This window comes from Capricornis sumatraensis, chromosome 3 (assembly GCF_032405125.1).
Source record: "Capricornis sumatraensis isolate serow.1 chromosome 3, serow.2, whole genome shotgun sequence".
In the NCBI taxonomy this organism is placed as follows: Eukaryota; Metazoa; Chordata; class Mammalia; order Artiodactyla; family Bovidae; genus Capricornis; species Capricornis sumatraensis.
This window is the reverse complement of record NC_091071.1, coordinates 133,553,310-133,697,488: the sequence shown is the minus strand read 5'-3', so window position 1 is coordinate 133,697,488 and position 144,179 is coordinate 133,553,310. Positions and strand designations below refer to the sequence as shown.

The window sequence follows — 144,179 nt, the reverse complement described above, 5'->3', positions numbered from 1 at the left end:
TGGCAGGTGAATTCTTTACCACTAGCGCCACCTGGGAAGCCCTAAGTGTTAATATTGTTTTCTTCTAGGTCAAGGGAGAAACATTCGGTTTCCTGTTTTGATTACAAAGAGTCATTTTAATTTGATGAAGTTCTCACAGGCAGCTATTATTATACATGTGACAATTGAGCAATTATGTGCAGTTGAAAAAACTCCCACACATTTGGCTCCATTTACCTACCTGGTTTCACTGGTGTGTTCTCAAGAACTATAAACTGATTATTATTGAATTATTATTGACTTGAGCAAAAGTCAGTCATTAGAGAAGAATAATTCTCACCTAAGAGTGAATTCTCACCTAATAATAATAATAATTCTCACCTAAGCATGAATCTACTTCTATAATGAAACTGCCAGGGAGACAGGCGTGGCTTTCCCCAGCCCATAAAAACTTGCACTTCAGCAGTCACACCTACCAGTTGTTCATCTTCCATCTATTTACTAGAAAGATTAAACCCACCCCAAACCACAACCAGCTCCCATTGAAAAAGGCCTTTTAGGTGTGGAGAAATGGGAACGCTCCTGCACTGTTGGTGGGAGTGTGAGCTGATACAGCCACTGTGGAAAATAGATGGAGGTTCCTTAGAAAACTAAAACTAGAATTACCACATGATCCAGCAGCTCTACCCCTGGGCTTGTATCCCAGACAGAACTATAATTCAAAAAGATACGTGCGACCCTGTGTTCATAGCGACTCTATTCACAATAGCCGAGATATGGAAGCAACCTGAATGCCCACTGACAGCTGAGTGGATGAAGAAGATGTGGTGCAGATACACAGTGGAACACTACTCAGCTTTAGAAAATAATGAAGTAATATCACGTGCAACAACGTAGATGGACCTAGAGATGATCATACTGAGTGAAGTCAGAGAAAGACAAACACCATATGGCATCACTTATATGCGGAATCTAAAACACGGCACAGATGGACCCCTCTATGAAACAAATAGAAGCAGGGGCATAGAAAATAGACGAGTGGTTGCTAAGGGCGGCTAGTGGGAAAGGGTTAGATTAGGAGCTTGGTGTTAGCAGACACAAACTGGTACACACAGAATGGAGAAACAACAAGGTCCTGCTTTATACCACAGGGAATTATATTCAATACCCTGTGATAAACCATAGTGGAAAGAACGTGAAAAAGAATGTATATGTATACCTGAGTCACGTAATTAATACAACATTATAATTCAACTATACTTCAATGAAAAGTAAAAAGAAAATAAAGAAAAACTATTTTAAAATAAGAAAGAGGCGTCTTTAAAATCCACAGGGGCCTCAGCTGTGGGAATAGATGTGGTATGGGAAGGGAGGGGAGAGGGAAGGAGTGGAGGATAAAATCGTTTTTTTCTAAATTTCACTGAAGTGGAAAGTGAAAACTTCAGGAATCTATAATTAATCACAGGTATTAGAAATTTAAAAATTTTTTGCCTTCAAGAAGGTGGAGATGGTGCAGAAAAGTATCAGGGCAATCAGAGAAACATTTAGTGATCAATCCATCAACATAAACTTTAAAGTGACCTGGTATCAGAAATGTTTATAAACGGGCTTTTGAATTCATACCCCAGAATGTCTAGGATGGGTATCCTGGAATTATCATTATCGTTGTTTTAGTCTTTCAGTCGTGTCCAACTCTTCTGTGATCCTATGGACTGTAGCCCACCAGGCTCTTCTGTCCATGGGATTTCCCAGGTAAGAATACTGGAGTAAGGCGCCATTTCCTTCTCCAGGGGATCTTCCAGACCCAGGACTGAATTTGTATCTCCTGCATTGAGAGGCAGATTCTTTACCACTGATCCACCAGGGAAGCCCTAAAATTATTAGGTTCTCCAATTTTAGTTCTTTCTGTGATAGAAGACTGTGACTTTAACAGTAACTCCAATGAAAAGTGGTGCCAAAGAATCTGTCTTCAGGCCTCTCATTCTGCCTCTCTGTCTCCATCTTGTCTCCATGAGTTTGATGGCTATAATTTTCATTAATCATCACAGGACCAATTCCCTTTCTCTCCACACCTTTACTTCAGATTCTGGTCTTAAAGTATTTGTCTTTTTACTTGAAAGTTTCTGAGGGAGGTGAGATATATGTTTTAAAAATTGGTTTTCACATATTAGTCTCTCCTTTGGTGACATCATTCACTCACGTGGCTTCTCCCAAAACCACATCTCCACCCTGAGCATTTCTCAGAGTGAAACAGAGCAGGACGCTATGGTCCTGCCCCCACTCCCCCCATGTCCTTTGCCTGCTTTTTGTTTGTGGAAAACTTTAGTTGAAAAATAAGGTTAATCAGAGAAATGAGAAATGCATAAAAAAAGGAAAATAGTCCAAATAAAGGAGACCAAATAATATCAACGCACTCATTAAGCATAGTCAAGGACCTTTATTTCTCAAGGGCTATAGATAATATTCTGAGCCATATCCTGTGAACTCTCTTACAGATCCTAAAACACCAGGTGGAGAAGTTAACTACGTGATGACCAGACTGTATCCATGACGTAAGCTGCTGCAATTCCAAGAACTGGCTTCAAAGAAATGGAAACAAACGGGTCCTGGAACTGAAGATTAACTGCACCTAAAACAACCAAGATGACGCTGGCAGACCACTGATGACCACTTTGAAGATGACTTTCAGAGATGACTGTGCTGTTTCTGCATATAGTCTCCACCCCACCAGTTGCCAACATCTGAAATAAAGCAAAATTTCCTCTCCATGAACTTGGCGTATTTATTGGCTTTTGAGCGTGGAGCACCAAGACCCCACACCTTTCGGTAACAAAAGCACCAGAAGTTCCTTCTAACTGACTTCTAATTTGGGGGGACAGTACCCCAAATACCTTACTGGCCCCTTGAACCCTCATGTCTTGCCAACCTCTAATATCAAGGTTTTCTTTGATTCTTGTTTTCTCTTCGTCAGTGACTTGTACCTGTATTCTCCTCTCTACTCCAAGGTACCAGCCACCATCTCTCACTTGGCATATTGTAAGGACCTTTGACCTTGTTTCTAGTAGACACTTAATCCAGACTGCACTGCCCAGTTCACTAAAGGGAAATTTTGATCCTATCACCTTCCTATTCAGACTCTCAAATGTCTACCATGGTCTATGGAACCATAGTATTTTTGACCAAGGACTCAAGGTCCTTCATAAAACCTCACACTCTTTCTCTGAGTCTGATGTTCTGGGTGGTCCATCTCTTTACTAACTTCCATGAGAAGAATTAAGATGTTGATTGTACCCAAGCTCTATAGAAGTGGCATCATCAATTAAAATAGCATCAGTATCTTCAAAACTTTCATGATGAGGAGGGACTTAAGAATTGATCTTCAATGACTTGATCAGTGACTGAAGTGCCTCCTCCATGCTTCCTTGTTCTCTTGTTTGTTTTTTTTTTTTTTTTTAGGCCTGATGAATGACCTGTGTTGTATTATATCCTGTGGGAGGTAACAAGGTTTTATATATATATATATATATATATATATCCCCAATTTGGTAAGGGGTGATGAAATAAATGTAATCATACTCAGTTGCTGAAAGTGTAAGTGGAAATAATCTTTCTAAAGACAATAAGGACCTAAAAAGTGGACAGAAACTTCACTTCTAGGAACTAATTGGAATTGGACATAACTGGGAATGAATGCAAGGATTTGTGTACTAGAATATTCATTAAAATACTACTTCTTCTCAACAGTAAGGGATTGGTTATATAAATTGCAGCATATCTGAATAAAAAAACATAGCCATTAAAATTGTTTCTGAAAAATATTTAGTGACATGGAAAAATGTTCATGACGCACTGTAAAGTGAGAATAAGAAACAGGTATGATTATATACACAACATCATTGCTTGGAAAAAATATGTTTTATTTATTCACATATTTATATACACTCTAAAAACTCTTAAAACTAGAGGAAATCTATTAAAATCATAATGATGTATTAAGAAAAACTATGCAAAACTTGGAAAAAAGTAGGACTGTATGTCCTTTCCATGTCCATCTCATTTGCAAGAATGTTCAGCCCTGGTCGAGAGTCTTGTTTGCAAGCACTTCCCAACCTTCCTTTTGTTCCCTACAGACTTGCCCAATGATTATCTGATTCTCTAGGGAAACATTCCCTTGTTTAAGTTAATGTAGTCATTCTCTCTCATCTGAAGGGAATATGTTCCAAGATACCCCAGCGGTTGCCTGAAACTGTAGATAGTACTGAATAATAGCATATTGCTTTCTTCCAATACTTACGATAAAGCTAGTAAGTAACTAACAGGAAGGAAATGCTGAGCTGAGGGATCATTCCTGTCCTTGCCAGAATGGAGTGGGACTCCAAGATATTTCATCATGCTCCTCAAATTGGTGCATTTTAAAACTTACAAACTGCTTATTTCTGGAAACTTCCATGTAATATTTTCCTAGTGCGGTTGAGCAGGGGTAACTGGAAAAGTGAAACTGCATATAAGCAGGACAACTGTATTTACTACTGATTAGAGCCTGAACTCTGTGAAGTTACATGACAACATGTGGATTTTTTCCCCAGTGGCTAATCGAGTTATATCTGTTCTTAAAGATTACGATTTTATTCTCTGCAAGATATGAACCATCTTTGTATCTAGCAGTCTTCCTTCCTTGTTATCTCAGTGCCTGTATACATGGTCTCTCAAATTCACTTTCATTCAGTTTTATCATTTTGCTGGTTCCCTCAGTAATGGGTTAAATACATTTTTTCTGTGTGCTTAGCTTAGATTTGTAAGAGAATTAAGTTTTTAATATTTTCAAAATACTTTGATCGTGGCTGTATATAGGTGGTAGGTTTACAGGAGCTTTCAGTATTCTTCCTTATGTCCTTTCATATTTGTCAAATGTGAAAGGGCACGTCTTACTTTTATAAAAAGAAAGCACAAAATGTATGTGCATATGCAGACACATACATTCTAAGTTGATTTTTCAGTTCATAGTTTTCCTGGTCCTATACCCAGGGAAGGGCCTACCTCCCTGAGGATTTTTAAAGTGGTTTTGCATCTGAAAGTGAAACTGTTAGTTGCTCAATTGTGTCCGACTCTTTGCAACCCCATGGACTGTAGCCCACCAGGCTTCTCTGTCCATGGAATTCTCCAGGCAAGAATACTGGAGGGGGTTGCCATTCCCTTCTCCAGGGGATCTTCCTGACCCAGGGATCGAACCTGGGTCGCCTGCACTGCAGGCAGGTTCTTTACAGTCTTAGCCACTGACACAGCAGCTTCTGACTCCAGGAGATGGATAAGAAAAGGTATTATTATGCCCCTAAAGGGGCTTTCTGGGTGGCTGAGTGGTGAAAGAATCCGTCTGCAATGCAGGAGAGGTGGGTTTGATCCCTGGGTCAGGAAGATCCCCTGGAGAAGGAAATGGCAACCCACTCCAGTATTCTTGCCATGGGAAATTCCATGGACAGAGGAGCCTGGTGGGCTACAGTTCATGGGGTCTCAAAAGAGTTGAATGTGACTTGAAGTGCCATGTGTACAGGCACTGAGATAAACAAAAATGCTCCCAGAAAACTGATCTGTGTTACTGAGTAAGCACAGGTACGTTAATAAAATCTGTCTCCACTGTCAGCTGAGTTGGTTGTAGGACTAACTTCTTTAGTGGGAGCTGAGGACAAGTGTCTGAATAGGCACATGTACAGTCCCCCACCTTCCAGTCCCCTCACCCACCTACTTCACTGATGGAAGCTGGAATCTGAGTCCTGAGTGAGGGACTGGGAAGCACATGAAGGTCTGAAATGTGAGACCCAAGGGAGGGCAGAGAGGACACGAGGAGGAAAGGCAGCCAGCATAGGAAAGAACTGGAGGCAGCTGACTGGAGGAGGAGCTGGTGGAGACCCTGGAAGCTGGGAAGGGAGCTGATTCAGCCTAGTCCTTTACATCTACCCTCTGAAATTATCTTTTATCTTCCCCTCCCATTCTCACCCAACCCCCAAAATCATGCAGCTGATAAAGCTCTAGTTGCTGGTATTTGCTTGAAAGCGTTAGTCTCTCGGTGGTATCTGACTCTTTGTGGCCCCATGGACTATAGCCCACCAGGCTCCTCTGTCCACCGAATTCTCCAGGCAAGAATAGTGGAATGGGTTGCCATTTCCTACTCTAGGGGATCTTCCTGACCAAGGGATTGAACCCAGGTCTCCTGCATTGCAGGCAGATTCTTTACTGTGAGAACCACCAGGGAAGCCCCGGTATTTGCTTAGAAAATGCAAATAAGAATTTTGGGCAGTTTCTTAGTTTCATTGCTCTCCTTTGCTCTAATTTATTGGCTATTGAAAAAAATTCTTAGTGAAAAACTCCAGATTCAAGCACCAGGGTTTTAAATGCTGTCTTCCTGCTTAGATAGCTACCCCCCTCAACAACAACCTAGGAACTGAGGTGCTGTCATCCACTGGGCTCTGATGGGTGGAACGCATTCTGACTGGGAGACAGCATCTGGCCAGCCACCACCTGATTCCTCATTGTCACTAAGGCAGGCCCTGACAACATATCTGCTACTTTGGTTCTGTCACCACAGAAATCACATTGGAGAAAAAGCCACTTTTCTCAAACTGCTGCTGCTGCTGCTGCTAAGTCACTTCAGACGTGTCCGACTCTGTGCGACCCCATAGACGGCAGCCCACCAGGCTCCCCCGTCCCTGGGATTCTCCAGGCAAGAACGCTGGAGTGGGTTGCGATTTCCTTCTCCACCAGAACATGAAATACACAGAGGTGGGAGAGAGGGTCTCTGCTGCCCTCTGTTGGTGGGCTTCTGCTAACCCCAAACATTGTATTTCAAACATTTAAGAATATGCTACTCGGTTTCAGTAGTTTTATTATTTGAGAGTTTTAGTCTTGGCTTTGCCACCCATTCACTATGAGAACTTGTTGAAATTATTACATTTCTTTGGACCTTAACTCTCTTCACCTATATCATAGGTTTATTAGTCTCTTTCAATAACGTGATTTGTGATGCTAAGACTCCCACATTTTTGGAACTTTGAAAGAAGACATATAAGAAAATAGTGCAATGATCCGGAACTCTCGAATGATGTAGATCTAATCTGTTATTGTTTGCACCTAAATATGTATAAAGTATCTACTGCAAACACTACTTTTATTATGTTGAATCCTATTCAAGATAAAGCAACCAAGACAGATGAAAATGGATATCATAAACTTAATAATCTCGCACCTTGTAAAAGACAGGAAGGAAAACAGAACTAGATTCGACCTGGCTTAAGGCTTGCATGTATTGCTCCAGCAAGAAAATGATCATTTAAGGGAATTTGCTGTGTTCCTTCCATGGTGGAGTTGAGGGAGAAGCATTCATTTAAAGGCACTGTAAACTATTGAAAGGCCTTCCCTGGTGGCTCAGACGGTAAAGAATCTGCCTGCAATTCAAGAGACCCAGGTTCCATCCCTGGGTTGGGAAGATCCCCTGGAGAAGGAAATGGCAACCCACTTCAGTATTTTTGCCTGGAGAATCCCATGGACAGAGGAGTCTACTACTGAAACAGCTTTACACCTTATTACTCAGTAGTAATCTTAGGATAAAAAGGCATTCTAAAGTGAAAATGGAATTGAAAATGACCACACATAGCATGCTGGCTCTCCATTGATGCAGTTGCCACCAGAGGTATCTTGGGACCCTGCCTTGGAGAAGCAGCCTTCCACCTGGGCTAACAGGGCAGGACTCAGCCAGTTTCTGGGAAGCACTCTGCTGAGGCACAGGAGCTGAGTTAGCAGGCAGAACAGTCTGAGTCACTGAGGCAATGCGACCCTGGCAGACAGATGGTACTTTGAGGGCGAGAGCATGTGGGTGAGCTGGGAGAGTTGAAATATCTCAAGAGGGTCAGTGGTAAACACAGGTGTGTTACTTATGAGAGCAGTGATGAGAACAAAGGAAATACAAATAATGATGATAAACAGCATCAATCAGAGAAAGACAGTTATAAAGGCAAGTGAGTATTTTCAGCCCAAATCCTGAACCACAGAAGGGCTACTAAATGTTATGCCCCCTGAAGTCGTCTCCATGCAGAGACCACACATTTATCTCAACAGTGCTGTCCTTCTCAAGACATTTGGGGAGACTTTGGCAGGGGATGTTCTTTCAAAACCTGTGGCTTTTGTGGCAATAAATTTTTATCCTTCAAAGGGGGTTTGATCTATGTTAAGAGGTTAAAGACATTCAAAAGCCAGCTTGATGGATAAGATTGGCTAAAACATGTTTTGGTTAAAAGTCAAGTGAAAAGAGACCAATTTTTCTTGTGTAGTTTATAACAATATGTGCTATGCTTTGCCTTCAGTTTCATCACAGGCTGGTTCTGTGGGAACTTTCTTTTCCAATTAATTTACCTGACAAAGTTGGTATAAAACTAGGTATTTTATATCCAGTAGGCATCTGGAAAACTCAGCAGTGGCCACAGGACTGGAAGAGGTCATTTTTCATTCCAATCTTAAGGAAGGGCAATGCCAAAGAATGTTCAGACTACTACACAATAGTGCTCATTTCACAGCTAGCAAAGTAATGCTCAAAATCCTTTAAGCTAGACTTCAGCAGTAAGTGACCCAAGAAATTCCAGATGTACAAGCTGGGTTTCAAAGAGGCAGAGGAACCAGAGATCAAATTGCCAACATCCACTGGATCATCGAGAAAGCAGGGGGGTTTCAGAAAAACATCTGCTTTGATGACTACACTAAAGCCTTTGACTGTGTGGATCACAACAAAATGTGGAAAATTCTTCAAGAGACAGGAGTACCAGACCACCTAACCTGTCTCCTGAGAAACCTGATGTGGGCCAAGAAGCAACAGTTAGAACTGGACATGGAACAACTGACTGGTTCAAGATTGGGAAAGGAGTATGTCAAGCCTATATATTGTCACCCTGCTTACTTAACTAACATGCAGAGTACCTCATGTGAAATGCCAGGCTGGATGAATCTCAAGGTGGAATAAAGATTGCCAGGAGAAGTATTAACAACCTCAGATAGGCAGATGATATCATTTTAATGGCAGAAAGTGAAGAGGAATGAAAGAGCCTCTTGATGAGGGTGAAAGAGGAGAGTGACAAAGCTGGCTTGAAATTAACATTACACAAACTAAATTCATGGCATCTAGTGCATCACTTCATGGCAAACAGATGGGGAAAAAGTGAAAGCAGTGACAGATTTTATTTTCTTGGGCTCCAAAATAACTGCAGTTACTGCAGTCATGAAATTAAAAGATAGATGCTCCTTGTAAGGAAAGCTATGACAAACCTAGACAGTGTATTAAAAAGCAGAGACATCACTTTGTTGACAAAGGTCCATATTGTCAAAGCTATGGTTTTCCGGTAGTCAAGTACAGATGTGAAAGTTGGACTGTAAAGAAGGCTGAGCACTGAAGAATGTGCAGGGGTCCAGCCCTGGTGGATCCAGGGAATTCGAAGGGTGGACGGAGTCGGCGAGGAAAACTTATTTATTAATAATATAAGATTGGATTAGGAAGAAATAGTGTAGTAGGCAGATTAAGTGGAGAGAAGAGGCTGATTAACTTGGGTTACGTGGAAAGCCAATAAAGTTCCAGACAAGGATCTTGCACCATCTACGTTAGGCCGCCGGCGCCCGTTTGAGTGCCCCACCTTGGGCTCTCTCTCACGGATCTTAAAGGCCGGGATAAATAAGTAGACACAATGAGCCTCCACGCCCCAGATGGGAATTCAGCCTGAAATTAGAGTAAAGAGGAGACACGGGGGAAACCAGCCCAGCGACTGGCTCTCCTATTGTCCTTCAAGGCCTTATATACTTTTGATTATACATAGAGATCAATGGGTAATACAAAATTATGTAGCGTTAGCAGCCCAGACTCTTTCTGTATATCTTTTTGTATACAAAAGGTCTCAGGTGATTTACATTATCTTCTGGCCAAAAGGCTTGTTAGCACTTTTTGGCTCTCTTCCTTAATGAATGTTAATTTCGTTTCCCCTGAAGTGTTTTTCTTTAATCTGCATCTCCTTAAAGCGCTAAAGTTACATCTCTATAGAACGGAGGCGCAGTGGGTTATAACAAAGAAGGTACTTAACTCAAAGATCTAATGTTGCTAATACCAGGTCTACTACTTGTTTTTCTATATACCAACTATATCTAAAAATAAAGGATATGAAAATTTGGCAGCAAGTATTGGCTCAACAAATGAAACCTTTAATCAGTCCTATTCTAATGATTTTGACTCCTTGGAAGCCCCTACATTCCTAGGATGTTTTAAGCTTCCTGTGCCTCCAGCGGTCAGGAGGCCTCAAACAATCACATGCACAGCTGTACGAGTCCTGCAGGCAGGCTAGAAAGCCATCAGAGGGGATTTTGGATTGAAACACTCTTTCAAATGCAGAAGACTAAAGCCCTGAATTGACTTTTTTCCAGAGAATATCAGAAGAGTGGAAAAGCAGGCAGATTCTTATTTTTTGGAGGGTGGATGCTCAGGAAATTCCAGGGGGAAAACCTGAGGTCTGATTAGCCTTGCCATCAGAGCTCTTGCCACATGACCTTGTCACGGGTGGAATTCCTCACGTTGGCTCCTGGCAAGAATGCTTTCTAATTGCGGTGCTGGAGAAGACTCTTGAGAATCCCTTGGACTACAAGATCAAAATGGCTCATCCTAATAAATAAATAAATAAAAACCCTGAATATTCACTGGAAGGACTGATGCTGAACCTGAAGCTCCTAATACTTTGGCCACCTGTTGTGAAGAGATGACTCATTGGAAAGGACCCTGGTGATGAGAAAGAGTAAAGACAAAAGGAGAAAGAAGGCAGAGAATGAGATGGCTAGAGAGCATCGCTGACTCAATGGACATAGATCTGAGCACACTGAGGGAGACAGTGGAGGACAGAGGAGCCTGGCATGCTGCAGTCCATGTCTTTGCAAAGAGTCAGATGCAACTTAGCGACTGAACAACAACAAGGCTCTTGACACCAGGTAAGATGTCTTGTGATCCTCATGAATCCTTTTCTGGGGATTCCACTATAGTAAAACTTTTCCCAGCAAGGCACTATGAACCCTCCCTGCGGCTGCAGTGCAGATCCAGGCAGCACAGATCCAGGCAGCACAGAGCTGATAACGACCAAGGGTGTCAGATATGAACGGGGGTGGAAAAACATGGCCTGTGAGCAACACACAGTCACAACTTTCCTTCTGGGGGAGCTGCCCCCCAAGGAAGGCCAGGGGTGAGGATTCCATCTTTGAGGAATTCACTTTAAACAGTGGATTGCAGATAGACTGAGATTACCATCACAGACAGACAGTCTAACTCAGGCAGGTAGAATGTGAACAGAACAGGCTCCAGGGGGAGCCTACAGGAATGCAAAGCCCCAGCATTCAAAGACGAAGGTTTCGAGTGGGCTGCAGACACAACCCAACAATTCTTTCATACAGAGGCATGGAGGGGTAACAAGGGTAATTCTGCAGTAGGTTATTCACATGTAGATTATATTTCATAGTTAATATTTTATAGCTATATATGATATGCTGTAGTTGCTATAGTATAGAATTACCCTAAGAAGTTGAATGAATTATGTCATTCTCATTGATATTTATTACCAGATCTCAATAATCCCACTAGTTGTCCTTTCAAGGCAGCAAGTGAGAGACCCTCTCTGTGTGCTTAGTCACTCACTAGTGTCTGACTCTTTGCTACCCCATGGACTGCAGCCCACCAGGCTCCTCTGTCCCTGGGGATTCTCCAGGCAAGAGTACTGGAGTGGGGTGCCATGCCCTCCTCCAGGGGATCTTCCCAATCCCCGTTGGGGGCTGTTGATATTGACTTTCAGAACAGGATAGACGTTCCCCCCCTGAGACAATGGCAGATGAAGATGTGGGGCCTGCATGGGGGGACCATGAAGATCGTGCCCCCCTCCCCCTTTAAAACCTGGTCATTTAAGTGACTTATGCCACAAAGATCAGAAATTAAGAAGCCTGGCCACGTGGAAAGCGCAGATGGATGTAGCGGGAAACAACAGCAATACTGAATGAAACAACCTTTCCTCACTAAGGTACCCATATTCGAAAGGGAGGCCAAGAGAGCACAGAGCCATTATCTCCTGTGCAGTCCAGGTTCTCAAGTGGATCGCGCCTGCATCTCAACCCCCTGCCCCCGACCTCCCACGCCGGGAACTGTGTGGTGGCCCCTGCCAGGCTCTCTTGCCTGACAGCGAGATCTCTTCATCAGCTGCTGTAGGCCTGGAGAGGAAGAAGGCAAGTTGCAAAAGAAGGCTCCAGTGGGCATATGGTGACATTTTCTCTTTCATAAATGTACCCTTTTTTAAAAAAAAATTAAAGTAACACATACTTGTGATGTGTGTGTGTGCTCAGTTGTGTCCAATTCTTTGCAACTCCACGGACTGTAACCCGCCAGACTCCTCTATCCGTGGGATTTTCCAGGCAAGAACACAGGAGTAGGTTGCCATTTCTTCCAACAGGGGATCTTCCAGACCCAGGGATGGAACCCGCATCTCTTCTGTCTCCCGCATTGGCATCGGATTCTTTACCACTGAGCCACCTGGGAAGCCCACTTGTTTTGGACCCTCTTGTAAACAAAATAAGAAAAAGAAAGTCAAAATAGCTTAGAATCCTTGAAAAACTATGGAAGCCATTAGAGCCCTTCCTTCTCTCTGGACAAAGAGGGCCCTTCCTCCTCGGTGCTGTGTCCATCTCTAGCTTCTTCCCTCGTGGTCCTGCAGTGGCACTGTTTTCCATCTCCACCCCCTGAAATATGTGGCACTAGGTGGTACCAGTGGTAAGGAATCGCCTGCCAGTGCAGAAGATGCACGTTAGATCCCTGAATCAGAAAGATCCTCTGGAGAAGGAAATGACAACCCACTCCAGTATTCTTGCCTGGAGAATCCCATGGAGAAAATAGCCTGGTGGGCTACCGTCCATGCGGTCGCAAAGAGTAGGACATGACTGAAGCAACTTAGCAAACACAGCACATCTTCATTACCTGATTATCCCCACTTAGCCTTTTATTGGGCTTCCCAGGTGGTGCTAGTGGTAAAGAACCCATCTGCCAATATAGGAGAGAAGCAGGTTTGATCCCTGGGTTGGAAAGATCCCCTGGAGGAGGGCATGGCAACCCACGTGTTCTTGCTTGGAGACTCCCATGGACAGAAGATCCTGGTAGGCTACAGTCCATGGGGTCACAGAGTTGGATACGGCTGAAGCAACTTGGCATGCATGCACACAGCCTTCGATTCAGCTAGGAAAAGCCTTCCCTAACTCCCCTGTAAAACTGACCATCCTGCTGTCTGCTCCTCTAGCATTGTGCACCTCTGCTTTGGAGCACTTGTTCAGCTGAAATTTTAGTTTGTGTGATTTTTGTTTTACATCTGTCTTCACTCTTAGACTGTAGACTTCCTTAGGGTGGGGCCTATGCGTTTTTGTAAAGACTATTGCTTCCCAGTGCTTAGCACAGTGCTTGTTTCCTTGTCTAACTTAACCAAACCCGCCCCATCTTTAAGGTTGAGCTTGAAATCTACCCCACTTCTCTATGCCTTCAGTGATTTTCTCTTTCTCTCATTTCCTACTAATTTGTGTCCAGTCCTGCATGACTGGCACTGAATTGTCCTCTAATGGGATCATATTCCTAGGGGACACTTTCAGCAAATGCTGACCTGACTCCCTGCCTCCCTTACTTCATCCACCCAGTAAACAAATATTCCTACTGTGTGCCTGGCACTGTTCTAGGGGCTGAGTGCAGACAAGGTCTTCTCTAATAGGAAGCCAACATTTTAGCAGGGACAGACAGGCATCACCAGATCAATGAATAAATAAGTACAATAAAATCAGATATGATCAGTGCTATGAAGGATCAAAGCCAGGTAATAGGGTAGGTGTATATACACTTCCTGGTGCCCCCATCAATGGTGGTTACAAAGTGTCATGCAGAAGTCAGGCATAGGGGGAAAATCTCAACTAATGAATCTGTATCTTGTAAATGACTCTCCTCTACCTTTCCATTCTACCCCGTATTATAGTCATGGATTTTAAAAAGTTAAATATTTTTTATGCTTCATAATTGCTTATGTTTCTAAGAAGTTACTGGCATCACAGGCATGGCACAAGTTTTAGATTCAGTCTCATATATTCATTCACTCAGCAGAGGGAGCTCATGCTTTAATTTTGGGAAATTGGACAGAAAGCAAGTTTCTTTAAAAAGCAGTAAACGCTGCAACTCTCATTTTAAATAACGTTTTCTTTGAGTACTTCTTGGAGCTAAGACCATCTGATTACATATGTAAATAGATGTGACTGATGAATTTATTTCGGGGTAGACTTTTCTTTAATAAGGTTCTATCTTACAGGTCAAATAGGTTAACTTGGAACAGGTCTCCCAGGTCAGCAGACCAAAGATTCATCTAGAAAGAAGACACTGGTCCACTAGTCCACCTTTGTGCTAAACTGCACTCTGAAGAGCACGGACTTATTTGACTTACTATAACATGACTGTGGGGTAGCTCCTCTTGGCTGCTGCCCCTGACCTCAGACGTGGGATAGCTCCTCTTGGCCGCTCCTACGTCATCCCAACCTGGCGCTCTCGGTGGGCGTAAGAAAGCATCACTATGAACAAAGCTAGTGGAGGTGATGGAATTCCAGTTGAGCTATTTCAAATCCTGAAAGATGATGCTGTGAAAGTGCTGCACTCAATATGCCAGCAAATTTGGAAAACTCAGCAGTGGCCACAGGACTGGAAAAGGTCAGTTTTCATTCCAACCTCAAAGAAAGGCAATGCCAAAGAATGCTCAAACTACTGCACAATTGCACTCATCTCACACGCTAGTAAAGTAATGCTCAAAATTCTCCAAGCCAGGCTTCAGCAATACATGAACCGTGAACTTCCAGATGTTCAAGCTGGTTTTAGAAAAGGCAGAGGAACCAGAGATCAAATTGCCAACATATGCTGGATCATCAAAAAAGCAAGAGAGTTCCAGAAAAAACATCTATTTCTGCTTTATTGACTATGCCAAAGCCTTTGACTCTGTGGATCACAAGAAACTGTAAAATTCTGGAAGAGATGGGAATACCAGACCACCTGACCTGCCTCTTGAGAAACCTGTATGCACGTCAGGAAGCAAGAGTTAGAACTGGACATGGAAAAACAGACTGGTTCCAAATAGGAAAAGGAGTACATCAAGGCTGTATATTGTCACCCTGCTTAATTAACTTCTATGCAGAGTACATCCTGAGAAACGCTGGGCTGGAAGAAACACAAGCTGGAATCAAGATTGGTGGGAGAAATATCAATAACCTCAGATATGCAGAGATACCACCCTTATGGCTGAAAGTGAAGAGGAACTAAAGAGCCTCTTGATGAACATGAAAGAGGAGAGTGGAAAAGTTGGCTTAAAGCTCAGCATTCATAAAACTAAGATCACAGGATCTGGTCCTATCCCTTCATGGGAAATAGATGGGGAAATAGTAGAAACAGTATCAAACTTCATTTTGGGGGACTCCAAAATCGCGGCAGATGGTGATTGCAGCTATGAAATCAAAAGATGCTTACTTCTTGGAAGGAAAGTTATGACCAACCTAGATAGCATATTGAAAAGCAGAGACTTTACTTTGCCAACAAAGGTCCATCTAGTCAAGGCTATGGTTTTTCCAGTGGTCATGTATGGATGTGAGAGTTGGACTGTGAAGAAAGCTGAGCGCCAAAGAAGTGATGCTTTTGAACTGTGGTGTTGGAGAAGACTCTTGAGAGTCCCTTGGACTGCAAGGAGATCCAACCAGTCCATCCTAAAGGAGACCAGTCCTGGGTATTCATTGGAAGGACTGATGCTGAATACTTTGGCCACCTCATGAGAAGAGCTGACTCATTGGAAAAGACTCTGATGCTGGGAGGGATTGGGGGCAGGAGGAGAAGGGGACAACAGAGGATGAGATGGCTGGATGGCATCACCGACTTAATGGACATGGGTTTGGATAGACTCTGGGAGTTGGTGATGGACAGGGAGGCCTGGCGTGCTGCGATTCATGGGGTCGCAAAGAGTCAGACATGACTGAGCGACTGAACTGAGCTGAACTGAACTGAACATGACTGTGATTTGACACTGAATGCCTGCTTGCTGAGGTCTATGCCCTTTGAAATTATGAAACAGATATTTATTTAGACTTCAAAGAATGTTTACTACCACATGAGCCAAGGTCAAAGGCAGAATAAATAAAGATTGAAAGAATGAACTAATCTCCTAGATGAAGAACCATAACCATGAAGGTGACTCAGCAGTTCTGAAGCCATAGGTGAAGCCAGCAACACTAACAGATGGGTTTTGTGCATGTGATCTACAATTTTCTGTTTTCCAGAAGACTATAATAATGACAGAAAAGGCATTCTGTCTGAGGCAGAATTTTCCTTATCATACATATCTGATTAGTAATTCTGCATTCTAATCTCATTTCTACAAGATTGAAAACAACATTTAAAAACATTCTATTTTTTCATTAGCAAAGTCAAACAGATTTGTTAATAGGAAATTGAGAGAAAAATGTTGAGAACATAAAAAACACAGGCTGTTTATTTTAAACTAGTGCTTGCAACTCTGTATCTAGCTTTAAAATTAATGTATATGATTTTTTTTGTTTTTTTTTTTAAATTGACATGTTGTAAAAATGTTGAGAACATAAAAAACACAGGCTATTTATTTTAAACTAGTGCTTGGAAGTCTGTGTCTAGCTTTAAAATTAATGCATATGATTTTTTTTTCTGTTTTTTTAAAATTGACATGTAGTTGATTTACAGTGTTGTGTTATTTCTTCTGTACGGCAATGATTGATTCAGTTATACATATACATGGGCTTCCCTGGTGGTTCTGATGGTTAAGAATCTGCCTGCAATGTGGGAGACCCAGGTTCCATCCCTGGGGAGGGAAGATCCCCTGGAGAAGGGAATGGCAAGCAACTCCGGTATTCTTGCTTGGAGAATTCCAGGGACAGAGGAGCCTGGTGGGCTATAGCCCATGGGGTCACAAAGAGTCAGACACAACTGAGCAACTTCACTCATACATACACGTACAATGAATATTTATATATTCTTTTCCATTATGGTTTATCACAGGATACTGAATGTAGCTCTCTGTGCTGTACAGTAGGACCTTGTTGTTTATCCATTCCATACGTAATAGCTTCCATTTGCTAACCCTGACTTCCCACTCCACCCCATCTCCACCCGACTCCCCCTTGGCAACTACAGTCTGTTCTCTATGTCCTTGGGTCTGTTTCTGTTTCATATGCCTGCCGTGTTTAAAATGATATTTATTCTTCTCTTTTCCTTACTTAAAAATCCCAAAATTCTCTTTGACTAAAATTTAAAAATCATCATAACTGGGGTAATCCAGAAACATAACAATTTTCAAAGCACTTCTTAGATTGCAGAGGAAGATTCCACTGATGAAAAAGAAAACATGGGGAATTCCCTGGTAGTTCAGTGATTAGGATTCTGCACTTTCACTGCCTAGAGCTCAGGTTCAATCCCTGGTTGAGGATCTAAGATCCCACAGGTTATGTGGTGCAGTCAAAGGGTATCATACTTACTACATCGCGGTGTAATTACTTTTTTCTCCATCTATCTTTCCCACCATATGATGAATCCTAGAGAAGAAATCGTGTCTTTTCAGTAGACTTGATTTACCAGCTATAGCCCAATGCCTGACAGACAGTAAGTGCTTAATAACTATAAAATTGATAGACTAGTGAATGTTTTAAATGATTCTATTTACTTGTACTTTTCACAGAGTAATATCAGTCTAAAGAATTGAGTCCTAAAAAAAAAAAAAGAATTGAGTTCTGTTTTGTGCTCAGTCGTGTCCAACTCTTTGCGACCCCATGGACTGTAGCCCGCCAGGCTCCTCTGTCCATGGCATTCTCCAGGCAAGAATACTGGAGTGGGTTGCCATTTCCTTCTCCAGGGATCTTCCTGACCTAAGGATCGAACCTGCATCTCTTGTGTCTCCTGCAATGGCTGGCAGATTCTTTTTTTTTTTTTAAACTTATTTTTTAATTGAAGGATACTTGCTTTACAGAATTGTGTTAGTTTCTGCCACACATCATGGCTAGGAGATTCTTTATTGCTCTGTCACTTAAAAAAAGAATTGAGTTCTAAATAGTAATAACAATAATAATAATAATAAAATGCCTCTCCTTGTTGGATACCTTTGGGACAGGCTGCTTGGAGAAAGGAAAATTGAGGATGTGCCTGGTGACGACTGTGCTCTGTGAAAATGCCATGGGCTGTTTAGCAGAGAATGTAGTGGCTGCTCTCATCTGCTGCTGGAGGGAAGAAACCACTGACAAAACACTCCTTGAATAATGAAAGTAGTTAGGACGGCTGGATGAATTTCTGAGTGAATCAACAGACATCAGTTGAGCCATGGCTCTGTGCAGAAAGTTGAGTCTCTAGAGATGATGTACAGTCTTTAGCAGGATTTTCTGAATTTTTGAAAGATCAGATGTGGTTGAGCATTACACTACAAAATATAATTTCTTCCGTCTTCATGATCCTGTGATTTGGTTAGTGGCAAATAGCCTCAGCTTTCTTCAGCAGAACCATCTGTAACATAAGAACCTTGTTATAATAAAAAGAGAGCACATCTTTTGTGTTAGTCTCTATAAATAATTCCAAAATCCTTTCAAGAGACATAATAATTGGGTGGAAAACTTCTTTAAGCTTTGTATCAGGCCCTAACAGGTAGAATTATCATTAGTGGGAAAGAAGCCAGCTAGATGTCGTGTCACAAATAACACCGTGACCTAGAAGCAATTATTATAGGCCTAACAAGTGAAATGAAATAACACTGAAAAATGAGACTTGCTTTCAACCACATTCTAGAGGCGAAATTGCACTTTTTAGAGATTCTAATTATGTAACAAGCTGTCTATCAGTTGGGCAAAAGAGTGAGTTTGAATCACCAAATATTTTGATTTGTGGATAGATGCCAGGACACATCTTTTTTTACTGGAATGGAAGATGAAGTTGCTCAGTTGTGTCCAACTCTTTGCAACCCCATAAACTGTAGCCTGCCAGGTTCCTCCATCCATGGGATTTTCAAGGCAAGAATAGTAGAGTGGGTTGCTGTTTCCTTCTCTGGGGGATCTTCCCAGCCCAGGTATGGAACCCAGGTCTCCCACGCTGCAGGCAGACTCTTTACCATCTGAGCCACCAGGGAAGCCCTCTTCCCACCAGGGAAACATCTCCTTTCATTAATTGGTATTTATTTATTTTGGGGAATCCCCTGGTGATCCAGTGGCTAGGACTCTGTGCTTTCCACTCTTGAGGGTGCAGGTTTGACCCCTGGTCAGGGAACTAAGATCCCACGAACTGATAATTATGTGACAACCTGGCTATTAGTTGAACAAAAGAGTGAATTTGAATCACCAGGTGTGTATTTTGGTTTGTGAGTAGATGCCATGACAGATCTTCTTTCATTAATTTCAATTTATTTTTAAATTTCCGGCTGCACTGCATCCTCGCTGCTCTGCACGCGCTTTCTCTAGTTGAGGAGAGCGGGGGGCCCCTCTCTGGTTGCTCTGCACTGGCTTCTCACTTTGGCGGCTTTCTTGTTGCAGGGCACCGGCCCTAGGTGTGTGGGCTTCAGTAGTTGGGCACACAGGCTCAGTAGTTGCGGCTTGCAGGCTCCAGAGCTTGAGGGCTTTAGAAGTGGTGCACGGGCTTAGTTGCTCGGTGGCATGTGGGATCTTCCCAGACCAGGGATTGAACCCGTGTCCCCTGCATTGACAGGCAGATTCCTGTCCACTCTGCCACCAGAAAAGTCCCTAATTTTGCTTTTTAATCAAAGTGGTAACTATGGCATCATTGCTGTCACCATTACAAGTGTTCCCCATCACAAGGAGACCTTTGGGGTCCTTTATTTTCAGTCCCAGAAGGTCATTTACGGTTCTTTGAGTGATCCAGGGAAAGCCAGACATTTCCTTCTGGGCTGTTTCACCATTCTCCGCAACAGCCTAATTCAGACTTTAATGCTGGTGTCAGCAACAAACCCACGGACTTCATTAGAGCTTACAAACTGAGCAAGATTGAATGGAACTCATCATGGATAACGAAACAAAGACAGATACAAAACAGTGGCCTCATCAATTCACAATCAAATTCACTGCTTTGCATATTTATTTTTCCACTTCTTCTGGTTTATAAAAAAACTAAGTGGATTTTAATTAAATCTTAACTTATAAACAAGCAAGAATCTTATGTGCCAGGGATGTGTTCTCTAACGTCAAGTTCTCAACTGAAGAAATAATTGTTGGCTAAGTTATATGTGATGATGGAACATCAACAGAGGATTAACTATATGTGTGCTGGGAGTATGTGTGCTATTTATTATCAGGCAAGCTTGCAAAGTGCAAAAACACTGAGTCCCCCAGGAAACAGGAGACCCAGGTTCTAAGCCCTGGCCACTAGCAAGCCAGGTGAATTTAGGAAAACCTCATGAGCTGAAGCTCCAATACTTTGGGCACCTGATGTGAAGAACTGACTCATTGGAAAGGCCCCTGATGCTGGGAAAGATTGTAGGCAAGAGGAGAAGGGGTGACAGAGGACAAGATGGCTAGATGGCATCACTGACTCAATGGACATTAGTTTGTGCAAACTCCAGGAGGTGGCAAAGGACTGGGAAGCCTACTGTGCTGCAGGTCATGGGGCTCACAGAGTCAGACACAACGACAACAACAACAACAGCACCTCTCTGGGCCTAACTTTATCTGCAAGTTAGGGATTTGACTAAAAGCTATTTTGGGTTTCATAGGCCATACCTCTGTGAGGTAAGGCTGGCTGTTGGTTGAAATATGATAAAAAGCATAGAATATTAGGCTTTTTAAAGCCAATGGGAACCTTCCTTTCACTGACCATCATTGTTTCCCAAGCAAGATTGGGGGTAGTTTATAGCTACAGTTGAAAGTTGAACTTTTCTCAATTAGCAGAATTTTGTTTAAGTTTTCCTCCCATTTTGTTCTCAAAAACCTACAGCTCTGCACGTAATAGGTGACAATAAGATAGAATGAACAAGTGAATATTTATGAGGGTGATTTGCAAATAGTAGACTATGCTCAATTGGGTGACATTTTCTTTTTTTTCTCTTCTTTTTAATGGACTTCTGTGCTCCCCATTTTGTCTTGATGCAGGGACCACCAGGGCTTTCCTGGTGGTTCAGCTGGTAAAGACTCTGCCTGCAGTGTGAGAGACCTGGGTTCAATCCCTGGGTTGGGAAGATCCCCTGGAGAAGGGAATGGCTGCCCACTTCAGTATTATGGCCTGGAGAATTCCATGGATTGTAGTCCTTGGGGTTCCAAAGAGTTGGACACGACTGAGTGACTTTCCCTTTCAGGGACCATAAGATACAGTCATATTTTCTAAGTCTAAAATTGTTCCTGTTCTACTCAGCCTAACTAAATTTGCCACTATTTTATGATGTTCAGTAAATAATATGATATTCAAGGAAAAGCCCTTGACTTCTGATTGCTCCTTCACCAAAGTAAATCTGAGAACCACTGGTCTAGATTTATAGAAGGAAATAACAATGAGGCTGAAAGAGGGGACGTGACTTGGTCAAGGTGACACAGATGGTTAATGTGAACTGGACCATGAACCCATGGGTGGGAACCAGGCTCCCTGCCCAGAGTCCTCTAAGCTGAAATGGTTCCACACATCTGGAAAAATATGGTTTAAACAACTTCCTCTAGTTAAAAAAATAAGGAAACCATTTCTCCAGGGAATTGAGTTAATTTGTTTGAAATTAAATTTGATGATAACCTTATTAAAAATATTTTATGAAAACTTATTTTGCTCTTTGTGGGAGCCACCAAAGGGCAGATCTTCGGGTGGAGTTTCTGTGTTTCCATAAATCATTTCACACTGAATAATTTCAATGCAGAACAAAATTATGGTGCAAGTTGCTTACTTGATTAAAGAGAGGGATTGAACAAGAAAGGCAGATTGGCTAAATGAGAATTTCTTTTTCAGAAGAGTTCTGTAAATCTTGCCTTAAGTTATGTGTTTTGTTGGAAAGAATGACAGAGAGTTGGAAGTTCTGGGGAACTGATCGAAAGTTCCAGTTAATGAAACAATCTGAATGTTTGTCTCATCAGTTTGGCTAGCGATTCTTAAGGCATAGTCCATGGATTCCTTTCAGGGTTCTGAGGTCAAAACTGTCTTATTTACCCTGTTTCTTCTCATTCTCTCACAAGTTGCACTGGAGCTTTCCAAAGGTTGCATCATGTCTGGTACCATGACAGGCTGAATATGCAAATCTAGCTGTTTTTTCAAGCCAGTATTAAAGAGGTTTGCAAAAATGGTAAAACAGCACCACTCTTCTCATTGATTTTCTCTTTGTAAAAATAGAGTTATTCTTCACCAACCACATGTTATTCATGTTCATGTGTAATGAGTTCACCCATGGTATTTTCAAATAAATAGGTAAATATGTAAAATATTTCCCAGTTTTAATTTCAAATACTATGAAGGTTAATAGCTCTATCTCACATGAGCTAATTCCCTCGTAGCTAAAGGTAAAGAATCGTAGCTAAAGCCCAAGTGCGCTAGAGCCTGTCCTCTGCAGGTAAAGAATCTGCCTGCAATGCAGAAGACCAGGGTTCAATTCCTGGGTTGGGGAGATCCCCTGGAGAAGAAAATGGCAACCCACTCCAGTATTCTTGCCTGGAGAATCCCATGGACAGAGGAGCCTGGAGGACTATAGTCCATGGGGTCGCAAGAGTCGGACACGACTTAGGGACTAAACCAACCACCACCACATGAATTAAAGCTTTTTAGGGTCCTTAATCATTTTTTTAAGGGCATAATCAGTCTGGAGACCAAACAATTGAGACTTATCCTGCAGGGCGATGGTGACACAGGGGTGAACACCACAGGGGTGAACACTATGGAAGTGGACACCACACTCCTCTTACAGATGGCTGGTGCTCACAACCTAGCGAGTATGTAGGGGATCTCAGCCCCACAGAAAACACTCTGGAGGAGAAGGCAGAGCTCCAGGAAGTGCAGGGGGAGTTCCTCCTCAGACTTGAGAAGAGTGTTTTGGCGAAAGATTTCTGAAAGAAATAGAGAAGGTGTCCCTCAGTCGGTGCTTTAGAGCTACCCCTTCCGTCTGTGAAGTTTCAACTTCTCCCTTTCACTTGTATTCTTCCCATCAACCTTCAAGCTTCTTCCACTAATAAAGAAAACAGGGCTTCCCTGGTGGCTCAGTGGTAAAGAATCTGCCTCCCAACAAGGAGACACAGGTTCGATCCCTGGTCTAGGAGGATCCCACATGTCCGGGAGCACCTAAGCCTGTGCGTCACAACTACTGAGCCAGTGCTCTAGAGCCCAGGAGCCACAGCTTCTAAGCCCAAGTGCGCTAGAGCCCGTCCTCTGCAGCGAGAGGCCACTGCAAGAAGAAGCCCGGGCACTGCAACTAGAGTAGCCCCTACTCTCTGCAACTAGAGAGAAAGACCACACAGCAATGCAGACCCAGCACAGCCAAAAATACATAAATAAAAAGAAGACAAAAATCAAACGCTTCAATCCCCGTCCTCCACCACATCCTATTGATTTTGCCTCTTAAGCATCTCTCCCATCTGCCCTCTTGCTCTGTCTCCACCACCAGCACCCTAATCCTCAATCCCATTGTCCCTTTCCTGGCTTGTGTGATACACACCTGTCACCCTGCATTCACCTGTGACCCCTTCCAATCTCTACTTTGTACACAAGGCGTGGTAATGTTTTGAAATGGTAAATATTCTTATCAGAATACTTTCATAACATTCCATTACCTGTGCAAGCAATTTATATTCTTTAGATATGCACTGAAGTCCTGTCAGGACCTGCCCTCCTCTGCCCTTTCCAGTCCCACACTTTGGGGAGGGGCAGGGGTTATGGTGAACCCTCCAACATGCCATGCCCTCATCATTTAAAATTGCTTTTTCTGAAAATTCTTCATTCTGCAAGGCCACAAGCCAATGCATGTGATTTTACTTAATCTAGAATTCCCTCGCCTTGTTCCATTCATTTCTCCTGCCTACTTCTTGATAACTTCTGTTTATATTTCATGTTTTAGTTCAATCTTGGCTCTTTGGCAAAGTCTCTCTGGATGTCTACCCTCTCCACCTCTTGCTCTCTGCCCCACTCCCAGACACCGGCTCCCAGGTTTCCTGTACAACCCTCACCTTCTTTTGTTAATTGTGATGGGCCCATCTATCCCACCCCTCCATCTGACTGTGAGATTCTGAGATAGCTCCTGGATCATTTCTGTATCCAAGGGCCTTGCTCTGCTCCAGCATTTGGAGTCTTCCCACAGAAGTTTGTGCAACAATTCTAAATGAGTCCAGCAGACACTTGAGGAGACAGGTTTTTAAAAAGAAAAGGAAAGGAGGCAGTTAAATGCTTTAAACCTATGCCAAGCTGTCAGGTAAGTGATATAGGGAGCTCACCTGCTTATAATTTGTACCCTTGGTTTTCTCTGGATTTTAATAAAGATCCTACATGCCAAAACAGACTCTGACAGTCCTGCTTTGGACACAAGGAAATGAGTTGTACTAGATAAAAGGTCATGGACAAGGTATGTTCACCCAAGGGTAGGGCAGGAGGGCGGGAGCTTTGCACAGGTTCCTGCAAAGGTATCCATGGGGCAAATGGATATTAAGTCAATATTTTGAATAAGTAAAATTTGCCATGATACTATATTCTTTTCCACTCTGGCTCTATTTTTAGTGAGAGGAAAACTGAAGAATGAATTATAAGGAAGAGAGTGCTTTGCTATGAAGATGTTTTATTCCCTTTTGACATTCAGGTTAAGACATCAAGTTAAAGATACTAGAAAGTATCACCTGAGGATGAGCTGATGGACTGTTTATTCCCTTACAGTTGACATAAAAAGAGAAAGAAATCAGGAAAAAAGAACATAGCATTAGTTTAGGTGAAAATATAGGTTCCTGGGTTGGGTCCATGGTCTGCAATTCTTCTGAATATAATTTGTGCAAACTTTAAGAAAAAAAAAATGTGTTTTAGTCTTTTGGTTAAAAAAAAAAATGTTGAAGTTTGATAAGCACCATGGTCATTAACAGGCTTCCCAGTGGCTTAGTGGTAAAAATTCATCTGCAGTGCAGGAGCTGCAGGAGATGTATGTTCCATCCCTGGGTCAGAAAGATCCCCTGGAGAAGGAAATGGCAACCCACTCCAGTATTCTTGCCTGGGAAATCTCGTCCATGGGGTCACAAAGAGTCAGCCGTGACTGAAGCGACAGCATGTGGCCATTAACAGCCCAGGACTGAGTGTCTCATATTTGAAAGGCCCTGGGCTGGGCTCTGGGGACACACCAAGGGGGTGAGGACAGACCAGCCCCTCAGTTTTCCTCTGGCGGGAAGGCAGCGGGAACAGCTGTCAAGTAGTTGTTCTGTGCCACACATGGGGCCCCGGCTGGAGCAAGATGAACTGCAATTAGGGCCAGCAGAAGCCATGATTCAGAAGTGGGGTCCAGATGGCAAGGCTTCCCAGGAGGTCAGGGAGCAAGTGGTTGCAAAGGCTTCCTGGAAGAGGAGGCGATAGAGTCAACGCAGATTCAGATAGGAAGCTGTCCACGACATCCACGGAAAAAACCAAGTGGATGGCCTTGACCACAGAGGAGCGATTAGAAGGAGGTGGTGTTAAGAGTCAGCTCAGAGGGACTTCCCTGGCAGTCCAGTGGTTAAGAATATGCACTTTCACTGTAGGGGTTGTGGGTTCAGTACCTGGTTGGGGAATTAGAATCCCAAATGCCATGCTGTGTGGCCAAAAAAATAAGTAAACAAATAAATAAAAGATTTTTTTAAAAAATAAGCATGCATCTTAAAAAAAAGAGAGAGAGAGTCAGGTCAGAGCAGGCAAACTGCAGAGAGTCTTCAGAGTCAGGCTTCAGTTTCAAGATGGCATCAGGGGCCACTGAGAGCCATTTGGCATCTCTGAGCAGGTATTTCTGGAAGACTTCTTTGTCTTACAGTTTGCAGTGTTTCCTGATTCCAGACCTGCAGATGGGTTGCATTTGTCCCCTGGTGAGTTTTGTAAAAAATTCAGAGCTATTCCTAGGCCCCACAGCCTGAGGTGCCAGTCTAGTAAAACCAAGGGAAATAGCCCATCACGTTTTTAAAAAGCTTCCTAAGGAATTCTGGAAAATGTGGGGACCCTGCCATGAGTAGGGTCATACTGGGGAGATGTTGGAAGGAAGGCGACCAGATGCAGAACTTGTAATGATCTTGATGTAAATGAAGAAGGGCTAGATCAGGGTAGGATGAGTGCAAAGGAAAAGCAGTAGGTGAGCTTAAAGGCTAATGTGTGTTAAAATCATCAGGCCTTGGTTCTGGGTGAGAAAAAGCAAAAAATTGTGGTACCATTTCCCATAAGTATGGAAGGCAGGAGAAAGACTAGTTTAGCAGAAGAAGAGTGCTGGTCACAAAGAACTCAGGGCTAGGTATGCGAGGGAGCAGAAGTAGGAAGGGATTCAGGAATCATTTATGGTGATGTTACCTGGAATCCTGGAATGAATGAGACATTAAGTGAAGAAATGCAAGAAAATAACTCAGCTAGAAAGGAGATGAGGAGGTAACAGGGGATGGAGCAAAAAAGAAGAGAAAAAAAAAGAACGGGGGCAAGGAGGGTGAGTGCAAAAGGAGAGTGAAGATGAGAGCTGTCTGCGCCTATGGGAGAGGCTATCTCGTAAATGAGGCACAGACTTGCCCGCATGGTCCCATGTGTGAGCACTGTAGGAAATCGGGTCTCAGATGAAATTGGAAATGGCTGTCTAAGTCAGAGCTGGCCTAGGGAACCGCTGAATCCAGTTCCATCTGTTGGCTATTATAGTTCCAGGGATGTTTACAACAGAGAAGTTTACCAGTTCTAACAGGGATTAAACATGGTGTCGTTCAGTTCGTTCAGTTCATTTCAGTGGCTCAGTCGTGTCTGACTCTTTGCGATCCTATGAATCACAGCACGCCAGGCCTCCCTGTCCATCACCAACTCCTGGAGTTCACCCAAACTCACAGTGCATCAAGTCGGTAATGCCATCCAGCCATCTCATCCTCTGTCGTCCCCTTCTCCTCCTGCCCCCAATCCCTCCCAGCATCAGGGTCTTTTCCAATAAGTCAACTCTTCACATGAGTCAACTCTTCAAAGTGTCAAAGTTAGTTGACACTTTGCAGGGAGGTGATGTAAGGAAAATTATAGCTGAGGAAAGAAAGGGGGTTAGATTCAGTACTGTTTTAGATTTTTCTGTAACATTATTTTTAATGAATATGAATTACCATCCCCAAGCCCATTCTTCTTTATATTTCTGTTAAGGCTAGAAGCATCAAATGTGGCTTAAGGAGTCCATTCCCAACCTCATCCTTAGGCTCAGATTGCTGGGACTCCATTCTGGGTTTCAATTCTGGCCCCTGTTTGCCACACCCCTCCCCAAGGGGCAGGCATCCTTGGGATCAAAGGGACATTCCACTCCTAGCCAGTACCCTGCCTTCTAGCTGCAAGCTGTGGGCACGCACAACCTCAGAATTCCCTGTCAGAAAGCCCCAAACCTACTTCTAGGGCCCATGTGGGTCCCTGCTCTAGTCCCTCCTTTCACAGACTGCCAGGGTACAGCCAGGAGCTCACCCCTCTGCTGGGGGCCAGCGTGAGGAATCCCACCCACGACAAGGTCATGTGGAAGGAAGCCTGACAAAATGCAAGGACGTGATCAGACTTCAGGGGTTCCCCCTGGAATTTTCTGAGCATCTACCCCCTAAGGCCAGAGTCTGCCTGCTTTACTGTGTTATGCTTTCCACCTACTCTTCTGTCATTAACAGGGGGCTGTCCCCCCACCACCTTTTTCTGGAAAAAATTAGAGCTTTTAGATAATAAATCTCCCGGGCATAATATGAGTGTTTCAATCCAAAAACCCCTCTGATAGCTCTCTAGCTTGCCTATCAGGTTCCCCTGGACCTCTTACAGCTTGTGAATTGCTTACAGCCCCCCAACCGCGAGAAGCACAAAGCTTAAGAACATCTTAAAGATACAGAGCCTTTTCTAAAGAGCTAAAAATCATATTAGTGATGGATTTTCACTGTTGACTCAGTGATTGCTGCCAGGCCTCCATATTGTTTATCTTTTAGGCACCTGGGAGGATGTTAATCAATGTAAATGGGATATGGAAAAAGATATATAGTAGTTTTGATGTTAGCAACACTAGACTTTTGAGTTAATTACTTTTCTTTTGTTATAAATCACTGTGCTCCTTTTATTTGTTATAAATTGCTGTATCTTTGCTATGTAAAAATGTAACTTTATTTAGTGCTTTCTGAGAGTGGCACCAGACTTTGAGAAGATCAACACAAATAAGTCTTCTAGTTAACAAACCCTTATCAGAAAAAAGGCTGTAAAATGTTAATTGGCCCTTTTGGCTGGAAGATGATGTAAATCACCTAAGACTTGTGTATACAACTAGGTATGCAGAGAGAAAAGCCTGGTTTTGATAAGAGTCTGGGCTGCTAACACTGCATAATTTTGTATTACCCATTGATCTCTATGTACAATCAAAAAGGTATAAAAGGCCTTCTTAGACAATAGGGGCCAGGGCCAGTCGCTGGACTGATTTCCCCCATGTCTCCTCTTTACTCTAATTTCAGGCTGAATTCCCATCTGGAGCGGGGCAGCTCACCAAGTCTACTTACTTGTCCTGGCTTTTAAGACCCGCGCAAAAGGGAGCCTAAGGCGGGGCACCCTTCGATATTCAAGTGGGCGCCGGTGGCCCAACGTAGATGGTGCAAGCTCCTTGTCTGGAACTTTATTGGCCTTCCCCGTAAGCCAAGTTATTCAGCCTTCTTTCTCCACTCAATTTTCCTACTACACTATTTCTTCCTAATCTAATCTTATATTCTTATATTAATAAACAAATAAGTTTTCCTCGCCTATGCCGTCCCCACTTTGAATCACCCTGGTTCCACCGGGGCTGGACCCCGGCACCCCTCAGCCTGGGCGGTGGCTAAGAGCTGCTCTTTGGGGGTTGGGAGGAGCTTGGACACCTGAGGTCCCAGTCTATGATGACATCAGTGAAGGACTTGAATCCACTCTTTAATCTTCCCTTTAGATGTATTTCCTCACAGGCCCCCCTTTTTTGGCATCATCGTAACTCTTGCACTTTTCCACATTCCTCTGGAAATCCAAACATCCCCGAATATATAAACTTCTGAAGTTTATATCTTTGTAGGAAAAAGATTATGTTTTAAAAATTAATAATGCTATATAGTCTTTCTTAGTTACTTATCACAGGTTTTTCAGGGGAAGGGATGTGGAAGAAGTGGGCAGAGGAGGGTCTGAAATGGAAGCTCTATGGATGTTACATATACTTAGTGGCTATTGATTCCCTGCAGCATGAAAAATGGAAATAGCTTTTCTTCTCTTCCCCATAAACCATTAGTACTCATCAGAGATGGAATCACATTCAGAGAGAACAAAGGCATTTATTTCAGAAAGATGTTTCACTATGGCTATGACTCCACAAAATGTGCTGCTGAAATGACAGTGTGAGGAAGAGATTCTTCTCTATGTCTCCCTTTCACAGACCTGGATGTGTGGAAGACAGCCTGATCTGCTTTCACTTAGAATATGCTATTTTATAACCTCCACCTTCAAAAAAGCTACTATGGTGCTACCTGTCTGTATTTCTGAGAAAAATATCCAGCTACCTTCACTGAGCAGGGCCAAATGGTGAACCTCTGAGTCTCTAATGTGCAATATTGTACTTTCCTTGAAAAGCAGTTCCACATGATGGGTGTAATGCTTTGCCATTTAATCTAAAAATGTTGGCTCTGCAGCACTCGGTGGTTTCATACTCACCGGACTGAAACTTTTCTGACTCTCCATGATGGGTCTGTAGCCAGTAGAATGGCATAAATTACCTGGCTTGGAGGAAATGCACAAAGTTTCTACCCAAATGTTACTCTTCTGCCCTTGGCATGTCTCCCTCATTCATTACTAGGACTCTTCTCTCCTCCAAAAGGATCATATACACAATCCCAATAGTTTTTCTAAATTGAACTAGTGTCATCAGAAGACATTTAGGACACACTTCTGGACTGCACCCTGTGGAAGAGAGCAGAGCAAGGAATCCATGAAAAGAAAGGGCAAAAAGACTGAGCAAACCTCAAGCATACAAGTCATATGCCAGAGATGTGCCCATCTCGTGAGCGGTGCTTTTGTTCCAGTCTCGCTTTCTTTGTTATTGTTCTTTTTTCTTTTGCTCTTATTTTTTTAATGATGATATTTAGTTTTTATTTATATACAGTAAAATTCACTCTTTTTTGTGTCCAGTTCTGCAAGTTTTGACAAACTCATACAACTGTGTATCCACTACTACAAACAAGTGATGAGCTGGTTCCATCTCCCCTACAAATTCCCCATTCCTTTTTTGTAATCAACATGCCAGCAACTCACTATCCCTAGAGACCACTGATCTGTTTTCTGGTTTCAGAGCTTCTTTTCAAGGATGGTCGTAGAATGGACAGTATTGGAAGATAAAGACAGTGTCTCCCCGTGGAGGAATTACCAGAAATGCTCCCTGTCCAGGGTGATAAATATGTCACCTTCTGGGAGGTTTACCACCTATTATAAAAGATTGGAGTTTCCTAATGTCAGAGTTCCTCTTGTGTAATGCATTCCTTGCACACCCACATGTCAACTGGCCCTCCTCACATTGCCTTAGGAGTTGGGGGTAGGATGTGGGCAGAAATTCTAATAATCTAGCTCTGCTATTTTTGTGAAGAATAAAGTCCCTTGTCTCTGATCCAGGGGTCTTGTGTCTTCTGCTAACATCTATCAAACTCTGTCAGGCTAACTTATTAGTTTGTGTTCAATAAGTAGGGTAAAATCTCAGACCCTTTACAGTTCTTTGATGTCACTAGGTGGTATAAAAACATCTCTTAATGTTGGAAGGACTGTCCCAGACAAAGGAAGAGCATTTCTTGCAAAGTTTGGAAAAGCATGTTTGGGGGGATGACTCTTAGATCTGATCAAGATGTGTCTGTATTATAATTATTTCTGTGTCTCTCTAGACCAGTGAAAAGGGGTCATAGACTTTTTGAGAATCTGATGCTAGTTCTGAGAATATATTTGCAAAATCATGTGTGAATACACAAACATTTTGCATATTCATGGACCCCCTAAAGGCATTAACTGGCCCCAAATCAGAACCTCTGATCTGTCTGGACTGATTCTACATACAGCTCAGAACAGTACATGCTGAATCTTGGAGAAAGGAGCTTGGATAAATGTGAGAAAGAATTAAGTAAATTATAAGACTAAAAATCTTATATAGATGATACCTAAAAATATGAAACCAAAGAGGATACTAGATATAGTAGGAGGAAAAAGTAATAATAATAAAGGAGATCCTGGTAATTCTTCAGAAAAAATAATGGTCTCAGGAAAAATAACGGATTTAGATGAGATGGTTAAGAAGATGGATTCTACAACAAATTACCTGGGTTCCGACCCTGACTCTTCCACTTGCTAGTGAAGTGACCTCAGGTAGTGACTTAAGCACTCTATATCTCACTTTCATCATCTACACAGTTGGTATATAGTACCTACCTTAGAGGGCTTCCCATTACAACTTGGCACTAGTGGTAAAGAACCGCCTGCCACTGAAGGAGACATAGGAGATGCAGGTTTGATCCCTGGTTTGGGAAGATCCTCTGGAGGAGGGCATGGCAACCCACTCCAGTATTCTTGCTTGGAGAATCCCATGGCCAGAGGAGCCTGGTGGGCTGCAGGCTAGGGGTTCACAAAGAGTCAGACATGACTGAAGAGACAGCACGCTCCTAACTAAGTCTCTTAAGTCTCCTAAGGTAGGAGCTCTTAGACGCTCCTACCTTTGAATAGTGCCCAGTACATAGAAAGTTCTCAGTAAAGGTTAGCTGTTATGGCAGTGTTTAAATATTAAAGCAAAGACTATGGGTGATGAAGAAAGACGACTTGCAGTCTTGGTGCAGTGATGCTGCTATTGTCTAAATCAGTTCAGTTCAGTTCAGTCGCTCACTCGTGTTCAACTCTTTGCAACCCCATGAATCACAGCACACCAGGCCTCCCTGTCCATCACCAACTCCCAGAGTTCACTCAGACTCATGTCCATCGAGTCGGTGATGCCATCCAGCCATCTCATCCTCTGTCATCCCCTTCTCCTCCTGCCCCCAATCCCTCCCAGCATCAGAGTCTTTTCCAATGAGTCAACTCTTCACATGAGGTGGCCAAAGTACTGGAGTTTCAGCTTTAGCATCATTCCTTCCAAAGAAATGCCAGGGCTGATCTCCTTTAGAATGGACTGGTTGGATCTCCTTGCAGTCCAAGGGACTCTCAAGAGTCTTCTCCAACACCACAGTTCAAAAGCATCAATTCTTCAGCGCTCAGCTTTCTTCACAGTCCAACTCTCACATCCATGCATGACCACAGGAAAAACCATAGCCTTGACTAGACGGACCTTTTTTGGCAAAGTAATGTCTCTGCTTTTGAATATGCTATCTAGGTTGGTCATAACTTTTCTTCCAAGGAGTAAGCATCTTTTAATTTCATGGCTGCAGTCACCATCTGCAGTGATTTTGGAGCCCCCCAAAATAAAGTCTGACACTGGTTGCAGGCATAGATGTGTTCTTTTGGTTTCCAAATCTGCTCCAGTCTACAGGGGGCACCTGTCTGTATGTTGTGATTGAAGTTTAGGAATCAGAACCTCCAGGAGGCTGACTGTCAGCCACAATTTGGGGCTCCACTTTGGTGAATTGAAGCTATCTCTGGCTCTCCATAGCTCCCATCGGTCAACTCTCAGTTTCAAAGAGGGCCTGTGTAGGCAGTGATCACATACTCACAGTTGGCCAGGAGGCTGGCCCTGGAGACCAAGGTATGACCCTCAGCTACATGTGATACTGATCAAGAGGCTGAAGGTCCCTATAAACATAAGTTTCTCAAAGTGAATCAGGTGTCTGGGAGTGGAGTTCAAAAATTCCATGTTTTAAACAGTATCTCCAGGTCATCATCCTTGCTCAAATTTAGGAACCATTGTCTTATACCATTCCATTTGTTAGACAAGCCACTTACCTTAATACTATCTATGATGTAAATGTTTTGCAATGAGGCATGATAGGAAGAAACATAAATGTTCATGAAAGTTCATGCATCCAACACAGTGACGTCAAACTGAACCATCAGAATCTGCCTGAAATGCTGGAGACTGCCTGTAAGGCAGGAGACCCGGGTTTGATCCCTGGAATAGGAAAATCCCCTGGACAAGGAAATGGCCACCCACTTCAGACAGAGGGTGAGATGGTTGGATGGCACCACTGACTCAACCGACATGAGTTTGAGCAAGCTCCAGGAGATGGTGAAGGACAGGGAAACCTGGCGTGCTGCAGTCCATGGGGTCACAAAGAGTCAGACATGACTGAGCAACTAAACCACCATCATCATGTAAGGAGATGCCCTGAAAAGACTTGAGCTCCTCAAAGGGCTTCAGCAAAGCATTTTTGAGGGCAGGTGAGGGGCCAGTCACAGGGTCTGTGACCCATGTGGGCACAGTTCTCTGATTGGCTGACAGTGGGGCAGCAGGGTGGTGTCACAAGGGTTAACATTATCAGTCTTTAGGTGCCAGGAGGCCTGGGGCTATGAGCTCATGGTTATCAGGTAGTTCTTCCATTTGTTGATTGGGGTGGGGGGCCGGCGGGGGTGGGGGGGTGGTTTTCACATCTGCAAAGTAACTCAGAAAATTTGCATCAAATACTATTAGCTCTCTTCAGAAAAGATGGAAGAGGAGCTAAAGCAGAGACTATGGGGAAGGCCTGTCCCGGAAAGGCCCCATAGGATCCTGTTCAGTTACAGAAATGCAAGAGAGACTGCAGAGTTTTCACTTTCTTATTTGCTTTGATTTCTCAAACAAAATGATTTGCTTTTTTCCCCCCACCCCTCAAGTAGAATAATATATTTACTTCAGGGTCGGAAGTACTTTCAGTGACCATGGCAAAGGAAATGATTCTAAAGATTGAGGCAGTTTCCCTGTAGCTCACTGTTTCTGAATAATAAGAATATGTTTGTGGATCTTGTTTGCCTGAGTTGATCAAACATCACTGTTGGCAATTATGAAATTATATAACACTGTATTGCATTTGGCTTTATTTTGGCAGGACACACATTTGCGTTTGTTTCAGAGGCTAACCAAGAAGGATTTGCTTTTGAAAACAACACTGGTTTCAGGAAAATAATAAAAGATTATGAAATATGGAATATACACTTTTAAAATTCTTGAGTTCACAGAGTTGAATAAAAGGGTTTTAACTCCCAACACTACCTACAAATCATATTTTTTCTTTGTTCTTCACTCATATTTGAAAAGTTCAAGAAAATAAGGCCTTGGCAGCAGGGGACATATAGGATTATTTCAGCACCCACAGGAAAACATTTGCACAACTCCTACCACTTCCCGTTGGTCAAGAGATTCTAGAAGGCTTGCCACCACCTTAGGAGAAGGAACATGGCTGTAGATGTAAAAAATATTCACAGCCTAAAAGTTAAGTTATTGTTGTGTAGTTGCTAAGTTGTGTCTGATCGTTTTGCAATACAGTGGACTATAGTCCTCTGAGAGTTATGTTTTATTTGGAGCAAATTTTTAGGACTTCAAGCCTGGGAGAGAGCATCTCAAATAACCTGAGGGAACTACTCCAAAGAGGTGAGGGGAGGAGCCAGGTTATATAGAAGTTTTGCAACAGAGGACAGGTAGTCTGAATATCAAGAGATTATTGTTAATGAAAGAAAACCAGATATTCCAGAGGCCACTGGTGGCTCAGCATAAGGAACAGATATCCCAAGATAAGGGGATATTGCCAACATCTGTTATCATCGAAAAGGCAAGAGAGTTCCAGAAAAACATCTATTTCTGCTTTATTGACTACACCAAAGCCTTTGACTGTGTGGATCACAACAAACTGTGGAAAATTCTTAAAGAGATGGGAATATCAGACCACCTGACCTGCCTCCTGAGAAATCTGTATGCAGGTCAAGAAGCAACAGTTAAAACCGGACATGGAACAACAGATCTTACCAGACCTACTCCCATAATATACATGTTAAGATAAAAGGATTAGTCAGAAGGTTCTCAAGAAGGAGAAACACTGTCCTCAAGCAGGACACATTGTTATTATATAATCCTTAGTACAGAGTTTAAGCTGAGTTGTTCTGTTGGGCTTCCCTGGTGGCTCAGAGGTTAAAGCATCTGCCTGCAATGCAGGAGACCTGGGTTTGATCCCTGGGTTGGGAAGATCCCCTGGAAAAGGAAATGGCAACCCACTCCAGTATTCTTGCCTGGTGGGCTACAGTCCACAGGGTCGCAACGAGTCGGACATGACTGAGTGACTTCACTTGTTCTGTTGAGTAATAGTCAGCCCTGGGCTTAAAGAGAAACAAAAATGTTTTATGTGACTAAGACTAAGGACATCTTTTTTGGGTATTAGTTCTAGGTCTTGTAGGCCTTCATAGAACCATTTCCATTTCAGCTTCTTCAGCGTTACTGGTTGGGGCATAGACTTGGATTACTGTGATAGTGAATGGTTTGCCTTGGAAATTAATAGAGATTATTCTGTCATTTTTGAGATTGCACCCGAGTACTGCATTTTGGACTCTTTTGTCAGCTATGATGGCCTCTCCATTTCTCTAAGGGATTCCTGCCCACAGTAGCAGCTATAATGGCCATCTGAGTTAAATTCACCCATTTCAGTCCAGTCCATTTAGTTCACTGATTCCTAGAATGTCGATGTTCACTGTTGCCATCTCCTGTTTGACCACTTCTAATTTACCTTAATTCATGGACCTAACATTCCAGGTTCCTATGCATTATTGCTCTTTACACAATCGGACTTTACTTCCATTACCAGTCACATCCACAAATGGGCATTGTTTTTGTTTTGGCTTCATCTCTTCATTCTTCTGGAGTTATTTCTCCCCTGATCTCCAGTAGCATATTGGGCACCTACTGACCTGGATATGATCTTTCAGTGTCCTATCTTTTTGCTTTTTCATACTGTTCATGGGGTTCTCAAGGCAGGAATACAGAAGTGGTTTGCTATTCCTTCTCCAGTGGATGACGTTTTGTCAGAACTCCCCACTATGACCCGTCTATCTTGGGTGGCCCTATATAGCATGGTTCATAGTTTCATTGAGTTAAACAAGGCCATGATCAGTGTAATCAGTTTGATTAGTTTTCTGTGATTGTGGTTTTCATTCTGTCTGCCCTTTGATGGATACGGATAAGAGGCTTATGGAAGCTCCTGACAGGAGAGACTGACTGTGGGGGAAAGTGAAAGTGAAAGTGAAGTCATGTCCGACTCTTCGGGACCCCATGGACTATAGCCTATCAGGCTCCTCTGTCCATGGGATTTTCCAGGCAAGAGTGCTGGAGTGGATTGCCATTTCCTTCTCCAGAGGATCTTCCCAACCCAGGAATCGAACCTGGGTCTCCCGCATTGCAGGCAGACGCTTTACCATCTGAGCCACCAGGGAAGCCTTAAGAGGCTTATGGAAGCTCCTGTTGGAGAGTGACTGTGGGGGAAACTGGGTCTTGTTCTGAAGGGCAGGGCCATGCTCAGTAAATCTTTAATCCAATTTTCTGTTGATGGGCGGGGCTGTGTTCCCTCCCTGTTGTTTGACCTGAGACCAAACTATGGTGGAGGTAATGAAGATAATGGAGACCTCCTTCAGAAGAAGGTCACATGCACACAAGGGCTGAATGAAGCACAAGCTGGAATCAAGATTGCCAGGAGAAATATCAATAACCTCAGATATTCAGATGACACCACCCTTATGGCAGAAAGCAAAGAAGAACTAAAGAGCCTCTTGATGAAAGTGAGAGTGAAAAATCTGGCTTAAAATTCAACATTCACAAAACTAAGATCATGGCATCCAGTCCCATCACTTCATGGTAAATAGATGGGGAAACAATGTAAACAGTGACAGACTTAATTTTGGGGGCTCCAAAATCACTGCAGATGGTGACTGCAGCCATGAAATTAAAAAACGCTTGCTCCTTGGAAGAAAAGCTATGACCAACCTAGATAGCATATCAAAAAGGACAGACATTACTTTGCCAACAAAGGTCCATCTAGTCAAAGCTAGTCACATATGGATGTTGAGAGCTGGACCATAAAGAAAGCTGAGGGCTGAAGAATTGATGCTTTTGAACTGTGGTGTTGGAGAAGACTCTTAAGAGTCCCTTGGACTGCAACATCCAGCCAGTCCATCCTAAAGATCAGTCCTGAATATTCATTGAAAGGACTGATGTTGAAGCTGAAACTCCAATACTTTGGCCACCTGATGCAAAGAACCGACTCACTGGAAGAGACCCTGATGCTGGGAGAGATTGGAGTCAGGAGGAGAAGGGGAAGACAGAGAATGAGAAGGTTGGATGGCATCACCGACTCGATGGACATGAGTTTGAGCAAACTCTGGGAGTTGGTGATGGGCAGGGAACCCTGGCGTGCTGCAGTCCATCGGGTCTCAAAGAGTCGGATGCAACTAAGCAACTGAACTGTAGACAAGGAATGCAGGAAAAAAATGTTTGTCCTTTTCTCCTCCTTGACAACTCCAGACCCCTATCTCCTCCTTGAGAGCCCCAGACCCCTCTCTCCTCCTCAGAGACCCCAGACTAGTTATCAACCTACCTAGGAATTGACTCTTTCATAAGGGTGACCTACAGGAAGAAAAATGTCTTCTTACAGCCAGCAACAGGAACCTTCTTTACTCAGTGAAATGCAACTAAATCGTGTAGATATAATGTCTTAAGGTGTGTCTTAAGTGTTAATGTGTGTGTGTGTGTGTGTGCGCACGTGAGCAAGCCCAGTTGTGTCTGATTCTGCGATGCCACGAACTGTGGTCTGCCAGGCTCCTCTGTCCATGGGATTTTCCAGGCAAGAATAATGGAATGGGTTGCCATTTCCTACTCCAGAGATGTTAATGTACTTGTTTTAAAATTATAAATCTAGTGCTTTTTTTGTTTAAATCAAGCCCACAAGATTGTATAAAGTAAGTGTGAAAATTCTCCTTTCAATTTTCACTTTTCAGAGTTGACTATTACCAGATTTCTCTGTATTCACACAGAATTTTCAAATGCATATATGAAATATATGTACATACATGAATCTAGAAAGTGAAATAAAATTATTCATATTATTTCAACATTTGCTTTTTTTCAAGATATGTAGGTGTTCTATGCTCAGTTGCCTCACCTATAAAATGGACAAAATAGTAGCAGTATCTACTATCTCTCTGGGGATTTCTACAAGGATTTGGGCAGCTAATACATGTAAAGTACTTAGAACAGCACCTGGCACCTAGTAAGTTCTAATCAATTTAACTTGTAAAGCTTTTTGCCATGATTTATTAAAATGTCCTATTAGTTTGCATTATTTTCCACTTTTGACTGTTGCAAATAATGCTGCAATAAATAGCCTTGGGCTTTGTCTTTGCACATTTGAGCAAGTATTTTTGTTGCATAAAGTCTAAGAACTGGAAATCCTGAGTTAAAGGAAATGCATGCTTCTAGGTCCAACTTACTTGGCTTCCAAAAAGTGCACTAATAAAATGAATCATGCATGAGAGGGTGTCAGTTTCCCCATATGCTTCCTCAGCAGTGAGTATTATACACACTCACCATTTTTCAAATATCTGGGGGAGATTTCAGTCCATAAGAGGCATTTCTGCTGTTATGAGATTTTTCCGTCTTGCTATACATTTAGTATTTGTATTTATTCTTCTGTCCTTTGACTATTTTCTCCTATTAGGTTTTTGACTCTATCAATTTGAAGAGTATTATTATATTTGATGGCTTCCCACGTGGCTCTAGAGGTAAAGAACCCATCTGCCAATGCAGGAAATGCTGGAGATGAGGGTTCGATCCCTAGGTTGGGAAGATCCCTTGGAGGAGGAAATGGCTACCCACTCCAGTATTCTCGCCTGGAAAATTCCATGGACAGAGAAGCCTGGCAGGCTACAGTCCATGGGGTCACAAAAAGTTGGACGTGACTGTGCATGATGCATGCAAGATTATAAACGATGGGTACATAATATGCTATAAATATCCAGATATTTTATGTCAGTTTGTTAATTGTTCACTGGGGACATCATCTATAGCCCTTTAATTTCGAGCATGCTGCATCCACGAGGACGCAGCTCTAACCTCACAAGCCTCCCAGTTGGCGTTTCACTTGGACCTTCTCTAGGCAGTTCTGTTGTCCTATTAGACCAGCTGCTCCCGAGTGGTTCGGATGCGATACGAACAGTGGATCCCATGTCACATGCTTTGATGAGAGGAACACACTCAGAGAGCAGACTAGAATCACCCCTCAGGGTTGCCCTCTGTCTGCTGGTCATCCTCCATGGGATCAGTTTGGCCGCTCTTTCACGCAGACACAGTAAAGATATGCTTTGTGTACAACTCCACAACATTCGGCCAGTTATTCCTGGTGTAACCTCTCATCCTAAGGAATCAGATGAATTTGTCTTGTTTGTGAATGGAAGGAAGAAAGGTTACATTCTCTACACTGTTATTTTTAGATTTCTTTAGAAGACCATGTTTTGAACATGAGATATGAAAATCTCCACATGCTGCACCCATTCCCTTCTACCCCTTCATAAGCCTCTCATCCCTAGTCCTCTAATCTTTCCCCTTCCATGTTCCACCCAGCTGGCCAAACAACTCCCTACTACCCACGAGTCTGCGTAGCCACTCTGCTCTCCCCGTCAAGTGGATGCTCAAGTGCACCACCGAGCTCTGCCCCTACCATGTCTGATGCAGGCTGTGGTGAAGACAGCACCCTATCTACCTCGGAGGCACAGCCCGAGCCCACCCACTCATGAACCAAGCTCAGACTCTTCCTTTTCCATCAGTTTGTCATAAAGGGTCTCTCAGTTCACCACGGAGCCACAGGGATTTCTGGGAGACATGCTGATGCAACAGTAGTGGGTTAGGTGGTCTGGGTTCCCCGCAGCTGGCTTGTTCCTGCCACTCCTGCTTGTGCTTGATTCTGGATGTACTACTCTCAGCTTACCTGCAGAGAAGGCGATGGCACCCCACTCTAGTACTCTTGCCTGGAAAATCCCATGGATGGAGGAGCCTGGTAGGCTGCAGTCCATGGGGTCGCGAAGAGTCGGACACGACTGAGCGACTTCACTTTCACTTTTCATTTTCATGCATTGGAGAAGGAAATGGCAACCCACTCCAATGTTCTTGCCTGGAGAATCCCAGGGACGGGGGAGCCTGGTGGGCTGCCATCTATGGGGTCACACAGGGTCAGACACGACTGAAGTGACTTAGCAGCAGCTTACCTGATTGCTTCTGGGCTTGCTGGATTACATTTGAACAAGATCCTTAAGTTACTGGTGTGCGTTTTACAATTAGAGAAGCACTACTTAGTAGCAGACAGACAAAAGGACAGGTGATAGCATCTTCCAGGCAGAGGTCACGGACAGTCTCCCCAGTGTGAAAGAGAACAGGCAGTGCTCGTAGTAAAAGGGAGGAGTCATGAGATACTGCTGGAGAGAGAGGCAGGGAACAACAGGTCACCAAGGGCAGGCTTGCCACCCTAGGGATCTGGAGCAGTGCTGGGATCTGGTGGGATGAAAAGCAGCCATGGCAGAGTTTCCGGCAAGGATCATATTGCGTGTGTGTGTCTGTGTGTCCAAACTCTCACATATAACTTTCGACTTTGGCGTTAATCTGCAGAATGGTTTGGAAGGGAAGCAAAATAAATGCAGGGCAAAGCTGAGCAGACTACTGCAATAGTCAGCTTGAAAATAACAGTGATTTGGAACAACATAGTTGCCATGGGAATAAATAGAGTGAGGGGAAGATGTAAGTTATTTCTCCCAGGTGGGCTTGACGGGACTCTTGCATGGAGGGAACAGAGCGTCTTGCATCATCCCCACCCCCTACCCTGCCCCCATCCCTGCCTCTGGCTTAGCATCTTGTGGATGGCTGCGATGAAGAGATATGTTTGGGAACCATTAAGTTGGAGGTGATTGTGTACTTGCAAATGGCAGGGACAGGCAAGTTGGGTTTTCAGAGCTGGACCCTGAGTGAGAGAAACCACAGGAGTGAAGGCGCCAGCAAGGGAGAGGGTGTGAGAGATGAGGCTCCCTGGGGAATCCCAGTGTCTACAGATGGGCTGGAGGAGGGGTTGCTGAAGGTGCAACAGGAGAAGAGGAGAAAGCAGAAAAATGAAAACTCGGGAAAGACTGGGAAGCTGTGAGTCATAAGAATGCGCCCTCATACGATCTGCATCATGATATTATCCAGGATGAGCCTTTAAATGTGTCAGTTTAGGTTACTTCTCTTCATTCAGATGAAAAGCCCACGTCTTCACAATGGTCTCAAGGCTCTGCATGTCTGCCCCTCCCCAGGCCTGTTCCAGGCTTGCAGGCACCATGGAGGTCCACAGGTAGGCAGGCACCCTCCCCCTGTCACTCCCCATGTGGGTGGCACTTTGCCTACAAATGCTGACAATGTTCCTCCAGGTACCTGCTTGGCTCAGCCCCTCACCATCCTCACCTCCGGATGCACCCACCTCAGCCTGCTCCAGGCCACCCTCACCATCCATCAGCCTTAACCTGCTCTACTTTCAATATGCCCTCCCCACTTGTCTCCATCGCTCACATTGTAATTTAATTATGTGCAGTTTTCTGTTTCTCTCCCTTGACTAGATTATAATCTTCACAAGGGCAAGAATCTTTGTTGATTACATTTACTGCTATGTTCGAAGTGACTAGAACAGTGCCTGGCATATAGTTGGTGCTCCATAATCACTTGTGGTACAATGAGAAAATCTGCTCTTTAAAGGGATGTAATGTAACTAAGTGTCACCATAGCGAGAATGACCTTAGTCTTTAGTCTGAGGCCACTGAAGAAGCTTTGCCATCTTACGTGGCCCCGGGACAAGAGTCAAGAGTTGAGAGTGTGACGGGGAGAAGGTATTACACTCCAGTCTCTAGTCCATATGTCACTGCAGATGCTTCTGTCAGCCATTAATGGAAATGGGGTTTTTCAATGATAATGTCTTGCTGCTGCTCAACCCCCTTTGAGGTTTCCTGTCACTAAAGGCCATTGGGATAAATTTCTTGTGATTCTCACAACTTCTCCATCCTTTCCACATTTTTCTCTTTCTCTTTATATGTGCTTTTTGAGATGTAATTCACATACCGTAAAATTCACTCTTCACTGCCCCATCCCCCTTAGGGCCTGGCAACTATTTCTTGTCTCTATGAATCTGCCTATTCTGGACATTTCATATTGGTGGAATCATACAATATGTGGCCTTTAGTGTCTGGCTACTTATGCTTAGATAATGTTTTCAAGGTTCATCCATGTGGTAGCATGTATCAGAATTTCATTCTTTTGTATGGCTCAGTATTATTCCCTTGTGTGGCTATTCTGTTTATCACATTTCGTTATCAGTTAACAGAGTTAGATTGTTTCCACTTTGATTATTATGAATAATGTTATGAACATTTGTGCACAAGTTTTTTGTGAACACATGTTTTCAATTCTCCTGGGTATATATGTAAGAATGGTCATATGACGACTACATGTTTAACTTTTTGAGGAAATGCCAAACTATTTTCCAGAGGACCTGTACCATTTTCTTTCTTCCTGGCAATGGATAAGAGTTCCAGTTGCTCCACATCCTTGCCAACACGCACTATTATCCATCATGTCGCTTATAGCCATCCTAGTGGGTGTGAAATGATACCTCATTGTGATTTTGACTTCCTTTTTCTTTGTGACTGATGAGTTTGAGCCTCTTTTCATGTGCTTATTGGCCATTTAGATATCTTTAGAGAAATGTCTATTTAATTCCTTTGCTCATTTAAAATTTGAGTTATCTTTTTATTGTTGTGTTGCAAGCGTTTTAAAATATATTCTGATATTCTGCACACTAGATCTTCATCTGAAGAAGGCAATGGCACCCCACTCCAGTACTCTTGCCTGGAAAATCCCATGGATGGAGGAGCCTGGTAGGCTGCAGTCCATGGGGTCGCTGAAGAGTCGGACACGACTGAGCGACTTCACTTTCCCTTTTCACTTTCGTGCATTGGAGAAGGAAATGGCAACCCACTCCAGGGTTCTTGCCTGGAGAATCCCAGGGACGGGGGAGCCTGGTGGGCTGCCATCTATGGGGTGACACAGAGTTGGACATGACTGAAGTGATTTATCAGTAGCAGCTGCAGACCTTTATCAGACATATTATTTGCAAATATTTCCCCATATTCTGTGGTTCGTCTTTTCAGTTTCTCAAAGTGTCTTCTGAAGCACCAAAGCTTTTAGTTTTGATGAAGTTCAATTTATCTGTTTTTATTTTTGGTTCCATATAGTACCTGCTATCCATTCTGACAGCAGATGGGGAAAAGCAAATGGGGACAAGAAAATGACAACTTTACATTTCACACTAATAAAATTATTTAGAAAATTGCCTTTTACTAAACAGTATAATTTCTGTTGGTGGATGCAAGACAACTATGAATCACATACAAATCATCATCTTCCATTCTATTCAGCTGGATGGGTCCAAGTAAAGGACAGAATAATAAAGAATATCATTGTAGAGGAAATCTACAACCATTTAAAATATGGTTTCTAAATTGCTTAAGCATATCTATCAGACTCTAACTAGAACATTTAAAATAAGCATCCTATAAAAGCAATACTCTGTGAAATGATTTCTGAACTGTGAAAATTTGTCTTTCAGACCTATCACACTAGAGCACTGAGACTGGATAGATTGCTTTGCTGGAAGAATCACCCCCTCTTCAGAGGTTTGTATTTGATTCATATGGGTATACTCCAAGGAACATAGGATCCAGGTTCATCTCTTGGAATCTGGAATAAAAAGACAAATTTGCATGTTTGCAACTTGGAAGATGTTTACGTCATGTGAAAAAGAGCAGATTATAAAACAGGATAAAAACCACCCAGAGGGTGACCAGGACAATGAGAGAGCCTTCCATGGCAGCAGGAGAAACATGGGGAGTCCAGGAGAAGACCAAGGGCGGGGCTGGTAGGGCAGCTGGGAGAGTCATTTCAGGCTTGAAGAGGGAAAGGGGTCAGGTGGAGTCAGCGTCTGCTTCTCCAGACTGAAGAGGTGATTCCCGGGGCTCTGGAAGAGCTTTAAGGGGTACCGTGAAGAGCCGTCACGAGAGGTTGTATAGAACAGGGCTCTCCCCTCAATTTAAGGAATAACGTGTTTATAGTTAAAGGGGTCACTCTGAATGGCATGACCTTCTCCCACAGTTAAAAATCCCATCACTGAAAATGCCCATGGAGAGTGGAGATGTTTGCTTGACCAGGGTGTTGCAGGAGGAATTCTTGCTACTGGGGGGAGGGAAAGGATCCCTCCCTCTCTGGGGTTCTGATCAGGAACTGCACAAACTCCCATGGCTTGGGTAGAGGAAGTTAAGAATGTTGGGGTGGCCCATATTCTTGGCCTGGGTTTCTTGGGCTCAGAGCATAGTTTCTGAACTTCTGACTAATGTGTCCTGGGAAGGGAACAAAACCAAGGAGGAGCATACAACTGCCGAATGAAGACTGAACTTTTCTTTTTAAATGGTGTAGAAATGACCCCACTGCAGGCAGGCTGCTGTCTCTCTCAACTGTCTTCAGATTCCTGTCAACCTTTCTTCCATGGAAAACCACCATGGTGGGCTAATGAAACTTAGCTACAAGCACAGGGGAAAAAATTCAGACTCGTTGGAGCAGAACGTACCATTTTTGTGAACTTGTCTTCACAGGCCATTCTAATCTTCTCTGGAGTCAGTGGGCTGTTGAGCCTCAGTGGGCCAGGCAGGCCTCTCTCCTGTCGTGCTGCACTTATTGCATCGTGGATGGCAAAAAACACTGAGCACCCCAGGAATATCCCAGACTCTCCCAGACCCTGGTAGGGAAACAAGTCAACTAGATTATGACTCTCTTTCTCTGTATGTGTGTGTGTGTGTATATATATGAATGTATGTATCTCATGTACATGCACATCTATGAATACATATATGCATGTATGCATACATTAAATATTACATATATAACTTTTTCCTTTACAAAACTAATCCATTCTTTTAGCTCAGTATTTCTATTCTGAGGATTCCAGTGGAAGGAAATGACCCCAAAGGGAGAGAGTAGATAGAGGCATGAGGCTGATTCCTGGCATGAAGATGAAAAATCAGATGCAACCTGATGATAATAGTAGTTTGTGTCCACAATTTGAAGAATTTTTAAAGAAATTTATAGTGTTTAATTACTTTAAAGTTAAAATGTTTAATCGGGCTTTTCCCCCTGCACTCCCAGAAAAAAAAAAGAAGAAACCAACTAAGAGATTAATGTAGCCCCTACATCCCAGCACAGATATCACATAAACACTCATTTATTCATGGAGCACAACTTACCTTAGATGAATACAGGGTATTCGAGTTTTCAGAGGGAGGCAACAAAGAAATGTGCAGCTCCATGGGGATGTCACAGATGGCAGGGATTTTATACTGGTTCGGGCCCCGGGTGTACAGGACACCCTGAGGAGAATAATTCAGTTCCTCTATTGTATAAAGTCCCATGCCTTGAATAAATGCACCTTCAATCTGAGGCAAAAAATAAAAATTCCATATATGAGAAAATACAGCCAATAGCAGCATTTCAACTTCATGCTGTTTGCCTGAATTTAAAAAATGTAGTTTAAGAGGGTTCTCTGCATATTTTGGAGCCTGTCTCTGAAAGTTTACTTACAAGTTCACTTTAGAGCATGTCTGAACATCTCCCTTGAGTGCTAAATCCAGTCAAAGAATGTGAGCTTGAATCTCAGCCTGGCATTAAAGCTGCAGCTCCAGAAGAGCCCTCAGAGAACCTGTAGCCAAACATCTTGATTTTTTTCTGCCTACGAGGCAGGTGAAACCCTCTCTGATAGTTTGCCCATAGACTTCAGCATCCCAGGAGAGACTCTCAAGGCTCTGGAACCCTGGCAGCTCACCCCCAACCCCTCGCTCATCAGCTGGCTGGCCTCACATCTCTGGACTGTCTCCTCGATCGTAACATGAAGGGTTTGAACTGTGTGCTCCCTGAGCTTCCTTTACAGCTTTAAAAGGCTCCAGTTCTTAGACATCAGCACATGGATGAAATTACCATTCCATGCAGGCTTCTGATTTCTGGGTCTTCTCTTCCCTTCCTTCCTTCCTGCAGCCACATTTTCTCCAACCTGACTTCTATCTACTAGCAGAGATGTTCTTCTCCACCACAATGTTAGAACAGTCTTTCTAACACTCTAGACCGCTCCCCGGGCCAAGTCCCTCCCAGCTGTTAAGTCCCTTCCCGGGCCAAGTCCCTTCCAGCTGTCTCAGGAGGTTTCTACTAACATGACCCTCTTTCACTCCCTACCTCCAGCCTCACATCCCGCCCCTGTCACACAGGTGACTGCTGCCATCAGCTTATCCTCACTGCCAGCCCTGAACACAAGGTGTGCAGAATCTCAGCTCTTTCTTTAGGTTGATTCCCTCCATTTTCCTCCTACCCAGAATACCTCTTCCTGCTCATTCTTTGCCTGCTTTGACTCCTCCAATCCATAAGTTCTTCCCACTCTCCTGTCAAGGTCCTAATCAGAGGGTCCCTCAGACTACGTCCTCCATTGGAAATAGGAAGCTGAATGGCCCACTGGTGCCAAGGCAGATAGAGAAAGTGAGGGAAGCTTCCAGAGAGCATGTGACTCTCTAAAGATGCAGCCAATAGACTTTTCCTTGGGGAAAGGTAGCTCCAGTGTTGGCAAATTTTCTGTGTATCCAAGAGATGCTAGACACGTGAAAATTCATGTAAAACAGCTTGTGATTTTTCAATCTTGTTAATTATTTCAAATTTAAATTATAAAATATCTGTGGGCAAAATAGGCTACCCATCAGCAGCTGTGCTGTAACTATCTGATGTTTGTTAGCTCAACCTTGAAGCCAGAGGCCATCACCTTCCCTGGACTCAGCACTAAGTCCTGGATCCTACTTCCAGCCCATAGGTGGGGGGTTCATGCTGCTACCTCTAGGCTCAGTGCTGCTCTTTCAAGCTCACCAGTCACAGACTGTGCATTTCTTCAAAAACTGCCTACAACACCTTTGTTCCCTTCCCTTTTTTAGACAATAAGAGGTTTGAGTTCTACGGCTGTCCTGAACAGAAAGATTTTGACTAAAGGGAGAGAATGAGAAAATGATGGGTGGGCTTCCCTAGTGGCTCAGTTGGTAAAGAATCCACCTGCAATGCAGGAGACCACCTGCAGTCCAAAAGACCCGGGTTTGATCCCTGGGTCAGGAAGATCCCCTGGAGAAGGAAATGCAACCCACTCCAGTATTCTTGCCTGGGAAATCCCATGGACAGAGGAGCCTGGCGGGCTACAGGAGTTGCAAAGAGTCAGACATTACTGAGTGATTAACACACACACACAAACACAAGAAGGTGATGAATTGGGGACTTTTATGTTGGTCCAGTAGCTGAGACTCCACCCTCCCAATGCAGGGGACCCAGGTTTGTTCCCTGGTCAGGGAACAAGACCCTGCATGCTGCAACTAAAGATCCTACATGCTACAACTAAGACCTGGAACAGCTAAATAATAAATATTAAAAAATAAACACAAAAAAATTGAAAACAAACAAATAAATATATATTTTTTAAAAAGAAGATGAATAAGTTAATGGAATGTTTTCCTGACAGACCCCCCAGCAGTGTTGACTTTTACAAACAAGGAGAGAGGCACATTAGTTCCACATACCTGGCCTATGTCAAGGGCTGGATTTATACTGTAGCCAACATCCATGACAATGTCTGTTCTGATGTTCTAGTAATTAAAAACAAGTAAAAATGTTTAGTTTGATGAATACAATTTGGGAAGACAAAGTTGAGACACATTATATTTCAGGAAAAAGAAGCAACAAAGTTCATTGTGTATAACTTCAAAGTTATGTAAAGACTCATGCAGCTTAAGTAGTCTTTTTTTTTTTCCTTGCAAACAACAGGAGAGAAAAATATTTACTTGGCTTTGATTCCAGCTGAGGGATGTACTGTATTCAGTTAAATCCACTACAACAAATAGAACACATGCCGCAGAAAACAGGAAATGTTTATGGCCCTCCTGATCCTTGTTGCAAAACTTCCTGGTCACCACCACACTCTGCCCTCAGAGTCCAGCTGGCTGGGTGATAGCTTCTGAATCAAGAACTCAGCGTTCATCAGCAAAAAACTGCCATTTTAGATTATGAATTTTTAGAGCAGAGGAGAGACTAAAGCTAACATTACAGCTTGGTCACCAAAAGTTCTCTGATGACCTACAGAGGAGGAAGAGGATAGCAGGCCCAGCCAGGTGGCAGGGACATCTTTGCCCATTTAAGAGGGCAAGGACATAAAGAAGAGAGGCTGCCAGTTGCTTTCTAACCATTGCACCAAGGTGATTGCTGAGCTCCCATTTCCTTTGGTAATACAGAGAAACTATCCTTAGCCAATTACGTGGTGCTTTTCTAGTGCTCAGACAGACGAAGACCTTCCCAAATTGGTACTGACCTTATGAGCACCTGTCAGGCAGTCTATCTCAACCTCGGAACAGGCTGCTCCATAAACAAAGTATTCGAAAGGGTGGCCTTCGCCCGTCTCCCAGTTTATGTTTGACTCATAACCCCTGGAGGAAACGGAATTTTTGAGAAGTATTGTTAAACGATCAAGTCCCTTCATTGCAGACCACAATAATTAAACAGACCCATGAGGAGCTGTGCCCAGTTTGCACACCCAGCAAAAACGAGAGGAGTACACTTGTGATTCAGAGATGTGCAGCACATAATATAAGGAGTAAAGCTGTGGGATGAATAGATATCTACTTCTTTCTTATTAAACCTGCTTTGTCTGATAAAAACAGGAAACCAGTCCCTACCACTAACTCCCTAGGCTTGGAAGTTAACTGGTGATCGTTTGGATATTTATCCTATTGTTTCTGGTTAATATGGGGTCATGTAATTTTGTTGTAATCAGGCTTGGGGAGTTCCAACTGGATTTTATACCAAATACTACATCAAAGGTGCACCCTTGTCGGTTTCTCTTTCTGGCCCCAGGGTTCAGCCTTCTGTAGGTGGGGCCAGGCACCCTGGCTCCCATTCGTTGCCAGCACTCTGGTCTCTCCATCAGGCGCCAAGGACTGCTCTGTTCCCAACTCTTCTTTAAGGACACCAAATGAATGTCATGGTAGAAGAGAAGCATAGGCCAGCAGCTGGCCAGGACTTTCTACCCTTCTCTCCTCCTCTCCTCCTAGCCTGGAGGGGCTTATCCCTGCCAGTGCCCTCAGATTCCCACAAGAATTGGCAAAGAGAGACAATCAGGTGCGACTCTCTATATCTCTCCGCCCCCTGATGTCTTTCACTCTCCATTAAAATAATTTGATAGATTGCTTTCCAAAGTTTCTGAGTTCTAATTGTTCCACATCTTGACAACAAACACATAGATACTGTTAAATTTCTTATTTTTTTGCCAATCTAGACAATGGTATTTATCTTACTATAGATTGAATTTGCATCCCTTTTCCTTCATTTCTTAAGTTAAGGGACACAGTGAGTTTTCAACACGTCAACCACTCCTTCCTTGGCAACTCCCAGGGAACCCTTCATACTTCCCACTATGAAGAAAAAGAAATGCAAAAAAGCAAAATGGCTGTCTGAGGTGGCGTAAGGCCTATTTGTAAGAGATAGCTGTGAAAAGAAGAGAGGCGAAAGGCAAAGGAGAAAAGGAAAGATATACCCATTTGAATGCAGAGTTCCAAAGAATAGCAAGGAGAGATAAGAAAGTCTTCCTCAGCGTTCAATGCAAAGAATTAGAGGAAAATAATAAAATGGGAAAGACTAGAGATCTCTTCAAGAAAATTAGAGATACCAAGGGAACATTTCATGCAAAGATGGGCTCAATAAAGGACAGAAGTGGTACGGACCTAACAGAAGCAGAAGATATTAAGAAGAGGGGGCAAGAATACACAGAAGAACTGTACAAGAAAGATCTTCATGACCCAGATAATCACAATGGTGTGATCACTCACCTAGAGCTGGACATCCTGGAATGTGAAGTCAAGTGGGCCTTAGGAAGCATCACTACGAACAAAGCTAGTGGAGGTGATGGAATTCCAGTTGAGCTATTTCAAATCCTAAAAGATGATGCTGTGAAAGTGCTGCACTCAATATGCCAGCAAATTTGGAAAACTCAGCAGTGGTCACAGGACTGGAAAAGGTCAGTTTTCATTCCAATCCCAAAGAAAGGCAATGCCAAAGAATGCTCAAACTACCATACAATTGCACTCATCTCACATGCCAGTAAAATAATGCAAAAATTCTCCAAGCCAGGCTTCAGCAAAACATGAACCATGAACTTCCAGATGTTCAAGCTGGTTTTAGAAAAGGCAGAGGAACCAGAGATCAAATTGCCAACATCCGCTGGATCATCAAAAAAGCAAGAGAGTTCCAAAAAAATAGCTATTTCTGCTTTATTGACTATGCCAAAGCCTTTGACTGTGTGGATCACAATAAACTGTGGAAAATTCTGGAAGAGATGGGAATACCAGACCACCTGACCTGCCTCTTGAGAAATCTGTATGCAGGTCAGAAAGCAACAGTAAGAACTGGACATGGAACAACAGACTGGTTCCAAATAGGAAAAGGAGTACATCAAGGCTGTATATTGTCACCCTGCTTATTTAACTGATATGCAAAGTACATCATGAGAAATGCTGGGCTGGAAGAAGCACAAGCTGGAATCAAGATTGCTGGGAGAAATATCAATAACTTCAGATATGCAGATGACACCACCCTTATGACAGAAAGTGAAGAGGAACTAAAGAGCCTCTTGATGAAAGTGAAAGAGGAGAGTGAAAAAGTTGGCTTTCCCAACATTCAGAAAACTAAGATCATGGCATCTGGTCCCATCACTTCATGGGAAATAGATGGGGAAACCTTGGAAGGAAAGTTATGACCAACCTAGACAGCATATTAAAAAGCAGAGACATCACTTTGCCAACAAAGGTCCGTCTAGTCAAGGCTATGGTTTTTCCAGTAGTCATGTATGGATGTGAGAGTTGGACTATAAAGAAAGCTGAGCGCCAAAGAATTGATGCTTCTGAACTGTGGTGTTGGAGAAGACTCTTGAGAGTCCCTTGGACTGCAAGGAGATCCAACCAGTCCATCCTAAAGGAGATCAGTCCTGGGTGTTCATTGGAAGGACTGATGTTGAAGCTGAAACTCCAAAACTTTGGTCACCTGATGAGGAGAGCTGACTCATTTGAAAAGACCCTGATGTGGGGACGACAGAGGATGAGATGGTTGGATGACATCACCGACACAGTGGACATGGGTTTGGGTGGACTCCGGGAGTTGGTGATGGACAGGGAGGCCTGGAATGCTGCGGTTCATAGGGTCGTAAAGAGTCAGACACGACTGAGCGACTGAACTGAACTGAATGATTTGAATCATCGATTCAACTGTATTTTATTTGTATGTCTATTTTTCCCCAGGCTTTCTAACATCTGGTTTAGGTAGCAGCTAAAAGTTCTTTATGACAGTGGGTTAACAGAAGGTACAAAATCATTTTTTGCCAAAAGTACAAACAGAAATGAAACTCTCCTTTCAAATACCACTGCTGTTTTCCATAGCATATGATCAAAAGGACTATTTACCTGAAGTATCCAGTAGCGGAGAGACTAATGCTTTCATTAAAGGCAGCCTGTGCCTGGGAGAAAAAAAAAGAGTACAATGTGATGCAATAAAGATGTTTAAAGTAATAGTCACTCAAGACTCACATTTTAAATTTACTTTGTGTTAAATAAAGCGATCAGGAGTGAAAACACGGAAGGACCAACATTAATGTATTCCTTTCAGCCTTTTCCACCTTCTATAGGTAATTTGTGGTTCAGTGCTTATAGGAACGGCATTTATTCAGTGCATATCACCATAATAAATGACTCTCACAGTAATTTACACTTATAGACTGGACTACTGTTGGCAACACATGTTCTGTTTGTGAAGAATTTCATCCAGTCACCTGGAAAGACTTAGCCTATTAACATGGAACCTTTCAGGAAACCAAAGGTGGTCAGATGTTTAATTTTATTATCAAGTACCCATTTGGGCTTCTCTGGTGGCTCAGCTGGTAAAGAACCTGCCTGCAATGCAGGAGACCTGGGTTCAATCCCTGGGCTGGGAAGGTCCCCTGGAGAAGGAACAGTCACCCACTCCAGTATTCTGGCCTGCAGAATTCCATGGATGGTATGGTCCATGGGGTCTCAAAGAGTCAGAAACAACTGAGCGACTCTCACTTTCACTGTCCATAGTAGACTGAGAGATGGGTACAATCTTGCTGAGTCATACCATTTACAGTAAAAGTTCTCCTGACTCTGCAGCGTACACAGCCGACTAAGATACAAAAGGATGCAATTTAGGTCTGAGAAAGAAAAAGGTGAGAAGTGCAACCATCACAGAAGAAAATGGGATGGAGGGCAGCATTCCATTATGGTGGAAGATCAACTTGCTTGCACTCCATCTTTCTCCAGTCAGACTCTCTCAGGCAGCACTGGGCAGAGGGCAGAAATAAAGATGCCCAGAAAGGATTGAGAGCGTTCATAAATATGAATTACAGAATGAGTCCTAACTCTATGGAATAGCAGGACTATTTCTAAGTAAGATTTCCCAATGTTGTTTCCTCCAGACCAGTGCTTTAATGTGACTTAACATCCTAGAACTGTCGGTATGACAGATACACCCAGTCTTTGGTGGGTATCCATTCCACACCATCTGGTACTTTAAAACCCATTATTCTGAATGGTTTCCTAGTTGATTTTAGAATGTGTCTTCCCGTCCAACTAGATTGTAAGTAGATCAAAGGGAGCAGGTGAATGTATACCCAAATGGCTTGGCTTTCTATTTCTAAATGAGTGCTTGTATGACTTCTACTTTTACAGAGTGACTCTGGTATTATCTTCCAATTTTAGGAACAATAGAACCCCCCAAAAAGCGAACAGATTGACAGCTAGTATCAAGAAAATACCTAGATTCCTTAGGAAGAAATATTAATTCTCGCTTAAAACAAGAGGAACCTTCTGTTCTCTAACAGAGAACTGTCCCAGATGCAGGAGTTCTGCCATTATCCTATGATAAGATTTCCACATGCTGAGAACCAAAAGCCAAAGGCCTCGATCATAATGTAAGTGTAATACCTTTTAATGTGCCCTTTCCGCTGATATCTGACTCACAGATTCCTCTCTCACTCTCCTCTCTACTTTTTTTTCTAACATTACACATAGCAACAGTAATTCTTACCCAATCCTTCCAAGTGCCTCTGGGATTCTTGCTGATGATGGGTTCAAGGCGTTTTAGAAGAGTCTGACAAGCATCCTAGGGAAATTTTTCAGTTAAAATTATGATCATAAACACCGACTTCAAAACCACATGATAAGTGACCTTACATAGGCTTATTTAAGAGGCCCATGGAACATGGAGAAGGAAGAGACCAACCCTGTAAGAGGTGATGAGAAAAGTCTCATGGGGGTAGGGGTGAAGCACGAGCTAGTCTTAAAGACAGACCACCTAGGATGGGGGCCTTGTACAGCCCTGTTGAGACCTCAGAACTTAATAGAAAAACTGTTGGCAAACTACTGGCCACCATTTGTAAGCACAATGTGGTCAGATTTATTTTGTGGGGAAGCTTTCTCTGGCTGCGGGAAGTGAGAGTGAAAGGCAGGGAAACTGGGATGGACAGACAGAGCCTTACAATGGCCCTGGCAAGAGGCATGAGCTTGAACCAAAGCAGCCATGATACTGCTACCTGGAACCAGAAAGAGAGATTTCTAGGCAGAATGGATTAGGATGTGGGGATCAGTGAGCTTTCAGGAGTGAGGGAGAAAGGGGGTGGCATTTTCCACTTGGGAGCGTGGCCAGTGCTGAACACTGATTGAGCCCCCAACCTGGGGGAAGGCTCAGTTTTCCCCCAAAAAGGGTGGGAAGGAGACAAAAACTGGATGGATTCTCAACATCTCCTGAGCTCCAGCATTGATGGAGTTCATGATCTAGGCTCCATTGCAATGATTTTTACCTTTACTGCCAACCCGTTGAGATCAGCCACTACAGAACCTCCAGAGGGATTTGTATTAGGGATGGTTTCTGTGCTTGTTCCCCGGAGGTGGATACTGGACAGCGGCATCCTTAACTCACGACTCACCACCTGGATTTTGGAAGAGATCTTTCACTTTTCTTTGGTTAGGCATAGACCTGTGCATATACCCCATGGTAGCATGTATGTGGAGCCCTCCACACCCAGCAGAGACTAGTGACAGGACCATGAGTCCCTCCAGCCACAAGAAGTCCCTCTTGTCTAAAACCCTGCAGCTGGTCTGGCCCCTACAGCCCTGAACACACTTTCTTCTTTGACTTTCTTTTGTACAAAAGCACCCTATAGAGGAGGTGAGCCCTCCAAAGTCAAGGCAGGAAGAAATGCTTTATAACTTCATCATCATGAAATCAACACCTTTGAGGCCTCTCTTACACCTCTGCACAGTTCTAGCAAAGCTGACTTCATCAGAGAGGAGATGCTTTATCCAGATTTCTGGAGATGCTCCAGAAAGAGAAAGGACAATGGCCTTGTTAAAGCAACAGTGCCAACTCGAGATCCCAGAAGTAAATGGTGCCAGTGCCATTGGCTGGCATAAGGACTTAGCTGGCTGTTACATTCTTCCTTTCCGTTTAGTGATGGAGCAAAAATCATACTACTAGCCTCAGCTGGTCCCAGATTCTCTTTCCCGCTAGCAGTATGGCTTAGTAGAGTTTGCCAACAACTAGGGCAACGGCATAAGTATGCAGAACCCTCCCTGTCGCTGGCTCTTAGAAGACTGTCTGCACAAAGTGTATAGGCTTAGAACAGACAGGTTTCTGGTGGCTCAATAAGGAAAACACTTAAATCTCACCTCAGAGAGGGAAAAAGCAATGACCAGACAATTCTCAAGCAAGTGATAACATGAAAGAAAATATATAATTAGCACCCCTATAATCAGAAAAGTGCAAATTAAAGCAATAATGAGGTAATTTCATCTATCACATTATCTAGGATTTTTTTTTAACAGTCCGTAACATAGAATGTTGGCTAGTGGTATAATATGATGGATACTTTCTGGAAAACAATTTGGTAGTAAGTGCCAAATGATTTAAGGTTTATTCTATGACCCAGTAATTCCATTCCTGACAACTTATTTTAAAAAACAGTCATTGATTTGATCACAGGCTTATGGACAAAAGTGTCCACTAGAGTGTTTAACAACTGGGGATGGTTAAGTGAATTATACATACATCCACATGCAACATTAAAAATTATGATTGCAAAAAATTCTTAATGACAGGAGGAAATGCTCCTTCTATACCAAGGTAGGTGGAAAAAACCAAGATACAAAATTATGCAAACAGAGTGCTTGTGGTTTTTTGAAAAAGGAAAGTCAAAGTCATTGAAAAAGAAAAAAAGTCAAACTAGGTAAACCACAAAACAGTTTTACCACTTACTGCTAAGTGATAAAAGTGTGCGGGGTTAAAAAAAAAAAGGTTTCCTTTTCAAATGTTTTATAATCTGTAATATTACAATTATTATCAAAATAGAAACAGCTAAAACTTTTTCTAAAATAATTGAGCCAAAAGAAAAGTGATAGTTTGGTTAGAATTATCAAATGTGCTTTATATCACCAGTTGTTCAGAGTCCGACTATAAAAACGGCAAAAAATAATACAATGCATCAGAATTTACACATCTTTTTATTTCTCAGCAAAGTTTCAAAAAAAAAAAAAAAACAGAAACCCCAACACATTTGTTAATACATTCAAAGGAAAGCAGCAAATGATCTACGACCTTCTTTAGCAATAAGACAACCACAGCCTATTCTGCCACATTTTTTTAAGAGGGTCAGTTATAGAACTGGCTTGATTACCCAGTTTCTGTGAAGAGCTTAGTAGTTGAAGCAGTCAAAGTCTCCTATCCTTTTTATTTTGGAATAGAAAATGTATACCCCTCGTTTCTCCCTTATACACATATCCACAAGCACACATCCAGCTTCATCCAATGACTTGCATTCTTACCTGAATCATTTTAGTGTGGACCCCCTGCCCCATTTCAATTCCACCGTGAGTCACCAGCACAGACCCATCCAGATAAATGTGAACCAGGGCAGCAGCCTAAGCAAAAAAACAGGAAACCATTGCTATGATCTTTTTTATTGAGATTATCATATATCTTATCAAATAGAAGATATTTCCCTTGGGAAGTAACCCCTCCTTTCCACCTCTGCCACAATACATACAGGCAACTCCCTCATCGCGCTGAGCAGAGCCAGGGCAAGTGGTACAGGGCAGGGCCAGCCTGTTGCTGGATGGCTGTGACTCTGGGGCAGGTTTATGCTGCTTACGCTACTATTTCCTCTGGAGGGCAATTGAGGCCCTGGTGCCTTCAAAGATCCCTCTGACCCAGGGTGGAACAATAATCTAAGTTTGGGGGTTTTGAGGGAGAGGCCATCTGTTTTAAATGCAAAGTCACATATAGATTGTTTGGGGGAGAAGGGAAAGACTTGTTTATGTGAACACATATCCTTACAGTTGTAGGTGTGTAACAGATAAGCAAAAATAAAAATCCAAATAAGATGGGGCAGATAGATATTACTTTTTTTGCTACAAAATGTGCTGAGCCTGCCTGCAATCATCTTGGCTCAGAATTACAAGGCTTTAGAGTTGGAAAAGAACTTGGAAGCAGTATTATCTAACTGCAGAGCTGCCCACAGGGATACAGAAGGAAACAACAGCTAACATAGAATAAAAGGCTGCTATGATCAGAACACCAGGCTCTAAGCTAAGCATATTTTACAATCAATAGCAACGTGCCTTCTTGCCAAGCCTGCCTGTGCTACATACACTAGGGGCTATGGAGATGGCTTGGGAGACTGAGAAATCCCAAGAGACTGCAAAAAATGTGAAAGGCTTCTTTTCTCTGAGTCTCCAGTGTAACAGCAATACTAACAGCCACTGGTCCTAGAGAAAATGCTTCTTGTGGTTCCATTGTGGTTCAGGAGGCTTACAAGGCACACCTTTGCAGCTGCTTTCTGGGTCAGCTGGTTGCGGGGAGGAGAGGTGTCACTGAAAGCTACCAGCTAGATTTCTTAATATCTAAGCTTCTAAGCAGAGTGGTATAATGGTCTGGGATTTGAAAAGTCAAGTCTTCAGAAAATTCTGGTAATAAGATAATTTCCATTTATTGAAGCTAAAATTTTAGTAAACCTTACATTACTCATAGGTGTGTGCTAATTCGCTTTAGTCATGTCCAACTGTTTGCGACCCCATGGACTGTAGCCCACCAGGCTCCTCTGTTCATGGGGATTCTCCAGGCAAGTATACTGGAGTGGGTTGCCATGCCCTCTTCCAGGGAATCTTCCTGACCCAGCGATTGAACCCACATCTCTTACGTCTCCTGCATTGGCAGGTGGGTCCTCTACCACTCTAAACAACCCTGGTCAAAAGTGAAAGTTGACGAATTGGGTGTCAATCACCGGATACGCCCAAGGAAAGGACTGTATTCCTAGATGGATTCTTTGCCCACCAGAAGGGCTGTTATAGTCACCCGTGGGCCATGGGCCACCTGGAGAACTGCCTCTTCATTGGCATCTGAAGGTTCACACTACTCCAGTGAACAACGCTCAGAAGCCACCATCATTCCAAGTCAGGCACTTTGACAGTGAACGTGTGCTCTGTCCACCTGGTCAGCAGCCGAGGGATGTACACTGGAAATGGGGACACAGGAGCACCTTCTCTGATGGCAAACACACATACACTCACTGCCCAAGGGAGAAACTTAGAACCTTAGGAAAGGCATCGTTGTCATAATAATCATGGGCAGACACAACAGAGCAGGTTTTCCTGTCTGTTGACGAGTCAGTCCTGGAAACACTGTCTTGTGCTCCTGGCCATTTATTCTCAAAACAATAAAGATAAGGAATGATATCCTCTATAGAGTGCCCGGCGCAAGCTTCCCTGGGGGATTGAGCACCAGACAGCAAGGGTTGTCAGCTGCAGTGGCTGCTCCTGGACTCCACTCTGTGGCACTTCTCTGTACTCTGATGGAATGTAACCCCCGCCCCGGAAGGAAAGTCCAGTGTCCTAAGGCACCCATGCAGAGTAACATAGTACCTCCATTAAAGTTTGATGAATGAATTGGCAACGGTATAGCCATTCAAGCTGTTCCTCAAGCTTGTAAATTCTCTATTTGGCCTCCTTGGCTCTGCAAGCAATTCAGAAGTTGCTTGTGGGTGACATTTGTAGCTGGCACACGTGACTGGGCAACAATCACAGAGGACTCTGCATTTCTTCCCTGTGTGACCCTGCGGGCAGGGCAGCCTTTCTATCTGAGATGGCTGAGTAATCTGTCCCATGTGCTGCTGCAGTCTTCTTGGGCCACTTAACATATCAAATTTGGTTCAGCCAGGCAGTACCAATGGCTGGTTCATTGTGAGTGCCACAAAGATAATTCCGCCAAGCAACATCTATGAAATCAGCACAACTGGTGTGCAGGAACAGATGGCTCTCCAATATCAGCTGGGAACCTAGTCTGTGAAATTTAAGCCATCCACCAAGGACTGCTCGTGCTGGTGAGATGTGTACTCTGGTAACCCCACAGGTTCCCAAAGTGTCTCAGCCTTTCAAATGTTTGAGTTCTGCCTCTGTGCCAAGTGGGCTTCGCTGGTGGCTCAGTGGGAAAGAATCCGCCTGCAGTGCAGGAGACCTGGGCTTGATCTCTGGGTTGGGAAGATTCCCTGGAGGAGGGCATGGCAACCCACTCCAGTATTCTTGCCTGGAGAATGCCATGGACAGAGGAGCCTGGCGGGCTACAGTCCATGGGGTCGCAAAGAGTCAGACACGACTGAGCGAACTAACAGTTCCCGTTTCTGTGCCAGGTGCCATATATAGGCACTGGGAATACAGAGGTTCTTTACATACTGTGTGTGCTTCAGTGCCCCCATCTAGGAAATAAATAAATGTAAGTGAGGGGTGTTGGATACCCTCAGCTGTCGGGAGCACAGTCCTGAAGTCAAGTCCTGGTTCTACCACTCGCTAGTTGGATGTCCTTGGGCAAGATGGTGAACCTTGTGGGCTCCAGCTCTGCCTTCCATGAAACAGAACCACACCAGCCAACAGAAAGGAGACAGTGGTTAAATCAAGTGGGAAATTGCAAATCACTCCACCAAGGGGATATACAGAAGGGGCTCTAGTTCCCTCCTCTGTTTGGTTTTCTTCAGAACAGAGGCTTTTGGTGCACAGCTTCCAGGAAGCAGCCTGTCTGATCCCAAACTCCTCAATTCACCTCCATGAATCAGCCCTGATTTAATGTTTTAAGCACATAAGCTGGTTTTCAGGGAAGGATGGGAGGGGAGCGGGGAGGCCGGCGGAGCTTCTCAGAAGCCTGAGGATGCAACTGTACTGCTGGCAGTTGTCTGAGTTTTTCCCAGCTGAGCTGAATCCCACTTCAGTTCCCATCAGAAGATGCTATGGGAATGTGGATGGGGGGAGCTTGATGTAGCTGACAAAGCACAGCTTATGGGGCCTCTGAGACTTGAGTTCTAGCCCAGATTCCACCTTTCTCAGCAGCTGTGGGACTCTGGGTAAGTTACTGAAGCTCTTGGAACCTCAGCTTCTCATCATTAAATTAAAACTATAAATCTTATAGGTTGCCCTTAAGGCTGAATGAAATAAAAATCTAAAAACTTACAACATAGTAGGTGTTCAGTAATCATTGTTATTTTTTAATCTATTTTTTAATAAATTTCTGATAAGGGAAATGAGACAGACATAACCTCCTATGGAGGGCAGATATTAAGTAATGGCAGCCACAATCACTGCTGATTGTGACTGCAGTCACGAAATTAAAAGACACTTGCTCCTTGGAAGGAAAGCTATGACAAATGTAGACAGTGTATTAAAAAGCAGAGACATCACTTTGCCAACAAGGGTCCATCTATCAAAGCTATGGTTTTTCCAGTAGTCATGTACAGATGTGAGAGTTGGAACATAGGAAGGCTGAGTACCAAAGAATTGGTGCTTTCAAACTGTGGTAATGGAGAAGACTCTCGAGAGTCCCTTGGAAAACAAGGAGATCAAACCAGTCAATCCTAAAGGAAATCAACCCTGAATATTCATTGGAAGGACTGATGCTGAAGCTGAAACTCCAATATTTTGTCCACCTGATGGGGAGAGTTGACTCACTGGAAAAGACCCTGATGCTGGGAAAGATTAAGGGCAAGAGGAGAAGGTGGTGACAGAGGATGAGATGGTTGGATGGCATCACCATCATCAATGGACATGAATTTGAACAAACTCCAGGAGATGGGGAGTTTGCTCAAACAGGGAAGCCTGGTGTGCTGTAGTCCATGGGGTCGCAAAGAGTCAGACATGACTTAGCAACTGAGCACCACCCAAAAGGGGAGGGGCACTGAGTGCCCTGCAATTTCCTGTTTTTACCTCACTTCCTGTTTCTACCTCACAGAATCAGAGTAGCTGAAGAGGAGTCTTAGGGGTCACTGGTGTCCGACTCTTTGCAACCCTATGGACTCTAGCCCACCAGGCTCCTCTGTCCGTGGAATTCTTGAGGCAAGAATACTGGAGTGTGTTGCTGTGCCCTTCTCCAGGGGATCTTCCTGACCCAGGGATCAAACCAGAGTCTCCTGCAGCTCCTCCATTGGCAGGTGGATTCTTTACCACTAGTGCCACCTAGGAAGTGGATGGTCCCTAGGCTTATTTTATATTAAGTGATCTGGAGTGAGCTGACTCAGCTGTTTAAAGCCAGGGCCTAGAGTAGATGCTAGGTCTCCTAATTTCCTAGGAAGAATGCTTGTCACCAACGTAGTGCAGTGGGCAAAGCAGCTCTTGTCTCCTCTGGAGAAAACCTACTGGACAGAGCACCACTCTGGAGAAGTTTAACAACTGGAGAGCACAACCATATCCACCTTCACGGAAAGTTTCCTCAACACCTTTGCATTTGTCTGTGTGAAGAACTCACCTGACCAGCAGCAACTGATCCAACGCCAACCGGAAACTTCAGGGGGACCATTGCCAGCCCCTTCTTCTTCCAGTAATTCTCCGAGTTGAATTTCTCCACAGCTGCTTTCCTTAGGGTGTAGGAAGACGTGGCCATGCATTCTTTCCAACACTGGATCAGGTTCTTAGCATTAATCTCCTGTTTGTAGGGTGTTTGATCAATTTCCTTGTACATGTTTACTGTTCGGACCTACAAAAGAGAAGGGAATCAAAAGGGTTGAGGAGGAACTCGACCGACATAGTCTCTTCCACCCATTGTCCTTCTAGTCAAATTCTGCTCATTCTAGAAAACGCAAACTGAGCTCAAAATTCCCTTCTTCCTCTACTCAGACCTTCTGTCTAATGTGTTAGCACTTAAATGCTTTTGAAGCTGCTCTTGCGTAAGTTCAAAGGCAGGACTCCTTTCTTTATGCTTCTTATATAACTCAATACAGCCTAGATATGCTGTAGACTCTTTAATTCTAGGTGTACTTGTGAGTGTCTGTTGAAAGGCAATGCTGAGTTTAATTCACAGCCTACATGATCCACATGACTGATATCTTCCAGATGCTTTGGCAAGAGAAGACCACACACTTTCAAACATGAAAATATTAAAGTTTGTTTAACTAAAACTTATAATTAGGATGAAAATCCAATTTAAAAAAAATTCTATCTCAGGATGTCTGAAGCACTGAGTAGAATTCTTTCTGAATTCCCAGATATGAACTGGCAACGAAGGCTGTTAGTCACCAGTTTTTGAGAACAAAAGGTCAAGTGCCTCCCATTCCCCGCTGATCACATTCTCAGCAGTTAGGGCCGGCCACTCTCCAAGCTGACAGGAGCCTTACAGGCCTATCTTCTTCCCACCTTCCCCTCCCCAAATTCCCAGATTATAAAAGGAGAGCTGGGTGTCAGTGAGCTGTTGAGAGAAGGTGGTGTTTTCACGGATGGCTCCTCTCCCCTCTACATTCCCTGGGGATGAAGGGAGGTCATTTGCTGATCCTCCTCCAACCTCTACCAATGTGCCAGAATATCTGGGAAAGAGGCTGTGGTGAGATGGCCGGGAAGGGAGGGTTAAGGGCTCCCTACAAGTTCAAAACAGAAAGACGATGGCTCCTGCCTATGGACCCAGACTATAGTGCTGGGCCGGGGGAGGGTAGAAGGAGATGGATGCACTGGGGACCTGGGCTTTCCAGGCAGCAGCGGGCAAGGAGGCAGAGGCTTCAGGATCAGTTGGAAATTTAATTCTCACAGGGAACTGTCCATTTCTAAGAGAGCTGGCAGAAAGGGAGCCCAGAGATGGCATACTCAAAGAGTGGCTTCAACTAACCAAGAAGCCAGTGGCAGAAATGCTGTCCGTTTGCCCTGATTCTCCTCCTCCTCCCTGCCCAACACCTGAGCAGAAGGCACAGGGGAGGTGAAAGGGGCAGAGAGTGCACCATCTTCCCACCCTAACGCCATGCCAGGATCCTGGGAAGAGAACTGAACTTGCGCATGAATGAATATTGGCCCAAGACTTTCAGAACCAAAAGAAGACCATTTAAGTAATTGAAATGACTCAAATGGCAGCTGCCTGCGATGTTAAGGAAGCAGAGGAAAAAAGGCTTTGACAGAACTTGTTGGTAGCAATTATACCCCCAACCAATACGGACTTCTCACTACCAATGAATCCAGTGCTCATGCCTCAGTACCTTCTCCCATGACTTCTGAGGAGGAACCTGAGTAAGACAAGGACCCCTGAACTCTAGAGTCCTGCTCTGTATTAACCAGTCAGCTGGGTTAACTCCAGCAAATCATGTAGCCCCCGTGGACCTCAAATTCCTCAACATGAAGACCTCCAATGGCCCTCCCACCTCTAAAACTCATTATCCTTTGTGAGACAAATTCAGCATTACCTTCTCAGGGGGCAACCCACATTTGGCTGCCACTTCTGTGATACAGGCTTCGGTGATCAGCCCTGCCTGGGGAAAGCCGAACCCTCGCAAAGCCGTGTTGGACGGGAGGTTGGTTCTGCACGCCCACCCCCGGCAGCGCAGGTTGGGAAACTTGTAGGCATTTTCCAATTTCAGAAGTCCCATCTCTATTACCTGGGGAAATCCAGAGTTGGCATGAGACCCTCAACCTTCTGGGCCTGTTTTACCATCCTGAGACCTCAGATCAAAACCAAGCCAGAAATGAATGACCTTCTCTGTATCATATCAAACACACTAACCTTGACCCATGTCTCAAATTAAATGCATTTTTTGCTGTAAAATGATTTTTAAGGATTTGAATAATATTTCTTTTAAAGTTATTTTTTAATTTTCATATTAGAGCTAATGCATCTCCCCCCACCCCCACCCCAGGTTTTAAAACTTTCCAAAGCCTTTGAAGCATTCATCAACACAGTCTACAGAATGTAGTGAATAAGATATCTTGAAAAACAGGAAAAAAAATGATATTTGATCTAATGCATTGGTTCTCGACCAGGGGCAATTTCTCCGTCTTCCTCCCTGGGACATTCGCCAATGTTTGGAAATATTTCTGGTTGTTAAGTCTGGAGGGTAGCTGAGCCACTGACACGTACTGGGTGGAGGTCAGTGATATTGTTAGATATCTTATAGTGCACAGGGCAGCCCCTACTACAAAGAATTATCCAGTTTAAAATATCAATAGGGTCAAGGTTAAGGTCTAACGCTTGCATTTGGGAAAAGAGCTCTAAAATTTGGAAAACATGGAGATAACACACAGATGTAGACTTAGCCAATATCTTTGGGGGCACCAGTAAGTAACATGTGGCTACTTGCTCCTGGCAATGAGAATATTTTGGCTTTTATAATTAAATATCATTTAACCATTGAACATTTTTCTTAATTAAATCATTTTATATAACACTTTCCAGAATGTGCATTTGCTCATTAAAACACTTACAAATAATGACTCATCCAGGAAGGCACCAGCATTGTTATAATGCTCCATATTCAGGGCCAAGATTCTGCCATCATTCATGAATCCAACCTGGGGAAAGAGAATGGACCTTTGATCCTGGTGCTGAGTGCCAAGTCTCTCTAAAGTGTACTTTGTCACTGGTGAACCGTCTACATATCGATGAACATTTTTTATGACATTGGATTTGACATTTTCTTGGATAAGACACCAAAAGTGTATAGGCAACAAAACAAAAAGAGATACATTGGACTACATCAAAATTTAAAAGTTCCATGTATCAAAGGACACCGTCAACAGAGTGAAAAGGCAATCCAGAGAATGGAAGAAAATATTTGCAAGCCATGTATATGATAAGGGGTTAATATCTGGGATGTATAAAGAACTCTTACAACTCAACAACAAGAAACCCCAAACAACCTGTTTAAAAAGTAGACAAAGGACTTGAATAGACACTTCTCCAAAGAATATATACAAAATGTGTAATAAGCACATGGAAACATGTTTAGCATCACAAATAACTAGGGAAATGCAAATCAAAACCACATAAAAATGGTTAAGATAGTAAAAAGTAAAAGTAATAATAATAAAAAGAAAGGGTAGAGAAAGATATAAAAGCAAAATAAAAACCCCTTGTTTAACCTGTCACTACCGTTCAGTCTTCTCCAAATCAACTGCATATTTCTTGACCTCTCATTTTCGCCATTAGTTCTTGGAATTCTAGCTTCCATCCTCATATTTCTACCAAAACCTTCTCCCCTAAAGTCAGTGATCTTGTAATCTCCAAATCTGGTGTCCTGCACATAATGTATTAATATTCCACACATTTTACTCATATAGGGCCCAATTTCATCACAACTCTCAGCAACATTTGGTGCTGCTAGAGGTCTTTTAAATAAATATCTTCCTTGCTTTTAAAATGTATTCAGTGTTTCTGAACTTAGTAAAGTTCATTTTAATGATTTTTGTTGAACCAAATTCAAACCAAAATCAAGGGCAGAAACTATGAATTCAGCAGTTTAAGCTTGAGTCCTCATTCTGCCACGAAACCCACTCTATGATCTCAAGCAAGTTATATAACCTCTCTGACTATCTGTGACATGGCAGTAAATAAGGTAATGCAGAAAATCACAGGTAAGTGACTGAAACCTAGCAAGTTTCCTAAATATAAATGACTACTAATATTATTATAAATACTATTAATATCATCTCCTATCCTCACACCACCCTCCATCAGAACATATTATTTTCTCATGGTCTTAATCACCACTATGCTGACAGTTTATGTAATTATAATCCAGTCTTTTCAATAGAGTCCCATATCGATGAAGGACATTCCCACAACAATATCCCGTGGTCACTTCTTTCTGAAATACACAAATAAACTCATCACTGTCCCTCTAAACTGTTTCCTCATCCAACTTGGCTCTTTCTTCTAGAAACCTCTGAGTCATGCTTGTGGTTGTTTTTCTCCATTATATTTTGCTAAGTCTGTCACCAAATTCTATTTTATTTTATACCATAATAGCTCTGGGACCCATCTCTTTCCACATCTTACTGTCGCAGCTCAGACCCCAACTGCTTCATGTCTGAACACATCAGTGGCCTCTTGGTGGTCTGCCTGCCTTCATTCTCTTGTCTCCCTAAGCCATCCTGCCCAGTGTCATCATATTTTCCCCCCAAAACACTCATGTTTGGCTATGACACTTGACTGGTCAAGGATCTACTCAGTCTCACTTTTTATGAGATCAAGTTTAAACCTGCATCCTGGGATTCTCAGGTCACTCTGAAACTGTCATCACCTAACCCAACCCACCTTACTTTCTACTACTTTCCAGTAAGCACGCTGGGGTTCTGATTCCCCTTCTCCCCTTACTCCTGTTCCTAAGAATCATGCCACATGTAACTCACCTCTGCATTTATGCTGCTACTGTCCCACCACCTGGTATGACTTCTTTCTGCCCATCCATTCTTAAAGGTCATTTACATTTCACCTTCTCTAAGAAGTATCCTGTATACACTCCAGCCCATACTCATCTCTCGCCATAGTTTTAACATGAGATTATTATGCTTTCATAATGATTTCATATGTATAAGGCTTATTTCTCCCTCAACTACTAAAATGTTATCTCCTTTAGGACAAAGGTTTCCTCAGTTAATTTCAACTGAACTAAACCAAATTCAAAATATAGCTTAGGGTGAATATAAGTTGAAAAAGATCCATTCATTACCTTCTAACAGGTACACTAGTTGTGGTAGAAATGATGCAACGTGTTTAACAAATCCTGCTGTCTTTCATCCTGGGCACATTGGAAGACTACATTTCCCATCCTCCCTTGCAGGTAGGTGGCAAAGTTCTGGCCATTAATGTGTTGATTAAGGAAAGGACCAACTCTTCCAGGCCTGGTGCTTAAAACATCTCCCATATGACACTTCTGTTCCCCCTCTCTTCCCTTCCCTTGTCTTCCATCCTTTGCAGAAGGGCCAGGGGAAGACAAAGAGTATTTAGAGCAGTGCTATCTGATGGAACTTCCTGTGATGATGGCAGTGTTCTCTCTACATGTCCAATATGGCAGCCACTAGCCATAGGTGGTTTCTGAGCACTTGAAATACAGTTAATGCAACTGTGGAACTGAACTTTAAATTTTATTTAATTTAGTAGATTTAAATCTGAGGGGATGATGGTGGTATTGTTAGATAAAAAATAACTGAGTCTGTGAATGAATAGCAGGGCTCTCTCATCTACCCCCACTCCCACCCTCCAATGACTGCACTGGGCTGTTACTCGAGCAATAATTAACACAAAAAACGTCTAAGTCCCTAAGAGTTTTCAGTTAGCCCACTCTGACAAGTAAACTTATTTTTATAAAGCAAAAGAATACCTATTTTCTGCTATGGAAATTTTTCTAAGAATTAGGAATTTCTGGGACAGAGTTTAACCAAAATGAAAACTGTGTTAGTCGCTCAGTTGTGTTCGACTCATTAAGAACCCATGGACTGTAGCCTGCCAGTCTCCTCTGTCCATGGAATTCTCCAGACAAGAATACTGGAGTGGTTAGCCATTCCCTTCTCCAAGGGATCTTCCCGACCCAGGGATTGAACCTGAGTCTTCTGCATTGCAGGCAGATTCTTTACCATCTGTGCCACCAGGGAAATACCCTTGACATACTGAAAAATGAAAAACCTGTTGGCAAACAACTGCAATTTCCACAACATTACTGTTATGGAAATTATTTTTACCACCCACATATAAAAATTTGGGAATAGTGTGATTATCAGATCTACTTTCATGGAAGTATGTACATACTCCTATGTTTCCAGTTTTGCACTCTGTAGCAGTCAATTACCAGCTAGTAATTTTTTTACAAACTGACATCTTTGGGCAAAGCAGAGAAGCTTCACTGAGCCAGCCAGTACTAGTGAGCACAAGGAAGGGAAAGTTGAAGCACAGTTTCTTGATTTGCTCCTTGTTAATCCCGATTAGAGAGTAGCCAGATGCTGCCCTCTGCCTTTCTGCAATGTTATATTTCAACACAAAGCCCCCCACCCCCACCTCAACTCACTTTATACTTTCCAAGGTAAGGGTGGCGGCCTCCAGTTATTAATATGTCTTCTCCTCGTTCTAGAATGCAGCGGACCGGACGACCATGCCTAACACAGAAGAAAAAGAATCAGGAGAAGTAAACTCTTTTACCAAATTGGAATTATCCAGTGATTATGGAACTCCTAACAGGAGCCTGAGTGCAAGCCACACACATCACAGAACAACAGAGTGACCCCTGAGCCCCACTGTGAGATTCTCAGGCAGACACCGTGGCCTCCTCTCCTCTGGGTCAGGGAACAGTGCCTGGCAATCACTACTCATGGGAGGGGCTCTAGGGTATTGCTTTGGGGTGGTTTCCCACTGGGATGACAACCTCCATGATGGGCAAACAGTCCCAGGGCCACATTAGAGATGGTTACAAATGGAGGCATGGCATCTGGTCCCATCACTTCTTGGCAAATAGATGGGGAAACAATGGAAACAGTGACAGACTTTATTTTTGGGGGCTCCAAAATTATAGCAGATGGTGACTGCAGCCATGAAATTAAAAGACACTTGCTCCTTGGAAAAAAAACTATGACCAACCTAGACAGCATATTAAAAAGCAGAAACATTACTTTGCCAACAAAGTACATCTAGTCAAAGCTATGGTTTTTCCAGTAGTCATGCATGGATGTGAGAGTTGGACTGTGAAGAAAGCTGAGCACCGAAGAATTGATGCTTCTGAACTGTGGTGTTGGAGAAGACTCTTGAGAGTCCCTTGGACTGCAAGGAGATCCAACCAGTCCATCCTAAAGGAGATCAGTCCTGAATATTCACTGGAAGGACTGATGCTGAAGCTGAAACTTCAATACTTTGGTCACCTGATGCAAAGAACTGACTCAGTGGAAAAGACCTTGATGCTGGGAAGGATTGAAGGCAGAAGGGGAAGGGGATGACAGAGGATGAGATGGTTAGATGGCATCACTGACACAATGGACATGAGTTTGAGTAGGCTCCAGGATTCGGTGATGGACAGGGAAGCCTGGTGTGCTGCAGTCCATCGGGTCGCAAAGAGTCGGACACGACTGAGCAACTGAACTGAACTGAATCGAACAAATGGAGGAATTCGGGAGGTGTCTGCCTGCCAAGTACTCCCTGACAGGGCAGGTCTGGAATCAAGGTCTTCGTGTGTCATGGGACAGAAGAGTTGACCTACATTACTTAGCAAAGAAATTCAGCCTTCTACATGTGCCTGCTCCAAACACAATTTTCTTTGGTTATGTGTTGACACCCTTAAGGGAAAATGGTACTATAAATAAACGCAAGCATAACAAACGGGCTTTCTTGGTGGCTCAGCAGTAAAGAATCTGCCTCCAATGCAGGAGCCAAGGGAGATGAGGCTTCCATCCCTGGGTCGGGAAGATCCCTTGGAGGAGGGCATGGCAACCCACTCCAGTATTCTTGCCTGGAGAAGGCCATGGACAGAGGAGCCTGGAGGGCTACAGTCCACGGGGTGGCAAAGAGCTGGACACGACTGAAGCGACTGAGCACGCACACAAGTGTAAAGAAAGCAAAACACCCATTGAAATTAAGGGAAAATATATACACACACATTTTGAGATGTATTTTATATCTAATTATATGCATATATGAACCTTTTGAGATATATCTATATATCAATATATATAGATACATGGATCTATACAAATATCTACTGCAAAAGGTTGAACTGACCTGCATAAGGATATATACATTTATATATATATACAGGTGCTAAGGAGAAGTAATCTCATCTTTTCAGGATCTGCTTCTGTCTACTCTCCAGGCACATTTTTTAACTGTGGTTTTTATTCTTTTCAGTAACTTATCCTCATTTTTGTTTTTATACTATGTAGCTTGAGAATATAAAATAAAGAAGTCATAATAAGCCAGCGATTTGTGCATTTGTACATTATACGTTATTTTAAATAACCTTGACTCAGCTTCTTCCTCAGTGTTGAGATTCCACAATGTTGAGAATATTCAACGTGTCCTCATTTGATTTTTAGTCTATCGAACAGATTCTCTCCACTTACTTGTTTGCAGCAAATGCAGTGATGGCTGCCAGGACGCCAGTTTTTGTCACTTTCCCCCCAAAGGCCCCGCCAACACGCTTTACGTGACACATGACTTTGTTAGCTGAGACCTTCAAGACTGCAGCAGTTATGTCCTGTGAATGATAACAGTTTTCATTAATCTGACTCCCATGCAGCAAGGGAGTGGGTCAGTCTTACACGTTTTGATTGCTTAATGTATGTGATACACAAACTCTGGCTGTACTAAACAATAGGATGATTTCCAAAAACCTAAGCAGGCATCCAGGCTGATCTCGGTAGTACTTGGCTGTAATGACAGTGTGAAAACTATCATTTATATTACATAGTCCTTTCAATGGAATTCCCAGGTGGCACAGCAGTAAAGAGACCGCCTGCCAAATGTAGGAATTGCAAAAGATGCTGGTTCGACCCCTGGGCCTGGTAGATCCCCTGAAGTAGGAAAGGGCACCCCACTCCAGTATTCTTGCCTGGAAAATCCCTTAGAGGAGCTTAGGGGACTAGAGTCCAAGGGGTCACGGGTCACAAAGATTCGGATATGACTGAGCATGCACTCAGCAAAGAAAAAAAAGTCCTTTCAATATCAATGAGATATTTTTGTGATGATAAAAGTAAAAAAAAATTTTTTTCCTTCATGAACTACACATAAGGTATCCTTTTCAGACTTGACTCCTATAGATATCTTCCTGCAGCAGTGAGATTTTGTGGTCTTCCAAGCCTTTCTCAGACTGGGTCTTTTCCTTGCACATCACTGTCTCTACTGGACAGTGAGCATCCCTCACTTCCCATTTGGATGAAGTTGGCTAGCAGGTCTTCCCTGGATCTAGGTCTTGTTCTTCCTTGCCACGCTAATGTCTGAGGTCATTAAGTCTTTTTCATTTTACTTTTTTTTAAATTGGAGGATAATTGCTTTACAATACTGTGTTGGTTTCTGCTGTATAGTGCAAATTGGTCATACAGATATATATATACATATATAATATAAATATATATCCCCTCCCTCCTGAGCCTCCTTCCCACCACCTCCCCATCCCAGCCCTCTTGGTAGTCACAGAGTGCCAGGCTGGTGTAGGTGGGGAGCCCAAGAAGAGTGAGGTGATAAGCCCAAGGTCACTCAAGGAGTGAGGAGCAGAACAGGACTGAAGTGGAATTTGCCCAGCCCTTCTCAGAGGCCTCATTCTCCACACTCCCACTTGCTCTGGTAATGACACTGGCTCCTTGTGACCTACTGAACCAAGACCCCAGTGTCAATTCCCCTTACTTCCACCCTGAGGCTTAAACTCGCCACCCTAGGCACATCCTCCATTCCAGCATAGGCAGTCTATACTACTCTTCCCTCTTTACACACACACTGCCTGGCCTATAGGACACAGGCGAAAGGGGTTTGCCAAAGGGATGAACGAATGGTTGAATGAATGAATGAGTGGCATTTGATCTCGGTGCAGAACTGCCTGGAAACGGCTTCTTTCCTCACCATCTATAGACAAACTTCATTCTCACTGTAAATCCAGACTTAAGACTTCATCTTCATGGAATTTCCCAGACAATTCTAGGGCTTCACGAACCTCCATTCTCTTAATTCTCCTCTGTAAATTCCGACTTAGCTGACTTAGCACTTGGCTGTATTCTGCTCAATACTCTTTCCTAATTGCTTCACGTGAATTAGGTGACTATAGGTTTTGGAGGGCAGACTTTTGTCAAAAAAAATTTTTTTTTTTTTTAGTTTTATTAAGCAAGATTGAAGGCAGGAAGAAAAGGGGATGACAGAGGATGAGATGGCTGGATGGCATCACTGACTTAATGGGCATGAGTTTGGGTAAACTCCAGGAGTTGCTGATGGACAGGGAGGCCTGGCGTGCTGCGGTTCATGGGGTCACAGAGTTGGACACAACTGAGTGACTGAACTGAAATGAATTGACATACATCACTGTATAAGTTTAAGGCATACAGCATGATGGCTTGATTTACATATATTGATCACCACGGTAGGTTTAGATAATATCCATCATCTCATACAGATAAAATTAAAATAAAAAATTTCTCACTGTGACGAGAGCTCTTAGGATCTATCTCTTAACAACTTTCACATATATAATACAGCTGTGTTGACGAGTGTCATCATTTCTTTTGTAGGCTTAACAGTGCCAAGAGTATAGCAAAAGAGCCCTGCTGGTTGTAAAGTTACAGGTCCACAAAGAGAAGACCACTGCTTTCATAATACCTTAAAAGTTGTAAAGGTGTATGGATCTTAACACCCCAAAGCATATGGCTAGTAGTACTCTAAATTCCTTTAGTTTCTAAAATGACATTTTAACCTCTAATTGTTCTCGTTGTATCTTGTTGGCAAAAACCGCTTACCCACATCCCCTCCATGTGGCCCCACCTTACCTGTATGTATTTAGGGAACTGAGTAGACACATAGACATCGATTTCTTGATCCTCTCCTTTGGGAACAACCAGCATGCTTTGGGTTTCCATATAAAAGTGTTCTTGACCTCCCATGTGTATTTCACCTGTTAGAGGAAAATACACCAGAATCAAAGAAGCTGTCTGATAGCACCTCCCTAAGTGTTATCTCATTACGGAGAAATTCCAGCAACAGTGCTTCTGCTTGGGCAGCAGGCTGCATGGTGAAGGGCCACAAATAACAACAGTTAGCTTTTACTGAGAACTAAGAGCTCTGCAGGGGAATTTGCTACATCTGCCAATACAGTAAGTCACAGAGTCCTGGGGATGAATGTGTGACTTTCCAGAGTAAGATACTATGGCAAAGAGAACTGTTCTTTCTTGTAAGTGCAGCTAACTCTCCTGGACATTATACATAGTAAAAGAAACAGAAGAAGACTCTGGAAGGCACAAGTCAGACATGACTGAAGTGGCTTAGCATGCATGCATATTATAAATACAGGAGAGTAAAGGGATAAAGGGAGGTAGGGTTTTTATAATTTACTTAAACTAATAAAGTGTCACTACCAAATATACCATAAATTTAACATCTAGAACTACCACTAAAAAAAAAAAATTCACAAAGAGACACACTCAAACCACTATACATAAATAAAAATAGAATTCTAAAAAGTGTATGAGTAACCTATTGGAAAACAGGGCTAAAAATGAAAAACAGAAGTAAAAAAAAAAAGAACAAAACAGAATACAACTGTGTCAGTCATCATGTTAGGTGGAAAGCAGAACTTTTACAAATGAAAACTGTGTCCAGTAAGAGTGATTTGTAAATTATTTGAGAGGGATTCCCAAGAAAATCTTTTATATGAGAATCTGGACTTCCTCTCTTATCCGAAATCTGAATAAAGAGAGTACAGGAGAATAAGTAGATTCTACTTCTTTAATAACATATAAAGATTCAGTCCCAGTTGAAGTTTTTATCGAAAGTGTACATCAAAAACCCATTTGTCAGTAGGATCAAATCCATGGTATACAATATTAGTGATTCCGCCTATCCACCCAGAATTAATGTGGTTAAGTTTAAAAAATACAGAGCTAAAAAATATTAGACAGAGTTGTTTCTGCTTAAACCCATCAGGTGGGCAATATTTTAAGACCCTGTTACATTGTGCTGCCCGCCTCACAGCCCTGGACCCACGGTGCCCTCTCCTCATTCTACAGTGTGGCTCACAACTCTCAGCTGCAAACCAATTTGTTCAACTAATCCCTGAGATAAAATGTTATCCCAGGATGGGCTTAGGAGTGATTCCTTCGGGCGTATTTACATTTTAATGAGTTCCTTAAAGACGAAAAGCCATTAAGATATGAAGGAGTCTCTCCGTACTCTGCCCAGTAGGACAGGGTATGGGGAAGATCATTTTAGCGTCAGAGTTCTCCTGCAAATCCTGCTATGGAGATTGTTATCCACTCTCACAGTGTAAAGCCCACCCCAGCTAGTGGGGTTTCACAGAGATGAGTGAGAAGCAGCATAACGTAGAGGAGAGAACGTTAACTTCAGAGGTGAGAAACTTATATAGATTTGATTCCTGGTCAACTTCATGTCTCTCCAGCCTTAGTGGGCTCATTTGTAAACCAAATTCTTTAAAGTCCCTCTAGGATGTACGTTTGATTCCTGGGTTGTGAAGATCCTCTGGAGGAGGAAATGGCAACCCACTTCACATTCTTGCCTGGGAAATCCCACGGACAGAGGAGCCTGGCGGGCTACAGTCCACGGGGTCGCCAAGAGTCGGCCGTGACTGAGCCACTGAACAACAACCAGGGCTATGACACAGCCACTATGTAAGGCTGGGATATATATCTTCGCAGTTGGTAAAAGTCAGCAATGGCATCATTCCCTTCAAGAGCACAGTTCAAGACTTGATGTGATGCTCAACATATTTCATCTTTTAAATATTCTTTTTTCTTGGGGCATCTGTTTTCCTAAGGGGCAGATTAAGTACCATCATGATTAGTATCTCCAGTTATCTCTCATTGAAACAAGTAGTCATAAATCCATCATCAAAACATTTGGAGAATAAGCATAAAATCCCTTTGAGTCAAGAGAATGAAAACTTAAAAGCAGTACAACTGTCCATTTTACAGCTTCCTGTTCACTTTTATACTTATCAATAGGGTATTGTGCTGTTGTTCAGTCACTAAGTCATGTCCGACCCTTTGTCCCGACCCTATAGTCTGTGGCCTGCCAGGCTCCTCTGTCCATGGGATTTCCCAGGCAAGAACACAAGTGGGTTGCCATTTCCTTTCCTAGGGGATCTTCTCGACCCAAGGATCAAACCCACGTCTCCTGCATTAAGGCGGATTCTTTACCGCTGGGCTCTATAGGGTATGTGCAACTTAAAATTCAAGAAAGAGATAGATTGAACAACTTACCTAACTAAATGAAATAATTAAATAATATGTCAAGGACAAACACAATAATCAAATTCTCACACAGAAACATATTATGGAACAAACAGTGCATGGACATACTATGCAGCAAGTGGAGGAACTGCTGTCAATATCAGTATTTCTAAGATACTCTCACCATGGACTCTGTGCAGAAATGCTCCTACCTTCTCTCCCACAAAATAAACTCACCATTGAGTGTTTGCCAGATTTTACTAATCCTAAGAGTCACCTAGAGCACTGTTAAAATTCGTGAAAAATAGATTCCTAAGCTGCCCTGGATCTTCCAGTTCCAAGGGGCACAGGAATATACATACATATAGACACAGACAGACAGGCAGACAGGCAAAGAGACAGAGGCAGAGAGATATACACACACACAGAGAACAATAAAGCAGGTTTAGTGAAATGTTTATTGGGGAATCTGAGTAAAGGATAATTAGGAGGTTCTCTAATGTTTCTGCAACTTTCCTGAAATTTAAAACTATTTCAAAACAAAAAGTTACAAGAATTTTGTTAGAAAGCTCAAGTCAACTATTTTCCAAGAGGGAATGGCACCCCACTTCAGTACTCTTGCCTGGAAAATCCCATGGACAGAGGAGCCTGGTAGGCTGCAGTCCATGAGGCTGCTAAGAGTTGGACACGACAGAGCAACTTCACTTTCACTTTTCAGTTTCATGCACTGGAGAAGGAACTGGCAACCCACTCCAGTGTTCTTGCCTGGAGAATCCCAGGGACGGGGGAGCCTGGTGGGAGGCTGTCTATGGGGTCGCACAGAGTTGGACACGACTGAAGCGACTTAGCAGTAGCATAGGGGAAGGGGACAAGGAGGGAGAGAGGGAAGGAAGGAGAAAGCAGAGATGGAGAGGGGTGAAGGAGAAATCAGAAAGGATGACAGAGAAAGAAACGTGGACTTTGGAAATCCTTACAAAAGCTATCAATCCGCAGTGTTTCATGGTGCCTGCTGTCTAACATGACTAATAGCAGCAGTAGTGGCTGCTGTCTAACATGACTGTGGTCCTGCTCCTTAACCACTCTGAGCCTCAGTTTCCCGACCTTTGGGAAAACAGACACCATCTGTATAACTAACACCTGGAGCCATGGCAAGGGAGATCCAGGACTGCTTCCTCTCTCATCATCTGTTAAAGATAGTTTTACCTTCAAGAATTTGATCCACCATTTTAAATGCTTCATCCACATTTCCACACTCCAGTTTCCTCTCTGGCTCAAAGAAGGACTTGTTTTGTATAGCTTCCTAGAAGGAGAACAGAAGAGTGAGCCCCCACCAGCCCCACAGCTGCAGCCACATATGGTGCTGGATCACCTGAGTCTGGGCAGTACTTCTCTTGCTCTGGCATCACATGCAGTCTCGTCAGGACCCCATGAACTGGGTTAAGAACCATGCTGCAGAGAGACTCTCCATGGAGCAAAAGCAAATGTCCTCATTGAGTCAAAAAAAAAAAAAAAAACCACTTAGAAAACACCCAGCACCAAGGTGGTGGAACTGTTTCCAGGCCAATTATTCTCCTCATTCCACAGCCCATGTTATGCAGCCAGGGTGACAAGCCACAGGAACTTAGATCTTGGGCTCTGGACCCAGTTGGAGTTGTGTCCATCTTCTGACGTACTAGCTGTTTGACTGTGGGTCTATTACTTCACCTCTTTGAGCCTCACTGGTAAAATGAAGGTAGAGTTGTACACACTGTTCCAATAGGGTTGTAAAAAGAATAAAATAAAATAAGGCATGAATGAGCTTACATGGCATATAACAAATGTTCTGTTAATGCTAGCTGAAGGCACTCTAGTGATAAGGACATGATGGCCTTGACTGCTGGTCCCAAGCTTCTCCTTTGGGGGACTGAGTCCAGCATTTGCACTTGGGACTTCCAGCCCTGGAAGTAAGATTCCAAGTCTAGAGTGGGTACCACAAATCCACTTATATACTGGTTCCTAATGGCTTCCCCTGGGTGCCTAGTGAAGGACTATAATAGTAAGTACACATTATCAGGGATGTAGCTGAAAAATCTAGGTTGGTTTTCCTACCTATCCTTGGGAATTCATCTTGCTGTAATCCCTTGGTCCTTGGCAAGTGTGACATGTCAGCTCCTGGGAGTATTTCTATATCAGATTATTGTCCATCCATGAAATTCCAGCCTGGTGGCAGCTAGGGATTCTCCAAACTTTGGTTCCCTTTGGCCACCAGTAAGTGTCTAGACCTATCAATATACCTTATGGATATGCTGTTGTGATCCTGCCATTTCCTCCATTCAAAAAGTGGGTTGGGTTTTTTTCTACTACCACGAGGCCCAGGGTCTTTGATAGAGTGTTTGTTGATTGCTTCTAGTGTTGATTAACTGTGTGACTTTGGGTAACTCAGCCTTTCAGTTTCTGCATCAGAATGGGGATAATAACAGTTTTTACCTTATAGGATTGTTGTGAGCATTTAGTGACTTACGTAGGAAACCTGTTTGGAACCAGGTAATCACACAGAGAGCTCTAGGTGTTACCTATGGTCACGTTGATAAGAGATCCTGATTGGGAGCACCGCTTTCTCACCATGGTTATCAGCCTGACTCTTGGGGCCAAGAGTTTTGATAGCATTTCCCCATTTAAGCTATTAAAAATTCAAAAAAGCATAAGCTAGGTTAAACATGAGTGATAGTGATGGAGATCTATTTGTTTTTATCCTGTTTTAATTGATAACATACTTCCTACTGGAATCAATTCATATGATTTTCTTTTTTTACTGGAGTATAATTGCTTTACAACGTTGTATTAGTGTCTGCTGTATAACAAAGCATATGATCTCTTATTAATCTAAGACTCAGATATTCCAGGTTCAAAACAGAAATTAAGTTTCATACATCCAGTTTTGTTTTTTTTTTCCTTTGAGTTTGGCCTTTTGCTGCTTGCTCTTTGAGTAACTCAGAGATAATTTCCTGAATATTTCTTGGTCAGGAAAGTGATAAAAGAACTATAATATGCAAGGAACATGGCATATTTCCTTGCTATACACTTTGATCAACTCTTCTTGATCTAGTTGATTGATCTTGGAGAGCTTAACCTTTGATAGAAACATGAGGTATTTCTTCTCTGCAATGTCAAAGCTTGGTATTTGATATTGGGATTCTTTGGCAGACAATTCGAGCTATGCTGGTGGAGGTTGAGGTGGGGGTGGGAAGAGAGTGGTGTCTATTTGCTTTTGGAATTTTATTTGGCTGGAAAGCAGAGTGCAGGGCGGGGGTAAAGGAAAATACTTAGTCACTGGAATCTGGCAGAGAATTACAAACAAAATTTTTGATAAAATATTACGCAAATAAATTCTTACTAAGAATTCAAACTCTAAAACAAAATGTTGGGGAAGGAATGTATAAAGTCAGCAAGTATACGAGGCAATGTATGAATGAAAAGGGTTTAAGATGGAAACAGAATGAATTTGAAACTAGCCAGGAAAATTTGGAAAGCCTAATCACTCTTTGACTCCAACTAAACTTTTTTATTTTTGTTTCCTTGACACGATTCTTTTTAAATTTCAAAACACTGAAGACATTGTCCAGAAACAAACTCTATGTTCCTTGGCATAAAGCAGCATGATAGGAAATATACCCAAGGCCAAGTTCTGGAGACACTAATCTTGGCCAGCTCATTTCCTTATTTTCTGCCTCAGAGCATGCTAGTCACCTAGAGAACAATTTATTCATTAAGACGTGGAGATAATATTGCATTCCCAGATTACATTCAGTCTCTATGTGCTGAATCTAATCTACTCATGCTGTTTTCCCAACTTTCATGCTTTTATTACTTTGTAAATTATAAGAACCAATGAAATGTATGCAGAAGAATACTCATATCATTTCATGGAGATGAGTCTTAAAACCTTTATAAATTTCAAAATTGTTTTAAGAAACAGGATAGGAAATGCAGTTCCCCAATTTGTTCAAGTTGCCAAAGTAACTGTCAGCATCACAGGATCTGTTTCTCATACTTACTTAAGATATGCATTAAAGGATCTAAAACTAGGGTCACAGTATATGCTTCATGGAGCTTCTTGTCGGTTTTCACTATATACCTAAGAGTCCCGGTGAAGGTGGATATGGAGCCCTGGGTGTGCCCCCTCTTCTGGACATAGCTGGGTGCCCATCTGGCATTCTTTTCACCTGCCCCTTCTAAAGAGTGCTCAGATTTCTGTTGAGGTCTCCATCACTCCCCATACAGCTCATGAACCTCAAAGAAACCTGACCCTCCAGCAGTAACCAACAGCTCTTGCCTGTCATGAATCCAGAGAGGGACATGTGACCTAAATGCCTGATGATGCTGGGTCCCAGGACTCGTGGGGTGCTGAGTCGATGGTGTTCTCTCTGCCATCCTATGACCACAGGAGGCAAAGCCTGGACCATGGGGAGCAGGGAGCAGATTCGGAAGACTAGCTTCCTTGCTAATAGTGATAGAGTTTGAGGAAAAACAAAGCCCCTGTGTTTTGGAAGCCACTCTGAGTCAGATTTTCTCTCCTGTTTCTGGCATTTTAACTGATACACCACTTAAATATGCTCTTCTGGCCCCACCCTTGAATTCATTACCTCAATGGTTAGGATCAGCGGCTCCAAATCTCGGTAGACAATCTTCACTCGCTGAGCAGCTCGCTTTGCCTGGACCTCAGAATCGGCTATCACGGCGCAGATAAGCTGACCCACACAAGACACCTGGAATACAGAAGAGACTTCTAGTTCCAAGGAGGGCAGGCAGCAGGTCCTTTCCTTCTGCTCATCTTCCTCCTCCTGCCAGCACAGAGCTAGACACACAGTGGACTTCAGCGCAGTGCCGTGGTTAAGGAAGGCTTCTGTAGAGAAGTCCATCTGTCAGAGTTGGCCTGCTGACCTCTGGGAAGTCTCTGCACTGGGAGAGTGAGGACTTTTTGCTCCATCATTGGCAGCGGCGGCTGCAGAGGGACTGGTGTGATGCCGCCTCACGTAGAGCAGACTCAGGCTTTGAGGATGCTTGAGGGCCATCTGGCCTAGGAGAGTCAGTCCCATGGCTTGACCTGGGGCTGCCACACTGCGGACAGGGCCATTCTGAGGGGAGACTTCTGCCTTCATGACAGGAAGGACCAGAAAGTCAAGATCATCTCACCCAGAGAGGAAGGAGGGAGGGGACAGTGGTCTCTGCCCTGAACTGGGGAGCACAGGCTTTTTTAGGGAGAGACATGATTGTAGGGGCCAAGAGTGAGTTGGGAGCGGTCACCATTTCACCTGCAGGTGGGGTAGGCAGATGGCCTAAGGAGTTCACCCAGGGACCAGGGCAGAAAGTGGATGGGGAAACACGAAATGAAGGCTCTATAAAAGTGAAATAGTCAGGACTGGAAGAAGTCATGGGACCATTGGATTCTCTTTTATACCTTTTATTGTGATCCAAATCAAAACATAATCACTCATTTTTCAGATTGACATTAGATTATTAGGACTTTTCTACAGTAAGCATATAGTAGTTTTATCACCAGATAAAAATGGTAGTAAAAAAGAGTTAAATCCAGGTGCGCACACACACACACACATGTATTTGTTGGGTGTAGGTGGGTGGGGTCAGTGGGTAGATGAATGAAACAAGAATTGCAGATGTTAATCATTGTTGAAGCTGGATGATGGGTTTATGGGAATTCATTGTACTCTCCTTCTCTATTTTTGTGTGTGTTTAAAATTTCTGCAATGAAATGATTTTTTAAAGATATAGCATGATAAGGACAAATGTTAAACCAGGAATGAAACTAACAGAGACAATCAATGGCTCTGCTCTCTGCTCTCCACACACATGGGGTTTGCCGCATGACCTGGTACACAGGCACGCCCCTGAGATGCTCAGAGTCAATGTGTCCACACCTCAGGGAGTTATGCTATCGTGTGGCCCAAGATGGCTTTGCTTGTCTAGTTAACATTTATGCAAAAGCCATAGTTCTCATCGTCTTTTTCCAGGACCACACAGCCCTGCCTTGGGAGAGTTCAACCTTGACTTCAGACACTCAGTCACCAAACTTTCATTTTTATCAACTAAGCATCCTAGTGAGAGCCAGCGGCAGAGACTCTTTCACATGATGAAGCTCTTTTGGGTGAACACTGAATGGAAGTTAAGCAGAAAACCTTCTGGACACTGCCCTGGCTGCATTTCCTCATGGCTTCAGATACAGTAGTCAATGTTTTTTATCATTTGAAACTTTCAGGTGGCAAGAGTGCTATCAGTGTTCCTCTGCTTATTTACCCTGCTTTGTAGGAAGCAGCGTGAAATCTACAGATGAATCAGACATGGGCTCTCACTCCAGACATTTTACCAGGTAGCAGAAATAGATAAGACATTGAAATAAATAAGCTCAGTACAGGGTAGAAAGCGTAAATACAGGTTCACTTTGCCTTCTCCTTAAGTTCTGTGAGAACAAGGACCACACGGGTCTTGCTCACCTGCAGCAGGTGCTCACTTAAAAGATGCCTGTTGAATACACAGTGTATGAATGAATGAATCAGGGTGAGTTCAGACAGGGAGAGAACTCCTGGGTTAAAGGATAGGAAAGGCTTCATAGTGGGGATATCATTTGAACTTGGACGTTGGACACACTGAGACTGGAACCATACCAAGGAGTCTCAGGGAAAAGAACAGCAAATAAAATTTCTCGTTATTCTCCTCTCATTTATCCTTTCCTAAGTATGAAAGCAGCACATGATCTTACCACCATTAGAAGAAAATATAAAACACTCAAGTGTCTTTTATATAACTAGCCAACTTCTTTACTTATGTGGAATATGAATGTTTTTGAACTAATTCACTATTAAAATATAGTGATTTATAATAAGCATTCAAAGAATATTGGAATCCTTTATGATGTGCCAAATTCAATGCTACCTTTAAAAAAATATGAAGTGCCAATAACTGAGGAAGTTACTTTTTTTTTTTTTTTTGGCCACACTGAGAGGCAAGTGGAATCTTAGGTTCCCGGTAAGGGGCTGAATCCACACGCCCTACAATGGAGACGTGGAGCTTTAATCACCAGACCACTAGGGAAGTCCCTGAGGACGTTACCTTTAAAACAGAAAGCGAAAATGCAGTACCTCATCTGTTGACAGAAGTTGCTCAGTGTCAGTTAAAAAGCCAAAGTTGGTGGTGATGCCTGGAAGATGTTCCCCAGTCAGGATGTCTACCACCCCAGGCAGGCTGAGAGCTTCAGACAGATCGATAGACCTAGACAAGCACACAGAGAACAGAGCTACTCAGAGGAGCCCCACAGCCTGCAGGCCATGGAGAATATGCTTAATCAGAGAATAAGATAACAAGAGAGGGAAGATATGCCCAAAAACCTTACAATAGTTCTATGCCACACAATCGAGAAAGAATTTCTGGGACAATGAAATTGTCCTATGGAGGGACAAATTGTAGTAAATCCTACACTTGGACCCCATTTCACTTCTACATTGGACATTGCCAACAAATAGCCTATCCTCTTCAGACAATTACTTTTCACTAACGTGACTTATCCCCCAAAAGTAATTATTGTTTGTTGGATAAAAACTTCATCACTTACACAATCTTAGCACGAGCTCTTGAACTTGTTACAAAAGTCAAGAACAGTTCCCGGTCCACTACAGGCATGTCATCACAGTAGATGGCTTCGCCCGTGGCATGCTTAATACCAGACAGGTGCATGATGGGATGGCCAATTGGGTCTTGAGGAAGCTGCTTTAGGTCTGCATTCTGTTTAATTGATAACCAACATATCATTTTTATAATCATATTATGCACAACTCTATATAATTTACATTCAAGCCAGAACACTTCTGAAAATGAAAACATCACTATTAATAACACCAGGACAGTAAACTTATTTCAGTAATTCAGTAGGCAAACTGGGATGTGTAGCCATGGTGTTGTTCTTATTTTTTTTCCCCACTATTTTGAATACAGACCGCAAATATCTTTAACACAGATTCTATTGTGTAAGTAAATGAATATAAATCTTTCTTCTTGATTATATAAAATTACATCTTTTTACAAATGCTCATGTATATCCTTAACTTTCATTATCAAAATTATCTTACTCTTGTAGCTAGGCATGTCATGTGTACTATTTGCAGAAAAGCCGAATTACCATGGTTGTAGAAAATATCAAGTGCATTCAATTACAAGAGCTTTTATTATTTTCTATTTTGAGTGAGGAAGTCTTACCAATGGTAAGACTCATCACTTACACAATCCTGATAAAGAATGAAGACACAGAAAGCTGCATTTTGAGTAATGATTCATTAATGTTACTATTTCTTAGAGACCCATGGAGTAAAATGTCTTGCCACTGGCTTTATAAATACCTTTTGCTACCATAAATACCTTACATTTGTTTCATTAACCAAAATGAAATTAAGAAACATAACATCTCCTCCAGTATTTCAAATATGAGAGAATTGTTAGCTTTCTTGGTTGCTTATTGGAAGAAGAAGATTGGAAGTATGAAGAAAGAAGAATTAAGAGACATTCCCTAGTGGCTCAGTGGTAAAGAATCCACCTGCATCGCAGGAGACCTAGGTTCAATCCCTGGGTAGGGAAGATGCCCTGGAAAAGAAAATGGCAACTCACTCCAGTATTCTTGCCTGGGAAATCCCATGGACAGAAGAAGCCTGGAGTGCTACAGTTCATGGGGTCAGAAAAGAGTCGGACACGACCGAGCAAAACAACAGCAGCAATAGAACAAGTTCAGAGACTAGGGGCAAGGCTAAAGTTGCCACAGGTGCTGCTGATGGAACTGCGGGAGGTGGAAATTCCAGAAAAATTGCCAGTCAAGCCAGCCACCATCTAAAGGCTACTCTCTGAAAGGAGAAGGCAGCTCTGAGGCCTGGAGTTCTGCCCTGTGAGGCAGTGCTGAGCCATCTCATCCACACTTCACTGGATCAGTCTTTCAACCGGCACCAGGGCTGAGGCCAGATGCTCAGAGCCTTTGCTCTAGAAGACTTGGGCCCGAGGTTGGTCAGCCAAGGTGAGGCCCAGAGAGAGCTAAAGGAGCTAAAGGCCTCTCTTCCCCATCCCACCTGCTGTCCTACACTGCTGTTCACGGGGTCACCCCAAGCCTGGTTGGGGCAGGGACTCTCTTTGAGATGAGGCTCACAGTGATTGCAGCACATGGCAGGAGGGAAGAGAGAACAGTTGCCAACAGAACACCTACTGGTCAAGACCTTTCCTGGGGGGAAAAGAAGCCATGGAAGCTGTTTCTAAATCAGCATCATTTAAGGCAGGTGGCGCTAGTGGTAGACAACCTGCCTGCCAATGCAGGAGATGGAAGAGAGGAGGGTTCGATCCCTGGGTTGGGAAGATCCCCTGGAGGAGGGCATGGCAACCCATTCCAGCATGCTTGCCTGGAGAATCCCATGGACAGAGGAGTCAGGTGGGCTATAGTCTGTAGGGTCCAAAGAGGCAGACATGACTGAAGCAACTCACATGCACACACGGGAAATTTTCTAAAAGTACATACTTTCGTATTTGAGTCCCAGAATGTGCAGTTGAGAAAGCTTACACGTTGCACATTGGCAGTAAATGAGATGTTCGCTATCACCTAGAGTGGTGTGTGTGTGCTCAGTCACGTCTGACTCTATGTGACCCCAGGGATGGTAGCCCTCCAGGCTCTTCTGTCCATGGGATTTTCCAGACAAGAATGCTGGAGTGGGTTGCTATTCCCTTCTCCAGGGGATCTTCCCGACCCAGGGACTGAACCCACATTTCCTGAGTCTCCTTCATTGGCGGGTGGATTCTTTACCACTAGTGCCACCAGGGAAGCCCTGGACGCTCTGAACTTGTTCATATTTCATATAAAATATACTGTTTTACAGCAAAATATACGTTTACTGATTAACATTTATTGTTTTAAAGCCCATATTTGTTTCACTTAAATGTAAAGTTCAATTTCGTAGTTACTACAATACAAGGCACAAAAAATTAGTATTAGCTGAGTTTTTGTGTGTGTGTTCATCCTGACTTTATATAAACTAGAAAGCAGAAGATTATGAATAAAGATAATTTAGAACTTGGCCTAGGTACCATTAACTAAAGGTGGCTAGTAGGTCACAAATGTAGAGGAAGGGGGAAAATGAGAGAACATTTTACATATTCAGGCAATATGAACATATTATATAAATATATATAAATATGAAACTGATTAATTTAGCTGAAGATGTAATGTCATTAAAGCCAGTTGTAATGACTCTACTAATGAAAGAGTATGTATTTGATTACTTGCTTGTGCTTGTTATACAGCTAAAGACACCATGGAGGAAAGAATACTGTCACCTCTAACAGGTGATCTCTGATTTGGAGAAAAAAAAAAAATGCTGGTCATGAGTGCTGAAGTTCCTCTAGCAAAGTGGGTATTTGTGTGTGTGAAAACCCAGAAAAAAAACAAAAACAAAATCAAAACATCTGTGTGAGAAATACACTACTTCCAAAACTTGGTCTTGCAATCTATAATAACAAATTATGTGAAGATTATCACTTTTCTTTGAATGATTTGAAAGCCCATTCATTTGTTGTTTTTCCTGTGGTTGTTGAAGTTTATTCCATGGTCAAGGCAATGTTAAGGTATTTATAAGCCAAACATTGCAGTAACTGTATTTTACACTGGGAAAAACGGAAGCTATTTTTGACTTTCAAAATGATCATTTTCAACACTTTCAATGGAGTTTGGTGTATTTGATTTTTGAACATATTGAACCTAAAAACTGAAGAGGTATACATCAACTTCATTGTTCATTACAACATACTGCAAAGTTTTATAACTAAGTCCAACAATAGATCCAATGAACTGAATCTATTTAAAAAGAATCTTTTAAAAGTCTTTTCATGTTCTTCACTTAATAAAACCCTTGAGGTGAAGTTTCTTGCTAATAATTTCAAGGAAAACACAGTGATCTTATCCAGTTGACCAATAGGATGACTTCAGGCGATACTCTTACGACATTGTAGCTGAAAATTCCATTTGAAGGTTATGAGAAATTCTGTTCTAAAAGCTCTCATTAGGAGAGCCTCAAATTAAACTCTTAGAACTTATGCTTGATTCAGCTCTAAAACTCTAATTCACAGAGAGAACACTTGGAGAAGGGAGACTGGAAGAACAAAGTATCACCACATTCAAACAAAATAAACCAGCAGCTCTTTCAAAAAACATTACTGCATTTTCATCAGCCTCCAAGGGCTCTGTGAATAAAATCAAAGCAGCCCATGGCCCTGATACAGGGCCAAGGCCAAGGCCAAGGGCAAGGGCATGTGGCAGACCAGGCAGCTTGTTCATATCAGTGGTACAAAGTCACAGAACAAAAACACATTTGAACTCTTTTGAGTTCAAAACAGACATTTAAAAAAATAACCATTGCTAGCTTAATTATTAATCACAATACTTCCCTGATTTTGAAGTTTTAATCAACACTAAGTAGGCAGTAGTTTCACCAGAAGGGGAGTTCAGGCTAAAAAGTCATGAGAATCACTGAAGAGATACGTGGGATGTCCACATGAAGAAGCTTTAGCCTGGGTCTTTTGAATTTAAAAAGAAAGAAAGAAAGAAAAAAGTCACTAACCTGGTACTTTAATGTACTCCAGTAATGTCTGGAACGAAGATCTTCTAAAGCACTCTCATACTTGCTTGCAAGGCTAGGATAGTGAACAGGGTCCTGAAAAGTAGAACCATTGTAGATATTTAAAATATGCCAGAATGGTCTTGGGAGAGAGGATAGCATGGTTCTTAGCGCTGCTGTGAAGTTTAACCTTTTTTAAGTACTTGCCTGATTCAGAATCCTGGAAGTATAAGCAGGGTTGTCCCTGACCTCCAGGACACTTCTCTGGAAGATCCATGCATAGGATGATATTTAACGAAGAGCTAAGTGAGTACAGGAGATCACTGACTCCCAATATCTTTATGTTTTTTAGGATTCTTTCACATGCCTTCCTAAATGATTTGAGGACTTACAAACCAATAAAACAGGAAAGTAGAAGCTAAGTAAATAATTATAAAGGAAGAGAGGACTTAAACCAGGAAAAGGTCAGAGCAAAGGTGCACCATTGCTAATGAGTATCAAACTCTATTCTGTATCCCCTGGTCAACCAGGAAGGAGGGAAGATGCTGGGGCTGCCTCTCTGCCACAGCCTCCCAGCAGGAAGCATTCTAGGGTCTAAGAGGAACACTTTTAGAGTTGAGTAAACCTGGGTCATTTGATCCTTACACAAGATTTTAAACAGTGCACCTAATGATTCTTTTTTATTTTTAAATTAATGTTTTTGGAGTATACTTCTTTATAATGCTGTGTTAGTTTCTATTGTATAGCAAAGTGAATCATCTATACATGTACAGCATCTCATCTTTTTTGGTTTTCCTTCCCTTACAGGTCATCATAGAGCACCGAGTAGACTTTTCTATGCTATACAGTAGGTTCTCATGAGTTATCCATTTTATACATAGTAGTGTGTATATGTCAATCCCAATCTCCCAGTTCATCCCATTTTCCCTTCCCCTCTTTGTACTCATAAGTTTGTGTATCTCCATTTCTGTATTGCAAGTAAGTTCATCTGTACCACCTAATGGTTATTTTTTACAATATAAAATTTTTAAGAGAAAATTAAAGCCAACAAAGCCTATTATTTTGAATGTGAACTGAAGTCGCTCAGTCATGTCCGACTCTTTGCGACCCCATGGGGTGTAGCCTATCAGGCTCCTCCGTCCATGGGATTTTCCAGGCAAGAGAGCTGGAGTGGATTGCCATTTCCTTCTCCAGGGGACCTTCCCAACCCAGGAATCGAACCCAGCTCTAGTAGAGCAATATTAATAGAAGAAATTGAATTGAAGGTAAAAGACTATAAGATGGAAGTTGTAATTTCTATCATTTGATTCATTCAATAAATTATATTAGTGTGCTATTAATTGAAGGAGTTGGCTTTATTTTCTCTCTTTGGATAACCTGGTGACAATAAGTCACTTATATATGATTTCAAGCTTCTATTCTGAAAACTTTGATATGACTGTTCTGGTTTTTTGTACTTCTCATGTATGAGAAGATACCTGCAGAAGCAATGATAAGAGAGAGCTCTATGTCTCTAATTTAAAGTGATCATACTTTTTTATGATCACACATACTTACTTTATCATACATACTAATTTCTATACCACATAAGGATTGTTCATGGCTTCTGATCTAGTTTGGTCTGGTGGCTGCAGTTCAGGATTAATGTGATCAACATGGCTCAAGTTCCCTTTGGGTATAGCAAATTTATTTTGAAATAAATATTTTTTTGTTGTGTCCTTCCTAGTCAACAGTCTTGTAAACTTTAACTGTTTGTCATAAGGGAGACCAGGTGCAAGAATGCCCGGATGATTACTACTATGATTATTAAGCAGTCTTCACCATGGTTCTCTGAAGCATTAGGGACCATATGAAGCCTTTTCCCATGATAACCCATTTCTCAGAAACCTTATGGAGAGGCTTCCATCACCATCTTACAAGTGAGAGAAACAAAGTTGAACCCAGAGAAGAAAGCCAAACATACAAAGGTAAACCTCAGCAAGTGGAAGAAACGCTTTTCTGAGGGAAAATATATTCAAACCAGTAACAAGTTCTCTGAACACCATCGAGACACACAACAGGTCAGAAAAATAAGTGAGTGGTGTTAAATCAGATCCCACACAATTCTGTGCTTGACTTGCAATTTTTCCCCAAACATACACCCCATCAACAGATGGCCTGTCATATGCCCTGCAAGCCCGTGAGTTTCCGACGTGGGTTGTCTTTTCTACTCTATTCGATAGCTTTTTGGCAGGGGTTGTTGCCTTTTCTGCTTTGGGCATTCTCAGAGGCCCTCAGGCCTGCGAAAGTGAACACGTGGTCAGTTCCACTTACCATCTCCTTCAAAATCTGCGACACTTCCAGGTAGAACTTGAACAGGAAGCTGATGATGAGGGTCCTCTTGAACTCCACCTTCCCACCTGGGGCTGAGCCTGGGAGGGAGACTTCGTCCAGAATCAGCCTGCAAGCTGCATCCAGCATCTCTTCATTCCAGGGCCTGTGAGGTTCAAAAGAGGATTCCTAGCCCAACAGGACTCACTACCCCACAAGCTCAGCTAAAAGGTAAGACAAAGAGTGACAGTTTAATGAAAAAAAAAAAATAGTACAAGCTCCAGAGTCAGGAAGTCCAAGTTCAAATCACAGTCCACCACTCTCAGGGTGTCTGACCTGGGCACACCACTTCATCACCTGTAAAAGGGCAATCATGGTAGAATTCACCTCCTGGAATGGTCATGAGAAAGAAATGACAACTTGTGTTAAGTCCTCAACCCAGGAGTAACTGCCCCTTATATCACTAGAATGTTGACTGCATGCTAGGTTCTGTTTTAATTCTGTTTTATGGGGCTTACTGCTGGCTTAGTCTGTAAAGAGTCTGCCTGCAATGCAGAAGACTTGGGTTCGATGATGCCTCGGTTGGGAAGATCCCCTAGAGACAGGAATGGCAACTTACTCCAGTATCCTTGCCTGGAGAATTCAATCAACACAGAAGCCTATACACTCCGTGGAGTCGCAAAGAGTCAGACATGACTGAGTGGCTAACACTTACTTACTTAGACACCTTACATGTATTGATTTCAGGAGACATGTATTCACATCTATGTATTCATATCAGTAGAGAGTGAAGGACAGGGAAGCCTGGCGTGCTGCAGTCCATGGGGTCCTAGAGTCAGACACAACTGAGCTACTGAACAACAACAATGGATTCACCCACTTAATCCTCTCAACTTCCCTGAGGCATGAGATATGATTATTCCCCTTTGACAGATAAGGAAACTGTGGTACTGTAAGATTAAGTAAGCTTACTGAGATCACATAATTTACAGGAGTTGAAACGAGATTCTAACCCAGGCAGTGTGGCTTGATCAAGATCACGGTTTAAACCATTAGTTTATTACTTCTGAATGGTAATCAATACCTAGTGAAGGCTTAAGAAATAATGGCTATATCTATAGTCAAGTTATTACCTATAGAAATAAACAGCCAGGTATGCAATACACTTAGCAAGTTATTGTAAAACAAACTCCCATAATGAATCTTTCATAATGATAAATTATTCTCTCACAATAAAGAATCCAGATTTACTCATTTTGTCTACTGTGTCTCTATATCAATACTATTGGGAGATAGGTACACACACACACACACACACACACACACACTATATGGTGCCCACTTCAGGATTCACTAAGACACATGGAAATAATCATGAAATCTTGTTGGAATTCCAAGTCATTAAACAGAAAGGTGGTATTTTTCTTCTTGTAATTACATGTCACCATAGAAAGAGCCACTTGGTTCCCTGGAATCTCAGGACATGATTCCATACCTTCCAATGAGTTTCTGGCAGGAATTCTTTGCAAGGATGGTGGTTGGACCAACGCCTCCATATGCAATGGATAACTCTCTGATGATGCCATCTCCTTTTCCGAAACACACTCTCATTCCCGAATTAACTATTGCGAGTGCATTCTGTTGTCGCTGGGCTTGTCGGAAGGCTGACACAAACTCCCACTGAAAGCAAAAGTGAAGTGGCACTGGTAGAAGCACACTGAGGGACAACTGTGCACCAGGCAGTCTGAATGCATCGCCTCACTGGCTCCTTGCCACACTCTCTTGAGCTGAACTGTGTCCCCTCAAAAGTGACATCTTGAAGTCTTAGTTCCCAGTAGTACCTCAGGATGTGACTGTATTATGAGTCAGGGTCTTTAAAGAGGCAATTAAGTTAAAAATGAGATAATTGAGGTGGGCGATAATCCAACACGGTGGTGTCCTCATAAGAGGAAATTTGGACATAGACACAGAGGGAAAACCATGTGGAGATACAGAGAGAAGATAGTTATCTACTAGCCAAGGAGAGAAGCTTCAGAGAAAATCAACACCACCAACACCCTGATATCAGACTTCTGGCCTCCAGAAGTGAGAGTGTAGTTAAGCCACTGAGGCTGTGGTTCTTTGCAGCCCTAGCTAGCAAAATCATATACTTTCCAAGGCAGGCTCGATCCTTCCCATTTACAGATGAGAATCCAAGGCTCAGACTGATTCATTAGGTCTGAACTAGGATTCACTCTTGAGTCTGACTCCAAAGCCCTTCTTCCTACCACTAAGTTCTATTGTAAATTTATAGCTTCTTCAAAATCTCAAGGTATAAGTGGAGGAATAGTTTCAAGTCTTACTTGTGACAAAGCCTCACAGTACAAAAAATTTTTAAAAATTTGTAGGAAGGTAACTTTAGAACTTGGTTTCAATGAGGGGAGGTTCGGGGGGAGGGAGAGAGAGAAGGATGGAGAGAAAAGCAGAGTTAAAGGTCTCCTGATTCTAGGAATGATGGAGAGTACTTAATACAAGTGAAAAATATTTGCAGATCCTCATATTCTCCACTACAAACACTCCACACCTTTTTTTTTAACTCTCTTATATGTTGCAATTAACAAGCTGTATGCTCACAGGTAAAATGAAGAAATTGAAAGGACAGTCTCACCTTCTTTGAATAGGGGATGTTCACTGAGATCAAGATTTCTTCAGGCTTAAGATCAGCACTTGGGCACTTTCTGAGAAACTGCTCATTTAAAGGAATCTGCCGTTTTCCTTCTGTGGAAAGAAAGAACACTTTCCTTGGCATCTGTTTTTTATTAAACAATCAAATTCCCAAAATTTGGGAAATAATTCTACCAAATACAGGAAACTGATCAGGAAAAGAAGTGCTCTTCTCTTGTTTAAAAAGTCTTTCACCATGTAATGGTGTCTTGTAGTGCTTCATCCCATCTAGAGCCCATCTTTTTTATTTTTATTTTGCCTTTTTTCTTGATTATAAATAAAAATATCTAGGTGAGTAGCCCGAGGTCAGGCAGAGAAGGACCTTAGGAATCACTTCCTGAACAGTACGATTCATTTTGAGATTTGTGAGAAGAAGATATTAATATCTCTTTTGATATCCTAATCAAGTCATTCAACAAACATTTATTGTGTATAATCAAGAACTCTACTCAGTACAATAGTGAATAAATTGCCTTTAATGAATTTTTATACTAGTGAGATGTAGTCTTAATTGTTTCTATCTTTTCTCAGCACCTAAAGAATTTCTGTTCTTTAATCAATATATCGGAGGGAGGAACTATTTAAAGCTATAATGAAATAGGACTTTGGGATAAAAACTAAGAATCTTTTGATGTTTATATTTATATCACAAAACCTAATTCTCCATGAATGATTTTTTTAAAGGATGTTACTTAAGTTGGTAACTGAATATACATCTTTTTTAGAACTTTATGTTTTAATTGGTGGAAAATTTTGTTTTGGTTTCTGCCGTACAACGACATGAATCAGTCATAATTATATACATATCCCCTTCCTCCTGAGCCTCCCTCCCCTGCCCCAATCCTATCCCTCTAGGTCATCGCAGAGCACCAGGCTGGTCTCCCTGTATCATTTAGCAACTTCCCACTAACTATTTTACACATGATAGTGTATATGTGTCCACTGACAGATGAATGGATAAAGAAGTTGTGGTACATCTATACAATGGAATATTACTCAGCCATAAAAAGGAACAAACTTGAGTCAACTGTAGTGAGGTAAAAAGTAAGTCAGAAAGAGAAAAACCAGTATCATATAGTAATGCATTTATGTGGAATTGAGAAATATGGACTGATGAACCTAGAGCAGAATATACATCTTCTTCATTAAGATAATTTTGTGGTTTAGATGCTATGCATTTAAACAATGTTAGATGCATTTAACAATGCAGGTAAGAGAAAGTTAGTACATATTTTTAAATTAAAAAATACAGATTTATAGAGGACCAATTGAATCTTTCTAATAATTGTTGACTAAATTGAAATGAAAGAAATAAATGAAAAAATATTTGACTTAGTTTTCAAAAACAAAACTCAAAAAAGTATAGGATGAAGCTCAACCACTGTTCAATAAAAAAGACTTGCAGGCTTCCATCAATGACAGCTCAAGTATGAGCCTAGAGTTCTTGTCACTCTTCAGATTACAGCAGGACACTAACCAACACTGGTCAGGCAACCAGCATAGGAAAATATCTACCAGAAGCCTTCAAAAGGAAGGAGATGAAGACGTTAGGTGCATGTACAATTAAGACCCAACTGACTGACTTTCCAAGCATCTGAAAAGGGAGATGGAATTATAATAAAAAGAATACTAATTGTCAAAACTGGACTTCCTATAACCCCGGAGAGGCAAAAGAAGAGGAGGAACAGGATTTAATAAGCCCCAGGAAGGAGGTGTCACTTACCTTTTGACAGCAGGTTGAGGGTACAGTTGCCCACAGCCAGGAGGGGGTTCAGATCTGAATCTGGATGCCTGCTCACTATGTGGCCCCCTAAAGACTTTTTAAAATAATGGGTGATTTTCACTCCAGTTGTGAAATTATAAAGACACAAGTGGTAAAATAAGAATCAAGCTTATTACAAGAATCAAAGCTTTGGAAAACTATTCTTTTTGTCTGTTCTCAAAGAATGAAAATGTCACGATTTGATAGGAATGGTCATTCAAGGGGCACACACTAGCTATTACTGTCATCAAATACATACAGCCATATTCCTGATCTGGGGCCCAGCCAGAGTTCCCAAATGTTTCAGGAGAGCATGATACATCTGTGTCTTCTCCTCGGGGAGTTTCCGGGTCACATTAGCCAGGATGTCCTTCATCTCAGCCAGGCTGAGAGCAGCACCTATGGTCAGCCCTGAAATGGAATCATTTGCAGAGAACACAGTGTGATCACTGCTGACCTGGAAATGTCCATTAGATTTTAGACTGCAGATATGGGATCCTTATGCTAGATACATGTTGCCCTGCTACTGGTGGTCATGGTGGTGATGGCAGGAATCGTGGTTGGTAACGGAGGTGGGCTTCCCAAGTGGTGCGGTGGTAAAGAATCCATCTGCCAATGTGGGAGATGCTAGTTTGATCCCTGGGTTGGGAAGATCCCTTGGAAGAGGAAATGGCAACCTACTCCAGTATTCTTGCCCAGAAAATCCCATGGATAGAGGAGCCTGGCGGGCTACAGTCTGACAGGTCGCAAACAGTTGGATACCACTGATCCCACTGAATACACACAAAGGAGGAGTTAACAGTGGTTGTAATGCTGGTGGTGAAGGAGGTGATGGTGTTGGTGACAGTGGGGGTGACAGTGGTGGAGGTGATGGAGGCTAAATTTTTTGAATACTCACTGTGTCAAGCACTATGCTGAATACTTTACAGAATCTTCTTGAATTCTAACAAAGATTTGAAATAGTAATAACCCCATACAAACTGAGGTTCAGTTAAGTATCTTGACTAACGTCTTTCAGTTAATATATGACATAGTCAGGAACTGTACTCCAGAGCCAGACTTCAAACTCACATTTCATTGCCTCTCATCATTGTCATTACATCAGTTTCCTTTATTGAAATGGAAAAGCCAGTTTGGAAGCTGCATAATACATAAACTTGCTTTGGTTATCTACTGTGTTTCTGGAGAGCAAAGACTCTCAACTTTATTGTTTATCCAGCACTTGGTATCGTACCTTTCACTGAATAATTGTTACAGTTCGCTGAATGGCAGACATAAAAGTTCTTCAGTGAAAATCTAACTATTCAGACAGTATCTACAGTATCTCCTCTAATCATAGAGGATTCTTCCCTGAACTTCCTCCAGAATGTGATCACCTTACAAGGGAATCTCTCTGTATATTATAATCATGAAGATCTCTTCTGCATGTCTACTGAGCAAAGAAATAAATTGTTTAATGCATTTTAACTAAGAAAGGAGGGATCCTGAGGACTCACCATTATCTGTATAGTTTACAACACTCAGTTCTTCAATTCTATCAGGAGAAATTATAACTGGGTGAAAGATGCCTTTAAATTTCATGTCAGGGCCTGAGGATTAGAAAAAAAATAAGTAAACTAGGATGAAGGGGGGCCTAACTGCCTTTTAATTTTTGAAATTGTGATTAAAACTGATGTCCTTAGAACATATAAAAATGACATATCTTTCTATAGCTCTGTTCATTGCTAAATCACATACATAGAAAAAGGACAGACAGAATTTCACTAAACTTGTGGAGCCATCTGGACTTGTCAGCGTTAAAACTTGGCTGACACATCCAAGTCGTCTTGGGGCATATTCAGTATTCTCCTTGGGAAGACTTCTGGGAGACTCCTCCAAGAAGCAGGTAGTCAAACTGAGTTTACAATGGACACAACAGAAAGACCCTGTCACTGCAATTTAAGAAAACCTACTATATCCATTGAGACACCACTAAGAGAGGAAACAGAATAATTGCAAATCCCAGCCCCAGATCAGACTCCACGTGGAAAGACAGGACAGCTGTGCTGACTTGTTACAGAGCAGGACTCTGGGGTTCAACTCTGTGTACTGCTCCGGTTAGAGTGACAGGAATTCACTTATGTAATAGAAGCTGTGCAAGTCTCTTGAGCAATCCTCAAGGGAAGTCAAGCATAGATGATTTAAAATGTTATTTCAGACTGCTTTTCCCAAGAACATGCATATTTGAGGTTTTGCTCCCTGAAGCCCTTTTCCTGTTTTCTTCTAGGAAGCTCCTGGTTTCTACGTACCCACAGAGGTGTTCCCCATGACAACAGGGGCCTGGGGATACTTGACTTTGGCTTCTAGAAGTTCCTTCAGGGTCACCGGGGAAATCCACGTCATTCTATCACTACCAAAAATCCTGGTCTTTTGTGTTTTTTTCTCAGCCATTGTCTATTGAAAAAGCAATAAAGATTCAAGATCATCTCATGATAACATTTCCACCTGCTTCTGCTGTCTTTATAGGAACAAGGAAAGGAAAGAGAGATCTCTTTAAAAAATAAAATAACAGTGACCTAAAAGTAGTGTTTACTAGAAATAAGAGTATGAGACAAAAATGTGACAATATTTCACTCCTTCTGGAGACTATATTTCCTGTTGGTTCTTTTATATCTTAAAAGAATCTATTTCAAAGTTTAAAAATACTTTGCATATATAATTTCATCAAAACACTTGATGGAAGAACAAAACTCAGCAAAACTGGAAGAAGAAAACATGTCTAAACCTCCAGATGCTGTCATTTCAGGGCATTTTGTAATAGATACTATCTGCTGATTATTACAATCAACTGTTCCTCCCTCAGTTTCACACTCTTTAGACTGGACTGAGAATGGCAGATGGATACTACCTACTTGCCAATTAACTTTCAAGAGGATCCATAGCAAATATCCTTCTTCACATTTCACCATGAATTCTTCTGGCATGAGTTCAACTTTGCCTTACTTACCATTAGCTCAGGAGGAAATATCAGCTCTTGAGTTGGATCCAATGGCAGAAACTCCTCTTCTGAGAAGAGTTTCAGACTTGTCTTAAAAAGAGAAAGTACCAGAAGTTATTGTCATCGGGCAGTTCTCCCTACTTTAAATCCTTTGTGGAATGAGGTCGGATGAAGATAGACACAGAACAGACAGACAGAAAAGCCCGCTGACCAGCCATGGTACCTGGACTCTAGGCCAAGGGCTCTCACACAGACCAGGTTGCTAGCGACTGCATATGCTCCTTGGGGTCTTGGAGGCAGCAGGCCAGACACAGCTGAGAACCAGAACCTTCCCCTGAACGTCCTGCCACCTCTCTTGTCTCTCCCTGCCCTTCCATTTTCCCTAATATCTCCACTAGAGAAAAGACTTGAAGCATATTTTTTTTTTTAACTGAGAGACACTAAGAGATCAGTGTGTTTTCCCTCCTGCAGATAGCGGTAAGTGACTGAGAGTAACGTCTGGAGTGAGGGATGAAGTTGTTAAGATGGATGATGGAGTGAGAATGGGGGAGAGGACGTGCTGACACGCCTCAAAAACTTGCATAGCCATTTTTCTTCCTAAAACTAAGCTGGTCTCTACTGATGTCCTGGGAAAATCTTTAAAAATTTACGTTTCACTGACCTCATTTCCTTCCTCAAATTCTGGTAATCCATTTATTCCTTGATCCAAACAGCAAACCCCATTTTCTTTACTCTGACAGCAGCCAGAAGTCTAGTGGGTAAGAAAAACAAATAACCAAGAATTTATTGTTGATTCTACTAAATATTTTTTCAGCTTTATTGAGCTATAATTAACAAATAAAATTATATATATTTAAAGTGTACAATGTGACTATTTGACATTACATTATAAGTATACTTTGTTAAATGATGATCACAACCAGGTTAATTAACACATCCATCACCTCACATAGCTAAAATTTGTGTGTGTGTGTGTGTGTATGTGTCTATTTTCTTCACAACTTTCAGGTACACAACACAGTATTATTACTATAGCCACCATGCTGTAAAGATCTTATGACAGAATCTGGCACATAACAACAATGGTTAATTTAATATTTTATTAGCAACAAATAATTTATTATTAACAATTTATCAATAACTTGGTATTAATAATTTATTTGTTGGTAAAATATTTTATTAATAATAACAAGTATTATTATTATCACTCTGTTCTTGTGATGCACTATTTCATCATGTAAATTCCAAAGCTAATCTCATGTGCTTTATTTCAATGGTGTTTATTCATCGTTGATTGAGTGCCTACTCAACTGACACATTGGTGAAGCACCAAGCAGACCACCTCCTGGTGAAAAGACGAAAGAGTAAACGGGCAACTACACCACCATACGACCACGGCTGCTGTAGGGGTGTGCTCAGAGGGCTACAGGAGCACCAGAATGGGGTACCTGACCCAGACACACAGGTCAGGAAAGATCCCTCAGCACAATGAACAACGACCAGTGGCCCATGTCAAAGTGCTCAGGTGCTTATCGTGTGGTTACCAGGGCAAGCTCAATGAACCAGGGTAGGCGCCCTGCCCAAGATCAAGTAACAAACAGCAATTACAGACCTTGAGATAAGAAGTTTTCCTGCATTAGTAACAATGGGCTATTCTTCTAATCACATCTACTGCTGCTGCTGCTGACTCTGTGCGACCCCATAGACGGCAGCCCACCAGGCTCCCCCATCCCTGGGATTCTCCAGGCAAGAACACTGGAGTGGGTTGCCATTTCCTTCTCCAATCACATCTGCTACCCACTACCATTTTATTTAACCAGGGAAAAAATATACTCAATAATGTGTTCCTTTCTACTCACTTTACAGAAAGTCTTGCACGCATCGATTATGGGCCTGTATCCAGTGCAACGACACAGGTTACCTGAAGGGGAAAAACCCAGTATTGTTAATCAAGGAATCTAGAAACAGGCACAGTTGGCCAAGAGATTGATGGGAATAAGGACCCCACCCAAGAAAGGAGTGCTGTTTGACATTTCAGCCCACCAAATCCACCAAATCAAATTTTTTCTTTTTGTCAACAACTTGAGATATTTGGCTGATAGTCTTGTGGCAGGGTCTAACAATTCAGCTATTTGTATTTTCTCTTTGCAAACAGTTATTATATACTCTGCTTGTGATAGCTGTTCAAAGAACACAGTGATTTCAAGTCAAAAACTGTTGGTATACAGCAATATTTGGGGGTTAATTTTCACAACCCAAATGGTCATCAACAGATAATTAGATTAAGAAGATGTAGTGTTAAAAACAAGATGTGGGGTGTGTGTGTGTGTGTTGGAATATTACTGAGTCATAAAAAAGAATGAAATACTGCCATTTGTAGCAATGTGGATGGACCTAGAGAATAATATGCTTAGTGAAATAAATCAAAGACAAATATTATACAATATAACTTATATGTGGAATAATAGAAAATAATACAAAGGAATGTATCTACAAAGCAGAGACAGACTCATGGACATAGAAAACAAACTTGTGATTACAACAGGGAGAGGGAAGTGGGAGGGATAAATTACAAGTATGGGATTAACAAAGACAAACAATAATATGTAAAACACAGAATCAATAAAGGCTTACAGTATAACATAAGGAATTTTATCCATTTTCTTATAATAACCTATGAGAGAATGTTGTCTGCAAAGATACTCAATCACTGTGCTCTACGCCTGAAACTAACACAATATTGTAAATCGACTGTACTTCAATTAAAAATTTTGGTTTTCAATATCAGTAAAAATGTAAATAAGCTAAATTTTGATATTTTAAAAAAAAGAGAGCGAGCTAAGCTTCAGTTGCTAGAAAGGTCAAAGGTATTATATAGAAGCAAAGGCAGTTTTTAAGCTGTAGAAGCAACGGGTACACAATTTATTTACAATAAATCATTAGGCCAGCGTTTCTTTACAGTGGTCCATTTCCCATGTTCTCCTCCAACCCCTAAATCTGGCATCCATTCAAAAAAAAAAGCCACTGAAGCAACCTCTCTGGGGTTGGATCTCAGGAATCTTCATTCCTAACAAATTCCCGTGTAAGTCTCAAGCACCCTAAAACTTGAGAACCTCTTGTCACTTGTTTACATCATAAATGGCCATGAGATCAAACGCATAATAAGACCTAATAAGGCCAAAGACCAAAGGACAAATAAGTCCAGTTTGTGTCTTATGCACCTTCTCTCCTTTTTACTTCTGTTTAGTCCTGTCTTCCCTGGAACACTTCAGCAGAGGAATTGAGCACATGAGCTTTAGGCCCATGTAATACAGCAGAGAAATAAAGTCCCTGGGAGACAGGAGACAAAGAGCCAAGGAGGATATCACCTGAAATAGCATCTGGAAGGCTCTTATTCTTTAGAACTGTTCAGTCAGTTCAGTGGCTCAGTCGTGTCTGACTCTTTGTGACCCCATGGACTGCAGTGCACCAAGCTTCCCTGAATTGTTCAGAATCTTGATAATGAAGACTCCTCCAAGACCCAGCACCAGCTCCACACACACACACTGAGTTCCCAAATTTGATAAACTAGCTCCAAATAAAGGCAGTTCTTTGAAATAAGTATCACCAGAAGATGTCAGTCTCTTTGATTTCATGTTGCGTTCATTAGGAGCCCTCTGATAATACCGTCCTGAGAGCACCCACCCCGGTAGGAGAGAACTGGAGATAACTGAATTCCTTGGAGGGTAAATGAATAAACTGGTGGTGTGGTTATTATTTAAATAAGCAAACAATAAGCAAGGAGGAGACCCTTATAGATTAAGAGAGACTTGAGAAATGTGTCAGCCAAGTGCAGTATGTGGGTTTTGTCTGAAACCTGATTTGAACAAACTAACTCCTCTACTTATTGGTGGTATAATTTTTAGTAAATTACTCTCTCTAAACCTCAGTTTCTCCATCTATGAAATGGGAGATAATAATAGGGCCTACCTTATAAAGTTATCATAAAGAGTAAATGAAGATCTGTTTATACAGCATTTAATGCAGTGTGTGGCACTTGGTGTTTAATAGCTATTATCAGCACCATCATTTAGAAACTAGAAATTAAAGCACACACACATATAACCTACCACCAAGAGCATCATTTAGCTGACTCAGGGTGGGCTCCGAATGGTTCCTCAGCAGTGTGTACATGGACATCACCATCCCAGGGGTGCAGAATCCACACTGTGTGCCATGACACTTGGCAATTCTCTCCTGCAAGCACAGAAACATTAAAACGTAGAATCTTGGGCTCGACCCTGGACCTACTGAATCAGACCCTGCATTCAAACAAGATCCCTGGGTGGTTCACAGGCACATTAAAGTTGGAGAAGAGGCCCCAGAAAATCCTTCTCAGCCTTGGTATCTCTCCCTTTCTTGGACTGGGATAGCCATGATGACTGATCCTCACCAGCTTTTTGAGCTTCATTCAAAAGTTCTCAGCCTTCAGAATTGCAGGGGAAAGCTTTAAAATCTCCAAGGCCCAAGCAGCACCCCAAACTATCTGACAGAATCTCTGGGGGTGGGTCAATGACACATATTTTTAAAAGATTCCTGAGTATTTCAACCTGTAGTCCAGAAGGGGAATTCCTGAGATAAAGGAAGTCCTTCAAATAAATGAACTGAATTATCGTCAAGTTGAAAAAACTTCAAGTGTTTCCTGAGTGCCTTTATCTGCCCAGTAAAGCCCTAACTGGGGAAGGGAATGGCAACCCACTCCAGTATTCTTGCTGGGATAATCCCATGGACAGAGAAGCCTGGCAGGCTACAGTCCATGGGGTTGCAAAGAGTCGGACACGACCGAGCAACTGAGCATATAGCCCTAATGCTTTGCTACTGCTTCAGTCGTGTCCGACTCTGTGCGAACCCATAGATGGCAGCCCACCAGGCTCTGCCATCCCTGGGATTCTCCAGGCAAGAGTGCTGGAGTGGGTTGCCATTGCCTTCTCCAATGCATAGAAGTGAAAAAAGAAAGTGAAGTCGCTCAGTCGTGTCCGACTCTTAGCGACCCCATGGACCGCAGCCTACCAGGCTCCTCAGTCCATGGGATTTTCCAGGCAAGAGTACTGGAGTGGGTTCCAATTGGAATTTGTTTACAAAGTGCTATCGTTAATCCAAACAACAGTCAAGAAGGAAAGATTGCTTTGATTTTTCTTCCAAATCTCCCTGCCTCCCACCCCAGCCTGTTCTCTTTTGAGTCTAACTTCAATGGTTCAAGCCCATTTTGGAAGCCGTTGTCTGGCTACCTTACTGCCAGGAACTGGGCAGCAGGTACTAAATGACAGTGTTTTCATGCCTCTGAACAGCCAAGCCTCACAAGCATATTCAGGCAGAATCTGCTCCCTCTAGGTAACAAGGTTTCATAGAAAATAAACGGAAGCCAAGACTGCCTGAAGAATATGAAGCTTGCCCATTTTCTGCGCTGTGACTATCTTCCCCCTCTCTTTTCCTCTTTTTTTTTTTTCCTTCCTCTCCCCTCCTCTTAAGTGGTACTCATTATCTTAGACAGAAACAAGTAGCAAGAGCATCTTTCTGGGCAGCATATAAATAATTGAAAGAGTCAGGAATCTGAGGTGTCCTTTCACTTCAGGCAAAGTTCTAACAAGGAGCATCCTTAGGAGAAAAGCCTTACAATTCATTGACAGCTACCATTACATAGCTTCCAAATAAGCCCTAAATTCAACAAATCTCTTTGGTAGCTGAGATTTTCATTCAATTTTAAAATCATGTTACATTTCCCTTTATAGAAAAAAAAAACAAGATTTTATCCCCCAATGCATAGATGGCTCTCTTTTCTATATGTTTGGAAGATACAAAATGGACAGGTCTCATTTAATTAGAATATAGAAAACAACCCAGTGATGTCAAGTTTTTTTTTTTTTTTCTTTTTAGGAAAGAGTTCTCTAGTCTTAAAAAGTATTTTTCTAACAAGTCAGTCACATGTCCCAAGTTTCACTCCTGCCTCCCGCTTTGTGTCATCTGTGGACTATGCCCAGGCAGCAGGGCCCACGGCTCTACTGTGTTAATTTCAGGAACTCATCGTGTGATTAATGATTTTCAAGGCACAGAAACCCTATGAAGAAGAGGCCCTCTCTCACCTGAACAGGATGAATCCTGGTCTTGGTGCTTCCTATGCCTTCTACTGTGGTGATGGCAGCCCCATACAGAGAACAGATGGGCGTCAGACAGGCATTAGCTGGATAATGTCTTCATATGAAAAAGAGAAGCACAAATTACATTGTATCTAGTGGGAAAGCAGCGCCTCCAATATGGCAGGTTTTATAAGATATTCCAAGCTTTGCATAGACATTTTGCCCTTAGTTAACGGCCATTTTGTAGAAGACGACTCTGAGGGTCAGAGTGAGTTGCTCAGGATCACAGCTGGAGTGTCAGATGGGATTCAAATTAGGCCTCCAATTCTAACTCCAGAATAGTTTCCAGTAACTGTTTTTTGTTTTTTTTTCTTTTCTGTTGACAGAGGGGCTGACATTCATTTCTCTAGTCACATGTGACAATCACCTGGAGCACATTCCATCTTCCAAGCAGATGCCAGGCCAGGGGTTGCTTGGGCAATAGAGTTAACTTGATATTTTGTCTCAGAAGAAGAAACAGAGTGTGGAACACAGAACTCCTCAGTCCCACAAATCTCCTGCTAGAAAATATCTAACTCAAAAGGACTCCTAAAATGTACTCACTTTACCAAACAAAGTAACAGATGGCCAACAAATATGTGAAGCAAAGGTTCAACCTCAATAACAATCAAGAGAGTTTCAAATTAAGCAATGAGAAACCGTTTTTATCACAGAAAATGACAACCATTTGTAAAAATTGTAATGCGCTAAGAATGCAAAGGTTTGGGAAAACGGAATTCATAGACTGCTGAAAAGAATGTAAATTGACAGAACTGTTCTGAGAGGAATCTTGCTGGAAGCCATAAAAATTTAAAGATGCACTCATCCTTTTACCCTCCAATTCCACCTCTATGGATCTATCATCAAGAAATCATCACAAACATAAATATAAATATACATAGACATATGAGTGCTCACTGATCCACTCCTTTATAACAGTGAAAACCAAACAATAATCTAAGTCAGCACCTTTTGGTGACGGTGATATATATGATAGCACATATACAGCCACTAAAATTATATTTATTATTTTGAAAAGATATTCCTAAGAAGTGTAGCAACGGAAGTTTCTAAACTGTACATGCAGTATGCGTCCATAAATATATACACAAAAGAAAGACTGGAGGATATTAGTAATAGCAGTGTTAGTCACTCAGTCATGTCCGACTCTTTGCGACTCCATGAACTGTAGCCCCCCAGGCTCCTCTGTCCATGGGATTCTCCAGGCAAGAATAGTGGAGTGTATTCCCATCCCCTTCTCCAGAGGATCTTCCTGACCCAGGAATCAAAACTAGGTCTCCTGCATTGCCGGCAGATTCTTTACCGTAGTTTGAGCTACAGGGAAGACCTTAGAAGGATATTATTCACTTATAAATAAATGGAAACATTGAGTGCCTACTATATGCTAGGCAGAGTCAGGCAGTGGGATTGATTAGTGGACAAGACAGATAAAATCCCTGCCTATGTAGAGAATATCTTCTCACCGAGGGACGATGGGCAATACATACGTACTTGGACAATACATACACACAGCACACACACGATGAGAGTACCATGAATACATTAATAAGGGAGCAGGGAGCTGCAGAGGTGAAATGGGGCATGGGTATGGGGGAGGTGATCAGGGAGGGCTGAGAAAGCAACATTTTTGCTGGAACTTGAATGGTTTGATGCCCATCATTGCATTCCCAGTGTTTACCACAGTTCCTGTCACATAGCAGGTGTGCATATTTACCAAAGGAAGGAAAACAACACAGTTGAAAGCTACAAAAATTCAACCATATGTGGACTTTGCAGCAAGGTACCTTATCTTCTTGGTAATGGGGTTATATCGTGATATCATCACTGTGCAGGCACCACAGCCTCCCCCTCCACAGCCATATTTAGTTCCTGTGAGTCGGACTGGAAAAGCATAGTTAAAGATAATGTGTCTTCCATAATTTTCTTTGTAAAATAGCTCTGACCTTAAGAGACAACATCAAACATTCTTAAATGTACACTTAAGTTCGATACTTATTAATCAAATGACATGTATATCTTCGCTGCTATTATTTATAATCTTATAAATTCTTGATTTTCATTTGTGTGTATGTGATTTTTTGTTTTTTGTTTTTCTGACTACAGGGCACACGGATCTCAGTTCCCCAACCAGGGACTGAACTTGTGCCCTCTGCAGTGGAAGCGTGGAGTCTTAACCACTGGACGGCCAGGAAAGTCCCCCACTTGTGTGTTATGTCTAGTCTCCTCCTTTTTAAAACAACTGGACCTCAGGTTGCCAAAAAGAGGGCCAAACTTAAAAGAAGGAAGAGTCTAGACATATCAACGGCCTTGAGGATTTGTAGGTGTGAGTACCTCGCATATCTGTTCTTGCCTTATGTGTGTCTTTGATGATATACAAAGTAAAATGTCAAAGTGTAATTAATTCTTAGAATATTTGTGTCATGTTATCCACATTTGCCATATTTCTGTTTCTCAATGCAGGAAACTGCTAGTTGTTTCCCCATATCTTTTCCCTTATTCTTTCTTGGTAATAGAAATGCTCAATTTTGAGCTTCACATGTGGTTGCCTGGAATAAAAAAGGTACATTTTTTATCCTCTTCTGATGCTTGGTGGGGTCATTAACAATGTTGACCACAGAGATAGAGGCATAAATGCTCTGTGTAACTTCCAGGAAGGAAACATCCTCAAAGGGAGAGGGTTGCCCCTCCCTCATCCCTTACTTCTTCCTTTGTGCTGGAATTCAGATATGATGGCTGGACCTCAGTTAGTCATCTATGACCATGAGGAGAAAGCTTCAAACTGAGGAGGGTGAAGCAGCAAGACAAAAAGACCTTAGCCCCTGATAATGCTGTGACATTGTTCTGTTAATCTGGATTGACCTACCTTCAGGGTTCCTTTATGTAAGTATCACAGCCATGAGAATGTGCCTCAACATAAAGACTTCCTCCAACATAGAGGAAAACCGACCAAGAGACCCAGCTGCTGCACTTTGATATCTATCACCCCACTTTTCATCAAGGTCATGACTCCCATGGGCTGCTTCCCACTAGCGGCTTTGCGCTATGGAGATGTGTGGGAGTCCTTGTCAACCACCCTCAGTGGCTTTGATGAATCTGCCTTGGATTACATGCAGTCTGAGACTCCTCCACTCAGCCTTCTCTCTCTTTGTTCCAGGTCTAAATCTTCTCTAACTGCCCCTCTATTTCACTCAGGCATTTTTCCTAATAAAACTCTTGCATATTTAATCTCATGTTTTGGTGTCTGCTTCCCAGAGAACCTGAAATAACACAATGAGAAAGAAAGAAACTTCTACCTTATTTACTGCTATTGGGATTTTCTGTCACTCACAAATGAAACAAATCTTAAACATTACACTGGTACCATGGATAACCAGGAAATTAGTATTCATTACTTTTATGCCCCAAAACCTTGAATGACTTCCAGAAAATTGTTATTATGTTTTTGTTTGAGTTTTGTGCTCTTTGGGGAATTTCACTTTCTCTGGGGAAAAATGTACAAATTCCCATTGTCTCACAAGTTTGCATGCAATGTAGCGGGATCCACAGACTGCTAGAAGCCCACTGGAGTTCATGAACAGCAGAATAAGAATCCATTCCTTAGATTATTTACTTGGGAAGTTTTTTCAAGGTAACATTTTCAAGTTTAATTTCTCCATTGTTCTTTCACTTCCATTTTAGGAGATTTCTAACGAGCATGATGATTAGTCCTGGAAGTTAGAAGAGCAATATTGTGACTCTTAATTCTAATGGATGCTAAATTAAGCTATGTTAGCATCTGTTGCTTTAATTCCTATTGCTATTCTCCACTTTACCCAATATATTTAATGCCAAAACAGAGATTAGAAAGAACTTGATTGTCTGATAAGCGCAACTGTGCACTGTCTACAAAACTCAGGTGTAGGAGTTTCTCAGAGTAGGGGATATGACTCAGTGTGGCTCTAAAAAGATACTTAAAATATCACTTGATGAAGAGATCGGGATTATACACATATACACATACACACACACACACAACTCAAAGCAAAGGATACGCTTCTTCCTCAGATATGGCAATAGCATTGTTTCAGGATCAACATTTTTTTCTATCACCTGTACCAAAAGAAAATAAAAGAGATTAACACACAAAGTTAGGAGAGTTAGAATATTTACATGGGTGGTTCATGCTAATTTCATGAAGATTAATATTAACTAACTCTTATATTCTCAACTTGACATAACATTTGTGGAACACCTGTGATATACAAGTCATCTCTCTTAAGTGTATAGCTAAATCTTGAGCCCCACCACGCCATCGCTACTGTCCGTGGTCCTGAACTATCACTGTTCTCTAAGGCAGTGGTTGTTTCTAGTAACAAAACACTAGTGACTTCTCTCCAACTTCTACAAAGTCTGAAGCAAGTGAGGGAAAAGATAACAGCAGAACTGAAAATAGCAGACAGAGAGGTAGGGGAAGTCTTCTGGACCTCTGAGAAGTTGATACAGATTTTTTCTTTTTTAAAGAATTGTTTATCATATTCAAAGAATTACAGTTTCCAGAAAGAGATCATAACCATCCATTCCTCCCAAATCTAAGAGACAAAAGAGAAGATAAAATGCATACGGCAATTGATACAAATATGTGCAAGCAAAGACACACTTAAGGAGCAAGTTTGTGTGGGCAGTCTAGCAGCATGGCAGTTAAAACAGCAGCATCTAATGGATGGCATGATTGAAATGTCATGGTTGGTTATGTTTTCCAAAGTGATCATGTTTTCCCTTTCTTAATTGAAAACTTGGATTTCTTTTAAATTCATAAATAGAAGCATGGTTTTCTTCACAATTTCAGAACTAGAGTTCATCCTTCACCCATGTTATACCAATTTTCCCTACTGGAAAGTAGGTGAAGAGGGTAAATATGCTTATTCTATAGAAGCATCCTAACCCTCAATTCTAAGTGGCCATAGGCTGGGCAAAGTGAGGCAAGTGCCAATTACCAAGGTTGGATCTGTACCCTAGAGGAAACTGTGATATAATATGGATGAAATGATTTATTTGTGTGTGTGTGTGTGTGTGTGCGCACGCATACTGCAATACAAGAAAACTGTGAAGTGCCCTGAGGTATCCTCAACTTAATTGGCCCTCAGATGGAATTCTATATTTTATTTCCCAAATTTACTTCTTCCCTTCTTTTCCTGCACTTGTTTAATAGACTCACCATCTCCTAGGTCAGCCAAGCTTAAAAAGTCTGTGCTATTTTCTATGTTTCCATTCCTTCAATCCACCACAATCAGCATCACCAAGTCCTGGCCATTTACACTTCCAGAACAATTCTCGAAATACCCTTCACGTCTTCTGTCACTCCCTGAAATCCACTCTTATTACCTCCAGCCTGAACAATGGTAACAGCTGCCTAACAGGTCTCCTGTCCGCATTCTTGGCACCCAGGATGCCACCCTCTATACCACTACCAGAGTGACTTCTCTGAAATCCAAATCTGCTCATCTCCTGGGTCTGCCTAAATCCAACATTGACTCCTGGCCGCCACACTGCTGTGCTGGGAATTCCTGAATCATTCAGGGTGCTCGCTAAATTGAAACCTTTATCGGATCAAGATTTCCAGGAGAGAGAACCAGAAGACGTGCATATTTAAGAAATACACTGAGTGGGTCTTAGGTGAATTTCTACCAGCTTCTGGAATAGGGGAAGAAATTCAAACTCTTTCCCATAGCTATAAGGCTTCTTTGATAAACCTTCCATCATCTGCCACTCAACCCATGTACCTTGAACTCTGGTCACAGGAACTGTAACCAGAAGTGGCTGGTCCTAGTAGTGCAGGGACTTTTATCTTTTGCTTATAGGATTCCCACTGCCCTGAACGTCCTTCCTCTCTTCTCTACTTGTAAGAATCTTGTATGCCATTTGAAGCCCTGCTCAGATGTTCTCTCCTGTGGGCTGTGCAACCATCTAATATTTGCCTTCCACCCTCTGCTCCAAGCAACCATCCTCTTCTGTGCTCCCACGGTCAGTATCCACACATCTTTCACAGAACCTGTTACCCTACATCACAATTATTTGTATATGCATAAGCCTCGCTTGATCCTGAGAGAAATCACCATCCACTATTCTTCATGTCTAACACTGAACTAGGTGCTGGGGGTATATGATAAGGATGTAATAAATGTTTATTAATTTAAATGAATAACTTGATATGTATAATTTGCTATGAGGACGTTAAGCAGGGAGGGATGATATCTCACAGGCTGGGAAATAATAAAATGGAGAAGAGCCGATAATGGTGGCAGAAACTTTTAGTTGTCTCTCCTAGCAGGCTTTCTTTCTTCCTGATGCCTGCAATAAAGATGAAATGGTTAGAATGCCAGCAGCTACTTTAGACCCTAAGGCAACACATTAATGGCAACAGGGGAAAAAGAAGAAACTTGGATATCAGATGGCACCATGAAGCTTCTGAACCAGCCCAGAACGCACTGTCTCTCTCCAGATATCCTTTGTGTAAAAGTAAAAATGACTTGTACCTTATTTGAACTACTTAGTTTTGAGTTTGAGTTATTTTCAGCTGAAACAAATCCTAATTCATACATATGATGGTGAATCCACAGGGGCCCAATTTTAAGGGAGAGATGGGATCTGGGTAACAAGGAAGAGCATGTTAGGCTTGAGAAATATTTGTGTTTTCATGAGGAATTAATGGAAGAGCAGATTTTGCTTGTTTGGGTATTTGTTCCAACAGATGTCTCAAGAGATTGGAGTCTGGCTCAAAGGACTACTGACTTGAAATGTGTTTATTTTTCTTGATTTGGTGATTGGCACACTGGAGGAGGGAAGTGGGGCAGGGATCGGCATGCACCCTGTCTTGGCAGGTCTTGGAGTGAAACAGGGAGGTCAGGATTCAGATGGTGGCTGGGGAGTGGAAGGCAATGAGGAAAGGAGTTATCCTTACTGACTCTGGTTGGGAGAGCTGATACCAGCTCTCAAGTCAGGGTCATTGCATATTCTTGTCTCAGCAAAACCTTGCATGTTACAAGGAGAGCATGTGTCCCTGTGTATCTGCACTGGCCCTTTGGGAGATGTCAAGTTCACATTACACAAGTTAGGAAATGGCCTTCCTCTGTGCAGGGCTCATGACTTGTGAAGGGGGCGCCTTGCCAGACACAAGACAGAGGCAGAAAGAGGAAGGAAAAAGATCAGGAGGAGAGAGAAAAAGGAGAAAAGAACAGAAAATAAGGAAAGCCAAGAGGAGGAAAATGGGCAGAAGTGGTGTATACTGTGGGATATCATAGCCTTGGAATAGGGAAAGAGGTTGGCGGGACGACCAGTGAGGACATTTGCTCGAGGCCACAAAAATGCTGAGTGTCAGAGCAGAGAGTACAGGATTCAAGTCCATGCCTAACTAGTTCCAAAGCCCACATCCTTGATCTCTACACCTCACTGCCTCATAGAACAACTTGTCCCAGGTCCTGAGAAACATTGTGATGTGGTATCTAGGGCATAATTTATTCATGGGCTCTTCCTCCTTCAACTCCAGGTGAATGAAATGGGTCACCTACTCTGGAAGCTATAGGCGAAGATTTCAGAAATCTTTCTGCAACTAGGTCTCGGATCAACGTACTCGGCCCAAGCCCCTGCCCAGTGACACATTTTGGTGACTTGGGAGTGAAACGTGACAGTGTTAGTCACTCAGTAGTGTCTGACTCTTTGGAACCCCATGGACTGTAGCCCGCCAGGCTCCTCTGTCCATGGAATTCTCCAAGTAAGAATACTGGAGTGGGTTGCCATTCCTTTCTCCAGGAGATCTTGCTGACCCAGGGATCAAACCTGGGTCTCCCGCATTGCAGGCAGATTCTTTACCTTCTGAGCCACCAGGGAAACCCAGTGACTTGGGGGGATACCACAAAAAGCACAGAGCAGAGAGCAGTCACATCACCCAGTCTCCTAACTGGCTTCAAAGCTTCTTTTCAAGGGCAAGACTCTAATCCCAGAGGTTATGTTTGACTTCATGACCTCTCTTCCTTGTGGCTTTTTCCTCTTTTATCAACAGCCCTTCACTCTGATTCAGGGACTTTATTCTAATTCTATCCATGTGGCAATCAGGTTTGCTTGCCAGGATTGAAGCACATACCTAACAGAATTTGGAAGGGAGGGGCAGGAAAGAGAAAGGGAGACATAATTTCTTTTAACAGGGCAACTGCAAAAACAAAATCGGTATTTCTAATATGCACGTTCCAAACGATCATAGGATGTTTGGCCATAGATAAAACAAGCCCACAGATAAGAATCGGTTTATTTATTTTTAAAAATCAATAGAGTACAAACTATTATTAGCTGTTATGTTAAAAATTCCACTACAGTTTGTTTGGGAACAGGGGAGGGAGGCGGGGGAGAAGAAGCTAGACTCAAACACCTATTTCCTCCTTTAACCAAAACCCTTACCATCACCTAAAAAGCCCTAGTCATCTGGCCTCTGGCCACATCTCCAGGCCCTCTAGTCTCCTTGCTGTCCCCTGAACATGAAGAAATCCTTGTCTCTGAGGATTTTTGCACCTCCATTTCCTTGGTGTAGAGTGCTTTTCCCTCAGACGCCTGCTCCTCACTTCATACTGGTGACCACCCAAATGTCAGCCTCTCATCCAGTCTTAAACGGCCATCCTGCCTGAAGCGCTAGCTCACATCCATTCTCTGTCCCCTCACTCTGCTCTGTTTTTCATCCTGGCATTTATCACTGCCTGACATGATACATTTCCCTTTATTTATATGCTTGTTGTCTGCCTCCCAGAGGGACTTGGTCATTTCTGTGCTCGGTTGAGTTCCCCGAGGACACTGAACACTAGCATACGCGTGTATGTGCTGTCACTCAGTCGTGTCTGACTCTTTGCAACCCCAGGGACTGGAGCCTGCCAGGCTCCTCTGTCCATGGGATTTCCCAGGCAAGAATGCTGCAGTGGGTTGCCATCTCCGCCTCCAGGGTATCTCCCCCTACCCAGGAACTGAATCCCCATCTCCTGCATTAGCAGGCGGATTCTTTACCACTGAGCCACCTGGGAAGGCCATACGGGCATAGAGGAGGCCCTTAAATCAATGGATTAAAAACTCACTACCATTCTTTGTGAAGTAAGTAGTACTATCTCCTTTTATCAGAGGAACTGAGGGTAGGTTATATTGTCTCCCTAGGAGTTAGAGCTGGAATTGAATCCTTGTTTGTCCAAATAAAAAGGCCACAGTTGTGTCGACTGCACCATTTAGTTATGCAAAAGAAGAAAAAATGACACCATAAGACCACTTCAAACTCACCCCCGACCCCAATCCTTATCATGGTTCACTCTCATAGCAGTCCTGTGAGGGGATCCTAATGGCCCGCCTTCACCAAAGTTCAGGAAAAACAAACTCATCTTATCCAGTGTGAAACTCAGGCAGCAGGTACAGAGGAAAGTTTTATACAGGACCTAGAATTTACATGATCTGGGGAAATCCTCTTTAAGAAAAATGATACAAAATCCAAATTCGAAATTAAGCTCAGGGTTTTAGAAGAGGCCTCACAAGTGAGAGGCCCTGATATTTGACTTTCCTTAGCTTCCTGGTGAGTCCCAGGGCCAGTCAGGGAAAGTCAGGCTCTCCCTGACTCAGACACAGGGATCACTGGGGCTCTGAAGGCCGGTATCACAGCCCTTGCCCCATTGTTTGCTTTTAAGGAAGCCCTTTCACCTTCTTGGGCTTCCCTGAGAGCTGTTGGTAAAGAATCCACCTGCAATGCAGGAGACCCCGGTTCAGTTCCTGGGTTGGGAAGATCCCCTGGAGAAGGGAAAGGCTGCTGCTGCTGCTACTAAGTTGCTTCAGTCGTGTCCGACTCTGTGCGACCCCACAGACGGCAGCCCACTAGGCTCCTCTGTCCATGGGATTCTCCAGGCAAGAACACTTGAGTGGGTTGCCATTGAGAAGGGAAAGGCTACCACTCCAGTATTCTGGCCTGGAGAATTCCATGGACTGTATAGTCCATGGCGTCGCAAAGAGTCAGACACGACTGAGCCTCTTTCACTTCACTTCACTTTCACCTTCTTGTTTCGGTATCCCCCTTGCAAAGTGCTGGGACAACATGAAGAGTAAGCGTCTGTGGCTTCGTGCGTGGGGGTGTTTTAAAGGATTCTCTGGGGGCTTTGCTGCCTCCAAACTTCGGGCAACGGCTGGAACTGCCCCCGGGGATCTACGGAGCGAGCTTGGCTTCCGAGAGGACGGCCGCCGCGCCAGCAGGGAACCCAGTGAGGACCCTGGAGTCCCCAGAGCCGGACATGGGCTCAGCGGTGCCAGGTGCTATAACTTTGGAGACGATGGGAATGAGAGAAGTCTTGGTGAATCCATCTCTGCGGCCCTGTCCTGACTCCAAACTGCTCTCCGCTTATCCAAACGCACCCAAGACCGAGGCCTAACGAAAGACGTTCCCGTCTGCTGATAAGTTTGACAAGGGGAAGATTCGGGAGTACTGACTCTGCTGAATAAGAACAATCATTTCTCTTCCTGTTGATGGGTTGGGCTGGGCTTGGGAATCAGCCCCTGCGTCTAGGAGGGAGAGGGGAAAGGCACATCAGGAAGGCGGGGGCTCAAAGATCCAGGCAGACCTAGAAAACGCTTCTCTTCCCTGCTCCTACGGTGCAGGTGGGACGCGCAGGCAAACCCGCATGCAGCCCAGGGCCCGGCGCCCCAGCACCGGGAGACCCGGCGGGACAGGACGGGCAGCACGCTCACCTTGCGGCCGTTCACGTAGAAGAGCAACTCGGCGCCCCCTTCCATGGTGGTGGGGTCCAAGGGTCCGAAGGTCCCCAGGAGGAGTCGCCGGCACCGGGGCCCCGACAAGCAGAAGGGGTCGAAGGAACCTAAAGTGCAACCACCCTCGAGGGCTCAAGTCCCACTTTAGATGCAAAGTTCCGGGAGCGCCCTGCGGGGAAAACTCTCCCCGGATCCCAGAACGTCATCGCCCGGCTCCCTCCGCGCTGAGACCATTGGCTGGGATCTTGGGACGCGATTCAGAATTCCTTGCCCAGGGCGCCAGGCGTCGGTGCTGCCTTCCCCCTCCTCTTAGCAGGTACTGCAGGTCCTGTGACGTCGCTTCGGTCGTCGTATATTAGTACATTTTAATGGCTTTCCAGCTAAATTTGAAGTCCGGGAACAGTAGGAGTTTTTTTTCTATCTCCGCTCCCACCATGCCTGCCGCAGTCTGTACTTTTAATAGTTGATAAGCTATCACACACAGTCCAGTTTTGCAAGAGAGGAACTGAAGGACAACAGAGGGTTTTATAACTTTCTCTCACACTTTTAGATATAATTATTGCAGTTTTTTTTTAAATATCAGGAGCTACTTTGACATAAACTATTTTTAAAGTTTTATCATTATTCTTAATTTGCCCAGTAAATAACCATAACGTTTATTTGGTGTCAATAGTGATGTAAACCATCTCTAAAGACCTTTTTAAAAGTAAAACTTGGAAAATACTGAAACGCATAAAAATAAAAGTCACCCGGGTCCACAACTTAGAATTTACCTTTCTGGTCTATTTTTATATTTTTAAAATCTGTACTATAACACCTTTTAAAAATTCAAATGGATGAAAACTCTTTCCCAGACTTCTCTTCAACATACCTAGAACATTTTGCTATCTCGTTTATGTAAATATATACATTTTATTGTGAAAATTTCTAAAATTTTGTACATAAAAGAATACAACTAGCATCCCCATACACCTGACTCACTGAGCTTTAAAAACATTTGTTTTGCCACACTCCCACATTTTTTCTGGAATATTTTAAAGCCCAATTTCAAACGCACTATTTTACCTCTAAATACTTCAATATGCATTAAAATGTTTTTTCTTACAAAGCCAAAGTGCCAACATATAACAAAATATTTTAACATCTTTAAATTTACCAGGGTCTTAAAAAAAATGCCTTTTCCCATTTGATGTCCTTGTTGTCTCTTTAACCTTTTAAAATCTAAAATAGTCTCCTCACCCACTCCTCATTTTTAATGCTATTAACATAATTTCTTGGGCTCCAAAATAACTGCAGATGGTGACTGCAGCCATGAAATTAAAAGATGGTTGCTCCTTGAAAGAAACGCTATGACCAGCCCAGACAGCATATTAAAAAGCAGAGATGTTACTTTGCCTACAAATGTCCCTCTAGTTAAAGCTATGGTTTTTTTCCCAGTAGTCTTATGTATGGATGTGAGAGTTGGACTATAAAGCTGAGCGCCAAAGAATCGATGCTTTTGAACTGTGGTGTTGGGAGAAGATTCTTGACTCCCTTGGACTGCAAGGAGATCCAACCAGTCCATCCTAAATGAAATCAGTCTTACATATTCATTGGAATGACTGATGCTGAAGCTGAAGCTCCAATACTTTGGCCCCCTGAACTGACTCACTGGAAAAGACCCTGATGCTGGGAAAGATTGAAGGCAGGACGAGAAGAAACGACAGAGGATGAGATGGTTGGATGGCATCACCGATTGAATGGACATGAGTTGAGCAAGCTCTGGGAGTGAGTGATGGACAGGGAAGCCTGGCGTGCTGCAGTCCATGGGGTCACAAAAAATCGGACACAACTAAGCGACTGAACTGAACATGTTGAAGAAGAAACCAGGTCAGTTGTCCTATGGAACGAATACGCTATATTTCATATGGCTGGTTGCTTCCCCCTGGAGTTCTTTGTTCTTCCATCCTGACTTCCAGTATCTTGTCTATGAGTCTAAAGCCTTTATTAAATTCAGATTCAATTTTTTTTCACTTCTTGGGTTTTATAATTGTATCTCTTTTTTGCTTATGCCAAAAATCATGATTCTAAAACCTTGACATAATTGCTTTATCTTGTCCTTAGATCTATTTCAAAACAACCACATCACTATTATGACAGCAATAACATCAGTGAATAAAAGTTTAAGATTTCTTTACAATTTTTAGAGTATACCCTAATAAAGATACACATTTAATTTTTTCTAAGGTAGGTTATCTGTTGAACACCTTCCCCTTAGAGTCCTGGAACTCTTCCTCTAAGTCTTTACGTTTCAATAATTCCATTCTTTTCTTTATATTCGCTCAGCCCCAGAGATGGTGGGTGCTTCCCATAGTTACTTCCTATATTATACACCACTAGTCCTTTGTCTTTTCAGTTCTTATTCAGATCTCTAGAATATGATTAACAATTGATAATTGTGGTTTTGGTCTTGGCTGAACCCTAAATAATACCGTCTCCATCCACACCAAAATTCATGACACTCATTCATAATTTATTAAAAAAGCACTGAATAAAATAGTAATTGATAGGTAATACTTTAATGTGATTATAAGCATACACAACCAGCTCATTCCACAGCATCTTACTTAATGCGGTAAAGCCAGAGGCATTCCCATGAAAATCAGGAACAAGACAATGATATCCACCATTCTCACTGCTATTTAACACTAAATATAAGGTAACAGCCATGCAGTTACACAAGAGAAAGCAGTGAGAGGCCTAAGGATTGGAGAGAAAGGAGGAAAAACAGCCTGGTTTCCAAGTATATATATCTGGAAAATAGTATAAACAATAATAGAGTTTAGTAATTAACATACAGAAATCAATAATCTTCATATATACACGTGATAATCGATTAGAAAAGAGACTCAAAGATTCCATTTATACGTATTACCAGGAAAAAAGAATGCCAAGGCATCAAGAAATGTGGAAAACCTCCATGAGGGAAGTTTTGAAACTCCCCTAACGTCCCTATAAGACAACAATAGAGGGGCATAAAAAGACAGAAGCTAGTAGAGGGAACAGAAAATTGAGAATTAAGTTTAAGTGTATATGGAAATACAACATTGAAAAATGTGGCACTTCAAATCAGGAGTGGAAAACATGGACTTTTTAATTAATGGGTGATCCTTTGGGAAAAGGTCAAAAATTGTGTTCATATCTCACCATAAAACAAAATCCACATGGAATCAGAAATTTAAACGTCAAAACAAAATGAAACCATGGGTAAATATCTTTCTTAATCTGGGAACAGGAAAACTTTCTTAATACGTCTGAGTTCCACCAATAAAAGATTGTAAATCTGATACATACAATGAGGAATAATTTGCATGGGAACAACAGCAACAAAAAAAGACAAACCTCATGGAAAGGAGGAAAAAATAGAAACACTAGGAAACCAAATACCAGATAATGACAGAGATTCAAAGCCTTAAAGAAATAATAGTACAGGAAAGGAAAAACTGTCAGGGTGCTAAGCTTGAAACCAGTGTAAATTGTTCCTTTAATAAAGCATGTAGCCTCCATTCAACAGACACTGTTGATAAATGAGTAAGTTCTGTGGGACTCTGTAGTCTTACAACTGTTTCTCAAAGTTTGGTCCTAGGACAGTCTGCCCCAGAATTATCTGAGGTGTTTGTTAAACAAAATGTAGATTTCTTGGGCTCACTCTTTTAGTTGCTGGATATTTAGTTGCTGGATATAAGAAAGCTTTTCCATCTAGGCAGAATAGATTTTTATTAATCATTTCAATACAGTAAGCTATGTTTGTTAATCTCAGATATGAATACGATTTACTACTTTTTAATACTGGAATAATAAGTGATCTTTAAAGTTATAAAAACCAAATTCAAAAGCACCTGAGAGATAAACCCACTCAAGTCATCAGATTACATATAATGGAAGTAATGCAGCAGCTGACAGTAAACAAGTAATTTTGAAAGTTGAAGAATGAAGAGTGAGAGAAAACTGGCCAGGGCAGAAGGTGACTTTTAAAATCTTATAGGTGTTCACATTTACTGAATGGTTTTAAAAACAAAATAAAACAAGGTAGTTTGGTGTATAACAAGATAATCAGTGCAAAAGTATTTATAATACAGTTTATTCGGTTAAAAGGTTAATAGCTATTGTTTAGTTAAAGGTTGTTTGGTTGAAAGGAGATTAAATGAGCAGGAAGATAAGTTATAAGATGACCAAAATAACTTAGTGCTTAATATTACAAAATAGCTATTTTATGCATATTATCTACACATAAAAATAAACACTCCATAAAAAAGCAGGAGATGAAAAAAAAAAAAAACCCAGAACTTTTCATCTTCTTGATCCTAGTTAGATCCCTGTTTTGAACTGCTATCGTCTGAGAATTCAGGAAAACCAGAATGTATAAATTCACCTCATCTTCTCATCTTCCTGCAAAGTAGAAAAAAAGGAAGATTAACAATCACCTAAAGCTAATGCTTTTGCTGCAAAGTATGGAAAGGAAAATTGCTGCATCATAAAAATAAAATGCAGATTCCTCAAACCACAAGCTGTGTCACATATTTAAAATATTCTATGATGGGGGAATTACAGATGAGGTTTAAGAGAAATTAATCAAATCAGGTTCTATACATTACATGTTTTACTATATATTTCCTTTTAATTACGAACTTTAGCATATATTAGAGAAGGCAATGGCACCCCACTCCAGTACTCTTGCCTAGAAAATCCCATGGACAGAGGAGCCTGTGGGCTGCAGTCCATGGGGTCGCTAAGAGTCGGACACGACTGAGCGACTTCACTTTCACTTTTCACTTTCATGCATTGGAGAAGGAAATGGCAACTCGCTCCAGTGTTCTTGCCTGGAGAATCCCAGGGACAGTGAAGCCTGATTGGCTGCTGTCTATGGGGTCGCACAGAGTCAGACACGACTGAAGTGACTTAGCAGTAGCAGCAGCAGCAGCAGTAGCAGCAAGAATATATGAAAATGTACAATTTAAAACTAATCAAATGCTGATACACCAACATCCAGGTTAAGAAATAAACTCTTACCACATCTCTGGTGTGCTCCTTCCCAGTGTTCTCTTTGGGAGACAAAATCTCAGCTCTCTCATCTCCCAAGAAGTGACCACTATTCTGAATTGAGTTCATCAATCCCTTGTTGTATTACTAGCAGGAATAGTGGACATTCTTGACTTGTTCTTAAGTATAAATACCTCTATTGTCTCCCCATTAAACAAGATACTGGCTTTAGGATTAGGGTATGCAAGTACAATTCATCATTTTATGAAAGTATCCTTCAGTGTCTATTGAGTATTTTAATCATGAGTGACTACTGAATTTTGTCAGAGGCTTTTTCAGTATCTATGAAAAAAATCATATGCTTTATTTTCTTAGACTTATTAACATGGTATATGACGATAAGTTTTCTAATATTAAACCAACTTTGCATTCCTGGAATACACCTTACTTGGTGGGTTTGTTTTTCATAGCATGGTGTTGGATATGCTTTTGTAATTGGGCCATGAACACTTAAGAGGAGTGTGTATTCTCTCTTCTCAGAGTGTGGTGTTTGATATGTAAACCGTAAGATTTACCCTACTAATTATGTTGTTTAGATCTCCATCTCCTTACTAATTTTTTGCCCACTTTATTTGCTTTATATTGAATAGAGGAGCCTGGTGGGCTACATACAGTCCAAAGAGTCGCAAAGAGTTGGACATGACAATGTAAGTGTGCACACACACACCATATGACTTAGCAATTCCACAACTAGGCATATACCCAAGAGAAATGAAAACATATATAGACAAAAGCTCACAAATGTTTGCAGCAGCATTATTTATAATAGCAAAAAAGTGCAAACAAGTAAATTACCATCAACAGACAAATGGATATGTAAAATGTGGTGTATTTTCAATAGAATATTTTATTCAGTCATAGAAAGGAATGAAATACTACTCATACATGTTCATCAGGAATGAATCTTGAAAACATTATGCTCAGTGAAAGAGGCCAGTCACAAAGACTACATATTATATAATTTCATTCATATGAAATGGCTGAAGAGGACATCTGTAGAGATAGGAATTAGGTGATCAGTTGGTTGTCTAGGGCTGAGGGATACAGCAATGGTAGCTAAAGGGCATGGGGTTTCTTTCTGAAATGAAGAAGTGTTCTTAAGTTGACTGTGGTGATGGTGTACATGTCTGTGGATCTACTGAAAAACCACCGAACTGCACACTTTAAATGGATGAAATATATGGTAATGTGAACTATAGCTCAAAAAAGCTGTTTTTTAGAAAAGCCCTTAGTCCTTCATTTTTGACTGGCTTCTCTTGCACACTCTCTTACACTACTGACATCTGCTGGTTATTTTTTAAAAATACATGTTAAAACAATCAATGTCTAATTTTATAAAGAAGCAAACACTGAGACAATGCAAAGAGAAAATTTGAGGATATTTCTATCCTTTTAAAAATACCATCCCAAATATGATCAGGTTCTCTGAAATAGCTATTTATCCCTGGAAAAAATAGGATTTTTGAATTAAACATATGTAAAAGGCATTTGGACATTTTTGAGATAATCAAGGAAATGGGAATAGGGATTTGCTGTTAGATGACAGTGAAGAATTATTGATAATTTTTCTAGTTGTGATTACTGTTGTCCAGTTTTATTAAGTTCTTATTTTCTAGGTATATATATATATTTTATTTTCTAGGTATACACACACAGAAGTGTTTTAGGAATTAAATGACTCAATATTAGGGATATGCTTTAAAGACACTACAACAGAAAACAGATAGTAAAAGTAAATATGGCAAAATATCGGTAATTCTCAAAGCTGAGGGATGGATAAATGGCGGGGGGTGGCGGGGGGGAGGGAGACTTTTCCCTGTCTTTGAGGGTATATTTGAGGTTTAAAAAAAAAGAGGGCTGTTACACTTTGAGACTAAAGGACATATAAACCATTATGAATTCTTCTAAAGACAAGGTAGAAAATAAAGAGAGGTAACAATTAACAAGGAGTTTGCAAATTATAGGCAACAAAAAATGTTTAAGCCTGTTAAAATAAAAGAAGGGATTTCTTCAAATCTTACCCATATTATACTATGGGTATTACATGTCAGCAATAATATATGACATTCATACTCAGAACTGTTCAAATACAGGCAGGAATCCTTTTAAAAGCATGGATTTTATAGCACCACACTGAAATCACTTTTACGTCGTTGAAATACTCACCCTTTGAGACTTGGCTCCTTTAAAGAGAGAGGAGTACACCTTCTTCTTCGGCTTGGCAGCTCTGAAGATAGGTCTTCTACCTTGTTTTCAAATTTAGCAGCAGTATTTGAAAGAAAACTGGTATTTGTCAAGTCTTGTAGCACTCTAACACCTGAAAGGAGTATGTTTTCAAAAATATTTTTAATAGTATAGAATATTGAAATATATATAGGGTATTTACTGGTTTATAAATGATTGGTATCAAATGTTTCAATTTAATCAAGTTATAACTTTGAATTTTATAAAAGTAGCACTGAAATTATCTGTAAATCAGCTTTTTTTCCCTAACAATAATGAGAGGAAGAGACTTACTATTTAAAACAAACTATCAAAGTAGCACCCTGTAATATTTTTACACTAAAATCATTTAGGGGGACAGAAATTCTTTGATTCAATTCGATGTCAGTGGCTGCTCACACTACGAAAGGCAACATGAGACACAGGTGAATGACAGCTCACCAGTCTCTACAATGTCCTGGAACTCAAGACCTTTGTACTTCTTTGGCATCAGTATTCCTTTTACCTGGAATAGTCTTATCCATAAAAATCCTAGTGTTCTACATAAATCTATTGAAATGTTACACTTCTGGTAGAAAACTTTAATTGACATGGGAATTGTCCAACATAGCAACATTTCCAATAACAAAGTGAAAGTTGCTCAGTCGTGTCCAACTCTTTGTGACCCCATGGACTATACAATCCATGGAATTCTCCAGGCCAGAATACTGGAGTGGGTAGCCTTTCCCTTCTCCAGGGGATCTTCCCAACCCAAGGATCAAACCCAGGTCTCCCACACTGCGGACAGATTCTTTACCAGCTGAGCCACAAGGGAAGCCCAAGAATACTGGAGTGGGTAGCCTTATCCCTTCTCCAGATTTTCCTAACCCAGAAATCAAACTAGGGTCTCCTGCATTGCAGGCAGATTCTTTACAAAATGAGCTATCAGGGAAGTCCTTAATAACAAAAAAAATGTTAATGTTAAGAGGAAAAAGTGAGGTAAGTAATGTTATATATAGTATGATTTCAAATATGTATTTTAAAATGCATAGATTCAAGTCTGCATGCATATAGCAAAATGTTGACTGCAGTTCTTCTGGGTGGTTTTTCCTATTTTCTGATTCTCTACTTTCAATTTTCTGCAATGAGCATTATTTTAATAACTGGAGAAAATAAGAAACACTAAACCTAAAAATCCTCTCTATCCTTTTAGCTCCTAAAGTGCGATGTATTTGATGATGCTTCTGCAGGTTTCTCTAGCCAAAACTATTCCCCATCATTACATCCCTTCATGTGTTTTTATTAAAGCATTTGCCATGTTTAAACACTGTACTTTTCCATACATGGATGAGGAAAGGGAGCTGGTATTCTTAATTTTTAATCCCCTAAAACACTTTTTTTTTTTTTTGGCTTTACCCAGTGCCATGCAAGATAGGTCCCGGACTGGACATGAAACCTGTGCACCCTGCAGTGCATCTGTGGAATCTTAACCACCAGATCACCAGTAAAGTCCCTAGAATAATGTTTTGATCATACGAAATGTATGCTGTTGGAGATGGTCCTGTCCTTAAGAAATTTGCAATTGTCTTTGGTAAAATCAAACTAGGGCAGTTCATTATTGTTGTTGTTCAGTGGCTAAGTTGTGTTCAATTCTTTATGACTCCATGGATTGCAGCATACCAGGCTCCTCAGTCCTCCATTATCTCCTGGAGTTTGCTCAACTGGCTCAGATGGTAAAGAATCTGCCTGCAGTGCAGGAGACTGGGGTTCAATCTCTGGGTTGGGAAGATTCCCTGCAGAAGGAAACGGTAACCCACTCCAATATTCCTGCCTGGAGAATTCCATGCACAGAGGAGGCTGGTGCGCTATAGTCCATGGGGTTGGACACGACTGAGTGACTAACATATAGCAGGTATATATATATATATATCCACTGAGTTGATGATGGTGTCTAACCATCTTATCCTCTGCTTCCACATTTAAAACACTCAATTTCCTTCAAAAATATGAAAAAGGAAATCATCTGCCCAATGTCATCATCAGACAACTTTGTGCTAAAGGCCAAAATACATGAATGTCCAAGCCACTCTCATTGTTACCTTAAAGTATTAAGCTTTCTTTAAATTCCTCCATATTGCTTCTACAGATCAGGCTACATAGTTATACATTATTTTAAAATTCCATAAAAATCAGTTATAATAGGAAATGCTTTACTGGCTAAATGAATATATGTATCATTTAAGACTTTGTCACTTCGGGTATGGACCCACCTATTTCTGATCTTTGTGTTCTCTGGTCGACTTTAAATTTCATGTCTTTCATCTTCTCATGTACCTCATCACTTACTTGAAAGATGGGTGAGCTCTCTGGGGCAAAATTTTCTTTCAGATTTTTATTAGAAGAAATACTCAAAGGCACTGAACCCTCAAGAACACTGTTACAGGAAGAATCTTGTCTGCTAGGTGAATACCGTTGAGATAAAGATATCAACATTTTTGTGTAAAAGTCTGGTTTGACAGTTTCCACATTTTCCAACTTTTTTCCCTTAACAGTGTACTCAGGTTCAACTGACACTTCCTGAATGGTGTTGGATATCCTCTCCATTAGTTCATGACTATCCCGAGAAGGATCTTCGAAGGTCTTCCTTTTCTTTGATTTGGATGTCATCTTATTTACTTTTTTGACCTGGCACTCTCCTTCCTTCATCACCTCCACAAAGTGGCTCTCTCTCTTTCTATTCAGAGTTTTAGTGCTTAGCTTCGAGCTCCTATGTGATTCCATTTGGTTTCCAGTGTCAGAATCTGCCTCATCAGTAATATGTTTTAAACCTGGTTCTAAGACAGACATCTGTGAAGAACCTGTCAACTGCAAAACAGGCATGTTGTCACTTTTTGCCAAAATGTTCTTTGCCTTGTCTGATTCTTTCCCATGCTTTTTAATTGGTTTATAAGGATTTGAAATTTCATCACAATTTTCTTTCTCATCACTGTTGATTTCCATATAGTATCCACTAATAACAGCTTGGCCTTCAGGTCTTTGTTTATTTATTTTAAAATCAAGATTTTTTGTATAGCTTTCTTGGCCATGCACATCTTTATCATTATCCTCATATATCTGGCACATTTCAGAAATAATATCTGTCTTCCGATTTACTTTCTGCTTCTGCTTAAGGTTCTTATTTATTTTTGATTCATTCTGCTGAGTAGGTTGCTTATCAGTGACACACTTTGTCAACTCCAATGTATTCTGGGTCTTATAATCATATAAATGTCCATCATCTTTGGTGGAAAGATAAATTGTCTGAAATTCTTGTGTGACTTTTAGGTTTTCAGAAATGGTTTCTTCATTATTTGGGGTTAGGGAGAAGTCACCTTTTTCTGGGCCACATATACCTTTATTGTTAAATTCATTTTTTCTGTTCATTTCCAAAATTATTTCTGTCTTCCGACTTACTTTCTGCCTGGGTCTCTTATTTATTTTTGATTCCTTTTGCTTCCCAGTATCACTAACACACTTTTTCACCCCTAAAAGGTTTTGAGTCTCATAATCACATAGGTTCCTATTAACTCCGGGGGAAGAGTCAACTATCTGAAACTCATTTGTGTCTTCCAGGTTTTCAGGGATGATTTCCGTATCTTTTTGGATTAGAGAAAGTAAGTTACCTTTTTCTGGGTCATGCCTGCCTTTGTCGTCACTCTTATATATTTGGTTGACTTCAGAAATGATTTTTGTCTTCCGACATACCTTTTGCCTAAGCTTCTTATCTGTTTTTGATTCATTCTGACAAGCAGGTTGTATATCATGAACATACATTTTCACCCCCAAAACATTCTGAGTGTCATAATCATATAGGTCTCTATTGTCTTTGGAAGAAAGACTGGGTGTTTGAAACTCACGTGTATCCACTAGGTTTTCAGGGATTTCTTTACCCTTTTCTGGGCAATATTCACTTGTGTTATCTAAATGATTCACTGTGGAAATTATTTCTGTCTTCCGATTTACTTTCTGCCTAAGAGTCTTATTAATTCTTGTTTCATTTTGCTGCACAGGGTATGCATCGGTGATCTGCTTTTGCAAACCCAACACATTCTGGGTTTCACAATCACACAGGTTTCCATTATTGGCAGTGGAAAGAACAGATTTCTGAAACTCATTTGAAACATCTAGGTTTCTAGAGATGGTTTCTTTATCCTCTTGGGTTTGGAAGGAACAGTTACCTTTTTCTGGGCCTTGCACATCTTTAGTATTATCCCCAAGTATTTGGTTCATTTTAGAAATTATTTCTGTTTTCCGATTTATTTTCTGCCAAACCTTATTTATTTTTGACTCATTTTGCTGAGTGGGTTGTGTATCAGTGACATGCTTTTTCAAATCAAACATATTTTGGGTCTCATCATCACATAACTTTGGATTACCTTTGTTGGAAAGATAAGCTGTTTGAAATTCATTTGTGACACCTAGGTCTTCAGAGGTGGTTTCTTGAACCTTTTGGTTTGGGAATAAGTTATCTTTTTCTAACGTATGAATCACAAATGTCTCTCTAGAAGCTTTACTCTTCTTACAAGCTAGAGAACTCAGACACAAATCAAATTTACTATCCTGTGGGAATTTATCTGAACTTTGGGAGGAATATGTTTCCTCTTGCTCATCTGTTACATGAATTCTTTTCTTCTTTTTGTTACACTGCATACTTTGTTTGTCACCCTGATCAAAGCCATTAGGAAGGGTTATTTTCTTCAGCGTGTTCAACTGAGTCAACTGTTCAGTCCTGAAGATAAAATTTGGATCTCTTGAATCCCCTTCAACATCCAGGTCAACAGATGTTCTTTCTGGTCCACTTTCAATTTTTTCCTCAATATTTGCATCTGAACAATTTTTAAATTGTCTCTTTGATCTTTCTCTCTTTTTTTCAGAGCTTGGATCTTTCACTTTTCTGAAAGTTTTCATTCCACAATCATCTGGATTTTTCTTTCTTTTATTTTTAGTGCCTGTTGAAACTGTAATAATTTTGCTGACTTCACTAGCAGTTAAATCCATGTCATCATCATACACAGTTTTCTGCAACTCAAAGTCATTACCCTGAAGTGCATTCATGCCTTTTGTAGGAGGTTCACTTGCAGACTCAGATGAGGCAGGAAGGCACAATATGTTTCTCTGCATTGTATTTGTTTCATTAGTATAATCTTTTATCTCATTATTCCAATTTAATATTGGACTTGAAACCTGTTGTTGATCTAAATCTGTTACATAAGGAGTGTCTGCAGGATTATCTGACTCCCAAGATGAAACACGTTTTTTCCTTTTAGTCACATTACTAGGAGATGACTTCCCTTTATTGTGGCTAATCGCCTGGGCATTTTTCTTCTCACTTGTTAGAGAGCTCCTAGAACTTTGGTCTGAGTGGGAATGGTTTTCTGTAAAATAAAGAGAAACAAAATTCAGAAATAAGTAGTAACAAGTAATTTATTACTTTCAGAGAAACGATTTCTGGCAATGCATTCTGTTTAGATAACTTACATTATGAAGAATTTATGCTGATAAAAAATAAAGTAGAACTGACTGGAGTAGGCATATGTCAGATTTTACATTTCCATCAACAGAAAATATGTACTGGGAATTCACTCTGCCTTGGCCTCAAGTGTAGAGCAGAGAATAGCCAGCAGTAAAACCGTGAACATAAATGTAAGTTTCTAAGTGGGAGGAGGCCAGCAAATGAACCCAAATAACAGTGATAACTCTAATAAGGCTTACTGTTCAAATGTTCTTAGCAAGCAGCTAAAATTTATACAATTATATACACACACTCATATACATTTTTAGAATGGAAAATAATTCAAACTCCAAACTCAATATAGTTATGGTCCCATAGGCCAATCTGAAATTCTATGTCAAATATATAACCCAGACTACATCACAGGATTATTATTTTAAAAACCATAAAAATATGTGTCACCATTTTTTCTTGCTCAACCATTACCCAGGCTCAAGTTTCTGTTTTATCAGTACTGGTTATGATGTTGAAAAATTCACTACACCTATCTAAAGTCTCAATTTTCATATCTATGAAAAGGAAAGGATTTAACTAAATAACATACTTTTAATTCATAAGCTAAGATACCACAAAAAGCTCTTAGGCCAGCTCATTTGGAAATACTGTTTCCAAAGTAATAGTATTAGCCACTGTGGACCTCACATTTGTCAGCATTTACTTTTAAATTAAGTTTTTCACCAGAAATTTTAAATGGTATAAGTTAGTAAATCTGTAACATAAGAAATCTAACTTATTAACTGTTTATACATGATAGCCCTCAAGAAGAAAATCTGATGAATGTTAACTATTTAATACTGATACTCAAAATGACCTTTAAAAATACCTCACCTTTGGGAAGTATATCAACAACAGAAGAAACATGTTTTGAATCATTTACATTACAAACATTCTGATCATTTTCTTTAACAAATAGCAATCTTAGATTATTCTGAGTTGATACTGGTCTTGCTGATACCAGAGAGGGACTATCAGGTGGCGTCTTCGATATGGTGCTGTCATCACACTGTACTTTCTCTTTATCTTCATCATCATCGTCATTTGAAGTTAATGGAACCCTAAGGGCAAGTAAGAACGAATGGGCAATTTTGTATATTATAAGAATTATTTAGAAAATTACATGGATAGTTGTTTCTACACTCCATTTATTTAAGAGCCATCCACAAACACATCTTGGTACCATTTTGCATTCAATGAAGGCAATTATAGGAAGGAAACAGGTAGTTTCTAATAGAACAGAACTTGGAATAAAACAGGAATGCTTCTTATCCTCTTTTCTCCAATGGTTCCAAAAGGAGATAAATGATATAATCCCTGGTTGAGCTATTAGGATAATAATACTAATGAAATGAATAAAGTTCAAACATACTTACAAATATTCATGTATAATATTTATAATTTTCCTGTAATTAATTCTATGGAAAACCCCAAACTCTTCCTATACAATCATAGGTAAAGTTTTGTGTGCTATAAAATTCGCTGTTTCCAAAAGGTATCCATGTAAACTAAAGCCATATTCCTAGAGTAATTAAATCTATGGGGGGAAAAATACAGAAAGCTACAGAAATAATTCGACAAAATGAATTCAAAGAATAAAAAGTGTGTGTGTGTATGCATGCTACATCCCTTCAGTTGCATCTGACTCTTTGCAACCCTATGGACTGCAGCTTGCCAGGTTTCTCTGTCCATAGCATTCTCCAAGCAAAAATCCTGGGGTGGGTTGCCATGCCCTCCTCCAGATGCAGGGATCAAACCTGTGTCTCTTATGTCTCCAGCATTGACCGGCAGGTTCTTTACCACTAGCACCACCTGGGAAGCCTCAATTAGACAAAATGACTGTTTTGAATTCAAAGAATAAAGAGTAATAGACTCCAACGATAAAGATTTTGCCTTATATGCCAAATTATAGATATTTTAAAATTACTGATGATGATAAAATAAATAGAAAATATTTGTTAAATATTTAAAGGCAACTATTAATAGAATAACTATTGGGAGGAAATGTCTATACCACTTAAAGAAACAAGTTAGTAAAAATAAACAGAGGAGAGGTTCTGCTTCATGAAATGGCTAAATAGTTACTATTGAATCAACCGTATCAAACTATAAATTTGATACCATATAAAAGCTATAAATTCTAGAAGAAATATAAAAAACTACCCAAAGTCACTGGAGAGTCTATAAAAAGCAACTAGATACAGAAGAGAGGTTGGCACTTGGAAAAAGAACAAGTGTCCCAGTGTTTACAAACCTCAGTGCCACATTTTCTAAAAGTTAGAAATCTAGTTTTGTTAGTATTAGTTCAAGGTCAGAATTCAGGACAACTACAACTGCTGTAAAGTGTGTGTGATGAGAGAAATAACAGGACAAGCAGAGAGGGGAGTCTCGAATTTTGTGCAAATAGATATACATATATAAATTGGATTCATCCAAAGATACCACTAAGAGAGTAAAGAGGCAAGCCACAGGGTAAAAAACATTTGAAATGCAGAAAGGATTTACACATGGTGTATAGAAAGATTACAAACCTGTAAAAAAAAAAAAAAAACCTGATAGAAAGAAAATAAACATATAAACAGATGCTTAACTTCATTAATTATCAGGGAAATTAAAACTTCAGTGTAATACCTATAACACTTCCCACATGACTAAAATGAAAAAGATGGACAATAACAAGTGTTGTTGGAGACACGTAACAATAAAAATTCTCATATACTGCTGCTAGAAATATAAACTGGTATAATCCCTATAGAAAATTATTTAACAGATTATTCCAAAGCCAAATATATTAAACTCCAGCAATTCTAAATATATACCTAAAAAATGTATACATATATTAATCAAAAGGCAGAAACACAGCAGAATTACTTATAAGAAACCAAAACTATCAACAATAAAAAGAACCAGAAGGATGAAAACATTATGGAAAAATCATGCAATGGCACACTACACAGCAATAAGAAAGACTGATCTACAACTACACAGGACAATGTGAATGAATCTCACAGACACAATGCTGAGCTAAAGAAGTCGGAGACAAAAATCATACATCCTGTATGATTTCATTACATGAAATCCAAAGCTAGGCAAAATTAATTAATCTACAATGTAAAAAGTCAGTATAATATTTATCCTTGGGTGGGTAGTGAGTAGTGATTGGCAAAGGGCACAAGGATATCTGAGCTATTGGCAGTATTCTGTTTCTTGGTCTGAGTATTGGTTATACCATAGTGTTCACTGTGAACATTCACCATTCTCTAAAGATTTTTGCACTTTTAAAAAATATATATTATACTTCAAACAAAAGTTTACTTAAAAAAAATAAAAATTTTCTGGAGGGAAACACTTAACACTTAACACTTAATTCATAAATTTATATGAAATAATGCAAGTATAATAACAGTCAAATTTTCTTGAAAAAGAACTGTGCACCTACAAGACAATAAAATGTACCATTTAAAACCTAAATTAATTAAAATGTACAGGTGCAGTGTGGCACCAGTACAAAAAAGAGAGAACAATGGCACAAAGTGGAATGAATAAGAAAATGATACAATAGATATAAGCATTGTTTTTTTTTACTATGGTACAGATACCACTTCAATACATAGGTGCATTTACTTGTACACTTGAATAAATGCATTAAACCTGTAATTTATGTAACAGAAGAACACTGTTTAAAAGAGACAAAACCATTCTGATCAATGCTATTAACTCACTGAGTCATTTAAACTCTCTGGACCTCAATAACTGTCTTTAAAAGTGATAGGTTTGAAATAGGGTATTTACTAAGATAGTGGAAAGTGAAAGTATGTGTCACTCAGTCATGTCCAACTCTGTGATCCCATGGACTGTAGCCCTCCAGGTTCCTCTGTCCATGGAATTCTCCAGGCAAGGATACTAAGATTATAATCAAATTATTCAAGAAGTGGGAATTTTGGTCCGGTGAATAGTAAAGATGAAAGTTAAAGTCTGAGTAGTATGCAAGATAGTAAAGGTAGAAATAGTTATCAGATATATCCAACAAAACACATGAGGCCAGTGGTGACCTGGAGGAAAAGAAGGAACTGAAGAATAGCGGGATTCTATAGATGACCAAATACAACCTACTGAAGCGAGATACCGCAAACCATTTCATTTCTGCCTTAATAGGCAACCTGAACACTGTATGACACACAAAGACAATGACTGTTACATGAAAATCTAAGTGCTCTCAAACGCTGTAATTCAAACCCAGGTAACTCAAGGTGTACCTGTGCCACTTTCCTCTCCAGAAACTATGGGAAAGCTGAACATTATTATTTCAAAGTTTAAAACTGAATTCCATTAGATGATATCTTTAATTTCTTTCACTGGTACAATATTGATCAGTATGTCATTATTTATTTTTAAATGTTTTTCTGTTTCAAGGAAGCAGTCCAAATAAAAACTACTCAAAGTCCAATTCAGGCAGAAGTGTGCAAGTCAATATTTAAACAAGTTGTGAAGCAATTACCTTGCAAATGGAAGACGTGTCAATTTGCACTGCTGACTAACCCGTTTCTTCTTGCTACTTGGCAGTAGAAAGGGACTCTGATGGAACTATTTTTGAAAAGAACAAAGAAAATGAAAATGAATGAAATTTTTAATTTCATTAAATCATGTTTGTCATTTAAGTACCAAATTATACAAGGACATTAATAGTAATGGAACAATTCTTGGGTTCAGCCTTCAGTAGTTTAATGAGAATAATAAAATGATAAGGTTAAACACAGTTCATCCTTAATCATGCCATACAAAGATAATCATTGCTAGTATTTTGATATATAACCTCCCAAAGTTTATTCTATGCCTATGAATAAATCCACACGTGTATACCCATGCATACACCCATGTATACTCATGCATACACAATATTTCAACATATTCAGTTAATCCTTGAACAACATGGGGCTCTAGGGTCTACCTCTGCTTTTTTCCCTAGAGTTTTTCAACTGTGTCTATCTTCTAAAATAATACCAATTCTTCTCTAATTTGAAATACTACTTTTCTACTAATATCTTTTATGTTTTTGAGTCTGTTTAATCCTGTGTTCCACTGAGCTGTCTAGTCTTGTGTTACTTTTAATCAGAAGTTCATTTTTACACAAGAATTTTAATAACCAATTACATCAAATAACAGTCTACTGTTAGCCAATTAAAATTAGCATTATCTCCATTCCTTTGTAGAAAGTTTAAGATATGAATCTAACCTTGATGCTATGTAACTAATCTCAATTATCTTCAGTAATGTTAAAAAATATTACACTACTTAGCATAAATTCTACTTACCTCAGAAAGAGTGCTCATTTCAATTGCAGTTATCAAGTTATTGTTCATGAGTGCTTCTATTTCTATAAGCTTCTTATTCTGAAATAAAGACCTTTTTAATCACTTAAAATTTTGAGTTTACTATATTTTTATGAATACCATCAGTTGAAAAGACTTAAAAATATGGAGATCACATTGAGCTAAAAAGGTGTTACACTGTATAGTTCAAATAGACACAGACACATACATACAGACACACACATATATTTTGAATGCTTTTGAGCTATCAACTGTAAATCTTCCTCTTTTTTTAGCCATACCACATGGAATGTGGGATCTTAATTTTCTGACCAGGGATCAAACTCGCACCCCCTGCATTGGAAGTGTGGAGTCTTTACCACTGGACCACCAGGGAAGTCCCTTCTTACATTTTTCAATCTTCTCATAATAATACATCATGTGTCAAGTGACCATAGGCTGTCAGTTACAGGAATTTCACCTCCAATAAGTATAGTAAGTCTTTTTTCCATTTTAATTTCTACTCACTATGGAGTTAAGAGTTACAGTTGTAACCTAGCTGAACACTGGCTCTTACTGCCCTATCTGTGGACAGAGCTGGAATTCGGAAGGAAAAGCAACGACTACAATCTTCATTCTACTGATACTTGGCTTGTAGCCAGTGGAAAGTTGCCATTGAGGGAACACACTGAAGAGAACTTCCCTCCTTTCAATTCACTGGAGAAAACATACCAATCTTCTTCTTCTTTTTAAAATTTTTTAAAAATGTATTTAACTGAAGGATAATTGCTTTACATACTCCATTGATCCAATCTTCTTAAAATATATTAATGTATCAAGTTTTGCTTAAGATAAGCAATCAAATGTTGATCAAGGTATTATACTAGTTTGCAGAGCAGCAAGTACACATTCAGAATGTAGATTCAAGACACCTATTTCATTACCCATTAACAGTTTGTCCATTAATATAGCACAATCTTTCAATAACTTTTTTACACTAATTGCATATTTAAAAAACATTTTTGGAGCTTCTATAATAATACAGTTTCAGAATTCAAACACAATATAGTTTCCATACCAAATTATTTAGCTTTAGACGAAGAAATGTGTTCTCAAAATTCAGTTTATCCACTTCTTTTTGCAATAGCATCTTTTCAGTTGTAATCATGCGAGAATTCTCTCTCTCTTTACTAAGAGCTAGAGCTAATGCCCTGTTGTTATGCTTTAAAGAAATTTTGAAAATAGAAGAATTGTCTGTAAAAAAAAAAAATTGTAAGAGTTAATACTGAAATTCTTAATACGTTTTCATATTTCGTAGTAAAACTATTTTGAACAAAACTGATTTCACTTTGTAAATTTTAGCTGAAGGTAGAAGAGAATGACAACACAAATGTAGTTTTGAAAAAAAATGTACCCAGAGTTTGGAACTGAAGAAATAAAAGCTAGATGCAAGATGAATAAAAGTTGAGAGAAATGCAGAATGTTTGTGAATAGAGAGTCAGGAATAAGAGGACTCTAGTATAGACACAGTGCTGTGTGTGCTGTGCTTAGTTGTTCAGTCGTGTCCAACTCTTTTTGACCCCATGGACTGTATGTAGCTCACCAGGCTCCTCTGTCCGTGAGGATTCTCCAGGAAAGAATACTGGAGTAGGTGGCTATGCCCTTCTCTAGGGAATCTTCCCAACCCATGTATCGAACCCAGGTCTCCCGCACTGCAGACAGATTCTTTACTGACTAAGCCACCAGGAAGCCCAAGACTCCTAGAATGGGTAGCCTATCCCATCTTCAGGGGAACTTCCTGACCCAGGAATTGAACCGGGGTCTCCTGCATTGCAGGCAGATTCTTTACCAGCTGAGTTACCAGGGAAGCCCACAGACACAGTATTCCAGCATTCCAGATAATTAGATCAGTCACAAAATCTAAGTTTTGTTACTTGTTGCTCTATCCTATCTTTGATGAGGAGGCAGGATAGAGAAGCTGTAACTAAAGATGTCCCAGAGAAATTAGGGGATCTGTGAAATTAGGCCAATCTGTGAAAATTTTAGTCAGTTTCTGTGGCTCCAGAACTCAACACATTAATGCTCCCAAAGTTCATTTTTCAAAACCTCTAGTGAAAGGGAGCCATACTTGCGGTAATGTTGGACAGATTATCTAAACCCTGTGGGACCTTCTAGCCCTACCTCAAATATTCTCTTATTTCTATGAATCTATTGCAATCTATACTTGATCCCTTCTCTTTACAAGCACTATGTAAATATAATTTAATTCAGAATGCTTTCCTGTTTTTAGCAAAGAAATTTAATTGTGAATTCCTTAGTAAAGCTCACCTTACACAGTGTTCCCTTAGTACACCTAAAGCATAATTATATTTTCACAATTTTGATTTACATGCCACTATTCTCAGACGGTAAAGCATCTGTCTGCAATGCAGGAGACCTGGGTTCGATCCCCAGGTCCCTTGGAGAAGGAAATGGCAGCCCACTCCAGTATTCTTGCCTGGAAAATCCCATGGAAGAGGAGCCTGGTAGGCTACTGTCCGTGGGGTCGCAAAGATTCAGACACAACTAAGCAATTTCACTTTCACTTTCATTCAATAACATATCTCACTGATGACAGACACCTTTGACAAATCAAAGGGTGATAAGACTAGAACCAGTTCAGGACTTGTAGAAGCGAAAGGATAATAACATTTTGCTGTTACATTCCTTGAACTCAGTGTATTCCTTCATAACAGTGGGTGTGCAGTGGTCCTGTCAAAGAGAACAGGAAACTGCCACTACAGAAAGTGGTTTGATACAAAGGATGGTCCTAGAGATCCTGGAAGGATCAAAACTATGAGTTAAAGATACTCAGGAGGCTTGGCTATTTCACAAGGCACAATTACCTTCTACATGTGCTACAGTAGCAGGAATCCTCCCCCAATTAGGCTAAAATGAAGATGAATCATTGAGATAATTTTCTGAAGTAATGCAAATTTATTCTGGGGAACTTTCCTCACCTTCTTTTTTTGCCTTCCAACATCTTAGCTCCAGAATCCATGAAACCCCATCTCCAAAGTGCTCAGTGCCCTCATGATGAGCTTTGGTTATATAAAATCACCCACTACAGCACACTATATAGTCCAGCCACCCCTGGATTACCCATCATCCAAATGCTACAACCTATCAGGACAATCCATCACTCTTTTCAAGTTCTTTTTCAGAAATGTCACTTTGGCATTTTCTTTGCGGTGTAGGAGGTAGCTGCCTTGGGCCACCCATCCCCCAGCCTCACTGCTGAAAATTCAGCTGTCATGACTGACAGTAAATCATCATAAGCACCCCCAAATAAAAGGAGTTGAAAAAAGTAAAAATATGAGTATACTTTAAGACAAATGACACTTACTTATTATTTTTGTTTTTATTTTTGAAGCAAGAGAAACATTCAACTTAGTAGTCTTTGAAATTCTTCTGTCTTTCACATGTTTCTTAATTCCTGAAGGAAAAATTGAACTAGTTTCCATTGCTGAGTACTCCATCACTGAAGTAAAAAAAGAAAGGAAGCAGAAAATCATAGTATTAATTAATAAAGGGAAAAACAGCAACTGATAAATACACTCTAAGAAGTAAATTATGACTTAAATACTACACTGTACATAAAGTGAAAGTGAAGTCACTCAGTGGTGTCCGACTCTTTGTGACCCCGTGGACTGTAGCCTACCACACTCCTCTGTCTAGGCAAGTACTGGATTTTCCAGGCAAGAGTACTGGAGTGGGTTGCCATGCGTAAGTATCTGCAGAACCCTTCATATAAAATCTGAAAGTATGAATGTAATTAAAAAATGGTTTAAAAGTAGAATCCTAAAAAGGTAAATGACTTTGTATTTTCACTCAAACCTATATCATTATGTCTGCCTGCCAGGAGCTAAGGTAGGCACTGGGTACAGAAAACAGGATCAGGCTGCACAGGAATGCAGAGTTATAGAACGTAGGCATAGACTATACTGTGACACAAAGTAAGAAGTGTAACCTTGGACTTATGAACAGAAGAGATATACCTAAACCTATGGGGACTGTTCCCACTTCATCCTCAGATATGCATTCCATTTTCTGCAGCCTTTACAGCAAAACTCCTTTTTTTTTAAAAAAAAAAAAAAAAGTATCTATAGTCAGTTTCTAATTTTCTTGTAACTCTACTTCACTCAGGCTTTCACTCTATTCCAACAAAATGACTTTTGTCAAGGTTTCTAATGACCTTCATACTGCTAACCTAATGGTCAGTTCTCAATCCTCATCTAATTTGACTTAACAGCAGCATTAAATGTGGTTAATTTATCCTTGCTCCTCAAAAATGGTATTTTGTTGGCTACCAGAACACCACAAACTCCTGCTATTTTTTTCCCCTCTAGCTAACTAGTTGCTTCTTCTTAGTCTCTTTTATAGATACCTAAGCTATAATAGGTTCTCTTCTTGGATTTCTTTATCTACCCTCACTCTTCCAGTGAATTCATAGTCACGGTTTAAAATACCACCTAGATGTAAGAACTTCAAAATTTATGTCCTCTGTCTGGAACTCCTTCCTAAACTTCCCTGGATTCATATCATTATCTACTCCACAACTCCACTTGGATAACTAAAACAGGATATCAAACTTGGCCTGCCCAAGCATGCCCCACTCAGAGCTTCAACTCTGTCCTTCCAGTTGCTTGGTCAAAAATCCCCCACATCCCAATCTACCTTCACAATTCATTTAGACTCTGACTACTTTTAAGTATCTCCACTGCTATCAACCTAGATTCAGGTACTAACATGTCTCACCTGAATTATTTCAATAGCTTCTTTCCAACCCTACTTCCACTCCTGCCCTCAGTACAGTTTATTAATCTATAGAATCTAAAACTCTTCACCATCTACTCTTCTTCCCATTTCTATAATTTAAACTCCTCTTTTTCTCCCCCTTGTCCATTCTTCTCAAGCCACAGTGGGCACCAAGATCTAACTGCTACTAGTATATGCCTGGTATTCTTCAGCTTCATGTCTCTGTATTGAAGTACCCATTCTAGGGTGACCTACCATACAGAGACTGAGGTACAGTCATTCCTTGGTACCTGCAGAGTACTTGTTCTAGGACCCCACAGATACCAAAATCCATTATGCTCAAGTTCCTTATATAAAATGGCATAACGTTTACATATGACCTACATTAATCCTTCCGTATAGTTTATATTAGCTTTATATTACTCATAATACCTAATACACTGTAAATCGTAGTATGAAAGAAAGAAAATGAAAGTGAAGTCATTCAGTCATGTCCGACTCTTTTCGACCCCATAGACTGTAGCCTACCAGGCTCCTCCATCCATGGGATTTTCCAGGCAAGAGTATTGGAGTGGGGTGTCATTTCCTTCTCCAGAGGATCTACCTGACCCAGGGATCGAACTTGAGTCTCCTGCATTGTAGGCAGACGCTTTACCATCTGAGCCACCAGGGAAGCCCTAAATCGTAGTTCAATTTCAGTTCAGTAGCTCAGTCATCTCCGACTCTTTGCGGCCCCATGAATCGCAGCACGCCAGGCCTCCCTGTCCATCACCATCTCCCGGGGTTCACTCAAACTCACATCTATCAAGTTGATGATGCCATCCAGCCATCTCATCCTCTGTTGTCCCCTTTTCCTCCTGCCCCCAATCCCTCCCAGCATCAGAGTTTTTCCAATGGGTCAACTCTTCGCATGAGGTGGCCAAAGTACTGGAGTTTCAGCTTTAGCATCATTCCTTCCAAAGAAATCCCAGGGCTGATCTCCTTTAGGATGGACTGGTTGGATCTCCTTGCAGTCCAAAGGACTCTCAAGAGTCTTCTCCAACACCACAGTTCAAAAGCATCACTTCTTCGGCACTCAGCTTTCTTCACAGTCCAAGTCTCACATCATACGTGACCACTGGAAAAACCATAGCCTTGACTAGATGGACCTTAGTGAGCAAAGTAATGTCTCTGCTTTTCAATATGCTATTTAGGTTGGTCATAACTTTCCTTTCAAGGAGTAAGCATCTTTTAATTTCATGGCTGCAATCACCATCTGCCGCGATTTTGGAGCCCCCCCAAAATAAAGTCTGACACTGTTTCCACTGTTTCCCTATCTATTTCCCATGAAGTGATGGGACCAGATGCCATGATCTTCATTTTCTGAATGTTGAGCTTTAAGCCAAGTTTTTCACTCTCCTCTTTCACTCTCATCAAGAGGGTTTTTAAATCCTCTTCACTTTCTGCCATAAGAGTGGTATCATCTGCATACCTGAGGTTATTGATATTTCTCCCGGAAATCTTGATTCCAGCTGGTGCTTCTTCCAGCTCAGTGTTTCTCATGATGTACTCTGCATAGAAGTTAAATAAGCAGGGAGACAATATACAGCCTTGATGTACTGCTTTTCCTATTTGGAACCAGTCTGTTGTTCCATGTCCAGTTCTAACTGTTGCTTCCTGACCTGCATATAGGTTTCTCAAGAGGCAGGTCAGGTGGCCTGGTATTCCCATCTCTGTCAGAATTTTCCACACACAATTTATTGTGATCCACACAGTCAAAGGCTTTGGCATAGTCAATAAAGCAGAAATAGAAGTTTTTTTTTGAACTCTCTTGCTTTTTCGATGATCCAATGGATGTTGGCAATTTGATCTCTGGTTCCTCTGCCTTTTCTAAAACCAGCTTGAACATCTGGAAGTTCACGGTTCACGTATTGCTGAAGCCTGGCCTGCAGAATTTTGAACATCACTTTACTAGCATGTGAGTGAGTGCAATTGTGCGGTAGTTTGAGCATTCTTTGGCATTGCCTTTCTTTGGGATTGGAATGAAAACTGACCTTTTCCAGTCCTGTGGCCACTGCTGAGTTTTCCAAATTTGCTGGCATATTGAGTGCAGCACTTTCACAGCATCATTTTTTAGGATCTGAAATAGCTCAACTGGAATGCCATCACCTCCACTAGCTTTGTTTGTAGTGATGCTTTCTAAGGCCCCCTTGGCTTCACATTCCAGGATGTCTGGCTCTAGGTGAGTGATCATACCATTGTGATTATCTTGGTCATGAAGCTCTTTTTTGTACAGTTCTTCTGTGTATTCTTGCCATCTCTTCTTAATATCTTCTGCTTCTGTTAGGTCCATACCATTTCTGTTCTTTATTGAGCCCATCTTTGCTTGAAATGTTCCCTTGGTATCTCTAATTTTCTTGAAGAGATCTCTAGTCTTTCCCATTTTGTTGTTTTCCTCTATTTCTTTGCATTGATCGCTTAGGAAGGCTTTCTTATCTCTTGCTATTCTTTGGAACTCTGCATTCAGATGTTTATATCTTTACTCCTTTGCTAAATCGTAGTAAGCACAATATAAATTTACATAGCATTTATATTTAAATCGTAGTAAGCACAATATAAATGCCATGTAAATAGTTGCTCCTTTGCCCTTGGATGTGGGGTATTTCCTCAAAGTCACTCCAGCACCAGTGCAGCTGCTGCTCCAGCGCCACTTCACATCCAAGGGCAAAGGAGAAGCCTCAGCAAGATGGTAGGAGGGGTGAAATCGCATTTAGAATCAAATCCCATACCCGCCAGAGATGCTTAGAGGGCTCAAACCTTATGTGCATCAGGACCCAGAGACCCCACAGAGACTGAGACAGAACTGTGTTTGAATGTCTCCTGAGGAGGTACGGGTCAGCAGTGGACTGCTGGAGGGGGAGGGGCTCTGGGTGCAGTAGACCTGGGTATGGCATAAGCCCTCTTGGAGGAGGTCACCATTAACCCCACCATAGAGCCACCAGAACTTACACAGGACTGGGGAAACAGACTCTTGGAGGGCACAAACAAAACCTTGTGTGCACCAGGACCCAGGAGAAAGGGGCAGTGACCTCACAAGATACTGACCCAGACTTGCCCATAAGTGTCCAGGAGTCTCAGGGGAGGTGTGGGTTGGTGGTGGCCTGCTGCAGGGCTGGGGGCACTGAGTGCAGCAGTGCGTGCATGGGACCTTTTGAAGGAGGTCAACATTATCTTCATTACCTCTACCATAGTTTGGCCTCAGGTCAAATAACAGGGAGGGAACACAGCCCAGTCCATCCATTGAAAATTGGATTAAAGATTTACTGAGCAAGGCCCCACAACATTAGAACAAGACCCAGTTTCCCCATCAGTCAGTCTCTCCCATCAGAAAGCTGCCATAAGCCTCTCATCCTTCTCCATCAGAGGGCAGACAGAATGAAAACCACAATCACAGAAAACTAAACAATCTGATCACATGCACCACAGCCTTGTCTAACTCAATGAAACTGTGAGCCATGCCATATAGGGCCACCCAAGATGGACGGGTTATGATGGAGAGTTCTGATAAAACGTGGTCCATTGGAGAAAGCAATGGCAAACCACTTCAGTATTCTTGCCTTGAGAATCCCATGAACAGTATGAAAAGGCAAAAAGATAGGACACTGAAAGATGAACTCCCCAGGTTGGTAGGTGCCCAATATGCTACTGGAGATCAGTGGAGAAATACTACCAGAAAGAATGAAGAGACAGAGCCAAAGCAAAAACAACACCCAGTGGTGGATGTGACTAGCGATGGAAGTAAAGTCTGATGCTGTAAAGAGCAATATTGCATAGGAACCTGGAATGTTAGGTCCAAGAATCAAGGCAAATTGGAAGTGGTCAAACATGAGATGGCAGGAGTGAACATTGAGATTTTAGGAATAAGTGAACTAAAATGGACTGGAATGGGTGAATTTAACTCAGATGACCATTATATCTACCACTGTGGGCAAGAATCCCTTAGAAGAAATGGAGTAGCCCTCATAGTCAACAAAATAGTACGAAATGCAGTCCTTAGATGCAATCTCAAAAACGACAGAATGATTTCTGTTCGTTTCCAAGGCAAACCATTCAATATGAAGTAATCCAAGTCTATGCCCCAACCAGTAATGCTGCAGAAGCTGAAGTTGAACGATTCTGTGATGACCTACAAGACCTAGAACTAACAGCAAAAAAAAAGATGTCCTTTTCATTACAGGGGACTGGAATGCAAGTAGGAAGTCAGAGATACGTGGAATAATAGGCAAATTTGGCCTTGGAGTACAGAATGAAGCAGGGCAAAGGCTAATAGAGTTTTGCCAAGAGAACACACTGGTCATAGCAAACACCCTCTTCCAACATAAGAGAAGACTTTACACATGGACATCACCAGATGGTCAACACCGAAATCAGATTGATTATATTCTTTGCAGCCAAAGATGGAGAAGCTCTATACAGTCAGCAAAAACAAGACTGGGAGCTTATTGTGGCTCAGATCATGAACTCCTTATTGCCAAATTCAGACTTAATTTGAAGAAAGAAGGGAGAATCACTAGACCATTCAGTTCAGTTCAGTTCAGTTCAGTCGCTCAGTCGTGTCCGACTCTTTGGAACCCCATGAACCAGAGCACGCCAGGCCTCCCTGTCCATCACCAACTCCCAGAGTTCACTCAGACTCATGTCCATTGAGTCAGTGATGCCATCCAGCCATCTCATCCTCTGTTGTCCCCTTCTCCTCCTGCCCCCAGTCCCTTCCAGCATCAGAGTCTTTTCCAATGAGTCAACTCTTCGCATGAGGTGGCCAAGTACTGGAGCTTCAGCTTTAGCATCATTCCTTCCAAAGAAATCCCAGGGCTGATCTCCTTCAGAATGGACTGACCATTCAGGTATGACCTAAATAAAATCCCTTATGATTATACAGTGCAAGTGACATATCAATTCAAGGGATTAGATCTGATAGAGTGCATGAAGAACTATGGACAGAGGTTCATGATATTGTACAGGAGGCAGTGATTGAGACCATCCCCAAGAAAAAGAAATGCAAAAAGGCAAAATGGTTGTCTGAGGAGGCCTTACAAATAGCCAAGAAAAGAAGAGACGTGAACGGCAAAGGCGAAAAGGAAAGATATACCCATCTGAATGCAGGGTTCCAAAGAATAGCAAGGAGAGATAAGAAAGCCTTCCTCAGTGATCAACGCAAAGAAATAGAGGAAAACAATAGAATGGGAAGGCCCAGGGATCTCTTCAAGAAAATTAGAGATACCAAGGGAACATTTCATGCAAAGTTGGGAACAATAAAGGACAAAAAAACAGTATGGGCCTAACAGAATCAGAAGATACTAAGAAGAGATGACAAGAATACACAGAAGAACTATACAAAAAAAGATCTTATGACCCAGATAATCACGATGGTATGATCACTCACCTAGAGCAAGACATCCTGGAGTCTGAAATCAAGTGGGCCTCACGAAGCATCACTACGAACAAAGCTAGTGGAGGTGATGGAATTCCAGCTGAGTTTTTTCAAATCCTAAAAGATGATGCTGTGAAAGTGCTGCACTCAATATGCCAGCAAATTTGGAAAACTCAGCGGTGGCTACAGGACTGGAAAAGGTCAGTTTTCATTCCAATCCCAAAGAAAGGCAATGCCAAAGAATGCTCAAACTACCGCACAATTGCACTCATCTCACAGGCTAGCAAAGTAATGCTCAAAATTCTCCAAGCCAGGCTTCACCAATACTTCATCCGAGAATTTCCAGATGTTCAAGCTGGATTTAGAAAAGCCAGAGGAAACAGAGATCACATTGCCAACATCTGTTAGGTCATGAAAAAAGCAAGAGAGTTCCAGAAAAACATCTATTTCTGCTTTATTGACCATACCAAAGCCTCTGACTGTGTGGATCACAACAGACTGTGGGAAATTCTTAAAGAGATCGGAAAACCAGACCACCTTACCTGCCTCCTGAGAAATGTGTATGCAGGTCAAGAAGCAACAATTAGAACCAGACATGGAACAACAGACTGGTTCAAACTGGGAAAGGAGTATGTCAAGACTGTATATTGTCACCCTACTTAACTTATATGCAAAGTACATCATGCTAAATGCCAGACTATGACGCACAAGCTGGAATTTAGATTGCATGGAGAAGTATCAATAACCTCAGATATGCAAATGACACCACCCTTACAGCAGAAAGCGAAGTTGAACTTAAGAGCCTCTTGATGAAAGTGCAAGAGGAGAGGGAAAACGTTAGTTTAAAACTCAACATTTAAAAACTAAGATCATAGCATCCGGTTGCATCACTTCATGGCAAATAGATGGGGAAACAATGGAAACCGTGAAAGACTATTTTTGGGCTCCAAAACACTGCCGATGGTGACTGCAGTCATGAAATTAAAAGACATTTGCTCCTTGGAAGAAAAGCTATGACCAATCTAGACAGCATATTAAAAAGCAGAGACATTACTTTGCTGACAAAGGTCCGTCTAGTTAAAGCTATGGTTTTTCCAGTAGTCATGTATGGATGTGAGAGTTCAACTACTAAAGAAAGCTGAGCGCCGAAGAATTAATGCTTTTGAGCTGTGGTGTTGGAGAAGTCCCTTGGACTGCAAGGCGATCAAACCAGTCAATCCTAAAGGAAATCAGTCCTTAATATTCATTGGAAGCACTGATGCTGAAGCTGAAGATCCAATACTTTGGCCTGCTGATGCAAAGAACTGACTCCTTGGAAAAGACCCTGATGCTGGAAAGACTGAAGTCAGGAAGAGAAGGGGAGTACAGAGGATGAGATGGTTGGATGTCATCACCGACTAGATAGACATGAGTTTGAGCAAGCTCCGGGAGTTGGTGATGGATAGTGAAGCCTGGCGTGCTGCACTCCATGGGGTCGCAAAGAATCGGACACCACTGAACGACTGAACTGAACTGAAATATTTGCTCAGCAATTGGTAAAATCAAACTTTGCTTTCAGGAACTTTCTGGAATTTCCCCCAATTTTTTCCATCACTGATTCAGTTAGTTGAATGAGCAGATTCAGAACCAGGATGGATCACTGACTGTATTAAAAATAGTGGTTAGATGGTTTCCAGTTCTGACATTTAGTGCCCCAGTCCTAATATTTCATAGCTATGTGATCCTAGCATCTCCAAGTCTCAATTTCCAGACTTAGACCATTATTTTAAAAATATAAATAAGGGCATCTCACTGTAGGCACTTAATGAGCCAATGCATATACAGTGCCTAGTACTGGACATAGCACACAGCTCTCACTAACATTACCTATGTATTATTTCTCTGGCTAGCATCTCGGCTATCTTTAAAGCAGAGCTACTCGGTTCCACACCCAATTCTCCCGAGTTTAATTCCTCATGTAGAAAAATCACAGTCCATACTGCCTAGCGAAATCCTACCTGTACGGCAAGACCCTACCCAGTTCAAGTTCTAAGCTCTTCCCAGTCTTCTATCACCCCTTCGCCTTCAGTCAGCCTCCCTTCTAAATCAGCGCTCCAAAGGAGAGGGCTCCTCCGAGAACCTGGGTAAGCAGTCTCTTAACAGTCATTCAGCCTATTTACTGTGAGCTCACAGTGAATCAGATATTGTTCTGAAAGCAGTATAGTCATAAGGACAGAAATCCCTTCCTGCCAGGAGCTGGCTTGTCGGCTCGCCTCCTCACAGAACCGAGCGCTCAATTCCCCAGGACACGAGGCAGCCACTCAGATACGACCCAGCGCCTTTCCCAAGAAGAAGCCCTTCGGCTACGAAGCTTAAGTCGCGGATCCGGCGACCGGAGTGGGCGGGGCCGCGGGCCGCGGGCGGCTAGGCAGACCAGAGACCGCGGAAGGCAGCGCACAGTGCTTCGGCTCGGGAAAGGAATGGATACCGCCAGACGGGAGGACCCACATCAAATGTCATAGGCCACTAACTTACCGCTTTTTCAGGGTCGGGGGAACCAGCACCCAGCTCCCAAAGCCCGGCGTTCGCGGCCAGGGCTTGGGTTTAAACTCCGTAACCGTTAGCGTTCGCCGCACCAGCCAATCAGGTCCTGAGAAGGAGGCGCAAAGCAGCTTGGTTACCAGGAAGTGGGACGTGAAAGAGGTGGGACCTCGTCGTGAGCGGCAGAAGGGGACGAGGCCAGGCAAGCCAGGGCCCACCCAGCATGGGTGCAAAGGGCTTCCTTAGACGTTGAGCTGGTACTGTTCGCTGTCTCCTAATGCGTTTAAGAAAAAGGAAACTCCCCTTTGACAAAACTAGGTTTCTCAATCAGATGTTTAAAAGGCTTGGCAGCCACCTGAAGCCTGTTGGAAAGTTTTCGTTGTTTCTGACGCTTCTGTAAAACTGCCTGCCCGCATTTTACCAGTTCTTCTGCATCTTTGCAGTATGATGCCAGCAGGGTTATTTAGTTTCCACTTAAAA

General features: G+C 41.7%; 2 protein-coding genes and 1 non-coding gene across 4 annotated transcripts; all 3 read right to left on the bottom strand.

The window, feature by feature from the left end:
• Positions 1–36,514: 36,514 nt before the first annotated feature.
• Positions 36,515–36,586, bottom strand: TRNAC-GCA (transfer RNA cysteine (anticodon GCA)). The gene has a single exon. It is a non-coding gene; the product is annotated as a tRNA-Cys (tRNA).
• A 6,526-nt stretch (positions 36,587–43,112) lies between these two features.
• AOX1 (aldehyde oxidase 1) lies at positions 43,113–113,162 on the bottom strand. 2 transcript variants are annotated; one of them, XM_068968711.1, is made up of 35 exons: positions 112,817–113,160; positions 106,117–106,174; positions 103,870–103,966; positions 102,032–102,140; positions 100,022–100,148; positions 97,772–97,833; positions 96,574–96,663; positions 95,922–96,002; positions 95,224–95,368; positions 94,432–94,524; positions 93,195–93,346; positions 92,897–92,990; positions 91,118–91,227; positions 89,966–90,150; positions 88,474–88,636; positions 86,164–86,256; positions 82,137–82,306; positions 81,667–81,796; positions 79,156–79,278; positions 75,737–75,833; positions 72,119–72,243; positions 69,713–69,846; positions 67,675–67,762; positions 64,097–64,183; positions 63,082–63,273; positions 61,170–61,397; positions 56,213–56,308; positions 54,193–54,321; positions 53,421–53,495; positions 51,782–51,834; positions 48,643–48,757; positions 47,858–47,923; positions 45,509–45,697; positions 44,836–45,003; positions 43,114–43,952 (listed from the first exon to the last, which is right to left on the bottom strand). In XM_068968711.1, the coding sequence occupies exons 1-35, from the start codon at positions 112,859–112,861 to the stop codon at positions 43,902–43,904; spliced, it is 4,020 nt and encodes a 1,339-aa protein (XP_068824812.1). In that variant the 5' UTR covers positions 112,862–113,160; the 3' UTR covers positions 43,114–43,901. The 2 variants fall into 2 exon arrangements, with proteins under 2 accessions (XP_068824813.1, XP_068824812.1); XM_068968712.1 differs by lacking the exon at positions 63,082–63,273 and having other exon boundaries at positions 43,113–43,952; positions 112,817–113,162.
• A 2,419-nt stretch (positions 113,163–115,581) lies between these two features.
• SGO2 (shugoshin 2) lies at positions 115,582–143,731 on the bottom strand. The gene is made up of 9 exons (XM_068968069.1): positions 143,694–143,731; positions 134,358–134,492; positions 132,051–132,226; positions 130,976–131,053; positions 130,162–130,247; positions 126,498–126,724; positions 122,389–125,532; positions 120,083–120,233; positions 115,582–117,265 (listed from the first exon to the last, which is right to left on the bottom strand). Exons 2-9 carry the CDS (start codon positions 134,488–134,490, stop codon positions 117,250–117,252), a joined length of 4,011 nt encoding a protein of 1,336 aa, XP_068824170.1. The 5' UTR covers positions 134,491–134,492; positions 143,694–143,731; the 3' UTR covers positions 115,582–117,249.
• Positions 143,732–144,179: the final 448 nt, after the last annotated feature.

Bases quoted from the DNA above. Each gene is read 5' to 3' on its own strand.
- AOX1 (XM_068968711.1), bottom strand. From the start codon at position 112,861: ATGGAAGGGGGCGCCGAGTTGCTCTTCTACGTGAACGGCCGCAAG. The intron at 91,228-92,896 runs GTAAGTGACACC...TTCTTTCCACAG, and splicing joins CCTCAACCTGCTGTCAAAAG to AAGGAAAACGGCAGATTCCT. The intron at 51,835-53,420 runs GTAAGAATTACT...TTTTTCTCCCAG, and splicing joins GAGGCACTTGGAAGGATTGG to GCACAGGCTGCCTTTAATGA.
- SGO2 (XM_068968069.1), bottom strand. From the start codon at position 134,490: ATGGAGTACTCAGCAATGGAAACTAGTTCAATTTTTCCTTCAGGAATT. The intron at 131,054-132,050 runs GTATGGAAACTA...TCTTTATTTCAG, and splicing joins GTCTAAAGCTAAATAATTTG to AATAAGAAGCTTATAGAAAT. The intron at 130,248-130,975 runs GTAAGTAGAATT...TTTCAAAAATAG, and splicing joins AAATGAGCACTCTTTCTGAG to TTCCATCAGAGTCCCTTTCT.